Source organism: Hippopotamus amphibius, chromosome 13 (assembly GCF_030028045.1).
Source record: "Hippopotamus amphibius kiboko isolate mHipAmp2 chromosome 13, mHipAmp2.hap2, whole genome shotgun sequence".
Taxonomy (NCBI): domain Eukaryota; kingdom Metazoa; phylum Chordata; class Mammalia; order Artiodactyla; family Hippopotamidae; genus Hippopotamus; species Hippopotamus amphibius.
In genome coordinates, this window is record NC_080198.1 from 90,328,907 (window position 1) to 90,450,802 (window position 121,896).

At 35.9% G+C, this 121,896-nt stretch overlaps 1 protein-coding gene across 7 annotated transcripts; it reads left to right on the plus strand.

Moving 5' to 3' along the window:
• Nucleotides 1-47,241: 47,241 nt before the first annotated feature.
• CENPE (centromere protein E) lies at nucleotides 47,242-118,935 on the plus strand. 7 transcript variants are annotated; one of them, XM_057706630.1, is made up of 50 exons: nucleotides 47,242-47,374; nucleotides 49,479-49,570; nucleotides 51,680-51,769; nucleotides 51,885-52,003; nucleotides 53,140-53,259; nucleotides 53,696-53,777; nucleotides 53,936-54,003; nucleotides 54,079-54,144; nucleotides 57,810-57,861; nucleotides 59,390-59,477; nucleotides 59,828-59,957; nucleotides 60,923-61,042; nucleotides 61,941-62,099; nucleotides 65,936-66,080; nucleotides 66,749-66,837; nucleotides 68,130-68,297; nucleotides 72,692-72,766; nucleotides 72,989-73,108; nucleotides 74,733-74,855; nucleotides 74,937-75,102; nucleotides 75,491-75,645; nucleotides 76,287-76,601; nucleotides 76,714-76,986; nucleotides 77,141-77,299; nucleotides 80,153-80,356; nucleotides 82,764-82,922; nucleotides 84,733-85,023; nucleotides 85,149-85,307; nucleotides 86,193-86,483; nucleotides 87,736-88,026; nucleotides 88,177-88,335; nucleotides 88,557-88,844; nucleotides 89,261-89,545; nucleotides 90,515-90,673; nucleotides 90,845-91,126; nucleotides 91,792-91,950; nucleotides 92,628-92,918; nucleotides 93,538-93,696; nucleotides 93,878-94,156; nucleotides 96,053-96,157; nucleotides 98,110-98,328; nucleotides 100,238-100,435; nucleotides 101,109-101,312; nucleotides 103,379-103,597; nucleotides 105,661-105,846; nucleotides 111,326-111,438; nucleotides 112,866-112,963; nucleotides 113,769-113,952; nucleotides 115,557-115,843; nucleotides 118,449-118,935. In XM_057706630.1, exons 1-50 carry the CDS (start codon nucleotides 47,319-47,321, stop codon nucleotides 118,541-118,543), a joined length of 8,394 nt encoding a protein of 2,797 aa, XP_057562613.1. In that variant the 5' UTR covers nucleotides 47,242-47,318; the 3' UTR covers nucleotides 118,544-118,935. The 7 variants fall into 7 exon arrangements, with proteins under 7 accessions (XP_057562613.1, XP_057562606.1, XP_057562607.1 ...); XM_057706623.1 differs by lacking the exon at nucleotides 72,692-72,766 and having other exon boundaries at nucleotides 96,050-96,157; XM_057706624.1 differs by lacking the exon at nucleotides 72,692-72,766.
• Nucleotides 118,936-121,896: the final 2,961 nt, after the last annotated feature.

Here is a 121,896-nt window from a genome sequence, read left to right on the forward strand (position 1 = left end):
TTTATCAGAGATCTGAAAATATAAAATTAGAAACAATTTTCACAATTTCAAACTTCATATGAATTTTTATTACCTGTTTATGTCATATGTATATTTCTAATTCAAAAATCAGAAACACGAATAATTTGTTACAAGTAGAATACATAGACATATTACCCTTGTAATCCTTGTCTTTTTCTGGGAGCAGGAAAAGCAAAAAAGTTTACCTATAAACTACTAAACAACATAGAAATTCTAAACTTTAACTAATTCTGTTAGTTAATTTCTATATCCTCTTGGAAGTTTTTAAAATCTGTTTGCCATTATTTTTATTTGAAATAATATGCTACAGAAAAGTGTGAAAGCTTAATTTCAGTTCTCAACAAAATTCAAAACTAAATTACCAGGACTTCCCTGGTGGCGCAGTGGTTAAGAATCCACCTGCCAATGCAGGGGACTCGGGTTCGATCCTTGGGCCAGGAAGATTCCACATGCCGTGGAGCAACTAAGCCCATATCCCACAACTACTAAGCCTGCACTCTAGAGCCCACGAGCCACAACTATTGAGCCCATGTGCCGCAACTACTGAAGCCGCAACTAGAGAAAGCCCACACACAGCAACGAAGACCCAACACAGCCAATAAATAAATAAATAAATAAATAATTTTTTTTTAATTAAAAAAAATTTAAAACAACTAAATCGTTTCTCACATGACAATAGATGACTTGAAAAGTAAAAGGCAATTACAAAGAGATAACCAGTGTTTGTCAAGAACAAATAATGCCAAACTAACCTATTTTTTTCCATTGGTAAGTTTCCTCCTGAAGTGGCAAAGAGGATAATCTTACTGATTTTCTAAATTTTGGATTTTTATCAAGACACTTAACAAAATATTTAATATTATTTTTATGACTAAAGTAAGAAAATGTGACCTAAGTGAAACAATTACATAGCTGAATTTGCAGTAATTGAAAACTGTCAACCAAAGCTGGACTGCTGTACACAATGGTGCATTTGAATCTATGTGACTAGACATCCAGATTTGTGCACTGCACAATCTGTACAACTAAAGATAGAGGCACTGAATTCTTAGTTTATTCATCTATAAATCTAAAGGAATTTTATCATGACCAAAAGTTTGGCATCAGTCTATAGGGAGCCTCTAATGAAACGGTAGTTTTCAACCCTTGGCTCTTTCCTGCTTAACTTTTTAAAATCAATCAGTCAGAAAGAAAAAAACAAATATCATATATTAACGCATATATGTGGAATCTAAAACATTTATATTGATGATGTGATTTGCAAAGCAGAAATAGAGACACAAACATAGAAAACAAATGCATGGATACCAAGAGGGAAGTGGTGGGGGGTGGGCAGTGAGATGAATTGGAAGATGGGGACTAACACATACACTACTGATACTACGTATAAAATAGACAACAAATGAGAACCTGCTGTAAAGCACAGGGAACTCTACTCAATCCTCTGTGGTGACCTAAACAGGAAGGAAATCCAAAAAGAGGGGATATATGTATACATATAGCTGATTCACTTTGCTGTACAGCAGAAACTAACACAACACAGTAAAGCAACTATACTCCAATAAAAATTTTTTAAAAAAGAAAACATCAATAACAACAAGAAAAAATCAATTACTTGGATGGAAACAAAGAAAGCATTCTTAATGAATTTTCAGAAGGATGATAATAGCTAATAAATTTTAAAAAAGGAAACGAAGATCAAAAAAGATCTGAATAGGCTGAATCACTGGTGTGTAGCCATCAAGAGGAAATGTAACCGTAATTGTGATATTTTGTATCCTGGACTTCAAAAAATCAATTGTACTGGTGTCCTGAGGAGAAAACCCAGCTTGGCAGCAGTTCTTATGAAAAGCACCTAAGGATGTTAGTTGACTTCAAGTTCAATATGAGACAAAAGCATAATGGGCTTTGCAAAAGAGCTAATGTAATCTTCGATGGTATTAATAGAAGTATACTGTGCAGAACTGAGTTGCTAACAGCAGCATCATAGTCTTCACTCAAGAAGCACTGTGTCCACAGGTGTAAAGAACAAACCTATGGACACCAAGTGGGGAAAGCAGGGAGGGTTGGGGGGGAATGAACTGGGAGATTGGGATTGCCATATATACATTACTAATAAGAAAAAAAATACCAAATTGTACACTCTAAATATATGCAGTTTATTGTATGTCAACTGTACCTGAGATGGCCAAAAAATACATGAAAAGATGCTCAATATCACTAATCATCAGAGAAATGCAAGTCAAAACCACAATGAGGTATCACCTCACACCAGTCAGAATGGCCATCATCAAAAAATCTAGAAACAACAAATATTGGAGAGGGTGTGGAGAAAGGGGAACTCTCCTGCACTGTTGGTGCGAATGTAAGTTGGTACAGCCACTATGGAAAACAGTATGGAGGTTCCTTAAAAAACTAAAAAAAAATAAAATAAAAAAAACTAAACATAGAACTACCATATGATCCAGTAATCCCACTACTGGGCATATACCCAGAGAGAACCATAATCCAAAAAGAAACATGTACCGTAATGTTTATTGCAGCACTATTTACAATAGCCAGGACATGGAAGCAACCGAAATGCCCATCAACAAATGAATGGATAAAGAAGATGTGGCATATATATACAATGGAATATTACTCAGCTATAAAAAGGAATGAAATGGAGCTATATGTAATGAGGCGGATAGACCTAGAGTCTGTCATACAGAGTGAAGTAAGCCAGAAAGACAAAAACAAATATTGTATGCTAACTCATATATATATGGAATCTAAAAAAAAAAAAAAATGGTACTGATGAACCCAGTGACAAGACAAGAATAAGGATGCAGATGCAGAGAATGGACTGGAGGACACGAGATTGGGGGTGGCGGGGGGCGAAGGGGAAGCTGGGACGAAGTGAGAGAGTAGCATAGACATAGATATACTACCAACTGTAAAATAGGTAGCCAGTGGGAAGTTGCTGTGTAACAAAGGGAGATCAACTCGATGATGGGTGATGCCTTAGAGGGCTGGGACAGGGAGGGTGGGGGGGAATCGCGGGAGGGAGGGAATATAGGGGTATGTGTATAAATACAGCTGATTGACTTTGGTGTACCTCAAAAACTGGTACAAGAGTGTAAAGCAATTATATTCCAATAAAGAGCTTAAAAATAAAATAAAAAATAAAAGTTCTTAAAAAAATAAAAGAAGAAGAAGAAGCACTGTGTCCAGTTCTGGGTATCAGGTGACAAGATACATTAATTGTAAAGGAAAGCGCTAAATCAGGTTAAAGCTAAATTGCTGTCAATAGTACCTTCACAGTTTGTGCTTTAAACAATCTATGCAATTATTTTCTTAACGTTTATGCTTAAATCAACTAAATCACCATTTAACTTAGATGTATGTTAAACAGAAACTTTATATCACTGCCATAAGAGGAAATACAGCATCACTTCACCAAACCAAAAAGTAACCATTAAAAAAGGAATGAAAAGTAAAGTGTGCTGTTAAATTTTAGCTGCCAAAACCCAGAGTTTGAGACTTGCTCTCCTTTTATAAAAAGTTACATTATGCAGTATTAGTTATTATATATATGCTGCCATCAAACTGAGGTTCTTTCTTTACTAATTAGAGGAATTGTTGAAGTTCAAAAATCTGTGATTTTGATGTTTTTTAATGGCATGTCTCTCAGGTACACTATCTAAAATTATCTCTTTTACAAGTGGTTTGTGCCTTCACTTTGGGAAACTGAATTAATACTACCCAGTCTACTGGACTATTACAGTCTGGAGATTGTAATCTGGAGAAGACTAGAAATACTAGAGAGCTCTTTACTCAAAAGTATCTACCCTGAATAATTAGAAAATCATCTGGATGTAAGTATCTGTTTGGTAATGGTGCTATCCCTGATTTCTCTGCTCCTGGCAACATCTATCACTGAGATATGTCCCACTGAACAAAAGAACATATGTCCATGAAAGACAGTGGGCTGAGGGGTGGGGCGGAAAGGAACTAAGTAAGAGAAGGAGTAAAAAACCTGAAAAAAAATTTCTGCTCTTCGGTGATCCTCCTCCCTTTACTCCCTCTCAATCATTAATTTATTATTAACATAGTCTTCTGAAGAGTCTGATACATCTTTGGAATTCAGTGTCCTCAAAATGCCTGAAAACAATTCATTTTCCAATGCAAGTTAATATGTTGGCTCTATTATAACCCCAATAATTGGGATATAAAATTTCTACAGGATAAAATGTTCTAACAACTAATCCTTAACAGACTCATTAGTCTTTCAGCTTAAGTTCAGCGACTTTTGAACTTGTTCAAAGGCTGAATTTTAAATAATTCTAATTGTCTAGTAGTCAATAGGTAAAACTAAGAGCCTAAGATATGTGAAAACAACCCATCGTGATTCTAAGAAAGGGCTTCATTTTCACATCGAACATTTAGCACTAATGCAGTGTCATATATACATTTATTTTGCAGTATCATCCAAGGAACAAAAATAGCTTGACTATCAGAAGCAATGTAGACTAGAAAGGAAACAAATAACATTTAGTCAATGTCTTTTGTATAGGAAGGACTTTCCCAAAATTCTCTTAATATCCACTCCAGAGTTCCTAAGTGAAAAAAGCACACACACAGAGAACTGGCATGGCTTAAGTAATTTGCTCAAGGTCATGGAGTTAGTAAATAGCAGGGTAGAAATTAAACCCAATCTAGAGGTCACCAGGGGCTGTGAGAGTGGTGGAAACAGGGAGATGTTGATCAAACGGTACAAACTTCCAGTTATAAAATGAATACTTCCTAGAGATGATGTACAGCATGGTGACTGTAGTTAACAATACTATTATATACTTGAAAGTTGCTAAGAGAGTAGATGTTAAATGTCCTCACCTCACCGCAACCCCCAAAAAATAGGTAATTATGTGAGGTGATGAAGGCATTAACTAACCTTATTGTGGTAATCATTTCTCAATGCACACATCTATCAAATCATCATGTGGAACACTTACACTTAGTGTTATATGTCAATTATACCCCAATAAAGCTGGAAAAAAACCACATCTTTAAAAAAAAAACAAAGTTGAGAGACAGCAAAAGTCATCATCATCATCTTCCTTAGCATAACCTTCTCATCAGACATCCTCGAATTAGATTCTCAGCTATATCTCAGAACTTGGCAGGCCATAAGTTTTTAAGGATCTAGCACCCAATAAGGAGAGCATCACTGTGCAGCAGCTGTCATCTGTATGCATGATTACAGATACACGAGAACTGCTCACAATGTCTACACTGAAAACTACTTCAGTTGTAATGGATATGCAAAAAATGTTATATTAGTATTCCAATTACTCTCAACATCCCTTGTTTTCATAGCAATATTGGGGCAAGTAAAGAGAATATATAATTAAGTATGCTATACTTTCTTATACTCGCAAGCTTCTTAACTAATATACACCACAAACCACATACAATAATGAGCCTTTCAAACATTTCAAAGAAAGCAGTGGCTGTATTTGGCTAAACTATGCTGTACATGGAAAACTAAGTAGGAGTCAGGTTGGGTAAAATATAAATTTTATAAAACATTGTGTTTTCTCCATGTATATAACTGAGAACAGACACTCTCTGCCATTAATAGAGTTTTAAGAAGAAAATAACATTTTTACTGTAGACAAGATTAATCCTCTATAAACTATGAAGAAAGAAATGTAAGTTTTCTCTCTGGAATGACATTATGACATAGCCAAGCATAGAAAAAAATGCTAAGCTCTTCAAAATAATTGCCAGGCTTATTTTTTACGATTTTATTATTTCCGGTATTATGCTTATAAAATATTTTAATGTCACCCAAAATAAAGAATTTGCTTTGTTCATCCATTCTGCAAAAAAAAACTAGGTGAGAGATTATGTACTATCTCTAAATCTGTCAAATCAGCAGTATTGAAAGTCATTAATAAATATTCATTATAGGCTGCTGAACAGGTTCACAAAAGAAGAGTATGGAAAACCTGAAACCATCTTCCCCTGTGAATCAACAAATATCAGTTATAAATTGAGTATATTTCAATTAATGAATGCTGTTGAGAATACAAAAACTGCTTGGGACACAAAATCTTTCCACTCAACAATTCTAAATTTTAGAGAAATTTTTAAAACATAAAAAATGAGTGGGCAATATGAGCGTGCAATGATATTAAATGTAAATATAGGGTTAATGACTCCAAGTGGAAGTCAATGAACAAAACAGGTTACTAGCTTCCACTCTTCTTGAAAAGTAGAGGATTACCCTAAAACTACATTTTGGTTTACGAAGCACGAAAGGAAAAAATTCTGAAAGAAAGAGAAGTAGAAATCTGTGAGGAATTACTTCAACAGAAGATAGAAATAAAGTCAGAAGACTGATTTGATTACTACCCACAGGTGGTAGCCAGGAAGAGGTACAAAAGCACTTACCCAGAGTGACTGACAGTCCAGAGTACTGCAGACATCCAAGAGGGGCTTACCACTCCAAGTATTTCAAATGTATTACTAAATGCACACCAGTTATAGTCTGTGGATGAAACTGTGGTTGGAATAAGTAAATAATAATAAAAATTAGGGAGGAAAGTGACAAATATTATATGTTTGTGTTTATCCTGTTAAAAACACTGTAAAAAATATTTCCCTTATTTAATTTTACTATTTACCATAGTGTTTTATATTTTTAGAGAAAAAGAAAAATTAATCTGTATTTTATGTAAAGCACTGAATGAATTAGACTAAAATACCAACCACCAGTTTTAGACAACATGCTTCATTTTAGAAAAACCTTGAAAACTTTAAATGTTAGTATTGCAAAGCAAAAAGCTAACATGTAACTACATGTACTACAGAAAGATAAATATCTGAGAATAGGCGTCACATTAAAACAGCGGATGACATATTCTGTATTTTATTTTAACTGACATTTATCACCACAATTTAATCCAACAGAGATTTATTGAGTACCACCATGAGCCAGGCATTGTGACAGATACTGGGCGAGAGAGATGAATTAACGAATTAAATGGTGCTTCTGAGTCCTCTAGCTTCAGTTTTCTTCCAGCAATTTTCCACACTCTCATTTTCCCATCTCGTTCCACCTGAATTTTAACCCAATAAAAATTAACCTAATAAAAAGTATTTGATGAAAATAGTAGTAGATAGTACTACTAGTAGTAGATGCAAACTATTACATATAGACTGGATGGACAACAAGATCCTACTGTAGACCACAGGGAACTATATTCAATGTCCAGGGATAAACCATAGTGGAAAAAAATATTAAAAAGAACGTATATATGTAAAAAAAGTATTATTTTAGATTTGATCCGAATATTTTTCAATTTCAGTGAAACTTGAAAAGTAACTCAATTATAAAATTAAATTAGATTATCACATAATATTACTTCCATTCTGCATTTTACAGAAATAATCATTCTTTTCAAGTTTCCTTCTCCCTTCTTCCCTCTCTCTCTCTCACACACACACACACACACACAACCTTAATCTACACTTAATCTTTCAGACATCAATCATTTTGAGCTAATTAGGTCAATATTTGAATGATTATAATTTCAATATTTTTATTAGTCATGAAAACTGTTTAAAACCTAAAATCATAGCACATAAAACAGAGTGTTAGAAATCAACTAGGACAATCCAGGATTTTACAGGTAAAAGATACCAAGTGATTAGTGCACATTCACACAGCCAGCTGTTAGCAGAGTCAGTGCTTGCACCCAACTCTTGTCGCCCTTATTCCAATACTTTTTCCATTAGCTACAGTGCTTCTCTGTATACCTCTTGGTGTACTCGCATCATGAGTTCTTTATTCTTAGAATCATTTCTGAGAACAGTACCACATTTGCTATTAGTCACCTGAAACATTACTTGATCAATTACTTCATAGTGATTCTTCCTATATTATACCAAAAGATTTAAAATATCTATGGAGAAACTAACAATACCATTAGACTTTAATCATATCATCCGGAATGACTTATGTTTACCAATATAAGTCCTATTATTATCTCTTTTTTGCAAGTAGCCTTTGATATCAAAGTTTCTTTCTTTCAAATATCCCAAAAGTAGTATGGCTGCAAATTTGGAAAACTTTTCACTGAAGCTACCATCTTCCAGTCTAGAAATATTAACCCCCCCCAAAATTATATCTGAAATATTTACATGAAAATAAGGACAGATTAACCACCCAACAGAAAAGGCAAACCTGATGAAATACTAGAAAAATCAAGTGTATTTTCTAAGGATGCAATATATCCAAATATTCTCCAATATACCAAAGATCAAAATTCCATTCAATAAGTATTTATTGAATATATAACTTTTTATGTGTTATGTCATGATATTTAGTCAAGCTTGTGCATCTATAGTCATCTAGCATGTGCACTTTAAGTATCAATTCAGAATTGATGAGATAGGAAGCAAACACAAAAACACTATATAAATAAAAAGCTGATACTTGGACAAAAAAATTTTAAGCATTTTTTTAAAATACTAAATAGATTAATATAAAAGGAAAAGCATAAGTACACAAAATAAGAAATGATGATATATAAATAAACATGTAAATGTTTTAAAATCTTAAAAGACTACTTTGCACGATAAATAAATTTTAAAACTTGCATAAAATGCAAAACTTCTAGCAAATTACAGTTTAACACAACTGGCAAAAGAAAGAAGAAATGTAAAACTCTATAAACAGGTCAATTTTCATCAAAGAAATAAGAAAAAAATATAAAATAGCTACCACAATAAAGAGTGCCAGACCCAAATTTTCTGAGAATTCTACTTCTGTAAATAAAGATCATACAATTCCAACGCTATTTAAACTGTTTCAAAGCATATGAAAGAAAGAGAAACTAAAATTCAATTTAAAAATTAGGGATAATATTGATACCTAAATTTACAAAGTTTACACAGGAAAAAAAACTACAAACTAATCCCATTTATGATTATCAATGTAAAAAATTTTAAATAAGGTATTAGTGAATGGAATCTATTAGTACACTAAAAGGAAAACACAGCATGACCAAGTAAGTTTTATTCCAGAAATGCAAAAATCATTCAGTATTAGGAAAGCCACTAATAGCTCAAAGGAGAGAAAAATCATACATATATCTCGATAGGTGCTGAAAAGGCATTTAGCAAAATTTAACAGCAATTTGGGATTTTAAAAAAGAAGAAAATAATTAATAAAACAGGACTCGAGAGTTCCCTGGCAGTCCAGTGGTTAATTAAGACTCTGTGCTTCCACTGCAAGGGGCACGGGCTACAGCCCTGCTCAGGGAACTAAGATCCCGCATGCCCTGTGGCACAGCCAAAACAAACAAACAAACAAACAAAACCAGGACTCTTTGAATGCTTTTTTAATCTGCTCTGATTCTTAATGGGAGAACATTAGATGAATTTCTGCACAAGTCAGGAATAAGGCCATTTGCTCATCAGCATACTATTTCACATTTCAAGGGAATTAGATGATCAGATATGCATTCTAAAAAGCACCTACCAGCACCAATGAGGTGAATGAACTGGTGGCAGGACAGAGGATTCTCTAGGCTAAAAGAAGAGTTAAAAGGCTGTTGCAATAATTCAAGAATAAAAGGGCAAGTGCCAGAATCAAGGTAGTGATAAGAGGAATAAAGAATCAGAAACTTTAAAAAAAATTTAAGGAAATCAACCTAATAAGATTCAATCATTGATGAAATATAGACATGAGTCTTAGATTTTTGGCTTGGGCTGGTTGGTGCATCACAGGTTATTCATCAAGACAGAGAACACAGCAGGACATCTGTGTAAGAAAACAACTTCAATTTTAAAGAACTTGAGTTAGAGGAAATACTGAAAATCAGAGAGGGACTGCAGTCATCCCTTGGTATCCCAGCAGTGTAGTATTTGCATAAAACCTACACATATCCTTCCATATACTTTGTCATCTCTACTTATAATACCTAATACAATATAAATGCTATGCAAATTGCCAATGTGCGGCAAAGTCAAGTTTTGCTTTTTGGAACTTTCTGGAATTTTTTTCAAATATTTTCCATCCACAGTTGGTTAAATCTGCGGACATGGAACCCATGGACACAGAGAGCCAATACATGGGTTCAGGAGAGATTCCAACACAAGAAATCTAGATTGCTTTATCAGCTTTCTATTAACCCTCATGACAACCTCATGAGAACCTGCCAAATGAGAAAATAATCAGTAACTTATAGAACAAAATGAAAACCCAGTGTAGGAGACTGTCTCAGCACCCTGCCTCTCAGATAAAAGTCCGACCAATAAAGAAAGATCCTGATGGAGGTGGTGCTTAATCATGAGCAGGAAAGAAACAATAAAAGAACAACAGCAAAAAATTAACCATGGCCTCAAGGACTGCTTTGTCAATAGTAATAACATTAACTTAGAGCTGCATATGTACATAAAATGTCTGCAAAGTGCTTCTGCATGTATTTTTTATTTGATATAACAAAAATTCCAAATATCATTCCTACTTTACAGCGTTAGAGAAGCTTAATGGTGTACTAGCAAGTCACACTGCTGGTAAATCCTGGAGCCAAAATGCCAGCATTTATTTTTGACGAGCATTTTGGTGTTCTTTCCTTTTTTTTTTTTTCTTTTTGATGTTCTTTTTATTAACATGTGCTGCCTCTTCATAATAGTATATGGAGTAAGGCCTATTAAAATTTTTAAATCAATTCAAAATTCTGACACAAGGAATTAAATGGCCCCCATCAGTTAGATCACTAAAATGTTACAGAATAAAATTCATGATAGAGATACAATAATTATTTTTTAAAATCTAATAGAGAAGAAATAGCTCTGAAGTAAGTCAGGCAAACTATAAAACCCATGTTGGATGTGGACTCATTTCTGCTGATTCACTGTGTAAAACAACATAGTCAGGAGGTAGTGGAATTCAGTTTGAGCAACCTTGAAACTCTACTTAGGAAATGGAGGGTTTGGGGGCACAGGTGGTACTGCTCCTTCTGCTTCTATTGAAGATCATGATTTTGGAAATGAAAACTGAACAGCAGCTACCCAGATGTCGTACAAGAATAGGGTTTGTTAATTCATAAGCCCTACTACGCCAGTCAAGCTGAGGGTATTAAGATTAGGGAGAAAAAGAAATAATGATGTCATTACAGATTCTCATGTGGAGGAAAGGCGTAACACTTCCCTAACACAGGTTACAAATCCAGCATAAAGGCAAAAGACAGTAGTAGAGGGGTGTTTCAATAACGTGGATATCTGCTGAAGTCAAATCCTTCTTTAAAACAAATACTCTGCATCAGAAATCAGAAATTCTCTCCCCGCACCCCACTCCCATTTCTTGCCTTTCTGATAATATCCTCATGCACAAAATTGAAAAAAATATGCTAAACTGCTATTAACATTCTACTTGAGACTAGTTTGTGATACAGATATGATAGAAATTTAGACAGGAAATGACCTCTTCATTTTGGAACGAATAATAGCAGAGGGAGGAAATCCTGGACATACTGAATGCAGTCAAATACAGTCAAACTGCAGGTTTTAAAATCTATTCAGAAAGGAAAGGAGAGGATACATGATCTCAAAGTTTTCCACACAAACATTACAGGAGTGACATAAAACCTTTAAATAGCTCTAGAAAGGTTTAAGCCCAAAACGTCCTGAAATTTTGGGAAACATGAAAACAAGTGGGATGTTTTTACCTAATTATAAGGGAGCAATAAATAAGGAATGTCTATTTCCCTGCTGGAGGTAGATAATAGAATGTTAATGAATAATAAAGGAAAGGCAGAAAGATCCATTAAGTGATTTCATTTTTATCTTCTCCAAGGAGTACAATCTTTATGAATATGTTACCCCAACTTGCCGAGCTGTTCAGATACCAACTACAGATTCTAAACGAATTCTGGGGGGCCAATGAGGCAGGACTAAGTAGTCCTTTCCAATGCAGAGCAAGTATCAGACATTTCACTTTACCCATAAATATTTTAGTATGTGTCTACAAGAAAAGGATTACTTTTAGTAAAAAATACCATTATAACTCTCTTTAAAATTAACAACAATAATCCATGTAACCCCTCCAGAACTTAACAATAATATTTTTAATATTATCAAATATCTAGTCAATGTTCAAATGTCTCCACCTGATTCATTAGTGTTTTATTTAGAGTTGATTTGTCTCTGTCAAGAATGATGCTAAGTTCAATTGTTGCATTTGGTTAACATTTCTTAAATCTCTTTAATTTATACATTCCTTCTCCCTCATTTATTCCTTGCAATTCTTTTTTTTTTTTTTTTTGGAAGAAAAAAGACTGCTATTCCTGTAGAGTTTTCCACATTCTAGATTTTGCTGATTGTATCCCCATGGTGTCAGCATGTTATTCTTTCTCCTATATTTCCTGTAAATGGGTAGTCGGATATAGAAGTCTGTTCACAATTAGGTCAATATGTTGTCAAGAAAACATCATTGTTGATGTTGTGTATGTCTACTAGGAAGTATATAATATTTACTTACATCTCTTTTTGTGAGTTTTGGTGTTGCTGGCCTGATTCTTTCATTAAAATATTTTTAGCAGCTATTGTTGGTCTTTGCCTAGATCTATTTCTCATCAGAGATTAGAAAATGAGAATATTCTAATTATTTCATTTTTTTCTTTGTCTATTATTTGGAATGCTTCAGTAAAGGAAAACATTCCCATATTACCCATATGGCTAATACTGTGAGGTTCTTCATACTGCAAAAACAGTTATATGTTTGAAACTTTTCCCTTTATTCACCAAGTTTCAGAATAATGAGTTGACTCTGTAACAGTCTCCAAAAGTAACAAATGAAGCTATTTTTAATAAATTTATTTATTTATTTATTTTTTATTGTTGCAGAGCACAGGCTCTAGGCACATGGGCTTCAGTAGTTGTAGCACATGAGCTCAATAGTTGTGGCTCACAGACTCTAGAGCGCAGGCTCAATAGTTGTGGTGCACAGGCTTAGTTGCTCCATGGCATGTGGTATCTTCCTGGGGCAGGGATTGAACCCGTGTCCCCTGCACTGGCAGGTGGATTCTTAACCACTGCACCACCTAGGAAGTCCCAAATGACAGAAGCCTCTTTAACTTGGCTTCTGTCATTTTTGTCATAATCATAGTAGGATTTGGTAGCTTTCTTGGTTTCTGGTATGACCAAATCTTTCAGACTCTCTTTGTACATTTTTCTGCCCTGGACCTGGAAACATTCATTTCTGCAGGAAACTCTGGTTCTTTTTATGGGGAAAGAATTATTTAAAGACCATAGCTTGGGTACTATAAGGTAATGTCTCAGGACTTTTTCGGTAGACAGGGCTAGGAAACACTTGTTTTAGGAGAAATATATCATGAGTTCATTTTAATATCTCCAACCTAAATTTAGGATAAGATGTTTTTACTTAATTTTTTGTTTGTACTTTTATATGTATTTTCTCTTTTGCTAAAAATATTGGTTCCTAACAGCATTAACATAATGCTGTTACTTATTAATTACTTTTGAACAATATCAATATTATTGTTAACACTGATTACTAAAAAAAACATTGCAGTTCTTTTTCTCTTTACAGTACATTCACTAGAGTTGTACAGTAAAATTATTATGTTTAAAGTCACTTGAAATATCTACTTGAAATATCTACTCTCTGTATGGTTAACCTAGCAACTCAATTTGTTTCATTTTGCTCCCAATTTTTAGGAGCTGCTTTTTATTTTGGATTAATTTACTACACAGTTATATAAAACACTTACATTTATATAACCAAAGTCAAATCCTAAAAAAAAGAAAGATATATTCCGAGAAGTCCAGCTTCCACATCTACCCTTCCATTTTGTCTTTTCCACAATCAGTGAAGTTCTCAAATGAGAAAATAGTGCCCCCTTAGGGAACATTTGGCAATGTCTGGTTATCACAACTAGGTAGGCATTCCTGGCATCAGTAGGTAGCTGCCATCCTACATCTAACCATCCTACAATGCACGACAGTCTTATAACAAAGAATTATTCAGTCCAAAGTTTCAACAGCATTGCTGTTGACTCCACTCTATGTAACACTTTTTCCTTTTAGTTGTGGGTTGCTCTTTCATTTCTCTAATACAAGCCAGAAAAAAAAATTTACTTCTTTAAATAAACAGAAAGCATAATATACCAGTTTTCTCCTTGATTTTTTGACTTAATTATCTACCCTGGAGCTCATTTCAAAGCAGAATATAACTATTCTTTAGTCTTCTTTATGGGGCAGAGTACTTTATTATGTGGATGAATAATAGTTTATTCAACTATTTCTCATTCATGGATACTTGACTTGTTTGAATCTTTTTCTATTGAAAATAGTTCTACACTGAATAGCTCTGTGTATGTGTTCTTTTTACTTTTGCAGTGTCCATATATTTGAGATGAATTCCTAGAAGTGGAGTTGCTAGGTCAAAGAAAAAAATGCAAATACAACTTTGCTACACATTGCCAGTTCCCCTCTATAGAGTTAGTATCTTTCTGCCTTTCCACCAGCCAATAGAGGTTATTGTCAAAATTTTTATTATTGTTTTTCTGATGTTGAGAAATTGTACGTCAGTGTAGTTTTAATTTGCATTTCTCATTATGGGTGAGATTAAATATCTTTCATTTTATTTAGGATCATTAGCATTTATTATTACTTTTATTAGTTAACTTCTGCCAATTTTTCTTAGGGTTACTGGTCTTCTACTGTATGTTTAGAAGCTCTTTTTATATTAGATACAGCAATCCTTTATCTGTAATATAATTTATAAATACTTTTACCAGTTTTTTTTAATTTTCTTTTTTTAAATATTTATTTATTTAATTTATTTATTTTTATTTTTGGCTGTGTTGGGTCGTAGTTACGGAACGCAGGATCTTCGTTGCAGCGTGCAGGCTTCTCTCTAGTTGTGACGTGAAGGTTTTCTTTCTCTAGTTGTGGCCCGCAGGCTCCAGGGCACATGGGCTCGGTAGTTGCGGTGCAAGGGCTTGGTTGCCCAGCAGCATGCGGGAGCTTAGTTCCCTGACTGGGGATTGAACCCACGTACCCTGCGTTGGAAGGCAGGTTCTTTACCAGTGGACAACCAAGGAAGTCCCTATTTCAATTTTCTTATTGCTTTTTTCATGCAAAAATTCTTTTTTACTTTGGTGCAAACTTATCTGTTATTACCCTATTTCTTCTAGATTTTTTAAATCTTAACCAAGAAAGTCTTCCCATTTACGAATTATAAATTCCCCCATATTTTTTTCTAGTAGTAGCATGGTTTCTCTAATACATTTTGAATTCATCCTGGTGTATGGTTTAAGGAAGGATCAAATTTTATCATTTTCCATATAGCTATTCGGCTATGCCAATATCATTTATTAAAATATCCATCTTTTCAGCACTGCTTTGCATATATTTTCTTTATCCTATATCAATTTCTGTATGCATTTGGGACTATGTCTGCATTTTTTTATTCTATTCTATTTGTCTAATTACATTAGTTTGTCTATTACTAATTACATGTTTGTCTATTACATTTGCCTAATTCACACAGCAATAATATCTGCTGCAACTAGCATTCCAGTCATTTCTCTTCTTTCTTAGGGTTTTCCTGGCTATTTTTGCTTGGTGATCTTCCAAATAAAATTGTAATCAACTAGATAACATTAAATTTATGAATTTCATTTAGATAACATTAAATTTATAAATTAACTTAGGAAAAAATTGTCATATATATGATATTCAGTCTTTCTAGACAAGAATATGGTGTGCGTTTCCATTTGTTCAAATCTAATTTTGTGCATTTTGGAGATGTCTCAGTTTTCCTCATACAGGTTTGAATATTTCTTGTTAGGTTCATGCCTAGATATTCTATTTAAATTCATTCCATTTTTCATCATAAATAGTATCTTCCTATCCTATTATGTCCTCTAATAGGTTATGTGTAAATATAAATGATACTGACTTTGCCTATTGATTATATAACCTACTATTTTACTAAATATCAGATGAATTTGAGTTGGTGTAGCTTTCCCTTATAATGGCTGGAACACTTCTTTATTATGTTTGAGAATTACTATTTTTAGCTTAGATTGATGTGGACTAGGGAAACAGATTACCATGAATCAGAAGAGTAAAACAAGCACCATCAAGAAAGAATTGAAGCCCTGTCAAAAAAGGAGATAGTAAAAGCATACCTAGGGGAGCCAAATTTCTGGAGTGATGTAAATGCCCTGTCTTGGTAGATCTGTGTTTATGCAAGTGACATGCATTTGTCAAGACTCATGGAATTCCGCACTGAATATTTTTGCATGTCACTGCATATAAATTTTACCTCATAATCTGTTTAAAAAAGAGCATCTAGGTTCTTTTCTAATTTCTTATTTTTTATGCTAAATAAATAAACAGCCACTGAAAACCAGCAACTATAGAGAGTTAAAATTTTTCACCTCCTCCCAAAGCCTACTTGTCAGCAGAAATCACTACTCACACTTCGCTTATTGAGAATAATCACTAGTTTGCTTATTAATAAGTGTCAACCAGGAGAGTGTCCTCTAGTGATTTGTTATATAACTCTATTATTGGCCCTACCCTGTTCAACATTTTTACTGATAATCTGAATAAAGATATAAAAGTATGCTCCTCAAAACCGTATTTGACATAAGCATAAGAGCGATTGTTAAGGTAATGGGTGACATAATGAGGACCCAAAGTATTCCTCATAAGTTTAAGGAAGCTAAAAATCAACGTGAAAAACATGAAAGGAAAATATAAAGTCTGCAACATAAGAAGAAAACCCTAATAACTTAGGTACAAGACGAAAAAGAGTAATAGAAATTCCTATAAAAACAACCAAAGGAGTTTGTTTTCCTTTTTTTATACATCTTTATTGGAGTATAATTGCTTTACAATGTTGTGTTAGTTTCTGCTGTACAACAAAGTGAATCAGCTGTATTTATACATATATCCCCATATCCCCTCCCTCTTGAGCTTCCCTCCCACCCTCCCCACTCCATCCCTCTAGGTCATCACAAAGCACCAAGCTTTCCTCCCCGTACTATGCAGCAGCTTCCCACTATCCATTTTACATTTGGTAGTGTATGTATGTCAGTGCTACACTCTCACTACATCCCAGCCTCCCCTTCCCCTCCTGTGTCCTCAAGCCCATTCTCTACAAGTGTGTCTTTATTCCTGCCCTGTCACTAGGTTCATCAGTACCATTTTTCTGGATTCCATATATATGCGTTAGCATATGGTATTTGTTTTTCTCTTTCTGACTTACTTCACTCTGTATGACAGTCTCTAGGTCCATATACCTCACTACAAATAACTAAATTTCATTCCTTTTTATGGCTGAGTAATATTCCATTATATATGTGTGCCACAGATTCTTTATCCATTCATCTGTCGATAGACATTTAGATTGCTTCCATGTCCTGGCTATTGTAAATAGTGCTGCAATGAACATAGTGGTACTTGTATCTTTTTTAATTATAGTTTTCTCAGGGTATATGCCCAGTAGTGGGATTGCTGGGTCATATGGTAATTCTAGTTTTACTTTTTTAAGGAATCTCCATACTGTTCTCCATAGTGGCTGTATCAATTTACATTCCCACCAACAGTGCAAGAGGGTTCCCTTTTCTTCACACCCTCTCCAGCATTTATTGTTCCTAGATTTTTTGATGATGGCCATTCTGACTGGTGTGAGGTGATACCTCACTGTGGTTTTGATTTGCATTTCTCTAATGATTAGTGATGTTGAGCATCTTTTCATGTGTTTGTTGGAAATCTGTACGTCTTCTTTGGAGAACTGTCTGTTTAGGTCTTCCTTCCATTTCTGGATTGGGTTGTTTTTTTCCAAAGAAGTTTTAAATGACCAAAACTACGTTAAGAAATAATAACTCAGATGGCCAACAAACACATGAAAAGATGCTCAACATCACTAATCATCAGAGAAATGCAAGTCAAAACCACAATAGGTATCACCTCACACCAGTCAGAATGGCCATCATCAAAAAATCTAGGAACAACAAATGTTGGAGAGGGTATGGAGAAAAGGGAACTCTCCTGCATTGTTGGTGGGAATGTAAGTTGGTACAGCCACTTTGGAAAACAGTATGGAGGTTCCTTAAAAAACTAAAAATAGAACTACCATATGATCCAGTAATCCCACTACTGGGCATATACCCAGACAAAACCACAATCCAAAAAGAAACACGTACCGTAATGTTTATTGCAGCACTATTTACAATAGCCAGGACATGGAAGCAACCTAAATGCCCATCAACAGATGAATGGATAAAGAATATACAATGGAATATTACTCAGCTATAAAAAGGAATGAAATGGAGCTATATGTAATGAGGTGGATAGACCTAGAGTCTGTCATACAGAGTGAAGTAAGCCAGAAAGACAAAAACAAATATTGTATGCTAACTCATATATATGGAATAAAAAAAAAATGGTACTGATGAACCCAGTGACAAGACAAGAATAAGGATGCAGATGCAGAGAATGGACTGGAGGACACGAGATTGGGGGTGGTGGGGGGCGAAGGGGAAGCTGGGACAAAGTGAGAGAGTAGCATGGACATATACATACTACCAACTGTAAAACAGCCAGTGGGAAGTTGCTGTATAACAAAGGGAGATCAACTCGATGATGGGTGATGCTTTAGTGGGCTGGGACGGGGATGGTGGGGGGGAGTCAAGGGAGGGAGGGAATATGGGGATATGTGTATAAATACAGCTGATTGACTTTGGTGTACCTCAAAAACTGGTACAAGAGTGTAAAGCAATTATATTCCAATAAAGAGCCAAAAAAATAATAATAATAACTCATGATATCTAAAACATAATTCTTTATTTGCATTGACAGGAAGTTAACATCCAGATCAAAGAGGGTCACAGTACTCAATACTCACTGTAACCTGACGATGACCAGGCACATTGATTGGTTTAATCCTGGGCACGAGACCTTAGGAAGGATATTGATAAATGACAGTATGTCAAGAGGAAAACAAGGACAATGAGGTATATGGAAACTACTTTACAGAAGGTATCAGTTCATGTGAACTAAATAACTAAAAGTGAGATACCTGTGGAAGCCGTAATTAAATATTTCACGTCTGAAGGGTTGACATGAAAGAGGACAAATACAATATGCATTATCCACAAAGGAAGAGCAGAATCAATGTATTGAAATTAGTGAAAAGCTATGCTTACTAGAAATAGCCATACACAACCTTCTACTGTAGCAGCCTTGTATAAAAAGACAGAATAAAGAAAAATGTACTTTAATTTTAGGGATAGCACATCTTTTATTCAATGTGTCTTTTTTGCTTTGCTCATCTGAAGTGTGAAAGAAATATTTCATATCTTGATGTATTATTGCAAAGATGTCTATTGTTGCAAACTCTGGTGTATGAGGGTGAGTCAACAATTATCTGCACTCTGGCTGTAGAACTTACTTTAATTAACTTTTAGAAAAGAGAAATACATCATTTTCTAACATAATCTCCTTGCTTTCCTTTTTTTTAAAAAATAAATTTATTTATTTATTTACTTATTTATTGGCTTTTGGGGCTTTGTTGCTGCACATGGGCTTTCTCTAGTTGCAGCGAGTGGAGGCTACTCTTTGTTGTGGTGCACAGGCTCCTCATTGCAGTGTCTTCTCTCATTGTGGAGCACAGGCTCTAGGAGCATGGGCTTCAGTAGTTGTGGCACATGGGCTCAACAGTTGTGGCTCACGGGCTCTAGAGCACAGGCTCAATAGCTGTGGCGCATGGGCTTAGTTTCTCCGCTATATGTGGGATCTTCCTGGAGCAGGGATCGAACTGGTGTCCCCTGCACTGGCAGGCAGATTCTTAACCACTGCGCCACCTAGGAAGTTCCTCCTTGCTTTTCAATACACTTTGTCCATCTGCCAACAAGCTTTTGTATTCCCTCATTAAAAAATGTTTTAGGCTGAGCTGCAAGCCACGAATGCACCACTGTCTTCACTTCTTCATCAGAAGTGAATCTTCATCCTCGTAGGGCTGCTTTCAGGGGACCAAACAGGTGAACGTCTGAAGAAGCAAGATTAGGACTATAGGGAGGATGCTTTAACACCTCAAAACGAAGTTTTTGCAGAGTGTCGACAGTGTGGGCAGAAGCATGCAGAAATGCATTGTCATGCAAGATCACAACGCCCTTGGATGTCAGTCCTCTGCGTTTAATCCAAAGTTTAGGCTTCAGCACAAACTTTTCGAAACCTAAGTCTGTCTTGGATTATTTCATTGGCAGAGCCATGGCTGATTTGCAAGTAATTTGCCACATAATCCACTATCACTCATCTATTGGACAGAATCATTTCACATGTACGCTCAATGTTGTCATCAGCTATGGAAGTGGATGGGCGTCCAGCTCCTTCTTGATGGCTAACACTTGTGTGACCTTCCTTGAACTTCTCTATCCATTCACACACACACTGCGACAAAATACTTCCTTCATACTGCGCACAAAGTCTTTGATAAATAATGGTACCAGGTACACCCTCAGACCCACAAAAAACGAATCTGCACGCTGCTCTTCTTTCATGCAAATCACAGTGGAGCATCCAGTTTTGCTCACACCACAGTTACAAATGAACTGATGTAACACATTCACACCTGCACAGCAGTGACTGGGGAGACAGTAGCCTTGAACGAAAAGTGCTGATAAGACAGTGTGGCCAACAGAAGTTTTAATATAACCGGAGTATGGATAATTTTCGACTCACCCTCATATAAGCCATCTATCCAACAGTCTGGAAAAGGTCCACTGTGAGTAAAGTTGGTGACATAGAACTGTATTCTTTGAACTGCTCAGCTTCACAAGTCTGCCCTCAGGATGGCCCTCTGTATCAGTCATACCCCATGGTATTGCAGTATCAACCAAGAATTGATTTCGGTTAGACCAAGGGGCCTAGATTCCACTGAACGAATCCTGCACTATGTGTTTACTCATCGACAGATTGCACAGTGAACCGTGTGTGGCCTAGAGGGACACAACTAGATTTTCAGCATGCGATTAAGGCCATTGTCTGTCTCTAAACTGTCAGCTGCATTTATGTTGTTTCTATTAAGAGCAAACCAAGTGCCATTCTGCTACTGAACCATCTGCACAAGGTATCTGTGCTGTCTCACAGTGTACAAGTCATGGTTGAAATCAGTTAGGTGTGCATCCATGATTCAGCCTTCTGAATATTTTGCTTGCCTGTTCCAAGATTGTTCAATGTTTGATTACACTAGTAATAGGGCTCAATCTTTGTGGTGTTGGAGTTTTCACATACTTACTATTTGATTAATTCTTGTCTAAATAGAGTACTGTATAAGGAACTAATAATTATTATATCTTGAAATTATTTTGTATGGGAAATATATTTAGAAAAGTGGTCTTTGAAAAAGAAAAAAAAAAAAAAGAACTGTATTCTTCAAACCAGTGGTTCAGGGCCAGGAGTGGTGATACCACACCACATTTGGAAGAATCTGAAGGTGTTTTGGTTGTCCCAATAATTAGGGGATCCTGCTGTCATTTAGTGGGTGGGGCCAGGGATGATCAACATCCTGCAAAGCATGTGAGGTTATTTTTACAGTAAAAAATTATTCTCTCCAAAGTCCCAATAGTGGCCATGTTGAGAAACACATGTTTAAACCATAACTGTGTTCACAGCACACTTTGGATACTACAATATGTGGCTGTATACTCAAAGGAGTACAACTATATCCCCTGATTACTACAGAATGCCCTTAAATGACTTTCAGCAATATCTTGCATTTCAGCTGAAGTGTTTACTGCTTTGATTTCCATCCCATAACCTCACCCAGTGAAATCTTCACTTGTTCCAATAAACATGAGCGTTTCCTTGGTGCCAACTTGGTAATATATACCACTGTACCCCCACTCCTCATCACATCTTATGATACAGCTGTGGGTTCAGTCTGCCAGACATTTGATAAAATAGTTTCTATTCTCAGTTGTAACCAAAATTCAATGAGCAAAACCCAGGACCATGTTTGTGAGAGCTTTACAGCATGTATTCCCCAGGAAACTGAGAATCAATGGCATACAGACCATCAAGTTTTTTTTACAATTTTATAAGTAATTTTCTCAGCTCTTTCTTTTCATATGCCATGACTTCCTTTCACATTTTTACCAAAATGAATAAAAAATTTCATAAGAATGATCATTTATCAGGAGTCTCCAAATTATTATTTCTTTTGGTATCTAAATCTTTTTCCAAATGAAATGTTGGCAATAGTGATACTCATCATTGGTTAGCTATACCTTTTATGTCCTCTTTCTCCTAGTACACCCAGAGCTAAAATGGCTTGATTGCCCCAGGGTGTTTGTCAAACTCCTTTTCAGTAACAGATGGCTCAACAGCTGTTGACATTTGATAAATCCTTTTGTTCTTGTCCCAAAACATTTTGTTTATTCACATTAATGCAAAAGGAAGAAATGAAAGAAGACACAAGAGAGAGACCGTGGAAAAAACTGTTCTTCAGAAAACTTTCTAGCTTAACCTATGAGCTGTGAAATTAGTGACTATGCTAAATAAGCTGGAAATTTTACAATTTAAAGAGCCTCACAATGTAGCATGCCTATGTATATAAGGAAATACATAAATTACAGATATAAATTGCAATTCATATCAACACTGCGAATAGACCTCCTAAAACAGGGACTGTCAAACTGAGGCCCACAGGCCAAATCCAGCCTGCCACCCATTTCTGTATGGCCCAGGAACTAAGAATGGTTTTTACATTTTTGAATGATTAAAAACAAAAACCAAGAGAGGAATAATATTTTATGATATGTAAAAATTGAATGAATTTGTTTCATTGTCTATAAATAAAGTTTTATTAGAATACCACCACACCTATTCATTTACAAATTGTCTATAGCTGCCTTCACACTGATGGCAGAGTTGAGTAATTGCAACAGAGACCATATGGCCCACAAAGCCTAAATTCCATGGCATGGTCTTTTAGAGAAAAAGTAAAGGGTGAAGAGTGCCCAAAAAAAGGTTTAAAGCAGTACTAGTGGTACAGAAGCACTGGACCTACATTCCACTTCTGATTCAATGGCAAATAACTCAATCTTTTAAGTTTAGCTTGCTCAGCAGTGAAGCAAATGAGAATATTTAACTCACTTTTTAAAAAATAAACTATGTAACTCAAGCATAATATACATAATGTACAAACTACAAGGGTCAGCTCCATGTACATTCACAGACTGAATCTATATTGAGATTGTGCAATCTCCACAAACATCAAGATACTGAACACTACCAGCACCTTGGAAGTCCCCATCCAAGCCCCCTTCCAACTATAACAATCCTCTTCCCCCAAAGAAACAACTGTCCTGATTTCTAACACTACTGATTTGTTTTACCTATTTCTGAATTTTATTTAAAATACATCAGTGTGTATTCTTTTGTGTCCAGCTTTTTGTGTTCAACGTCGAATCTGTTTTACCCACTTCACTATAGGTGGCAGTACCTCATTCACTTTCATTCTGTTTTCATTATACGAAAGTGCCATCATTTATGTATTCACTCTACTGGTGATAAGCATTTGGTTGTTTTCACTTTTCTGACCATCACAAATACTTCTGCTATGAACATTTGTATATGTCTCCTTTGATGCACACATGTACACATTTCTGTGTGGTATATACGTAACTATGTCTTATTTATTTATACTCCAAACTGTTCCAAAAAATATTCAGGGCCGTTTTTAAAACGGCAATAGTCAGGTTGGAAGTATTATCAGAGGCAGCGCTCAAGCTCCACTTACAGAGGAATCAGCTTTGTTAGGAATGGAAGGTGAGACTGTTGGAGAGAGACCATGAAACCAAAAAATGGCCCTGCATTTTTTTAATGTAGAAATTTATGGGCAAGAAAGAATATAAAAGAGAGAAGAGTACAAAGTATGGAGAGAAAGGGATAAGATAACCTGGCAGAAGGCTAAAGACCACAGAAATAACTGAACTATGAGAGAAGGCACCAAAGAACGTTTAAAAAGAGAAATGTTAAATATTCAATATTAAGTTGCATATATCATGTAAACCATCTTCATGTATTCTCACCTAAAGAATTAGTTGCCCACACAAATGCCTTTGATAGTAAATTGGTCAAATTGTTTTTTTTTTTTTTTCATGAACATCAAGAAAAAAGGGAGCTGTTACACATCTGTAGTAATACAGTGCAGAAAAGGGCAGCAAAATTAAGAAATCAGCAAACATGTTGAGTGTCTGAAATGATTAACGTGTTTTGTTTGCTACTGCCTATGGAAGCAAACAAAGATGAATAAGACACAGTCCCATCTTGAAGTCCTACATAATTGGCAATCTTTAAAACTTTTTCCTGAAGTGGCTTTACTTAAAGATTAGAATAATCATTGTGAAACTGCTAAAACACTGAGTAAATCGCTTTTTTAAATTTTAATTTTGAAATAATTGTAGATTCACCTAAAATTACAAAAAAAAAAAGAAATGTAAAGGGAGCTACCTTGTACCGCACCCTTTATCCAGTTTCTCCCAATGATAACATCTTTCATAACTTACAGTACAACACCAAAACCAAGAAAATTACATTGGCACAATCTACAGAGCTCATTCAGATTTCACTAGTTTATAGGTACTCATGTGTGCATGGAGTTCCATGCAATTTTATCACGTGTGTAGATTCGCATGGTCACCATCATCAAGATGCAGAACGTTCCATCACCACAAGGCTCCCCCTCACCTCTGTATAGTACACCCACTCTACTCTCACCTCCCATTTCTAACACGTGGCAACCATCAATCTGTTTTTTTGTCTCTATAATTGTATTCCAATATAAATGGAATTATACATAAATGGAATCATAAGGTTTGTAACCTTTTGAGATTGGCTTTTTTTCACTGAGCATAATTACTTTGAGATCCACCCAAGTGGTTGCATGTACCGCTGGTTCCTTTTTATTGCTGAGTAGTACCAAATGGTATGAATGTATCACAATTTGTTTATTCATTCACCTGTTGAAGGACCTTTGAGTTATTCCCAGCTTTTCACTTTTACAAATAAAGCTGCTAAGAACATTCATATACAGGATTTGGTGTGAACTTATTTTCATCTCCCTGTGATAAACGCTCAAAAGTACAATTGCTGCAGACTTCCCAGGTGGCGCAGTGGTAAAGAATCTGCCTGCCAATGCAGGGAACACGGATTCGAGCCCTGCTCTGGGAAGATTCCGCATTCCACGGGGCAACTAAGCCCGTGCGCCACAACTATTGAGCCTGTGCTCTAGAGCCTGTGAGCCACAACTATTGAGCCCATGTGCCGCAACTACTGACGCCCACGCGCCTAGGGCCCGTGCTCCACAACAAGAGAAGCCACTACAATGAGGAGCCTGCGCACCATAATGAAGAGTAGCCCCCACTCACAGCAACTAGAGAAAGCCCGTGTGCAGCAACGAAGACCCAATGCAGCCAATTAGTAAATAAATAAATTTATTTTTAAAAAAAGTACAATTGTTGGGTCATATGGTAAGTGCACATTTAATTTTTTTAAGAAACTGCCAAACTATTTTCCAGAGTACTGAACCATTTTACATTCCCACCACCCATGTATGAGTGATTCAATTTCTTTGATCCTCACCAACATTTGGTGATATCATTATTTTTAATTTTTGCCATTCTGATAGGTGTATAGTTATATCTTTTTGAGGCAGATAGTTTTTTTTTAAAAATACTACTCATTACCCCTCATAGCTAAAACAATAACAATGATAGAATAGTCTTTCTAACCTAAATAACAGAAAATGTTTTGCCCTTTGAATTAGAAAGCATGCATATACAAAATATTGGTTTTTTTAAGTGAGAAAATGTATAGTAAACACACACTTCTTTACATACAGTAAGTGGTAATAGCTAACATTATTTCAGCACTTACTGTATAAAAAACATATGCCTGATATATATTTTCTCATTTAGAAGAAGAGGACAATATTTTACTATTTGCCCCTTGCAGCACTTGTCATTTCTTCCCTTCCACTTCTTCTGTCTAAAACACATGCTCTAATCGTTTTCTCAATGAATATCTGTGGGTGTGTAAATTCTCTTATTATCTCCATGTCTGCAAATATCTATATTTTTACCCTTATTCTTGTCATAGATTAATGAGGTATAAAATTCTACATGGTAACTATTTTACCCCAGCATTTTGAGGATAATTAGTCTATCATCTTCTGTCATATACTATTACTGGTGAGAAGTCTGTTCTCAGTCTAACTGTTAATCCTCTTAGGTAATCTCTTTTTCCTTTCTGGAAGAGCCTAAGATTTTTCTCTTTATTCTTGGTATTGCCCCATTTCACAACTTGTGGCTAGGTACAGAGTTACTTTCAATTACTTTACTTGCCCTTATGAGGTATATTTTCTTTCTTTTTTCTTTTTTTAAAATTTTTATTGGAGTATAGTTGATTTACAATGTTGTGTTAGTTTCAGGTGTAGAGCAAAGTGAATCAGTTATACATATACATATATCCACTCTTTTTTAGATTCTTTTCCCATACAGGTCATTACAAAGTATTGAGTAGAGTTCCCTGTGCTCTGCAGTAGGTCCTTATTAGTTATCTACTGTATATACAGTAGTGTGTATATGTCAATCCCAATCTTTCAATTTATCCTCCCACCCCCTTATGGGGCATATTTTCAATCTAATGAATTCCACCTTTCTCAAATTTTGAAAACTCCTCAGCCATTACCTCTGAATATTTCTTCTTATTTCCTCTACTCACTTCTTCTGGAATTCCTGCTAGACTTGAGCATGAATGTTGGTAAGACTAAATTCATTCATATTTATTAGTCTCTTATTTTTCAATCAGGGAAGATTTTTAGAAACAATAGTCTTTAAATTGAACCGCTGCTCACACTAAAGAATATGATGTCAGAGCCTCTAAATTCACTCGGCTGCTTCATAGAAAACATGATTGCAGAGTTCCCAGTTTAATACATTTCCTGTAAATGAACAACATCTTTTTCAGGATTTTGTATATAACAATGCCAATAAACACTGTAGCTGAGGCTACAAATAAACAAACAAAAAAACATGTATCTAGAAACCTCCACAGACTCAGGCTTTGTATAAGTTACAACCCCAGGCAAGCATTCTAGTAAATATTCAGTCTCCTCTGCTGCTGTTGTAGTCCCTGGATTCAAACCGAACCTGGCTTGGTGTTTTGCCCTCACTTCTTTACCTCATAAGAGCTGAACTCCCAGCAGGTCTTTGGCTTCATCCTTTTCATTCATGTACACTGCTATATCACTTCTGGTTTATAAAAATTCTTATTTTATTTTAATTTTCCCATATAGTGTATTCACCATCAATAATATGCTTGGATGCAGTGGAGTGGAGTAAGGAAATGCCCAAAACCCTGCTCCCTCTATTTATATTTATAGATAATACTTCTTACAAAATAAGGGAATTATCTTCGTTACTATATAAGACAAAATCCAACTTTATTAATCACTACTAAAAGAAATAAATTGGAACGTACCTAATGCTTCAAAAGCAAAAACATGTTGCTTATAAAATCAAAACCTTATAAATGATCATTTACCTTTGCTATCTAGTGGCTAAGAACATCTCCTAGAATATAGCATCTTAACTAAAATAAAAATGATAAACAAAAGTAACAAAGATTCAAAAAGAATTTGATGGCCTTTACCAGAAAAAAAGTAAGAGTGATGGGAAAGAGTCAAATTAAAAACATATTTGTATTTCAACATTTACCACGAAAGAGTTTAAATTTTAAATGGGGGGGGGGGGGAATAGGTCTACAGGGAATGGTAATGTAGTTGGAATTTCAAATCTCTTGAATTTCAAATCTCTTTTTTATGTATTCTGATCAAACATGCATCCTAAGTTCTTAGTTCCTGGCATAAAGACATACTCAATTACTAACCGAGGATCAGTCAGGAATACACGATTGATATAATGGATCTTGACCTCATCAGTACAGTTGACAAGCAGTCTCCCAAGGCAATAGAAATAAAAACAAAAGTAAACAAAGGGCCAGATAGCTTCCTCCACAAGAGAGCAGACAGCAGTATCAAGCAGTATCAGCAGTATTTCATCCTGTGGGACTGAAAACCACAGCCACAGAATGATAGAGAAAATGAAAAAGCAGAGGACTTTTTACCAGAAGAAGGGACAAGATAAAACCCCAGAAAAACAACTAAATGAAGAGGAAATAGGCACCCTTACAGAAAAAGAATTCAGAATAATGATGGTGAAGATGATCCAGGACTTTGAAAAAAGACTGGATGCAAAGATCAAAAAGTTTACCAAAGACCTAGAAGAAATAAAGAGCAAACAAACAGAGATATGCAACACAATAACTGAAATGTAAAATACACTAGAAGGAACCAATAGCAAATTAATGGAGAAAGAAGGGTGAATAAGTGACCTGGAAGACAGAATGGTGATAATCACTGATGTGGAAAAGAATAAAGAAAAAAGAATGAAAAGAACTGAAGACAGCCTAAGAGACCTCTGGGACTATGTTAAACGCACCAACATTCACATTATAGGGGTCCCAGAAGGAGAAGAAAGAGAGAAAGGACCTGAGAAAATACTGGAAGAGATTATAGTTGAAAACTTCCCTAACATGGGAAAGGAAATAGCTACCCAAGTCCAGGAAACGCAGAGAGTCCCAGGCAGGATAAATCCAAGGAGAAACACGCCAAGACATATAGTAGTCAAACTGACAAAAATTAAAGACAGAGAGAAGTTATTAAAAGCAACAAGGAAAAAACGACAAATAACATACAAGGGAACTCCCATCAGGTTAACAGCTGATCTCTCAGCAGAAACTCTGCAAGCCAGAAGGGAGTGGCATGATATATTTAAAGTGATGAAGGGGAAGAACCTACAACCAAGAATACTCTACCCAGCAAGGATCTCATTCAGATTTGACGGAGAAATCAAAAGCTTTACAGACAAGCAACAGCTAAGAGAATTCAGCACCACCAAACCAGCCCTACAACAAATGCTAAAGGAACTTCTCTAAGCAGGAAACATAAGAGAAGAAAAGGACCTACAAAAACAACAACAAAACAATTAAGAAAATGGTAATCGGAATATACATATCAATAATTACCTTGAATGTAAATGGATTAAATGCACCAACCAAAAGACACAGAGTGGCTGAATGGATACAAAAACAAGACCCATATATATGCTGTCTCCAAGAGACCCACTTCAGACCTAGGGACACATATGGACTGAAAGTGAGGGTGCCGAGACCAGCTCGGCGACTCGAGGTGAGTGACGGGTGCCGCAAGCTTGAAGAAGACACAGACACAGACTGAAGAGAAAGATGGGACCAGGGGACTCAAGACCTCTAGGATCAAGAGCCTCGCTGATTGATCCCACGTTGCTTTTATTGAGTTCTCGGCATAGCCTAAGGGTCTAACACTCCCAGGTTAATCCCATAAACAATCAAAGGCCTCACATGACTGGGGGCAATGATCTTTGTTTGCCTCCTGGGTCCTGATTTGAGCAGGGTGTGGATTTGAGCTGGGTGTGGGATGGGTTTGAGCTGGGCGTGGAGAGCAAAGCAGCCCTGGGGGCAGGAGACCTCTCTCAGAAGGATTAAGGGTCTGTGCCCCACCCGTGTTGGCCCCTCTGCGACTGTGCCTGTCAGGTTGTTCCTCCCTTGAGGAATCTTACCCGTCTCTGGCTAACCAGTCATCCTCCAGGGCCAAACACAGTGATATAAGGAAGGCTCTATGCACCACCCCTGTTGGCCCCTCTGCGGCTGTGCCTGTCTTAGGTTGTTCCTCCTCTGAGGAATCTTACCCGTCTTTGGCTAACCAGCCATCCCTCAGGACCAAACAGGGTGATATTAGTCTCCACGCCCCGCACCCTCAGCTCCTCCACTGCTCAAGCAGGACATTCTGAATCCCATCGATCGGCCCACATACTTCAACATTTTCAATGTTTCAAAAAGGTTCCAGAATGTCTTCCCACATGAGGGGATGGAAAAAGATATTCCGTGCAAATGAAAATCAAAAGAACGCTGGAGTAGCAATACTGATATCAGATAAAATAGACTTTAAAATAAAAAAATGTTACAAGAGACAAGAAAGGACATTACATAAAGATCAAGGGATCAATCCAAGAAGAGGAGATAACAATTATAAATATATATGCACCCAATATAGGAGCACCTCAGTACACAGGCAAATGCTAACAACTATGAAAGAGGAAATACAAGGCAGAAATAGACAGATGTAGAGAACAAACATATGAACACCAAGTGGGGAAACCGGGGAGGGTTTGGGGGGGGGGGGAATGAATGGGGTGACTGGGATACCAAACTGTACACTCTAAATATACGCTGTTTATTGTCTGTTAACTATATCTCAATAAAAGTTTTAAAAAAAAATAAATAAATAAACAAAGGGGACCTACTCAAGCTTATCAGCTTTTGCACAGCAAAGGAAACCATAAACAAAAATGAAAAGACAACCTAAAGAAAATATTTGCAAATGATGCAACCAACAAGGGCTTAATTTCCAAAATATACAAACAGCTCATACAACACAACAAAAAAAAAGCAATCCAAAAATGGACAGAAGCCCTAAAGAGACATTTCTCCAAAGAAGACATACAGATGTCCAAGAGGCACATGAAAAGATGCTCAACATTGTTAATTATTAGAGAAATGCAAATCAAAGCTACAATGAGGTAACACCTCACACCAGTCAGAACGGCCATCATTAAAAAGTCTGCAAATAACAAATGCTGGAGAGACTATAGAGAAAAGGGAACCCTCATACACTGTTGGCAGGAATGTAAATTGGTACACCCACTGTGGAAAACAGTATGGAGGTTCCTCAGAAAAATAAAAATAGAATTACCATATGATCTAGCAATCCCAGTCCTGCACATATATCTGGACAAAACTATAATTCAAAAAGATACATGCACTTCTATGTTCATAGCAGCACTATTTACAATAGCCAAGACATGGAAAAAAATCTAAATGTCCATCAACAGATGAATGGATAAAGAAGATGTGGTATACATATACAATGGAATACTACTCAGCCATAAAAAAGAATGAAATAACACCATCTGCAGCAACATGGATGCAACTAGAGATTATCATAGTAAGTGAAGTAAGTCAGAAAGAGAAAGACAAGTACCATATGATATCACTTACATGCGGAATCGAAAATATGTGACAAAAGAACCTATCTATGAAACAGAAACAGAATCACAGACATAGAGAACAGACTGCTGGTTACCAAGGGGGAGGGGGCTGGAGGAGGGGTAGAGTGGAAGGTTGGGGTTAGCAGATGTAAGCTTTTATATACAGAAAGGGTAAACAACAAGGTCCTACTGTATAGCACAAAGAACTATATTCAATATCCTATGAAAACCATAATGGAAAAGAATATTTTAAAAAGAATATATATATGTATATCACTTTGCTGTACAGCAGTAATTAACACAACATTGCAAATCAACTTACTTCAATTTAAAAAATAAAAATTAAAAAAATTTTTTAAAGAATTTTGGAAGAGAATGAAATAGTCTCATGGAAATCAAAGGCGGAGCATATTAGAGCAGGAAGAGTCATTTTGGAAAAAGATCCTCAATTTCATTTCCCTCAATTTTGTATACAAAAAGAGGAAGTATGGATATTCAACTGTGTCAGGAAAGCTGAATCAGGAATCACCCGGTATATACTCTGAGCCATTTAAAATGGCAAAAGGGATGGAAGAGTTTTCCAACAACGGTTTCTGACCAGTTTGAATTTGTAGCACACTTGGTAAGCTTGGCTCTAGTACTTGCTTTGTGAGCTCTTCACTGAAGGAAGCCCAGATAGAATTCAATGATATTTCTTTCAAGATAATGTTCACTATGCATGTACCTATACATGAAGAGGAAAATTAGTCAATGTCCATTTTGACATGGTGTATTGAGGTAGAGAGAGCTGGTGATCTTGTGCCAATGTGGGCAATGTATATAATGCACACTTGTGAGCACTGCATACAATGTACAATATACACTTATATGAGGGTGAATCAAAACTTACCTGCACTCTGGCTGTAGAATTTATTTTAATTAACTTTTAGAGAAGACAATACATCATTTTTCGACATAATCTCCTTGCTTTTTAATACACTTTGTCCATCAGTCAACAAGCTTTCGTATTCCCTCATTAAAAAATGTTTTAGGCTGAGCTGCAAGCCATGGATGCACCGCTGTCTTCACTTCTTCATCAGAAGTGAATCTTCATCTTCATAGGGCTACTTTCAGGGTGAAAGGTGAAAGTCCAATGGAGCAAGATCAGGACTACAGGGAGAATGCTTTAATACCTCAAAACGAAGTTTTTGCAGTGTCGACAGTGTGGACAGAAGTGTGCGGACATGCACACCCTCACTCAGACCACGAAAAACAAATCACTGCACGCTGCTCTTCTTTTGTGTAAATCACAAGTGGGACACCCATTTTTGCTCTCACCGCAGTTACAAATGAACTGATGTAACACATTCACACCTGCACAGTAGTGACAGGGGCGACAGTAGTCTTGAATGGAAAGCGCTGATAAGACAGTGCAACCAACAGAAGCGTTAATACAACCAGAGTGCGGGTAATTTTTTACACACCCTCGTATATTTGGTAAAAAGACCTTCTGATTAAATTTGATTAGGCTCTTGACATATATTTTTAAAGCTCGATACTCTTTGACAGTAAAACGGAATAATGTCACTTAAAAAAATACAGTTGACAAGGCTCATGTTACTTTGGCAACAATTAAAGAAATAAAATTAGATACGAGTACAATTAGGTAAACTAATCAGTAGCTCCTGATCTTTCTCAATATTCGCTGATTAGTAGATTGAAGTCATTCTGAATGAAAATGAAAGTAAAACATTTCAGACAATCTAATTTCAGAGAATACCATCCACAGGCATCATCTGGAAAAGAAGACCATCTAGAGGCACCTGCTCTATCAGAGAGTCATTAGATCTATGAGCTGCCTTCTGTCTTAACAGCCTGCTCCCTACATAATTTGAATAAGCCAGAAAAAGTTCTTTCTCTTCCCTTTTACCCTACCTGGAGACTTTCTCTGAGTTGTTTGCCACAATAATGGATCTCACTGACGAGAACCAATAGCTCAACGCCTCCAAAGGCAATGGGCTCATAGCACACCATGCCTAAAAGGTAGGCAAAAGAGGGGGAATTTTATCCTTGTCTCCATTTTTCCCAGCTCTCATCATAAATCATGAATTCATTCTGGCAACTTTGTCCCCAACATCAATCATGCTAAGTTAAATGACAAAATCTGGTCAAGGGACAAAGATTAGTAAGAATGGTAATTTGACCCAGCTAGAGTTATTTTCATTTTATTTTACTATTTCTTCAATTATCAAGCAAAGGAGATCAAGGAAACGGATGATGCAAGTAGATTCTGCTCTAAAATTTCTCAGGGTAGAGACCAGGGTTTTATGAAGGATCCACATGTCCAAGGATCCCAGAAATAGGGGCTTTCCGGTTTCATTCCCCTTTTAGACAGAAACATGAGTCCATTACACTGGCTTTTGGAAGCAGAGTAGAAAGGACTACATTGGGAAGTAATTTTTTCTCTTTGAGGGTGTTTGAGGAACCTCTCACCTGTGGTTCCCTTACGAGTAATGACTCCCCCAGTTGTTAGCGCACGACTGACTCCTGCCTCAGCCACCGATCTCCAGGAGGGGCTTTGAGGGAAGCCCCACTCAAGGAGAACCACTCTGGCTTTCTTTCAATGGGTATACATCTAGCGTATAAGAAAACACAGGAACTAATGCCCGGGTCTGGGGTTGATAATTTCTTTTTATATTAAGTTTTATTTTATTGAAATACTGTGGGCACAGAGTTTACAAAGCGAGTCATGTGAAAACGCTTAAAACAGAAACAGCAGTTTTCTACTCCTTACCTACTATCGCCTCCTGTTCCTCCGAGGCACCTACTTTCAAATAGCTTAGCTAGGTCATGTGGGCGTTGAACTCTATTTCCAAATAATAGATGCATAGATTCCTACAGGATTGGGTTATTATCAGTGGGTTTATTTGGGGGTTTTTTCAGTCTGAAGAAGGCAGGTAAAGGGGTGAGCTATTTTTTAGGTGTTCCTTGGGATTTCCTTCCATTTTCAGTTAACTCTCCAATAGTTTCTCACAAGATGACAGGTTATCTCACAAACAGAAAATTCTAGTTAGAAACTTCTTTAGAAGAAACTGAAAAACAAACAATAAAGGGTACACTCCAGCAAAGAGCTCAATGTTTTGCTGTAATGAACCCTACTGTTAGGTTTTCAAATCAACATTATTATTCCGTGCTCCAAGAAAATTCAGGCTGTTCTCACACATACATTTGCAAAAGCACTTCAAAAATAAATTTTCAGAAACCAAACTAAACAGTTTTGCCCAAAATACTTACAGAAACATATGAACAGTAAAGCTCAACCAGGGCCTTTTACTGGTGAGCAGATCATGCACTTCAACAAATTAAATAAGCATTTTATTACAAAAATTCAGTGTATCCTCTTGTACTAGGATGTATACATTAATGATTGTAAAAGTCAAAGAAGCAAAAAACCAAATACATGGAAATCATAATCAAAACGATCACTCTCACCCGCTGTGCAAGTGTAATGTATGGGCCCCACTTGTTAATTTGTTCTGCTAATTACATATGCACTGTCCTTTATGGATTCTGGAATAAAATGATGTGGTTTTCAATATTACTGATATGTACTCTTTTCAGAGACTGCATTTTCGAGATGGCTCTAAGTGTTAAAAAATTATGTATTATGGGACTTCCCTGGCAGTCTGGTGGTTAAGAGTTCACCTTCCAAAGCAGGGGGTGCAGGTTTAAAACCCTAAGGTCCCACATGCCTTGCAGCCAAAACACCAAACCAAAACAGAAGCAATATTGTAACAAATTCAACAAACGACTTAAAAAATGGTTCATATCAAAAAAACCTTAAATTATTATGTATAGCAGTTCATTCTAGTTGTAGTATATCAATTAACATTTTCAGGAAGAAAGTTACTTCATGGGTATTTTCATGCTTCTCTCAGTACAGAAATAACTTCTTTGGGACAATCATTTTTTATAGGTATTAAAGTATCTGTATTCCATTTCTTATAATATCATGAAGACGGTGAGGGTGTGATAACTGTCATCAACTGATGCTTCAAAAAGATATACATCAAGCGATTAAATAATTTAAAAATTAGGATATAAGGAAAATGAGACTGAGCCCTACTCTCAAAATCTTACTGCCTGTTGGGAAGTCACATGATGCTCCAAGTTATAAGTACTACCTATGGTACCACAGGAACACAGAGGATAAAAAACCAGAGGCTTCTTAGAAAATGGTATTTGAACTGATTCTGGAAAAAAAAAAAAATAGGAGTTAGTCACAAAAGGAAGGGGATTCTGAAATATATCAGTGGTATTAGTGATGCACAAGAAGGCAAGGGTTCAAAAAATATTTAGGAAAAAAACCCATAGGACTTGTTGATTTGTTCGTTGTGGGCTTTAAGCAAGATCAGGAGTTAAAAGTAACTTCCAATTTTTTCTCTTAGATAACTGGGTTGCAGTTAAACCAACTGAAAATTACAACAAAGAAGACAGAGATAATTTAATGAAAACTATGAGGCTAGTGTGGGAAATTCTGAGATGCCTAAGAGATGTTTACGTGATGTCCAATAATGAGTCAGGCATAGAGATAGGATCAAGATGGCGGAATAGGAGGACGTGAGCTCACTCCCTCTTGCAAGAGCACCGGAACTACAACTAACTGCTGAACAATCATCGACAGAAAGACACTGGAACTCACCAAAAAAGACACCCCACATCCAGAGACAAAGGAGAAGCCGCAATAAGATGGTAGGAGGGGCACAACTGCGTTAAAATCAAATCCCATAAATGCTGGGTGGGTGACTCACAAACTGGAGAACAGTTATACTACAGAAGTCCACCCATTAAAGTGAGGCTTCTGAGCCCCATGTCAGGCTTCCCAACCTGGGAGTCCAGCAACGGGAGGAGGAATCCCCAGAGAATCAGACTTTGAAAGCCAGCGGGATTTGATTGCAAGACCCCCATAGGACTGGGGGAAACAGAGACTTCACTCTTGGAGGGCACACAAAAATGTGTGCTCACCAGAACCCAGGGGGAAGGAGCAGTTACCCCATAGGAGACTGAACCAGACCTACCTGCTGGTGTTGGAGGGTTGCCTGCAGAGGTGGGGGACAGCTGTGGCTCACCAAGGAGATGGGGGCACTGGCAGCAGGGGTTCTGGGAAGTGCTCATTGGCACGAGCCCTCCAAGAGTCCACCATTAGCCCCACCAAAGAGCCTGTAAGCTCCAGTGCTAGGTAGCCTCAGGCCAAACGACCAACAAGGAGGGAGCACAGCCCCACCCATTAGCAGACAAGCAGATTAAAGTTTTACTGAGCTCCACCGACCAAATTGGATTGAAGTCTTACTGAGCTCTGCCCACAGCCCTACCCACCATCAGTCCCTCCCATCAGGAAGCACACAGGAGCCTCCTAGATAGCTTCCTCCACAAGAGGGCAGACAGCAGTATCAACAGTATCAGCAGTATTTCATCTTGTGGAACTGAAAACCACAGCCACAGAAAGATAGAGAAAATGAAAAAGCAGAGGACTTTGTACCAGATGAAGGGACAGGATAAAACACCAGAAAAACAACTAAATGAAGAGGAGACAGGCACCCTTCCAGAAAAAGAATTCAGAATAATGATGGTGAAGATGATCCAGGACTTTGAAAAAAGACTGGATGCAAAGATCAAAAAGTTTACCAAAGACCTAGAAGAACTAAAGGGCAAACAAACAGAGATATGCAACACAATAACTGAAATGAAAAATACACTAGAAGGAACCAATAGCAGATTAACTGAGGCAGAAGGGCGAATAAGGGACCTGGAAGACAGAATGGTGATAATCACTGATGCTGAAAGGAATAAAGAAAAAAGAATGAAAAGAGCTGAAGACAGCCTAAGAGACCTCTGGGACTATGTTAAATGCACCAATATTCGCATTATAGGGGTTCCAGAAGGAGAAGAGAGAGAGAAACGACCTGAGAAAATATTGGAAGAGATTCTAGTTGAAAACTTCCCTAACATGGGAAAGGAAATAGCTACCCAAGTCCAGGAAGTGCAGAGAGTCCCAGGCAGGATAAATCCAAGGAGAATCACACCAAGACATATAGTAGTAAAACTGACAATAATTAGAGACAGAGAAAAGTTATTAAAAGCAACAAGGGAAAAATGACAAATAACATACAAGGGAACTCCCATAAGGTTAACAGCTGATCTCTCAGCAGAAACTCTGCAAGCCAGAAGGGAGTGGCATGATATATTTAAAGTGATGAAGGGGAAGAACCTACAACCAAGAATACTCTACCCAGCAAGGATCTCATTCAGATTCGACGGAAAAATCAAAGGCTTTACAGACAAGCAACAGCTTAGAGAATTCAGCACCACCAAACCAGTCCTACAACAATTACTAAGGGAACTTCTCTAAGCGGGAAACATAAGAGAAGAAAACGACCTACAAAAACAACAACAAAACAATTAAGAAAATGGTAATCGGAACATACATATCAATAATTACCTTGAATATAAATGAACTAAATGCCCCAACGAAAAGACACAGACTGGCTGAATGGATACAGAAACAAGACCCATATATATGCTGTCTACAGGAGACCCACTTCAGACCTAGGGACACATACAGACTGAAAGTGAGGGGATGGAAAAAGATATTCCATGCAAATGGAAATCAAAAGAAAGCTGGAACAGCAATACTCATATCAGATAAAATAGACTTTAAAATAAAAAATGTTACAAGAGACAAGAAAGGACATTACATAAAGATCAAGGGATCCATCCAAGAAGAGGAGATAACAATTATAAATATATATGCACCCAATATAGGAGCCCCTCAATACATAAGACAAATGCTAACTATGAAAGAGGAAATGCAAGGCAGAAATAGAGACACAGATGTAGAAAACAAACATATGGACACCAAGTGGGGAAAGCAGGGAGGGTTGGGGGGCAATGAATTGGGAGGTTGGGATACCAAATTGTACACTCTAAACATATGCTGTTTATTGTCTGTTAACTGTATCTCAATAAAAGTTCTTTAAAAAAAAAGTCAGGCATATATTTCTAAAGGTTAGAAAAGATTATGGTTTAGAAATACAGATTTGGGAGTTATCAGCCTACAAATGATAACTAAAACAATGATGGGAACAGAGAATAAAAAGAGCAGAGGACTTTGAATGAAGCCATAGGGAACCATAACATCTAAGAATAAGGCAAAGATAAGAAGTTTACCAAGGAGACCAAAGAGCAATGGCCAGAAAGAAGGGAACCAGGAAGGTATGTATATTAGAATCAAAAGGACCAGAGCTATACTGTCCAATAGAGTATCCACCAGTCCCTTGTGGCTATTGAGAATTGGAAATCCTCAATCCTCAATGCCTAGTGCACCTGAGGGATTAAATTTTTACTTTAACTTAAAAACTGATAATTGATTCAGTTTCTGGAAAACTTTTAAGTATGTTTAAGATAATTTGAGTACGTGAATCTATTTTTACAATGATACATTTTATAAACTCTCAACAAGATTAAGTATTTCTGATCAAAATTTAGCATCAGAATTGTGACACACAGTGAACATTAAAATACACTCATTTTGAAGATTTTTGTATGAAGAACAGAATGTAAAAATACTTCATTAAAGCTTTTATAAATTGATTACACATTGAAACAATAATATTTTGGATACACTTGGTTAACTAAAATGTTATTAAAGTTAATTTCACTTGTTTCTCTTTTTATTTTCTGGAAGTAGCTAAGAGGTATCATGGCTTTCATTTTATTTCTATTAGACATAGAATATTTCAGGAAAGAAGTAATCATGAATGTAGGAAGACAATTCTCCATAGATCTCATGTTTCTATAGATCTTGTAAGTAAAGCACTGCATGCCCTTTATTTTAATATATCTTTTCAAAGATATCCGTATAAGGAAAAGCTTTGGAAAATGAAGATAATGTCTTACTGCAGAACAAAGAGAAGGCGTACTTACTTACTGCCCATTATAAAAGATATAGATTTCTTAAGCTCAGGGTTCCTCTTCTGTAATTAAATCCACTTTGTGTACAAGTGTCACTTGACCCTCTTTGCACTGTCTTGTGGGAATTGGGGTTCAAAAAACCAGCACAGAAATGCTGATATTCTGGCTACTGTCATTGCAGTAATAAGTAATAAATTTTTGTTTTTTATAAGTAATAAACCTTTCTTCATCCCTGACACAGAAGTCTTATTCTTCTACCAGCATCCATGAAATTGTGGCAAGCTAACTTGTTAGCTTACAAGAAGGGTGAAATCTCAGACGTTTCACAGTTCTCGACAGTGACTCTGTCAGCTATATACTGCTGTATAACAAAGCTGGCCTAAAATTTAGTAGCTTAAAACAATCACAATTAAAGATAGACATATGTATCAATGGGATGAATTAAAGAGTCCAGGAATAGACACAAACAAAAAGATCAAATGACTTTTTTAGAAAGGTACAAAGGCAATCCAATGTGGTAAAGAGAATCTTTTCAATGAATGGTGCTGGAACAAATGATTATGCATATGCCAAAAGTGAACATAAACCCATACCACACGTTACATAAAAATTAACTTGAAATAGACCACAGACATAATTTAAAATCTAAACCTATAAAACTTTAAAAGTAAACACAGAAGAAAACCTTTGCGTCCCTGAGTCAAGCCAACAGTTCCTAGATATGACACCAAAAGTACAATCCATAAAAGAAAAAAATGATAAATTGGGCTTCATAAAAATTACAAACACTTGTCATATGAAAGACATCGTTAAGACAAATCATAAACTGGGAGCATATATATATGTAAATAATGCCTGGTAAAGGACTTGTATCTAGGATATATAAATAACTCAAGACTCAAAAGTAAGAAAACAAACAGCCAAATTTTTTAAAGTAAGCAAAATATTTGAACACACATACAATGCATATAAAAAAATGAGCACAGAAGCAAAGGACTATTTAATCCAAATGAACAATTCAAGAAGAAAAAGATGTAAATATTACTAAAAAGCAATGAAAGGACATTCAATCTTGTCTGCAGTCAGGGAACTGCAAATTAAAACAATAAAATATCCTTTTTCCCCATAAAATTGAAAAAATAAAAATACTGATAATATCAAGTGATGGTGAAGGAATGGAGAAATGAACACTCACATACTCTTGCCTGCAATACAAATTATTTAGGAAGCAATTTGGTAGTACTTATTGTAATTCACAACAAGCATATCACTTGGGTCAATATTTCAACTTCTAACAATCTATTCTATGGAATAAAATCATGAAAGTGTAAAGATGTATCAATATATAGATGGATTTGTATTATAAGCTATAATGAAAAAATTGGCAACAATCTAAATATCCATAAAAGAATGGCTAGATAAATTACAATGTAACCATACAATTGAATGTTAGGCAATTAAAAAATAAGGAAGATCTACATATTGATTTGTTAGTGTTAAAAGCAAATTGCACACCAATAAGTACAGAATGATTCCATCCTTGAAAATATACATGTGGCTGCTTCTCTACATAGATTTCTTGCAGCTATTCAAAAAAAGATTGGAAAGAAACTTAATTAACATAAGTCACTTTAGGGAAGATGAAATTTGATGGGTGGGTGGTAAGGAATAGTCACTTGACAACACTAGATAATTTTTTTTAGAGTAGTAGAATTACAGATGATTCTTCTTTTTGTTGTTTTCTAGCATTTTTCTGAAATAAAGAATAATTGCTGAAGCAAAGTCCTGGGGGAGCCTGAGAGGAAAGAATCGAGGGCATAAGGGGAAGGATCCATCTCAGAAATGGCAGACACCTCATTCTCAGGAAGTGCATGAAAAGTGGTAAGAATTGGTGGGGATGTAGATCAGTTGGAGTGCAGGCTGTAGGGGTGGGAGGGCTGGGAGATGAGACATGGTTTGCCTAACAGCTGAGATTTCTCAGTAAGAATGAGGATGGGACCCAGGGTTGAGGAGAGTGGTCAAGGTTTGGAACAGTCAATGAGGGAAAAGAGGAAGGACATTTACCAAGGACAAGGGAGAAAAACGTACACCTGTGAAGTTTTTATTATCTAGTCCTAGAAGTAGCAGATGAGGTGTAAGACAGGTTGGGAGGTGAGTCTTACTTTCTGGCCAGAAAGAGAAAGATGGATTCTGGGGAACTGGCACCAGTCTCTGCGGCACTATGACTCCCTTAGATTTTGTCTGTAACCTAGATCACTCTTCCCACCCCCTCACATATCCATATTCTACTTGACACTCATCCAGACTCAATTTTAACAAGTTTCTTTTTTTATGAAGACATTATAGACTCATTGAAGCTGAAAGGAACCTCAGACTTATTGAAGCTGAAAGGAACCCATTTTGTGGGTGAGAAAATGGTGAAGCACAGAGATAAATGATTTTCTAGTGAGGCAAGAGTTTATAAATGGTGGAATTAGACTGACACAGGCCAGTGCAGTTTCCGTGATTCCACGCAAACCCTGTGTAACCATGATTAAGAAGGATACTAAGTCTGCGATCATCACTAATAGTTGTCACAAAATCAAGGCAAGACTTGTGCTTTGGAAACTAAACATTGTATCTATTAAACAAAAATTACTCCTGTTGATGGTGATGGCATGATACAAATATACTGCAATTAATTTTATATGAAAGGCATAAAAGAACTGAGCACAAGTGAGTAATTTGAAATGATGCTTATTTTTAATACCAGGATCTTCTCCAAATCCTAAAATATGCACCACTGCAAAGCACTATCCAAGGCTCTACCATGCTTTTGGAAGGAGTACAGTGCCCTCTGCAGCTTCCGCAGAAATAAACACAAATTTGATTTTAAACAAACAAGTAAACAAAAACAGTATTTTAAACACCAACATGGAAGCATATGCAATTAACATCTCAGAAATTCACTTTACTTTTAAACCGAATTAAAATATGTGTGTAAAGATCCCATTTTAAGCAAAGTGCACTACAGCATGTATAGCGAGTACGTATCTGTGTAAAAAGATATGCAATAGAGAAAAAGATACACGTGTGTATCTACAGATTAATTTGAGGATAACGCTCTAGAATATGGCACGGTCACCTCTGGAGACACAAACTAGCACCCTGGGGATCATATGTGGGAAGATTTATTTTCACTGTGACTCTTTTCGTACTACTTAAGTTTTTCATCACATGCGTGTATTAATCTTTCAGGTAAGAAAAAAAGTTAATAAAATTTTGATTACCTTTTAGAGAAATGGTATACATCCAAATTTTAAGCCTCTCTCTCCAGAAGTTCCTTAACTTCTGGCAAGTTCTTTAATCTGTTAAAAACAAAACCACATGCCCAAAATGGAGTCGCTTATACTAAGCCCCATATTCACAAACTGAGATTTAACTTAATTACAGCTTTAGCTCACCCAGAAATGGAATCGTAAGCCAGTTCATCAGGAATACCCTAATCAGCACCAGTTAGGTCATCTGACTGATAGACCCTGGACATCCCCTAAAGAAAAGTAACTTTTCAATTACCAGCCCACTTTTTGGCCCAGTATAACTTCCTTGTCCCCTCGCGCCTGTAAAAGTCTTTCATTTCATACTGGCCCTTGGAGCTCCTTTCTTTCTCTTAGACTGCATACTGCCTGATTCAAATCAGTTTTTGCTCAAATAAACTCTTAAAATTTTTAATATGCCTCTGCTTATCTTTAGCAAATCCTTTTGCCCTCCCTAACTACTTAATTTAATTAAAATATAGCTTCCTTAACTGTGTATTATCTTATTATATACACCCAGCATCTTCACAATTTAGTCTATACTAGCTCATATTTGGTTAACCAAAACAAAATTGAATAGACTATAAAAGAGTAAACTACTCTATTTACAGTTTTTATCTACTAATTCCTTAAATTTGGGAGAAACTAATCAATATTCACTAACCAAGATATTAATAGTTATGAAATAGTATACAGTGAAAGGTAGGTTCATTTTCTAACTCAGTCCTCCCCTCTAAAGGAAACTGTGCATTCCATGTATCTTTTCAGAAATTATGTCAATATTATTGAATAATTGAATATTTTAATTTATTTGCAATATTACTGAGTAATAAATGTTAACCTATTGAGTAATCAAATAAGCAAATTTTACATTGAATGTTTACAAAACTCCAAGTATCTTTCTAGGTCAGGGTATAAGGAGTAAATAAAAACTAAGTTGCTAACCTCACAGTGTTGACACTCTGGTAGGAGGAGACAGATAATATAGACACAAATTTATACATATATATTATACGTGAAAGTCATAAGTAATATTTTAAGAGAAGCGTAAAGAAACAGAAGTAGCAGACAAGAGAGTTGTTATTTTATACACAGGAGTTCTGAGAAGGTGACATCTGAGCAGATGCCAGAATTAAATGGAAGAAGAAAACATGGAAATCTGGGGTAAGAGCCCAGCAAGCAGAGTAGCCACCGCAGAGGCCTTAAGAGGGAGCCTGTCTAGTATTCAGGAAACTACGAAGAGGCTTCTGTGGCTAGAGGGGAGAGAGCAAAAGGGAGAGCGGTAGCAGGTAAGGCCAGAGGGACAACAAGGGGCAAGATCACGCAAGGCTTGGGAGACAGCTGACACTACAGGTTTTATTCTGAAAGAAATCAGGGTGGGGGTGGCACTGGGGGTCTTGAGAGAGGACTAACACAATCTAGCTTACATTTTTAAAGGATCACTCAAATTGCTAGGTTGAGAAGAGGCTGGTATGGGGGAGGGGGGGACAGGGGCAAAACAAATGTAGGACATGAAGACCAGTAAGAGATGGTATTTTGGACCAGGTAGATAGCGGAAGTTGTGATACATGCTCATATTCTGGAATATCCTCTAGGTAGCCCCAACAGAAATTCAGACACACTGAATGCAGACTTTGAGAGAAAAGGAGTCAAGCATCATGATTCCACAGTTTATGACCTGGGTAACTGAAAGGGTGGACTTGCCATCAACTAACCTACAGAAAACTGTGGATCAAGCAGGTTTTGAGGGGAAAATCTGATATTAGAAAGTTTTGATATTAGCAGGTTTTGATACCGGAAAGTTTGTAGTATTTATTAAACATCCAAGACGGGAGAAATAAAGGCATGTTTGCTGATGAGACCGGTTTATTAAAGGAGGGGAAATGACTACGGGAGACAGACAAGAGTAAGAGGGAAGGGGTAGGATCCAGTACACACGTGGAGAGATTTTCAGGGTGGAGGACAGACAAGCTGTTCATCTAGTTAAAATCTGGAAGATGAGGCAAATGGGCAGAGACATTAATGGGTAGACAGGTTGGCAGGAATCAATGCAAAGTTTCTTCTGGCTGCTTCTATTTTCATAATGAAACAGAAAAGAAAATCTTGTTTGAAGGAATTAGTGAATCCCTTTTCACTCCCTTGCTCAAAACCTTCTATAGGTTTCCCCTCACCATTAGAATAACACTTTATCATGGCAAGATCCTACAGGACCTCTCTCCACTGCCCAAAATGTTCAAGCCATGGGGGCCTTCCTTCTGCACCTCAGACACCTGGCAAACTCATACAAGCCTTGGGTCCTTTGACTTACTTGTCACTCCATCTAGTAAGCCTTCTCTCCTACCCTCCCAAATCTGGCTAATTCTTATCATACAAGGCCTCAACCATCCCCCCAGGGCTTTCTTGAGTATCCTGTCTACTGTGGCCTGTGCTCTCCTCAAAAGTTACTTACACGTTTACTATACACTGTCTGCTTCTTCCCACAAGAATGTGTTTCATAAGAAACTGGCACCCCCACCCCCACCTTATTACTCTCTCTCTCCCCTGATTTGGCTTTACTTTTCTTTTCAGCTTCCATCACCACTTGATAGACATAGAAATGATTAGATATAGATATAGATATAGATATAGATATAGATATAGATATAGATATAGATAGATATAGATATAGATATGGATATAGACATGGATACAGGGATATAAATCTATAGACATAGATTTGTGAATTATCCATCTCCCCTGAGGGAACAATAGATCTATGACAGCAGGTACTTTTCTAGTCTATTCATTCTGTGCCTCATAACCACGTCTGGTACATAGTAGGTGCTCAACAAAAATTTCTTGATGACATATCTGAAAAAGGAAAAGGAAAAAATGCATGCAGAGCATATAACAGAGCACCTGGCAAAAGTAAATTGTCAATAAATGTCAGCTGTTATGATGATTAGACAACCCTGGCATCAATCCTGAGCACAAATATGAGAGGCTAATCCTCCTCTGTGCTCTTGAATCAACTCCCCTTTTGTTGTTAGAGACTTTCTTTCATAAATTACATGTCCCTTCCTCCTCTTCACAGGCTTCTTGCCTTCAGCTAAAAATGGGTAATATTTGCCCACCAGTTTTCAAAAGTCAGTTAAAACACACTTTGCTTAACTCTGCATTATCTTATTACATACAGCCAAATATTTTCACAGTTTAGCCACAAAACAAAGAGTTGTCTATTGGTTAGACCACTCTTGGTTAGTCAAAACAAATCTTGAATGAACAAACGCATTTTTATTTACCGTTTTTTTTTTTTTTGCTAGCTATAGTTGAATTAAGCTACTTAATATTTGCATGCTTAAAATATTAATAATTACAAAATAGTATACAATGAAAGAGAGGTATTTTATCTAACTTACTCCTCCCTCTCCAAGGGAACTAGGTATATTTTGTGTATCTTTCCAGAAATTATGCTTGCATATCCAGACATATAAACATCCTTTGAAAATATCAAATAGGATCATACTGTACACACAATTCTGCATCTTAGGTTTCTTTCAGCTAAGGAAACATCTTGGAAACATCTTGGATGACTTTCTAAAGTACACATAAAGAGCTATATCATTCTTTTTACTGGCCAAATAATGCTCCACTGTAGTTGATAAATGTCATCCATTTCCTATTTATTGACATTTAATGTGTTTCCTGTCATTTGTTACTATATGTGATGCTGTGACACAGTAAGAGCTACATGGCTATGTAGCAAGATCCTTCAGATATCTATACATAAATTCTTAAAAGCAGAATTGCTGGCATAAAGGACAGCAACTCCGTTTTTTATTGATATTGCCAGATTACCTTCCAAAATAGTTTTATTAAATCAGTAGTTTTCCACTCCTCTAAATAACGAACAATTATTAGTAACTGCAGGTCATACTTTTGGTGAGGGGAAAAGGGGGTAATTCTTGATCCTTCTTAAATCAACTAGGAAAGACTGAAATTACTCCTAAAGAAATGTTAATACTTTACTATGACACATACTTAACAAAGGAAACCAAGCACTATTTCTGGGAAAGAATTATTTAGAATCACTTTCCCATTTCTGCTAAAAAAAGTTTCACCTCACTACTAAATGAGTTTTTCCAGTCTTCAATAATTATTTTCCTAAGTCAAACTCTTAGGAACTCACAGCCAATGGGAAAAAGGAGTTTAAAGCAAAAGAGAGGGAAAAGGAAAAACCTCAAACTCAGGGTTTCCAAGGAGCGCAAGATTCTTCTGTTTCTGGGCTGGGCAGTAACTTTCAACTCTCGGCATTTGAGGTGTTTGTTTTGTTTTGTTTTCAATTAAACAAACAAACAAAAAACCTAGTGCAGTTATTTCAAGGTCCTAATTCTCTTTTGCTAAGGAAGAAAAAATTCTCGGCTTTGTTTTTTCCACAGATTGCAAACTCTTTAAGGGTGGGGTAAAGGATTGCGTTTGCAAACGGCTGCCAGCACTTCAACGGCGTTTAGCAAATAATAGTTACCTCTGCTATTACCTGCAGAGCCGCTTGCCAGGCGCTTTCCGGACCCCCTCTCTGCGACCCCCAACCTTCTTTGCCCTCCAGACCCTTTAAACCGCTCCCCCCACCCCTTATCCGTGGACGCGCCGCCGGCCTGGCGTCCCCCGCGCCGCGACGCAGATGGAACGGCCCGTGACGTCACGAGGCCGCGACTCAATCAGACGCAGCGATTGGGAAATTTTAAATTTAAAGGCGGGGTGGCCCGTAGGCTCCGAAGCGTCCGGCGCGGCGGTTCTTGTCCAGTTCCCTGGGATCCAGCCCGGCAGGATGGCCGAGGAAGGCGCGGTCGCCGTCTGCGTGCGGGTTCGGCCGCTCAACAGCAGGTAGGTGGGCCAGACCTTGCCCAGGTCCCCACGGCAGCCCCCGGCGCGGGCCTGAGCCGGAGGAGTGAGTCCTCGCTGCTCCTTCCTGCTCCGCTGCCTCGAAACTCGGCCATTTACCCGCTTTGTGCCTTGGTATCTTACATGTAAGGTGACGGGCCAGGATCGGAGGATCTAGAGGATACTGCCCAGCTGTGGGATTCTCTTAAATCTGTAACTCAGTCTCGCCGACGTTAAAGACCCTACTCCCTGCACTGCACCGCCGTCCTCCCATCCGCACTCGCCATCCCTCCCCTGAGAAAGTCGAATCGGAAAAATCCTTAAGGGCACTCTTCACAGTTAGTCAGTTTACGCTTAACTAACTCTCTCTCGCCCTTTACTGTGTACTCCTTGAGAGCAAGAACTAGTCAGTCTTCGCTCCTCGGCCCCCCAACCCCGTGTCCTCCAGTCCATTCTCTGCATCTGCATCCTTATTCTTGTCCTGTCGCTGGGTTCATCAGTACCTTCTTTTTTTTTTTTTTTTTTTTTAGAATCCGTATACATGAGTTAGCGTACAGTATTTGTTTTTCTCTTTCTGGCTTACTTCACTCTGTATGACAGTCTCTAGGTCCATCCACCTCATTACATATAGCTCCATTTCATTCCTTTCTATGGCTGAGTAATATTCCATTGTATATACATGCCACATCTTCTTTATCCATTCATCTGTTGATGGGCATTTAGGTTGCTTCCATGTAAATAGTGCTGCAGTAAACATGGTACATGTTTCTTTTTGGATTATGGTTTTCTCTGGGTATATTGGGACGAAGTGAGAGAGTAACATAGACATATATACACTACCAACTGTAAAATAGATAGCTTTGGGGAAGTTGCTGTATAACAAAGGGAGATCAACTGGATGATGGGTGATGCCTTAGAGGGCCAGGACAGGGAGAGCGGGAGAGAGTCGCAGGAGGGAGGGGATATGGGGATATATGTATAAATACAGCTGATTCACTTTGGTGTACCTCAAAAGCTGGTACAAAAATGTAAAGCAATTATATTCCAATAAAGAGCTTAAAAAAAAAAACGCTAGTCACTCTTGTTGCATTGTATTCTGTAGGCACTCAACACTTCATTCAGTCAGTGACTGAATTCCACATTCAGAATGTTGAATGAGCGCAATTCATCAGTGTTGATTTTTTCTAGTACAGTGTACTGACTAAACAGACACTACCATCGTTGCCCAGTGGATCTCATGTTCTAAAGGTGTAGACAGAAAATAAAGTGGTGATACTGGAGTAGAAGAAATGAAAATGAAGTCTGTTTGCTTTGCCCGTCTTGGGCCCTTGCCCTACAATGCTAACACATTTTGTTTGAGAAACATTTGTTAACTATTACTGGGTGTTTAATAAATGAGAATATCAAGATGAGGAATTTCCTATTTTTAAAAAGCTCATTAACGCATTAGAAGAAAGTTACATAGAGAAACCATTATAATACGTCATGACAGGTGTTATGATAGGTGGAGAATGTTTGCTAGAGGAGTCATTGGTCCTTAAGTGAGATGACAGTTTAGGGGAGGGACCGGCTGTGTAGGAAACTCCTGATACTTTTCGTGAAAGAAAGAACGAACAGTTAATTAATGCAACCGTAAGTCAGGGTATTCCAGGCAGAGAGGGGTTGAATCTTATTTTGGAGTGACCTTTGGGTAGTTATTTGCATGGATTTAGGGTGTGTATTGGAATTTAGAGGAAGTTATGGTTGAATAGAGAAATGACAGTGATCCCGTCAAACTAAGGATGATGGTTTTTAAAGGTTTTAAGCAAGAGGGACATAATCAGAGTTGCATTTTCAGTGATTCTTTTTCAGCCACCAGTACTGAATAGGAAGGTGGAAGTGAAGAGCTTCACAAAGAAATTCCCATGAACGTGTAGGAGGTCACTGAAGCCCCATTTAAAAGTGTTGACCCCTCAGAGGTGGATTTTCCACATTTATCTTATTTATGTTATAAGTCATTACCATCTTTTAAAACATTCACCAGAAGATGAGATCTTTTCAATTATCTTTCATGTAACACAACTTCTATGACCAGTTATTCTAAGATGCAGTGTTTTTATTCTTTTAGAGAAGAGGAGCTTGGAAAAGATACTCAAGTTTACTGGAAAACTGACAATAATACTATTTATCAAGTGGATGGGAGTAAATCCTTCAATTTTGGTAAGTTTATAACAGCATCAAAAGTTAACCTGGTATCTTTTTTCTACTATGAGTGCAAAAGCCTTATGAATAACACTGGATTTGTCACTGAAGATCAAACTAAGCCTTTACTAAACTGCTTCAGTGGAAACTTTGAAAAATTGTTCATCCATTCATGTATGCTAAGTAAGATAATAAACTGATACTTAAAACATAGCAATAGTAAAAATAAATAAATAAATAAAAAACTCAGTTATAGCCATAATGGCTTATGACTGAAACTAACATTTTTTCTCTTGTTCATTAGCGTACTTGTGGCCTAAAACTCTGTAAGCCCAAAATGTGTTGCTTAATGTCAAGTTATCTCTAAAATCTTCCAGTTTGGTCTCTTGGTTGTTTTTGTTGTTGTTGTTGTTGTTGTTTCTTTTTTTTTCTTCAGTTAATTTCAAAACTCTTTAAAGAATAAATAGTGAAGATATTCCTTCCTTGTCTGCTAGAAAATAGCAGGGACCTACCCCTGCTTTTGTGGATCTTATATGGTGGAAAGAAAGGCTTTAAACAAGTAATTACACTTATGATGACATAAGTTTAGTGGGAGTTTATACTGGGCATCTAACCTAGGTGTCTGAAATGGTACCACTTACGCTGGGACCCGCAGGATGAGTGAGAGGTAGCTAGGACAATGGGACTTGGAGGCCCTAACAGTTGACTAGGGTGATGTGTGTATCGATTTAGCATGTATATAGTGCTGACAATGTGCCAGACACTGTTCTAAGCGCTTCATATATATTAACTCATTTAATCCTCCTAACAAGTGTATGTATTTGGTACCTCCCCATTTTAATGAGGAACTGAAGCAGAGAGGGCTGGAGTCATACAGCCAGCAAATGAAAGAAAACAGAGTCTCCAAATGTGTTTCAGGCACATTACCACGTTGCCAGTACTATAGAGCAACAGTGACGTCCTCTCAACAACCTCAGGAGTAAGAGTGGTTAGGTTTTCGAATTAGTGTTTAACTAGAAAGCCACAAAGATGGGTAGAAGAAAAAATGATTCCTGGTAAAGGAATGTTTGACGGTATTAACATAATTTTTAAAGGGTAGTATGTGCCGGAGATTATAAAACCTAAGTACCACAGACACTTAGTAGCCATATATGCCCATAAAGGATTTGGATTCATCCACCTGTCTGAAGCAGCTAACGTTAAAGTCTGAATCATCCTGCCATTTCTCCTTGCTCTGAAATCATGACCCTTAAGCAACCTTCAGATGGCACTTTGGTTTTCCATATTCTGCCGACGGGGCAGGTGTGTGGTCATGGTACAAACCATGTGATCACTGAATTTCTCATTGCAGGTCAGTACATTTCTATCCTGATTTACAAATCCATTTCTTGTGAGCTTTTTAATGTGAGGCCACCACTAAAAGCATGGTCTATTTTTAATACGCTAACAAAAGCAGAGAACCACATCCTAGACTTGCGAGTTGATCAGTACAAATGCTACCCTAAACCCAGCCTTTAGCAGTCAGCTAGTTGGTCATTCCCTGTAACACTTCAGCTTTGGTCAGTACCTTTCTTCCAAATATCTGCTTTTTTTGGTTTAATCTGAGCTTGACCTATTTTCTAGGTATGTTAAAAACATTGAAATTTCTCAAAGAATGGTGATAGTCTACATTACTATAGTTAGTCCCAAGTACTAACATATGTTCACAATAATTCTATGAAGAAGATAATATCAATTTTACAGAGTAGGGAACTGCGGCACAGAGACATCAACCACTTTGGCCCAAATCACACAGCCTGTAAATGGCAGAACCAGGATTTGCAGGCAGTCTGATTCTGGACTGCCCTCTTTAGCCACCATGCCCTACTACTGCCTCTTGAAAGCACATAGGGTAACAGAGTTGTTTGTATTTTTCCTGTGTGAGGACCAACACATTTTACCTAAAGAGAAGAGTCCTAAACTTTAGCTAAAGTTTCAGAGGACCAACAAGTTAAAGAAAATATTGTGTCTTAAATATTTAATCATACCGTATCCTGACAATTTTATTTCTTTGAGCAGCTGCTAATTCAGAATGGAAACACAGTTAATTTGTTTGGTTTAATTTCTATGTTTTGTTTTGTTTTTTAGATCGTGTCTTTCACAGTAATGAAACTACTAAAAATGTGTATGAAGAAATAGCAGTACCAATCATAGATTCTGCCATACAAGGCTACAATGGTGTGTATTCACTGCAGAAACATTTCAGTCTTGGGTGTCTGTTCAGCAAGTATTGATAGTTTTATACACTATAGATTCATTTTTAATCTTTGCATGGTGTGTTTTGTTTTTGCAGGTACTATATTTGCCTATGGGCAGACTGCATCAGGAAAAACATATACCATGATGGGTTCACAGGATTATTTGGGAGTAATACCCAGGGCAATTCATGACATTTTCCAAAAAATTAAGAAGGTAAGTAACTTAGCTAAATTTCTACTACATGCAGGTAAAAGTGGGGATAATAGGATAGCAACCTTAGTGTTCTCTTGCAATAATGAAATAGGTTTACAGTTATCTCTTGATTATCCATGGAGAAAGAAGGAAGGCATAGCACAGATCCATTTTTTCCCCCACAAACTTACTAAGTTACAGAGCTTAAAGTTCTTTCATTCTTTCCCTTGAATCATGAAACAGGACTCCCACAAAAAAAGTGGGCATTAAGAAACAGGAATATCTTATCACAATGAAGATTGTATCCTCACTGCCTTTGTTTAGCTACCAGTGATTACTAAGGAGCAGTTAAAAAGTAGGCTAGATGAAAGACAAGGGAAGCAGAAGGCTAGAATAGGCAAGCTAACTAGTTGAGTTGGTTTCAAATTAGTATTTTCATCCTTATTTTAATGATTTTTGATTTCTTGAATATATGTAGGTAGAGTTTTATTTTGAGGTTAGAGAGTTGGACTGGGTACTTTCCTGTTATAATTCTATGATACTATACTTTTTGATATTTATGAAACAATGCTTTTATTTTTGTTGTTTTTTATTGTTAATATATAAACATGGGAAGTTTTGATTTTTGTTTGTTTTACAAAGATAATTTCTTGAAAGACAAATTCCACGACTTCACTTATATGTGGAGTCTAAAAAACAAAACAAATGAACAAACAAAATAGAAACAGAGTCATAGATACAGAGAACAAACAGGTGGTTGTCAGAGGGGAGGGAAATTGGAGGAATGAGGGAAATAGGTTGGGGAGATTAAGGAGTACAAACGTCCAGTTAGAAAATATATGAGTCCCAGGGATGAAATGTTCAGCTTGGGAAATATAGTCAATAATATTGCAGCATCTTTGTATGGCCACAGATGGTAACTAGACTTTTCATGTGATCATTTTGAAATGTGCGGAAATATCAAATCACTATGTAGTACACCAGGAACTAACATAGTGGAGTAGGTCAACTGTGCATCAACTAAAAAATAAATAAAAACTTTTAAAAGATAGTTTCTCAAAGAATATTTTAATATTTAATATTAGCACATAAGCATTCATTATTAGGTTTTCATAGTTGGATGATCTCTGATGTTTTCACATATCTTTCTCTTCTAGTTTCCTGATAGGGAATTTCTCTTGCGTGTGTCTTACATGGAGATATACAATGAAACTATTACAGACTTGCTCTGTGACACTCAAAAAATGAAGCCTTTAATAATTCGGGAAGACTTCAATGTGAGTAACAGAGTGGCTCAAAAAATAGATTTACTTACTGGGATTATTTTCTTGAACATTTGCCTTTAATTTCTGTATATTTTAAAGTGTCTCCTGTTACTATGGTTTGTTTTTTATTTTCTTTCTTAAACATTCATAGAGATTATCTCTTAAGTAGTATGTATAGTTTTTAAATGTTGACAGCTATAATATTGTGGTGTAAGTGCCCAAAAAGAGCAAGGTGGAAGTATCAGGTTAGAATTCGGTGTACTTTGGTATAGGAAATAAATTGTAAATATCATAGATTTACTTGTTATTTTCATACAGAATAAAAGTCCTCTTTTTCTACTCTTAACTTTCACAAATGAAGTCTATAATAGTTTGCACTTTCTTTTTGAAATGCAAAATTTAAATGACTTCTATTTCTCTACCTTTCCCATAATTAAACTTGTTTCAGAGGAATGTATATGTGGCTGATCTAACAGAGGAAGTTGTTAATGCATCAGAAATGGCTTTGAAGTGGATCACAAAGGGAGAAAGTAAGACTTGATACTGTATTTCTTCAAAACACTTGTAAAAACTATTTAATTGAATGTATTTAGGCTTTAAATCACACTTTTCACTTCTAAACTACAATACAAGTTAGTGTTTTTCTTTGGATTTGAATGTACACAAATGACATATGACTCTTTTACAGAGAACAGGCATTATGGAATTACAAAAATGAATCAAAGAAGTAGCCGCTCTCATACCATTTTTAGGATGGTAGGTAATTCTCTATATTTGATCTTTCCAATTAAGAATACACTAAATTTTCTACAAGTTGCCTTTTCTTTCTAGATTTTGGAAAGTAGAGAGAAAGGCGAACCTTCTAATTTTGAAGGATCTGTCAAGGTGTCCCATTTGGTGAGTGTTGATGAACCACAATATGAGCCAAAGCAAAATTTAATTTAGCTGCTGGATGTTTGATTTCATGAGGACTGTTAACTAATTGGCAAAAGCATGTATAAATTGGTAGTTTAGTCTCATCAGTAACATTAGATTACTAGCGGAAATGTGTGAAGAGCTCAGAGGACCTTACTTCCTGTGATCTTATGGCTGCCATTTCCTAAACTTTAGATGTAAGAACTGCAGGAGTTGAGGCTTTCCCTCACTAGTCATGGAGGAAGGGTTGATGCCATGCACATTTGAGTTAAAGTAATCTTGGAATTTGGTGATTGTGTGTGTGTGTGTGTGTGTGGTTTTGGGGTCTTGAGGGGTTTTTTGATCTCTGCCAATGGTATTGAGAATTGTGAGATGAGCACAAACCTGGGTGAGAGTTAAAAAATAAATCACATTATTCAGCTTCATAGTTAAGTAGAATAAGAAACTGTTTTGTATTATAAACAGTGTTTTAGACTATAAATCCCTTGAAGGGAAGAGTGATAGCTCCCTCATTGTAACTCCAGTACCATGCACATCGTTTATGTTCAATACCTGTTGATAAGTGAATATAAGCATGTTGCAAACATTCCTTCTTCCTGCACTCTATCACTTCTCTCTTTTTGTGCTTCCTTTCTATTCCTTACCATTATTTATTCTCTGGCTTCAAGGCCTAAATTCTTTAGTTTGATGTGCAATATGATTTAAGATTTCTCGATTTGATTTGAAAACTTCAGGGGGAAAAGTAATAAATCTATAATATATTTGTTTTTCTTTCAGATTTTGAAAAATCAGCATCCTAATTAAATATCTAATTGTAGTTCACCTCAGTTATTGTACTGTACAAGTATAACATTTATTTTAGTAGACTAGTCTTTAATAACAACAAAAAACATAAAACCTAACTTCTGTTTCGTTTACCAAACCTGGCCTGAGATATATCACTACAATTTTAACTTTTCTCTTTATAATTTAGCTTTGATACTCTTGACATATTCAGTGATCTATTTGGTGTCTTTTCTCATATTATTTGATGCTCTGTCGTCTAGGGACCATAGATAGCATCTGGTCCAACACTCCAGGGTTCCCACTTACTCTAAGTATCTTTTTGGAAAGAAGTCTTCCGCAAAGAGTCTTTTTCTGGCTCTTTGGAGGTGGTCTTCTTATGAGTGTCTCCTGGCCTTTCAGGAATAATAACATCCATGAGCTCTTAGCTCTGCTCCTTTATTCCCTTTTGTGGCTTCTTTCCTCCTACCCCCCTAATGAAAGCACAGGAATATTCGGTGGCCTTTCTTCCCTTGTTTGCCTCAGACATTGTTACCATTTCTGTGTTGATGATGGTCAGATATTTATTATTTCTAAAGTGTCTGAGTTCTGGGCTTCCTAGGTGGCGAAGTGGTTAAGAATCCGCCTGCCAATGCAGAGAACATGCGTTCGATCCCTGCTCTAGGAAGATCCCACATGCTGCAGAGCAACTAGGCTCATGTGCCCCAAAAAATAAAAAAAAAATAAAGTGTCTGAGTTCTAATTCATGTTTCTCTAAAGATTGTCCCACTGTTATCTCAAACTTCAGTGGGTCTGAAACCAAATTAATTTCTTCCTATCATAGTAACTATTCCTTTTTCCAGTAGTACCAGCATTATCCTGGTCACCTAGGCAGGAAACCCAAGTCAATTTTAGCTCATTTTTTCCTGCCTTCCCTTTTCTCCAGTCATCACCATTTCTTCCCGATTCCACCTTTCATCATTCCATTGGGTGTCATACTCGTTTAGGTTCTCATCTCTTTTGAGTTACTTTGTCATTCTCCTGATCCTGGCCTCTAGGACTCTGGTCTTCCTTTCTTTAGTCTATGATGCAGATTTCAATATTAATAAGTACTACTTTTGTTGTGGCATTTCCTTGACAAGATCTGGCCACTCAACCAATCTTACTTTACTTCCTTCTATTCCACATAAGCTCCTCTTTTATAGATAGATTGAGCTTCTTAGTGCCTTTGAACACTAATGCTTGTTCTCATCTTTTTACCTTAATTCATGCTTCTTTCATCACCTCTTTTCCCCTTTATTATGTATCTAGGTCATTTGTAGTAGATACTATATAACAACGATTAGACTTTGAGTATTTTAGAGAAAGCAGTATCTGAGACAGGACTGTAAAGCCAGAGTACATAACTACCTGCCTACTCCTCAAAGAGAGAAGTAACTTAAATCTCTGACTTTCTTTTAATGCATTAAGAATATTTACTGGGTTCTCAGATTAAAAAATACAGAAGACATCCCTCCATTACTTACTGTCTCCACTATGACCTCCCTAGCCCAGGCCATCATCTCTCACTTAGATTCCTGTACTAACCTCCTAACTGGGCTCCCTGCTGCCACTTTTACCCCTCTCCAGTTCATTCTCCATCTAAGGGGCCACAGTTGATCCTTCAGAAAGTTATATCAAGGTATGTCACCCTTTTGCTTAAAGCCCTCTCTTGGCCTCCCATTGCACCTGGAAAATCCAGAGTTCTTACCCTTGCTTACAAAGCCCTGCATAATCTGACTCCTACCTCCTTCCCTTATGTATGTTGTCCCATCACCACTTCACCAACTCTGCCATGCTGTGCTTTCTATTTTTTGAACATACCAATCTCACTTCTGTTTTGTGACTGGGCATACTGGCTGCTCTTTTAATCTGGACTGTGTTTCCCTTGGACTTTCATGGCTGCCTCCCTCTGTCATTCCAGATCTTAGCTGAATGGGAAGCCTTCCCTTACCACACAGTCCAGAGAACCTACTCTGTCCCTTCTTGCCTCTTCCAGGACTCTCTTTAAATTATCTACATTACACTTAACATGTTATGTTTCTTATCTGTTTCTTTTTCTGTCTTCTCATCAACTTCCTCCTCTCCTCTTACCATTCCATGTAGAATATAAGCTCTATGAGGGCAGGGACCTTATTTGTCTAATTCACTGCCGTATCCCGAGCATCTAACATACTGCCTGAAGCGTGACAGTTTTTTTCAACATTTGTGAAATGAAAGAGAGGACCATGCTTTTAAAGATGCTACAGTATAGTCAGAGACAAATGACTAGCTCCACACAATAAGTGCTGTAAGAATAAATCATATCTATAATGACCTCTGGGTACACAGTTAAAAGAGCAACTCATTCAAGGTACAGGAGGAGGAAGGATAAAATCAGCAAAGCTTCATTGAGTGGGTAACATTTCCCTTTGGTCCTGAATAAAGACTAGGGGTGGACTAGAACTTTAGAAGTAACAGAGAATGGCAAAAGGTAGCACTTGGAAGTGTAGAAGCATATGAGGTATTTAGGGTGAGTAGTTCAGCTAGAGTTAGTAGCAAGTAATGAATAGATGTAAGGCTGGAGCAACATGAGTGTCAGATTGCAAAGAATCACATTCACCATGATAAGATTTTGAACTTTGTGTAGAAATAGAAAACCTGTTCTGGCAGCATTATGGAGGATATATTACAAAGAAGGAACAAGGGTTACAGATCAGTTTGACAAGGGAAGGACTAAGCAGTGGGGTGAGAGATGAGGCTACAGATGGGGTGTTCGAGTAAATTATGTGTTTTAAATGTTCTTTTAGAAGTTTGGATTTTATCTCATTATGCTTCTTAAAGGTTTATTTTCATCTGTCTTACAGAATTTGGTTGATCTTGCAGGCAGTGAAAGAGCTGCTCAAACAGGTGCTGAAGGTAATGAAAACTTATGAAATATGTTTGTGTGAGTGTTTTCCTGTTCTTTCACAGAATAAAAGTGCTACCATGCATTGTATAAACTAATAAAGTAATGATAATAATTTTGTGATAAAAGTCCTTAATGTAAAGAACAGCTTCTATATCTGGCTAATTATCTAATTTGGGCTAGTATAGCAGCAATTAAAAAACTAAAACTGTACAGTTGATAGGATTGTATAGCTGAAAAGCTCGTGAGAGTACCATGAAAACCATCTAAATTTCCATAATCAGTAAGAAAATTCAGAAAGAATGTGGGGCACAAAATTAATATACAGACATTGATAATTCTTATAATACAGATAACCAGTTAGAATATGTAGTGTACAAAAAGATTCAATTTACAATAATGGCTTAAAAGATGTACTACCTAGGAAGAAACTCAACAAAAATTGCACAGAGCCAAAAGAAAATTTCAAAACAGACCTGAAGGACAAAACTGAGTACTTAAACAAATAGAAAAGCATACTTAGGTGGGAAGGTGCAAAATCATAGAGATGTCAAGCCTCTCTCTGTGTTAATTTCCTGCAGCCTGACGTAAAGACAGCCAGCTGAGCATGGCCTATATCCACCAAACCAGATCCGTGAACAGGAAATAAATGCTTGTTGTTTTAGGCTGGCTTGTTAAACAGCAGTATCACAGCAACAGCTGAATAATGCACCTGTGAAATAACAGCCGTTCAGAGTTATTTGTTGCAGTATTTTTTGTATACATGGTAGATTGTGAAAACCCACATATCCCTCAACAGGGTTGAGTAAATAATTTCTGACACATCCATACAATGGAATTCTGTGCTATAAAGAATGCAGAAGTCCAGTGTTTACGGATTTTATGCATGATATACTGCCAAGTGAAAAAAGCAAAGTGCAAAATAGTGTGTATAGTATGCTACTATTTGTCTGAAAAAGAAAAAGGAGAAATGAATATATGTGATCTTGTATTTCTGAAAATCTCTAGAAGAATAAGTAGTAAACACGGTTTCCTGGTAGAAGGAACAAGAACTGGTTGGGGCATAAAACTGGAAGAGAGCTTTTTCAGGGTACTTTTTTTTAATGTTAGAGTCATATGAGCATATTCACAATTTTAAAATGAGAACTTTTTTTGGTCGTAAGCCTATGGGAACTAATTTGGTTGTAAGTCTATAGTTGCCTATATTTGAAGATTTGGAAAAAATAGATTTGAATGGAGAAATTAGAGGATCTCTTGTAGGCACTGGGCTTTTCCTCCCTTTTATTCTTTTCTCAGTCATCTTTTTCATTTTGCTCTTTCTCTTAGGTGATAACCTTTCTGATTTACCTAATAGGTGGGAGGATTAGAGAGCGAACTCTTCCATCAGTGGTATTAAAGATGGGCTCAGATCTAGTCCAAGGCCAAGACTTCAACATCTGTCCCTTTAATTTCTACTTTCTCTCATAATTTACTTATAAATAAGTTCATCATCCAGTACAGAGTTCAATTTTAATTTTTATATTTGTTTAATAAATGCAGGTTTGCGACTCAAGGAAGGCTGTAATATAAATCGAAGCTTGTTTATTTTGGGACAAGTGATCAAGAAACTTAGTGATGGACAAGTTGGGTATGTTTATCCCATGGTGCATTTACCTGTTAATGCTTATGTTTTCATTAAATTGAAAGTTGTAATATTTTAGTGACACTCAAATAGACGTTCTTATTTCTTTTATATATTCAAAAGCTGTCATGACGCTGTGAGCATAAGTGGCTTCTTACACATATGATTGTGTCCTACTAACTTTACTTTCTATATTTTAAATATTTTTTAGTGAGTAGTTTCAGTCTGCCTCATGTAACTTGTAAAGAATTAATTTTTATAACTGTAGCTATTTTAAGCTTCTACATTATAAACCAACCACTTTTGTTATATAAAAATTCTTACTCTTTTTCTTCCCAAACTCATTTCTCACTAAGTGGTTTCATAAATTATCGAGATAGCAAATTAACACGAATTCTCCAGAATTCCTTGGGAGGAAATGCAAAAACACGAATTATCTGCACAATCACTCCAGTGTCTTTTGATGAAACTCTTACTACTCTCCAGGTGAGTTTGATTTTTATCTCAACTTATATATGAGGGGATATCATCTTTAAGAAGGAAAAATTACCTACTGAAAATAGATTGTTTTTCTAAATTGACATAACATACCTGTTAAAATAAAATTGACATCTTGTCTACTGAATAGATTCCTTAATTTTCCCAAAATTCAATCATTCATATCCCACCTCCACAATTTTTGCCACATCCAACACTATTTTACTGAAGTTGACTTGATATTTTTCTTTTACAAACTCACTTTTTTTTTTACTTAATTGATTATGAAAGGAAACTTTATGTCATTTCCATAAATGAAAAACTGATATCACTTGCAACACATAGAAGGTGATGCAAAAAATGTGGATGTGCTTATAATAGAATAATTCCTAAATTCCTGCTAGCTAATTGTTGCCTGCCTTTGCTCTGAGCCTAAGGCCTGCATTTTATGTTTAAAAAAAAAAGGAGGGGGGCGAGGAAGGGGGAATCAAATTGTCAGTAGAATAGCTGTCTCAATGAAGGATTCAGTGTTATATATAACAGACACCTTCATGTACGCACTTAAAGTTACTTCTGATACTCATACTCTAAGAAACATTGCTTTAAATAGCTACTGAGCACTGGGTCAAGGTACTGTCAGAGATAAAAGATAGAAAATAGAGTCCCTGGTGTCACAGAATGTATGGTCTTATAGGGAAGATAAGACCTGTCTTCCAACATTATTGCCTTCAATTCATACTTATGTAGCTAGTAAGTAGGGTAGAGTCCAAAGGAGGGAAAGAGGCTTTTGACTGGAGCATTACAGGCATTGTTACAGGAACATAGAATGCTCTCTGTCTCAGAAGTATTAAACTACCTGGGAAGAGCACACTAATTTTTCTTTACAAAACTTAATTACAGGAAAACCAAATATTATTAATTTAATTAATTTTGTGTGTGTGTTGAGCCCGTAACACTTCTGTATTTTTTCCCAGTTTGCCAGCACTGCTAAATATATGAAGAATACTCCTTATGTTAACGAGGTATCAAGTGATGAAGCTCTCCTGAAAAGATACAGAAAAGAAATAATGGATCTGAAAAAGCAATTAGAGGAGGTATGTGTGAACCATGTATTTCAGTAAAGAGTAGGGACAGATTAAGAATTGAGATCTACCTAAATGCCCAGAGATGCTTAAGTCATCAATATCTGAGTTTTGCAACCTAAATTTAAAACAATTTCAGCTAAGAAGAGATCAACTCATAAAAATTTTAGTTTAATTTACTATAAACTGTATGATTTGGTTCCTTGAAATTATTTTAGATTTTATTTTTCATTTTCAAAGGGCAAAATTTGATATTTTCAAATGGGCCAAGTGGAGATAGTTGTTTCTTTTTTTTTAATTATCACAAATTATACATAGGGAATTAGGTTAAAAAAGAGAGACCATGTATAGTTACCCAAAACTACTTTGTCTAGTTTCACGTTATCTTGAATTTTTCTTCCAGCCCTAAGATAGCAGCCTAATAAGATAGCATAATCACTTGTCAGTATAATTTGTTTGTTTTAACTATTATGGTCTTCTATTTTATATAAATCTTGCATTGTAGTGATCTTTTTAGAAATGAGCTAAAATATAAAATGGTAGTCTTATGAAAATATCTCTTCCTTTGCTGTAGATGTTCAAGTCTGCTTTTATGACTTCTCTGCCTACTGTTTATATACTTTTAGGCAATTAATAGAATTGCTTTAACAGCATTGTAATAATCTTACATGTGGCATATAGAATAGTAACGAGAAGAAATATATATTTTACTTTATTTTTAGTTTAAGAAATTACTGATTATGGTAACTGTGTGTATTGGTGTTCTGCAGGTAGGTTATATTTTATTTCAATAAAATTAAAATTCTCTTAGTTCACATACAAATTTCTACTCTGTTCTTTTAGACTACTTTCAAGGGTTTAAAATCTAGCTACATTTATTATTAACATAACCCAATATTACATTCTATAGGTTTCTTTAGAAACTCGGGCCCAGGCAATGGAAAAAGACCAGTTGGCCCAACTTTTGGAAGAAAAAGATCTACTTCAAAAAGTGCAGATTGAGAAAATTCAAAACTTAACACGGATGCTGGTGACCTCTTCTTCCCTCACATCACAACAGGAATTAAAGGTAAAATTTAAAAGATGACGACTTGAACTTGGTATACAGAGAATAGAACGGGTAGTCCTATATGTTTATTACATAGTTATGCATTTCTCATCTTTTGGTACTGTGTTTTCAAGAAACCCAGAACTTTTTGTGTATTTGCCTATGTAGCAACAAAACACCTAAGAGAAGACTTTCATTAAAAATACCTATCCCTAATGTAGAGGTCCTAATTCAAGGATTCAAGCTTAACCCCTATGTTTTCTTATAGAAGTTTTATGGTTTCAGATGTTAACATTCAAGTCTTTAATCAGTCTGAGTTGATTTTTGTGTACAGTGTAAGATAGTGGTCCAGTTTCGTTCTTGTGCATATTGCTGTCCAGTGTTCCCAACATCATTTACTGGACAGACTGTCCTTTCTCTGTTGTATCTTCCTGGTTCTTTTCTTGTAAATTAATTGATCATATATGTGTAGGGTTTATTTCTGGGTTGTCTGTTGTGTTCCATCTGTCTATGTGTCTGTTTTTATGGTGCTATCATACATACTGTTTTGATTACTATAGCTTTGTAATATAGTTTGCAATCAGGACGCATGATGCCTCTAGCTTCACTCTTCTTTGTCAAGACTGTTTTGGCTATTTGAAGTCTTTTGTGGTTTAAAGTCTAGAGTATAGTCAAGGAATCTATTTATGCTTCTTAAGAAATTCTAGTAAAATTAAGTAGGTGATTGGAAATCACAGATGTCTGGAGTATGTGGGACTATTTTCTATTTAAAGAAACAGAAATATTAATATCAGGAAATTGATCTAGAATACAGATCAACATACTGATCAAAATTCCAGCTTTCAGTTTGTATGGGTTTTGTTTTTACTAGAGTAGGGATTTATTTATCCAACAGATTTTTTTTTAAGAGGATAGCCTCTGAATTTGAACTGCCCAGCTTTGAATCTCTGTTCTATCAATTCCTAACACTTAACAATTTCTCAGATACACTTTGGTGCAGTTTCCTTATCTGTGATACGTTATGTAGCTTGATCCCTACCTCATAGGATTGTTGTGAGAATTAAGTGAAGTAACATACAGTACATGCTTAACACTACACTTCCTGCTCAGCAAATCCTCAATAAGTATATACTATTAAGATTATTATTAATAGACATTATGTTCAGATCACTATGCTAAGTATACCGAAGATGCTCAAGATTTATTTGTTGACCGAGTGATGAGTAAGAAATAGCCCAGCGGAAGGTATAAGGAATAGTGTTTCAGGAGGACACTTACATGTACAAAAGCTTGAAATTGTGGAAAAACAGTATATTTCTTGGACTTTCTGGTGGCAGGGGCATTTTCAACCACATTGCAGGATTTGAACATTGCATTATGCTAAGGACAAGGAAAAGCCTTGTATGAAACAATCGGAATTGCATTTGGAAAAGTGTGGCTGCTATATGCATCAGATTGATTGGGCCTTTACAAGGACTGTGACTCTGGTGATGGAAGAAATTGAATAAATTGGAGAGCTATTCGGGAGGCAGACTCAACAGGATTTTATGATTGTTTAGATGCAGGGGCAGGGAAAGGGAGAAGGAGGTATCCAAAATGACTTGCAAGCATTACTAGGCTTTCTGGGGTGCTGGTAGCTATTTACTGAGTTGAGGAACACTGAATAAAGTGCAGTGGAGCTGCTCAGTGTTTGATTCAGGACATCTCCATTTTAAGATGTCAGGCAGTTGAAAATGTGAAAGGTCTGAGATGGAGGTATCAATTTCAGCATTAATTTTAAAGTAGGCATCCAATTTAAAGTCCTAAAAATGGACAAGTTTGCTCTGGGAGCATGTCGAGAATGGGAAGAACAGAGGGTCAAATACAAAACAACGTTTTAGGTAAATGCAGTAAAGAAGAATCCCTAAAGGAGCCTATGTTTAGCCTAGAATTTAGAAGGAAACCAGGTGAATGTGGTAACTAAGGGAAGAGAGTATTTCAGAGAGGTGGTGGTCAGCAGTGTCACATTCTGCTGAGAAGTTAAATGATTCACGTAGACAAAAGTTCTGGATTTAGAAACAAGAAGCTCATTTGCAGAAGCAATTTGAGTTATGTGTTGGTAGTGAAAGCCACCTTGCATTGGGTTGAAATGGCCCAAAGGGATGGGATCTTGAAAACAGTAGAAGGGCCTGGCCTTAGATAGAAGGAGAAACGCCTATTCATTATAATAAGGACAGAGGAAAGGACAGGCATCAGTGCAAGTAATGCTTTTGTAAGTTTAGGCTTATGTTGTCTTTGTGAAGTAGGAGGTTTAATTTTTCTGCTGTGATAGCAGGAGATGGTGGAGATATAAGTTCATAGACAATGATAAGAGTTTGAAATAGTATAGCCTTCATAGGGAATAGAAAAGAAATCCAACGAACAAAAAGGAAAGGAGTCTTACCAGGCAGCATTAAGGACCCAGGTGATGGTGGCAGCCAGTCTTCTGACTGTATGGCCCTGGCAGTGTTCAGGAGACTGATAAAATCTTAAAAGACAGTAAAATTCATCCCACTGTGTTGGGGTAGGTGTGGGGAACAGAGACTGGGTCAAATAATTTGAGGCTGTTGACCCAAAAACATGGTTGAAGTGATGACCTATGGAATCTAAGATGACAGGAAGAGAAAAGTAGGAAGAAAGTAAGGTACCTTTTAAGCTAAATAACTGTAATGGGATTAACTGGATCAAGAAAGTGGAGGATAGCCACTGTAGTAAGAGCAGGTCTGGGTTTATGAATTTAAGATTATGACAAGGTCCAGGAGTGGCTTTGCGAGTACATGGAGTGGAGCCTAAGGTCTTCGGAGTCAAGCATTTATATACAACTGGATTTTTGCAGAGCAGGCTGTGAGAAGGACTGGCTATTTCAAACAGTATGTGGTATGTGGTAGAGGCATGAAAGCATGCAGAATGTTCTGGGGACAGCAGATAATCTTGAGAGGCAATGTGGTAGAATGGTTGGGGGATAGGCTGTGAAGTTACAGGCATTGGCTCAGCTCCCAGTTGGCTGTATGACTGTACTCAGCTTCTGCAATCTTTCTGGACACCAGCTCATCTATAAAATGGATGTAGTAATAGAGGATTGTTGAGAGGATCAAATAAGATGAGATAACACTTGTACTAGTAGAGGCACAAGAGAAGAATGCTAGCTGTGAAATATGGAAAGACATAAATACTTAGGAAGTGGGCAGGGGAAGAGAAACCACAAAAGCAGAGTGAGAGGTAAAGACAGCTAGCTGGATGGGATAAGAATCAGGAGACAGAAATGCCCGTGAAGGGATGAGGAAGAAGTAGATAGATGATGAGGAAGAAGACAATTTAGAAACTAAAAGAAAATGGTTTGGAAAGGGTTTGTTTTTTTAAAAAACCAAAAGCAGATAAATAGGCTTGAGCATTTGTAAAGCTGACAGGAAGGAGCTAGGGAAGAAGACAGATAAACAGGTAACTGAGGGAGCAGAACTGGGTACCCAGAAGTGCTTTGTTTTTGGTAGCTAGGGGTGGCAGCAACAGCTGTCCCTTCCATATAACATCAGATTACTTGAAGAGTTGTGAGTCAACCAGTTCTTTCAGTTATGTTCCAGAAAAGCTTACAAGTAAACCTTCAAATAAAAAATGTAATTTAAGTAGTAGTTTCATCAAATTTATTATGAGGTTAAGTACTGATTTGGAAAGCTTGAATATGTTTTCTTATCTCAGGATATCCTTAAACTGGTAAGATATTAAACTAGACTCAGTAAAAATTGTACCAAGTCAATGGTTTTTTGAAATGGAAACTAGTTGCCTTGTTTTATGATATTTGAACCCAGATCTGTGTAAGGTAATTTTGATTTCTTTCTCTTTAGGCTAAAAAAAAACGAAGAGTCACTTGGTGCCTTGGCAAAATTAACAAAATGAAGGACTCAAACTATGTAAATGAATTTAATATGCCAGTGAATGTAACAACAAAAACACATAAGGCTGCTGTAACTTTAGGAGAAATTGATGAATGTGAGTACTTTTTCAATTACTTTTAATTGTAAAAGCATCCCTGTAAAGGAGACTTTATTTATAATTCAGTTAATGTGATAAACACATTTAAATAAAATGTGTGTATTTTAGGTACAATTACTCATACAGTGAAGATAATGATAAAAATAAGTAATTTTAAGAACGTGAACATTCATGAAATTCTCTATTATTTCCAGATCTCTTAAGAATAATACATTATAGGTGAAACCCATGTTTTTATTCTAATCATTATCCATTTAAATTAGTATCCATATAACAAACATCAGCCTTAAACTCTGCTAATCTTGAAAGGATGGCATTTACAGAGGAATCTGTTTCAAAATTATGTCTCCAACATAGTTATAAGTACTTTTTAGGGGCATTTTTAAATCTACTTAAAATAATCAAATCTCAAATTTAGAATTTGTCCTTTTTACCTATATTGTGTTAAGGACCCCTATATTTTATCATTCATTCTAACCAGTGATCTTAATTCACACAGTATGTGATCACATCTGTTGTTAATGTATTCTTGGCTGTGATCATACTGTGAACACATATTACCTAATTTGAGTTTATTACCTCTGATCAGAATTTTTTTTTATCTTTGAGTCTTAAGAATCTTAATAACATGTTTATGGATAAATTTCTTTTCCTTCTAATTATAGCTTTCTGTTCAGAGTCTGATATTTTCAGTAACACTCTTGATACATTAAGTGAGATAGAGTGGAATCCAGCAACAAAGCTGCTGAGTCAGGTAACTTAAATGTATTTTACAGAACATTATCCTTTTTCTCTTTTTAAAATTCACTTGTTATTGGTGTTTATTGTTGTTGTAACGCATTTCTAGCTCCGACTTCATTTCAGTTACAGTTTTGGTTCTAGTTAAGTTCCCCCACTTGTTACACTCCTAGTTGATAACTGGCATCCAGAGGGCAGCCAAAAATTTCATAACACAGGTGTATGGTGATAGGTAAACCTTTGCTTCTAGTTCTTTGCCAGCAGATTTTGGTTATCTATGATTTTTTTCTTTTTTAATTTCTGTTTTGCTTTGGGCAATCCCCTAGGGGTAAAAAGAGCTGATTTTTAAAAAGCGTCAAAATTCTCAGGCATATATTAGAAGAATGATACATGTTAGGAAGGGGTAATATTGCCAGATAATACTGAAAAATAGAAGTAAATGTATACTGTCTTATCAAGACTTTAAGGAATAAGGAATATTATAGTCAATACTTTAGAAAGTTAAATTCCATATTTACATTCTAAGCTGTTAATATTCAAAGAAATGTAGTATAGTTTTGCAAATGTATTTGTTAAAGAAAATTTTATTTTCATTTTGGAATAACATTGCAGTGATTCTTAGGAATTATTATTACCATTAGCTAACCATTGCTAATGGTTATAATTAGTTAAGTATTTAGGCAAAGTACTTTTGTGTCCCTAAAACATACTCTAGAAGTTTGTTGTTTTTTGAAAATCCCTGGTTTAGTTTTTGTTTGTTTTCACTATGGCTTAACTCTTTCTCATAATAGTGTAGAAAGCAGAAACAGGCCTCTTTTCAGTACAGTAAAATCTAGTAGCCACTAGAGTTTTAAAGGTCAGTAAATAGTCCCTCAGTTTCACTTCCTAAATTCAGAGCTACCTGAGAAATAAGATGGTAATCAGACAGGTGGAGAGTTAAATGATCAGCTTTATTGCTAAGGAGCTTAAGGGTCTGTATCCCATTATGAGCCCTACCGCCTGCTTCTGACTCAACTTTTCCAGTCAGGCACAGGCAGAGCACTTGTTTATATGATTTTTGTTTTAAATTCTAACCTTTGCAAAATAGTTGTCTTCTAAGTTAGTAGTTTATCAAAATGCAGACCAGCCTTTATCTTACTCTGGATCAAGCTAGACCATTAAAAAGATATTGAAGAAGAAAATGGCCTAAACCACCAAATGATTCAAGGTTAAATTAATTATTTGATTACTCCAAATTTTAGTTAAGGAAACAAAGAATATGTGATTTGAATTCTCTCTGACTTGAAAATTTGGTTTTGTTTACAATAGGAAAACTTGGAAAGTGAATTGAGTTTGCTTCGTGCTAACTATGATAATCTGGTATTAGACTATGAACAACTAAGAAGAGAAAATGAAGAAATGGAATTGAAATTAAAAGAAAAGAGTGATTTGGATGAATTTGAGGCTCTAGAAAGAAAAACGGAGAAAGATCAAGAGGTAAAGGATGTGGAAATGTGAAACTAAACTAAAACCACACATTTAAAAGAAGTTTCATTCTCTTAAAGATGTTTCTAAGGTTGAGATGTTGGAAATCCAGCCATTTTCCATATGCATACACAATTTAGAGAATTTAAGAAATAATCCATTTATATTGTTTTTAAAATAGTTAAATCATATTTGTTTCACTTGTGCTTATGTACAAGAAGAAGAAATTAAGAACATCTTTAGGAGATTTGGCGAATCTGCCTTTTAATGGATTTGTCTTGAAGAAATTATTTACTTATAATTTGTATATTAAAATATTTAATTTGTGGAGCCTATTAGAAGTCCTGCCTAGAGTGTCGCCGTTTCCTGCTGAGACTGACATGAATTTTAATATCTAGCTGAATGTTTTATATATGGATACTACCTATTAATGGATTTTGTTTTCTTTAGAAAGTATATTCCTAAATAGCTAGAACATTTCAATAGCTGGGAAGCTAATTTTGCACATTTCTTTTTCCATGTAAGAAAGTTACTATGAAAATTAGTGTAATTAATACTAAATAGTCTTAATGGAATTTTTAGAAATGAAATAGATCACTTAAATTTTTCAAGTGTGTAGTATTAGGCTACATGTGAAGAGAACCTAATCCATCAATCATCAGACTTTGGGGACTTGGAAACTGTCCAGAAGATTCAAGAGATTTGTTAGTGTGCAGAGCCTTTAACCTAGAGTCCATAGACACTATGAAATTATTCTGCAGGATTTTGGAGTGCATATTCAGTTTTATGGAATAAGAATCCAGAGCTGTTATCAGACTTGTGACCTGATCCCTGAATCCCCTCAAAAATAAAAGCCAGTATTTTGGTGTAGGTAAAATAGGAGTTAATTTGCAACTACTTCTCAGATTTCTGTATGGAGAGCCCAAAGGGACACAGTTCTTTTTCCTTGGTATCATAGTTTCTCACCTATTTTTCTTTTTTAAAAAGAAAAAAGAATTCTTTGCCAAAACTATTGCATCTCTTCTACCTACAAACTACATTTACTCCTACATTTCATAGGCATTATATCCTGAGAGGCGTAAGTCTATAAGTTCTCTACAGAGTTTCATTTAATTTGTTTTAAAATTTGTGAATTCACAAAATGTAAAACATCATGAAAGGAACAGTGTGCTTCAATCCGTAAACTGGGTTTTATTGAGGGGGGTGCTCTAGTGTCATGGTTAAGAGCGTGGCCTCTGGAGCAGACTTCTTGGAATGAAGCCCTAGTTCTGCTGTTTATTAGCTCAGCAGAACTAGGCTCACAGGTTTGAGCCTGGCATGAATTATTGGCAAGGCTTTGAGCAAGTCATCAAATCTCTCAGGGCTTACTTTTCTGCGTATCTTCCCCCTTGAAGTTAGATCAGGGGCTAAAGCTCACTTAATTTTTTGTATGTATCTTATAAATAATACAGCATAAAATTACCTTTGGGCATATGCGTGTAGCAATAACTTATCTAATTTTTCTTACATCACTTATACATTCAATTAATTAAAAGTAAAGCTCACTGAATTGAATCACACACGAAAAGATTACAAAATAGCATAGAATATATGCCTTGAATCTCACATCTCAATTTTTTTTTCCTTTTTTACAGTTAAGGGGGAAAATAATCCTATTCTCTTCATTTTTACTTGGACACACATTGAAATTCTAGGTTCTGTGAGATAACCTAAAAGTTTAAGTGATACAAACTTACTCTTTTCAAAGACAGTTTGACATTATCCATTCCATGTTAAACTAAAAATACAAGTGTAGGTGTATGCAACAAAATATGTTCTAAAACCTGCATTTTGGGGAAAAGTTTAACCAAAAAGGAGTAAAAGTCAAATTTTGGCTTTAGGACACGTGGCCACTACCCTGGTTTCCTAAGGGTTTTGTCAAAAATCACTAAAGCTGTGGGTGCTTTTCAAGTGGGGATACAGTAATATAAGATGTTTAAATAGTAATTTTAAAGGAAGGAATAAACAAGGTCAGGTATTATGACGATCAAGGAACAAGAGAAATTTTCTCTCTCTATTTTAACTTGATTTAATTTCATAATTTTCACAGCTTGGAGATGTTTAAGAAGTTAATTAAATATTTCATTTCATCTGCTGAAAATTACAATTGAAATATGCAATATGTTTTTTGTAGCAGTGGATTAACTTTTGATCATCTGCATCTTAATCAATACATCATTGGAAGAGTACACTCAGCTCTTCAAAAGTTACTTAATTAATCTTTTTCTGTTTATGTGAACCAGTACTTAAAATGAAGAGTGATTTCAAATAAGAAATGGGAGTTCATCAGTATGAACCCAGTGACAAGGCAAGAATAAAAATGCAGATGTAGAGAATGGACTCGAGGACATGGGGGGTGAAGGGGAAGCTGGGACGAAGTGAGAGAGTAGCGTTGACATATATACACTACCAAATGTAAAATAGATAGATAGTGGGAAGCTGCTGCATAAAACAGGGAGATCAGCTCGAGGATGGGTGAGGACTTAGAAGGGTGGGAGAGGGAGGGTGGGAGAAGGAAGGTGGGAAGGAGTCGCTGGAGGGAGGGGATATGGGGATATATGTGTAAACACAGCTGATTCTCTTTGTTGTACAGCAAAAACTGGCACAACAGTTGAAGCAATTATATTCCAATAAAGAGCTTAAAAAAAAAAAGAATCATGGAGATGGAAATGGCCAAAAATTCCACGGGAAGGAACCCAAGGGCCAGATAATGTAGCACTGTGCTCAGTTCACAGAATAGTAGTAAGACTAGGGAAAAACTCAGGTACATAGAGGGTCGATCACAGTCCCCTCACACCTTCCACACAGGAAATGTTCAATATGTATGTCTAGCAAGTATTTTACAGAAAAGATTTCCTTTCTAAGGTGTTGTCCCCACTGGCCATTGAATAGTGCTCAATAAATATTTGTTGACTGAAAAAAAAAAAAGAAAAAAAAAAGTGGAAGAACTTTTCTTTCTAAATGTTTTCAAAAATTAAGGTTGATTATTTAGTTGTTCATTTCTGGCAAATGTGGTTTTCTTGCACAAAAGTTAGCAACAGGGAAGAAAAGGTACAAGATAGAGCCAATTTAAATTATAAACAATACAGATATCTAAAACTTTGCTGAACAGTGGGGTATCCACTAATCACGTGTGGCAATTGAGCACTTGAAATGGGGCCAGTCTCAATTGGCTTAATTATGAAAAAGAAGAATATGTAGCATTACATTAATTGTTTTAATACTGATTACATGAAATAGTATTTTGCATCTATTAGGTTAGATACATTTTATTAAAATTAATTCTGCCTGCTTTTTACTTTTTTTAAAGGTGGCTACTAGAGAAATTTTAACTATGAATTTGGCTTATTTTTCTGTTGAATGATGCTGATCTAAAATAGGAACATCAAATTAGCACTAGCCTGAAATCTAAAACTAGTTAGGACTGAATTACACATCCAGAAAATATTATTTAAACAAGGTGCTATGTTTGTAAGTCCCTTACATTTGACCAGAATTTGCTTTTACTCTTGAAGCGCTCATCTGATTATGCAGATTAAATAATTCTAAGCAAAAATATGTTTATCTTTGTTAAATTGTAGCTTACTTGGTTTGAACACAAAAGTTTCTGGTACTTCAATATTTAATGGTACAGATATTTCGATAAAAAGGAAACTAATAGGAATACTTGTATCTTTAAGTATTCTTTACACTTTTAGACAGTTGAACAATATAAAGCAATAATATCATCTTTCCAATATTTCCTGTAGAATAAACCAGCAAGGTAATAGTTGGTAATGCCATACTTATCTCTGTAGCTTTGGTGAACAGTGATAATATTGTAAAGGCACCACGTGAAACTGTCATAATCCAAATCTAAATTCCAAGTCACTCATTAAAAAGTATGCCAGTATAAAGCTAGGTGAATAATTTATGGGAAGAGAAAAACATGTTATAGAATAAATACATTTCTGCACTTAACTTACCCAAAGAAAAATCTATTAAAAATATGTTTTTTTTAAAGTTTGATTACCATGGTATCTTCTACAAGTGGTGGGTACTAATTTGCTTTTGACGTTATTGTAGCTTTATTAACAGATGACATAACTGTTTGGGGGTCATGCTTAGGCTTTTTTTCTTATTTGCTTGTTTTGTGGGGTTTGGGGATTTTTTTTGTTTGTTTGGATGGTTGCATTTGGGTTTTATTTATTTATTTACTTTTAAATAATGAGGTGCTTCATTGCAGTAGTTTGAACAGTAGGTCTCCCAGTCCTTCTTACTGTGTTGGGTGATTCTAAAGTGGTGAATGAATGCTATCTTTTTTTTTTTTCTTTTTTTGCTTTATTAACTATTGGTTTGCTCTGTTGCCTGTTCACATGCTCTTACAGATGCAACTAATTCATGAAATTTCCAACTTAAAGAATTTAGTTAAGCATGCAGAAGTGTATAATCAGGATCTTGAGGTGAGCATTTATGCTGGTATTTCTATTGATAAGGAACAAGCTATAAAACATACATCGTATGTAACTGAACATGATTTCAGAAAATAGAAGGAATTATATTTTTTAAATATCAAGTTTTTGAATTTTACTGTCTACCAGTTTAAACTATTACATGTAAGTTCTTTTTAATTCCTTAGAATTCAAACCCAATTAAATTGTTTCATTCTCCTTTAATTGTTTTAGAATGAACTAAGTTCAAAAGTAGAGCTGCTTAGAGAAAAGGAAGACCAGATTAAGAAGCTACAGAAATGCATAGACTCTCAGAAGTCAGAAAGTTTGAGAATGGACTTGTCATACACATCGGTAAAAATCAGGTTTATTTTGTTGTCTCATCATTTTGGCATCTGTAGTATACTGTTGTTGTCTTCGTCACCACTGCAGATGCTTACAATGAGCCTACTGTGTGCCGGGCATTGTTCTAGTTGTTTTAAATATAGTATTTTGTTTAATTCTGTCAATAACCCTATAAGAGAGGCACTGTTAGAATCATAGAGAGTTGAGGATATTATCCCTCGATTGAATGCAAAGAAGTTAGAGATGAGCTTCCATTAAGAATCAGTAATTCAAAAAAATTTTAATTTTTTTCAATTTTCTTATACAGATTTATGCAGAAGTATATAGTCAATATCATTAGGTGAGCACTTAACATTGGTTAGATCCTAAAACTATAAAATATGTAATTGAGCGTGATTTCATTAATTTCATTAATAGATATTGATGTATTCTCATAAGTAAGTAGCTGTTTTAACAGTTTGATATTTTTCAGAAAGTGTAGTTCTAGGTGATTTTAGTTGGTATAAGATCATGGCATTAAATAGTATTGAATCTCATGGTGAAATTAACTTTTTTTTTCTATTTGCTTTCAATCCACCTGATTAAGAAAGTATCAGTTGGATTCTAGTTTTTAACACTTTTTTAAAAAGGCAACAGTTTCTAGCTGGAAATTTTAAAATATTAGTTTCTATTGTTCTTCCTTTGTTTTTGTTTGAGTTTTTTAGAGTACTTTTTGTTACCTCCTATTAGTACTCTCTCATTACCTTCTATTAATGACAAATGATTCCTTTTAAAAGTGTTCTCATTGTTCTGAGGCCCTGGGAAGAAAGGCACTTTCATGTAATCCTGGAGTATCTGTTGATAGAATGGCAAGTAGAATTGCCCCTTTTTTTGAATTGTTGTTTATTTCTTTCTCGTTACTCATCCAGTTTATTTATTCATTCATGCATGCATGCATTAATATTTTGCCAGGGACACGTGGTTGAATTCATGTAAGCACAAGTCATGTTAAAATGCCACTTTTTTCTAAAAATGAGACTGTGGATTTTTTTAATGTATTTACTAGTCATTTGCATTTTTGCTTCCGTGAGTTGCCTGTTAATATCTTTTCTCTATTTTTCTATTGGATTATTTATCTTTTTATTTTTAATTTGTGATTTAACATCTTTAATTTTGACTATTAACTACTCACCTATCATGTTTTGCAGAGAGTAACTTAAAATAAAAATACATAGGAAACTTTAACAGGCTAGCTGAGCAACAGTCATGTTAACCTTTTTAAACAATAACAGAATTATTTTAGTGCTTCTATACAATGCTTTTATAATTTTGAAAAATATAGCCAGAATTTTTAAAAAAAACTTTTTTTTTTTTTTGGCTGCACCGTGCAACTTGAAAGATCTTAATTCCCCAACCAGTGATTGAACCCTGGCCCCAGCAATGAAAGCCCCGAGCCCTAGCCACTAGACTGCCAGGGAATGCCCTAAAATATGTTTATTATTGAAAATGTTATTTTTTTATCTATTCTAAAAATACATTTGGCAATTTGCATATTTAACCATTTTTGATTTGTTAGGAATAACATGTACATGTTAAGTCTTTCCCAACTCTAACAAAATTAGAATTCACTAAATCCTTTTTGTCATGTGTATAGGAAAACACTGAAGACCTAAAACAAATGAAACAGACTCTGCTTGATGCTGAAACTGTAGCTCTTGATGCCAAGAGAGAATCAGCCTTTCTTAGAAGTGAAAATCTAAACCTGAAAGATAAAATGGTAAGTTATTTTTGTAGTATTTGTAATAGCAGTTGTAATGATCAGTACGTTTCTGTGAATCTGCAATGTTTCTCTCAATAGAAAGAACTTGCAAGTACATGCAAGCAAATGGAAAATGATATTCAGTTATATCAAAGCCAGTTGGAGGCGAAAAAGAAAATGCAAGTGGATCTGGAGAAAGAATTACAGTCTTCTTTTAATGAAATAACAAAACTCACCTCCCTTATAGATGGCAAAGTTCCAAGAGGTATTTTATCATTTCAGACTTATCTCTTTGCAAATCTGAGTTTATATAAAAATGTACCTAAGGGATTTTGCAACTGTATTACACTAATTAAAAATCTATTATTCTCTGGTGTTTTTAATAGCTTAATATTAAGGTTTAATGTCATTTGGTATCAGTATTTATAAATGTTTCCTTGGACCTCAAACCATAAGGATTTAAAAATTATTTTTTAAAGAAATTGAACCCAATCTTGGACAAGGTGATTAACAATTGAATTAGCTATTTACTCACACTGGCTCTTTCTTTAATAAATTTTATATAATTTCGTTAAATAATCTAACTATATATGTAATGTAGATTGGCCCAATAACTGCAAGCTGTTTTATTTAACTTACTAAAACTTTCCTAGATTTGCTCTCTAATATGGAATTGGAAAGGAAAATTACCCATCTCCAGAAAGATTTGAATAAAGAAGTTGAAGAAAATGAAGCTTTGCGTAAAGAAGTTAATTTGCTCTCAGAATTGAAATCTTTACCTTCAGAAGTAGAAATGCTAAGGAAAGAGGTAAAACTTTTTTTTTTTTTTTTTTTTTAAGGCGCACGGGCTTAGTTGCTTTGTGGCATGTGGAATCTTCCCAGGGCAGGGCTCAAACCCGTGTCCCTTGCATTGGCAGGCAGATTCTTTACCACTGCACCACCTAGGAAGTCCAGAGGTAAAACTTTTTTAAGCAAACAGTTCTTACCTTGAAATAAAAGCCTTTGCCATAGTGCCTTAAATATTTTGCCATATTTTATTTTAAAGTACCAGCCAAGAGACTGTAAATGCTTGATTCAGTTTGCTAGTAGTAGAAATATAAGTAAAATTCTAAGAAAAAACATGAAATGCCTGCTACGCCAGAAACTTAAAAAACACATTAAAATGATAGATAAGGAATTAAAGACACATCCTGATTGTGTTTCTACTGTGTGTCCTTCTCCATGCAGTCCTTACTAGAACCAGAGATTAGAAAACAAGACTTCGAAGGTAAACAGGATAATATATTGTTAAAGAGATGTGACAATAAAGACATTGCCCTTCCTCAATCAGACCTTTGCTTAATTTCAGTGTCTTAAAATTGAGGTGAGGCAGAGAAAGCTTTTTTCCTGAAAATTGCTTAAATAGATCATATATTGCTAACATAGCTAAGTTTTCTTTCTTTTGCATAGATACATGATAAATCTGAAGAGCTCTATATAATAACATCAGAAAAAGACAAATTGTTTTCTGAAGTAGCTCATAAGGAAAGTAGAATTCAAGATTTACTTGAAGAAATTGGGAAAACTAAAAGTGACCTAGCAACTTCCCAGTGGAATTATGAAAGCACTGATCAAGAATTCCAAGATACTAAAAATCATCGTATTGAATTTGAGCAAAAGTATAAGATGATCCTTGAAGAGAATGCAAAATTGAATCAGGAAATAGGAAATCTCTCTAAAGAAGCTCAAGAACTTGGTTTAAATTTGGATGCTTTGAAGACGGAGGTTGGTACAAGGCACCCTCTAGGGGAATGATCTTTAGTCTTCTGGGGTTTGGCGTCCATGTGTACATCACAGAATGCTCTGCTTTTCACATTTACTTTTTCTTATCTTAAAGCTCTCTCACAAAACCCAAGAACTTCAGCAGAAAACAACTGAGAATCAAAAAAGCTTAAAGGAAGTGGAAGAGCTGAAGGAACAATTAGAAAGTAGAGAATCTAGGCTTCACACTGTAGAAAAGGAGAAAACACTGCTTACTGAGAATCTTCAACAAACCTTAGTGGAAGTAAAAACCTTAACCCAAGAAAAGGATGATCAAAAACAACTCCAAGAGAGCCTGCAAGCTGAGAGGGACCAACTCAAAAGTGACATTCAGGATACTATAAACATGGTAAAGCTTTGACTGATTAAACTTTGAAATCTCAGAGCCTCTTTAAAACTGTTACAGGAGCCATCATTTATTATTTATGATCAAGCAATAACCATAAAATTATCTTCATTGTTTCATATCCTAATGGAAATTATTTTCTGTTTCTCCAACAAAGAATATAGATACCCAGGAACAACTGCGAAATGCTCTTGAGTCTTTGAAACAGCACCAAGAAACAATTAACACACTAAAAATGAAAATTTCTGAGGAAACTTCCAAAAATTTGCATATAGAGGAAAACTTAGGAGAAACTAAGGATGAATTGCAGGAAAAGGTAAAGGGTGTTTCTGTTCAAAGTTTTTATATACTTGTATGTGAGCTTTCTCCTTAACCTCAAACACTTAAGTACAGAACCGTAATCTCAATCTTATTTATTATTCACAGTGGTAATAACTCAGAATAATTTACAAGCTTAAGTCTAACGTCTTTGAAATTTCTTCAAGTATAATTGCTTGCAATCAATTTGAAAAGGAAAAGACAAAAAATACTAGGTCAGACCTTGAGCTGATATTTTTCTGAGGCCTGTTATAATTTACAAACATTTAAAAGCCCCTCTGAATTCTAAGATTGTAAGATATAGTGTTTATTATTATGGCTAAAATATTTGTTTTATGTTGGATTTTGTATACTATATTTGTTTAAAGTCTGCTCTGGAATCAATGTGTGTTTCATATTTGTGTCTATTTTTAGGGTTTGGGCCATAGTTTTACTATTAGGTGCTTAAATCTTACCTTAATAATTCATTCTAGGTAGTATGGTTCATTTTGTCCTGAGACCTTAGGAGAATAAGTGCTTAACTAGTTATTGAAGTATATATAAGAAAAGCCAGGATGCTAATGGTGATTTTTTTTAAAGGGAGGTATATTAGTCTGCTAGGGCTGCCATAACAAAGTATCACAGACTGCTTGTAAGCTGTTTATCTTTTTTGCAGAAATATCTGTTCAAGTTTTTGCCCATTTTTAAATTGGTTTTTTGTCATTGTTGAGTTGTAAGAGTTCTTTGTAATTTTATGGATATTTATCCTTTATCAGTTATATGATTTGCCAGTATTTTCTCCCATTTCATAGGTTGCCTTTTCACTCTGTTGATTTTGTCCTTTAATGCACAGAAGTTTTAAATTTTGATATAATCTAATTAGCTTCTTTTTCCCCTGGCACATAATATTCCTGCCTTGGAAAAGGAGCTTTCTCTTCTCTCTCCCTATGCTTGAGTCCTTCTCACCTAGAAAAGCATTTTCACTTCCTCTATTATCTTGTGTTCTCAGCTTCTCTATAATTTGAATCAACCATGGGCCAAATGTTCTTGACCTTGATTTGAAATTTATAACTTCCACTTTCATAAGGGGAAGTTTTTTTGAATAGTTTTTTTAGAATAAGATACAGCAATGTATAGCTGCTTTTTAACAAATGCAAAATGCAATCATAGGGCCCCATGAGAAGGAGGCAATAGAGAAGTGAGGAAAAAGAAGAGTTACACTCACTGGGACCAGCTGGCTCCTGTGGTATTATGTTCATGCTAGAAGCATCCATGGTGATAAAAGAATGGGTCTGGGAATTTCCAGGGGCCCCTCTGTTCATCTGGGCACCAAGAGCTCCATTGGTAGATCTGTCAGGAATCCCCTTGGAGTACCCATTTTCAGTCCTACTTAATGTGTCTCTTTTTGGCAGTGCAATTTCTCTAGTGTGTCTCAACAGAAATTAGATTTTACTCATAACCATGGTATCTGAAATACTTCCTAGGCTGAGTTCAGTTTTGAAATAGACCTTGGGTATCATTATAGAATACTTTGTCTCAGTCCGCTTTGTCTTTGTGTACATTCCTTTGTTTAGGAGTAAAGATGCAGGCTTCTGAATTATGGTATCTGACAAACTGGTCCTAAAGACTATATGTCCCCCTCCTTAATTTCTCATATATGAGTTGGCCAAAAAGTTCGTTCAATTCTAAGGAAAAATAAAAGACACGTTTTTCATTTCCACCAAGAAATGTATTGAACAACGTATTCATTAACCGAACAAAATTTTTGGCCAGCTCAGTAGTTAGCTCTGCACACACCATTGTGCTCACGAATATTGCCAGCACTAAGAGGGTAACTAAACAGAGTATGGCTTGTCCATCTCTGCTTTAGTGAATAGAGCAACTACTAAAAATACTAATCTGAAGATTACATAACAGTATGGGAAAATGCCTGTGATCTAAGTGAAAATGAAAAGCTAAAGTGAATCCTATCCATGTAAATTAATCATGATTGCTATGTTTTAAAAAAAAGTTAATGGAAAAAAACTGGAATGAAATATTTCAGAACTCTAATAGTGGTCATGTTGGTGACACTGGATGATATTTTTTCTCTTTATTTTTCAAATTTTTTTCTCAAGTCAATTATAAATTATTATAAAAACTTTTTAAAACATATGTGACCAATATGGAACTGAATGTATTTATTGGGCTAGTATAAGGTAATGTCAGTCTTTATCTCCTTTTACCAAGGAGTTCACGTTTTAAGTTACCTTTGATTAAGACTTATTTATGGATAAATGAATTTATGTAACATGCTTTTCTTAAGCATTAAATGAAAATTGTACGTTAAGAAAAGATAAATTATGCTATTATAATGTGAGATATAAATTTCTACCAAAATTATTTTGCCCTCTACATGTAATAAAACTCCCACTTTGGTAAATAAGTCTACCTCTGAAAATAAAGATTTATTGGGAATAGGGGATAGGGAATGATTCCCTGCTTTTAAGGAAAGAAATAAAGTGGTAGAGTTCAAAGTGGTTTACTTTTTCATAAAGTCAGGTTAACCCATCATACATGAAGATAATTGTTAATTATCTTTAGCTATCCAGGTAGTTCTTATCAGAGAACAGACACAGGAGAACGCACTCACAAGCCAGACCGTTGGATTCAAAACCTGGTTATTCTTATCTGGGTGACCTTGGGCAAGTGACCTGTCCTCCCCAGTATTGTTTCCTCATCTGCCAAATGGACATAACAATAGGTTATAGTGATGATTAAATATGTCAATATATGAAAATTGTGCCTAGTACATAATAAGTAATATGTGTTGGCTATTTTTATTATTAAAATTATTATTAAGAAATTCTTCTTTAATGTATTTATATTTTAGATGGTTGGCATAAGTGAAAAACAAAATTTGGAAGCCAGAAAAACCCAAGCACTGATTGCAGATGTTGAAGATAATGAGCTAATGGAGCAACAGAGAAAGATACTTTCTTTAATACAGGAGAAAAATGAACTGCAACAAATGTTAGAGAGTATTACAGCAGAAAAGGAACAACTGAAGACTGACCTAAGGGAAAACATTGAAATGGTAGGATTTAGCACTGTATACTTTGCAATATGGTTTTGTCTTAGTATATTTTAGATTTTTACAGCTTTATTGAGGTATGTATAATTTACAGTCAATAAATGTATCTGATGCAAGTGTACAGTCTGATGACTTTTGACAAATGTCTCTGGTGGTGTACCCTCCACCTCAGTCAAGATGTAGAATATTTCCATCACCCCAAAAAGTTCCCTTGAGCCCTGATCTATTGATCCTAATCTTACCCTCTGCCCCAAAAAGTCACTATCCTTAATCACTTTGTCTTTTCTAGAATTTCCCACAGATAGAATCAGACAGCATACACTCTTTTATATCTTCTTTCTACTCTCCTGCTTATTGCTGAGTAGTGTTCCATAGTATGAATAGGCCACAGTTTGTTTAGACTTTCTCCTATTGGTAGAAATTTAAGTTATCTCCACTATTTGGCTATTTTGAATAAAGATGCTGTAAACATTCATATACAGTTCTTTTTATGAACATATTTTTTTTTCTTTTTCTCTAGACTAAACATCTAAGTGGAATAGCTGGCTCATAGGGAGAAGTATATTTAACTTGATGAAAATTTGCTAGACTGATTTCTAAAGTAGCTGTACCATTTTACATTCCCATCAGCAAGTTAAGAGAATACTGATGGCTCCACATCCTCACCAACACTTCATAGTGTTGGTGTTTTTAATTTTAGCCATTCTGTTGGTTGTATACCTCATTATTTTCATTTGCCTTTCCCTAATGACTAAAGATATTGAGCATCTTTTCATGCTTATTAGCGTGAAATGGCTTATTGGCCATTGTGTATCTTTCTGTAAATTATCTGATTGTCTCAGTGATGTGTTATATATTTCAGTGTACAGGTCTTTTCCGTATTTTGTTAAATTTGTTCCTAAATGTTTCTCTTTTATTTATGCTGTTGTAATTTTTCTATTTCATTTTTAATTATTTGTTGTTAATGTTTGTGAATATTTTCAAACCTACTTAATTTTTTGTTTCTAAGTTTAGGGACAATATAACGTGTCTAGATTGAAATTAACACTTGGAGAAGTTTGCTATGGATCCCAGTAGAACCTGACCTTTTGTGTAGTTTTCCATGTTTCTAGGGATTATCTGTTTGGTTAAAATTGCTGAATGTAAATAAGAATATAAACAAAAGTCATATTTGTTTCTCAGTCTCTGGCTTGTGATGTTTTTGTGGATCTTGATACTTGAGAAAGTCAGTGTTTAAGCTTAATAACTAGGATTAGCTCACCTCATGCTAGCAAAGGATGATGCCAGTTTGAGCTTGCTGTTAAGCAATGTGTGAAACCAAAGTCATTCCAGAATATGAAAAATCCCATAACGAGATATATATATATAGCCCATAACCACATATATGTTTGTGTATATATCCACATACATAGGTATATGGTATGTATATCTGCAGATGTATATGGACATATATCTATACATGCGAGGGTGAGTCAAAAATTATCTGCACTCTGGCTGTAGAATTTATTTTAATTAACTTTTAGAAAAGACAAATACATCATTTTTCAACATAATCGCCTTGCTTTTCAATACACTTTGCCCATCAGTCATTAAGCTTTTGTATTCCCTCATTAAAAAATGTTTTAGGCTGAGCTGTGAGCCACGAATGCAGCACTGTCTTCACTTCTTCATCAGAAGTGAATCCAGCTCCTTCTTGATGGCTATCACTTGTGAGACCTTCCTTGAACTTCTCTATCCATTCATACACACTTCTTCTCGACAAAACACTTTCTCCATACTGCACACAAAGTCTTCTATAAATAATGGCACCAGATACACCCTCAGACCACAAAAAACAAATCACTGCACGCTGCTCTTCTTTTGTGCAGATAACAAGCGGGGCATCCATTTTTGCTTGCACCACAGTTACAAATGAACTGATGTAACACGTTCATACCTGCACAGCAGTGGCTGGGGAGACAGTAGCCATGAACGGAAAGCACTGATGAGACGGTGTGGCCAACAGAAGTTTTAATATAACCAGAAGGTGGATCATTTTTGACTCACCCTTGTATATCCATTATGTATATGTATATATATCTAATATATCATCTACTATCAACAAAAACTTAGGTAGTCTCTTTTGGCTTAGGGATAGAAAACGAGCAAACCTCTCATGATAGAATACTAAATCCAGTTCTGATTCTCATGATAAGAATGTAAGGTGAGCGATAAAGAAACGATATTAAAAAAGCTGATTCTTGGCCTTTATGCGATTAAATTAAAGACTTTCTTTTTTTAATTAGTCTTTTCCAATATAGTTTGCCGTGATTTCTTTGTTTTCAGGCTGAAGTAAATGCTGATTCTTACCTGATTTCATAAATGTAAGCTAGTATTATTTTAATCTCAACTTTTTTTTCTTTAATTCTAGACCATTGAAAACCAGGAAGAATTAAGAATTCTTGGAAAGGAACTTAAAAAGCAACAGGAGATAGTTGCACAAGAGAAGAACCATACTAGAAAGAAAGAAGAAGAGCTTTCTAGGACCTGTGAAAAACTGGCAGAAGCTGAAGAAAAGCTGAAGGAAAAGGTGATTTTTTAAGTTATCTTCCTGGTCTTTCCTGACTAAACTTTTTTTTTTACTTTTTTTTTTTTTGTAATAAATTTGATTCCAACAGACCTAAGTTCCAGGAATAACATACACCTCTCCAATGAACAGATCTTAATGCTAATATTTTGGACGATTTCAGCTCCTACTGAAATGTTAACTAACATCCTTTGTGTGGATTCTATTTTTTAGAGTCTTTAAATGGGGGGTCTTCATTCATCTAAACGGATCACTTGATATATTCATTCATCAAGTATTTATTGAGCACTGCCATGGGCCAGGCACTGTTCTGGGCTCTTGAGATACATTAGTCAACAAAACAAAGATTCTTACATTCTCCAAAATGTAAGATTTATCACCACTGTCTGCCCGCCACATCTACACGTTCTGCATCCATAGATTCAACCACCCGCTGATCATAAATATTCAGGGGGAGAAAATTCCAGGAAGTTCCAAAAAGTGAAACTTGAATTTGCCACACAAGGAAACTATTTGCATAGCATTTGCATAGTATTTACAACTATTTATGTAGCATTTATATTGTATTCAGTATTATAAGTAATCTAGAGATGAGTTAAAGTATACAGAAGGGTGTGTTTACGTTATATGCAAATACTGTGTCATTTAATATAAAGGACTTGAACATCTACAGATTTTGGTATCCACAGGGGTCCTGCAACCGCTCTTCCATGGGACCAAAGGATGACTGTGTTACCGTCTCTTAGATTTTTACAATAAGGTGCTATTGTAAAATTATAGAAGAGTTATCGATTTTACTCCCCAAGCAATTCTAAAATGCACCCACTGAGATCTTTCTGTATATTCTAGGAGTAGTGCCACGTGCATGATAGATAATATATAGTGATTTCCATTGTGCTTCTGTATTTTTTTTCCTAATAGGGGTTCTCTTAATTCTCATCCCTTTTACTATAACCTAACTGAATATATTAAAACCTTATGTCTATTTCATATTCCTCCTAAAGAAGTGAAATCAATAGGTTTATGTAAAAGTTAATGCCTCATTGTTTGTTTGGCCCACCCCATATGGACCTTATTGGAAATGAAAGTAAGTTATAAAGTTTTTAAGAGAAGTGAAATTATAGTTATTTGGCAATTATGTCTGCATATTTAATTAGTCCTTAATTTTTTTCATTTTCACTTTACTTCCTTGATTAACCTAGTGGCACTGTATTAGTTTCCTGGAGCTTTTATATCAAATTACCATAAACTTGATGGCTTAAAACAACAGAAATTTATTTTTCATAGTTCTGGATCTTAGAAATTCAAAATCAAGATGTTGGCAGAACCAACCTCCCTCTGAAGGCTCTAGGGAAGAATCCTTCCTGTCCTTGACTCCCAGCTGTTGCTGGTATTCCTTGGCTTATAGCTGCAGCTCTCCAGTCCCTGCCTCCATCTACATATGACCCTCTCTGTGTCTCTGTTTGTCCTTTCCTGTCCTTTATAAGGACATTCTCAGTGGATTTAGGGCCCGCCTTAATCCAGGAGTATTCCCTCTCAGTCCTTAACTAATTACATCTACAAAAACCCTATTTTCAAAGAAGATCACATTCTCAGGGTCTGGGTAGACTTGAATTTGGGGTGGGACACTATTTGACTCACTGTAGACACTATATCTAAAGGTTACTTTACTTTTAGTGCTACTTGTCCGTTTATGTGGGAGTAGTAGGCAGGGCTACGATAATGATTATTTCAGTTCGGCAAAGTACATTTTGTATAAGAATTCTAAGAGGGTAGAAACAAAACAGTAATTATAAAAATTGTATTTTTTAAGAGCCAACAACTCCAAGAAAATCAGCAACAACTTCTTAGTGTACAAGAAGAAATGAGTGAGATGCAGAAAAAGATGGATGAAATGGAAAATTTAAAGAATGAACTGAAGAACCAAGAATTAGCATTGGAACATATAAAAAGTGAGAGGCTAGAGTTGGCTCAGAAACTTCATGAAAATTATGAGGAAATGAACTTCATAGCCAAAGAAAGGAATGATCTAAAGGAATTACAGGAGTCATTTGAAATAGAGAAAAATAAGCTTAAAGAACACATAAGAGAAATTGAAGCTACTGTAAGTCATACCCTTTTCTTTCATCTATTAAATGTTTCTTTAAAAACTGAGTCAGTTGAAAAGGAGGAGACAATGTTGGGATGATGTTGTTACAATTATTCTTTAAATTTCACTTGCTAATAAAGGGTCTGGAAACAAAAGAAGAACTAAAAGTGGCCCACATGCATCTAAAAGAGCACCAAGAAACTATTGAAGAACTAAGAAGGAACATTTCTGAGAAGACTGTTCAAATAATAAATATTCAGAAGAACTTAGAAAAATCTAATACTGAATCACAGGAAAAGGTTTGTCTTTTCTTCCTTCCCTCCTTGTCCCTTCTTCCCTTTTTTCTCAGAAAGAAAGATAAACAGTAGGTAGTGACTGAGTTATGGTTCATTCCTTTATTGAGCAGTATTTGTTGAGTGTCTAATGTAGCAGGTACAGTCCTAGATTACAGAAATAAAATGGGAACAAGGTGGGCAAAATCTCTATGATCATAGAACTTATTTTGTAGTGGAAAGAGGTTATCAATAAATAAGCAAGCAAATGAACAGGATAATTTGAGATAATAGCAAATGCTATGGAGAAAATGAAACATTGGGATAACTGGACCAACCTATGTTAAAAGCCTACCATGTGCCAAGCATTGAGACTGTGGGCATGAATAAGACATTGTTCTTTTTCCCCAATATAGGCATATAAAAAAATCTCTCAATTCCAGTATGATAAATGCAGAAATATGATATGCAAAGTTACATGGTACCACTAGCGATCATGGAAAGGGGGAATCAATATGTACACATAAAAAATTTGTGAAGTAGCATTAGAATTCATCTAAGAATGGGGGCTATTCATTTATTATATAATCTGCTCAATTCCGATTTTTCTCCTGTTGCATTTGGGAACTAGTATAGAAATGAAACATGCAACTGGATTAATGATTTGTTGGTAAAGTGTACTTTGGATGTAAGCTGGAGAAAAAATTATAACAGAATATTACCAGCAGAAAATATTACTAGCTTGAGTAGGAATCAAGGGAAAATGAATGAATAGGCATTTGTGGTCCATGGTAGGCCATGAAGGTTCAAAATCACTTTCATTGCTGTGGAAAGTAGCCTCATCTTTTCCCTTTAAAAAATTATGATAGCACTCTCTAGATAGTAACCTTGGTATTTTATTAATATCACAAGATCCCTGTGCTTCATGAGGAACAGGAACTACTTCCTAATGTAAAAGAAGTCAGTGATATTCAGGAAACAATGAACGAACCAGAGCTGTCGAAAGAACAATCCAAAACCAAGGATTCAATAACACTGGCAAGTATCGAAATGGAAGGTCTCAGGTTGACTGAAAAACTTCAAGAAAGTCACGAACAAATAAAATCTCTCACTAAGGAAAGAGATGATCTTAAGATGACAAAAGAAGCACTTCAGGTTGAATGTGACCAGCTGAAAGAAGAAATTAGAGAAACTTTGGCTAAAGTAAGTTTCATCCTTTCCTCCCATTTAATAAGTGTTTTATAAATAAGTCTTTGGGAAATGGGGCACTTATATTTATAATGTTCCTACCAGTTTTCTTTAAGTGTCTCTTAGTTATGAGTGATTGGAAACAGAACAACTAAAAATTGCTCATAAATACTAAGAAACTGTGGGAAATGAGAGAAAATGTATCAGGGAAGACAGTTATTTTCTTAAATATTCAAAATGATTTAGAAAAAGCAATGTTAAATTACAGGAAAGGATAAAGTCAAAAACACTGTTTTCTTCCCTTGTTTAAACCTATTTCCCCATCATCCCATAAGGCATTACCATCTTCTTCATTGATCCAGTCAGAAATCTGGGACTCATCCCTACTGCTGTCCCTGCCTCCCCGCTCACTCTGTAATCCAAGAACCGGATCTTATTGATGTTAAGGTGTCTGCCTGTGTGTGAAATCCTCCCACTCTTCTCTCCACATTGCCGACACAATCCAAACCATGATTGTTTCTCTCTGACTTCCTGCGATAGCCTCCTACCTGGTCTCCCCATTCATTTCATACTTCTCTAATTCATTCCCCATCCTGAGCCCAAGTGATCTTTTCTTCTTAAAACCTTTAGTAGCTCATTGTTCCTCTTGAAATACAGACCAGTGTCCTTCGTCACATGACCTACGAGACCCTGGATCCCAGAGCTTGCTAGTTCCTAGTCTTATTTCATCGCACTCTTCCTCCTGCTCATCGTCCTCCAGCAACTCTAGTCTGTTTCTCTTCCACATCTCTGGCTTTCAGATGTTCTGGTCTCCCTTCCTGTAGTATTTCCATAGTCTTTCTTGCATAACAAGTGCTCTCATCCTTTAGATCTCAGCTGAAACTTTCCATCCCCCAGGAAGCCTTTCTTAATCACTCACAATAGGTGAGGTTTGCCGCTGGTACCCTGAAAGAACCCAGCATCTCTGTTTGGTAAGATTTGGTATAATATGTATCTTTCCTTCTAAAGTGTGTAAGTCTCAAAAAGGCAGACCATGTAAAGTGTCATTTACCATTTCATCTCCAGCCTCTAATAGGATTCTCACAACACAATGAGTACTTAATAAATGTGTTAAATATCTGAATAATGGTGAGTGGAAATATTGTTCTGTAAATGAGCTGTTGAATCCCTGACTTAATTGTTTTAGAAAGTATCCTTGTTTCTTTTCCCCTAAAATAAAATGAAGTGTCTCTGGATATCAACAGTATTGTTTTATGATTCTTTTAAGATTCAAGCATCTCAAGACAAACAAGAACAGTCCTTCAATCTGAAAGAAATGGACAGTGAGACTAAGAAAACCATGAGTGAGATGGAGCAGTTGAAGGAGCAATTCAAAGTCAAAGATGCAGCACTACTAAGACTAGAAATGGAAAAGCGTGAGTTGTCTGAGAGACTACAGGAAAGTCATGATGAAATGAAATCTGTAGCTAAAGAGAGAGATGACCTACAGAGGCTACAAGAAGTTCTTCAACGTGAACGGAACCAACTCCAAGAAAACATAAAAGAAATGGTAGCCAAAGTAGGTTTCATCCTTTTTCGTGTGTGTGTGTTGAATATTCTGTAAGCAAATATCTTGGTAAAAACTAAACCTTTGGGGAAAAGGAGTTAGTTGTAGTATAATAGTTACAATGTTTTCATAAATTTCTTTCGATTTCCTTTAATAATAAAGCACCTAGAAACCGAAGAGGAACTTAAAGTTGCTCATTGCCACCTGAAAGAACAGGAGCAAGCTATTGGTAGACTGAGAGTGGATCTTTCAGAGAGGGAAACTGAAGTACCAAGCGTTCAGCAGGAATTAGAAACAACAAATGATAAATTACAGGAAAAGGTAAATTGGGAGTAAAGGAGAGTGGGAGGAAACTTAAGGGAGGTAGCTATCTGGATTACAAAGACTACTGTTTACCTACTAAATAGTTCCAGAAAGCATCCTGGATTTTTTTCCTTAAAAAAACGTACATACACATACATACACATATACATACATAAACACGTGTGTGTGTGTGTGCACGTAAGTGTATTTTTGGCTAATAACTTATTACTATTTTTAAGACCCAAGAGCTTCATGGGAAACAGAAACAATTTATTACCATCAAAGAAATCAGTGAGACTCAGGAAAAAATGAGTGAACTGGAACAGTTAAAGGAACATCTCAAAGCCAAAGATTCATCACTACAAAGAATAGAAAGTGAGAGGCTCCAGTTGACTGAGAAACTTCAGGCAAGTCAAGAAGAAATAAAAACCATAATTAAGGAAAGAGATGATCTGGAAAGGGTGCAGGAAGCCCTTCAAAAGGAAAGAGACCAACTCAAAGAAAACATTAAAGAAATGGTAGCTGAAGTAAGTTTTCCTCTTGTAATGTGTTTGGATATAAAAATAGTGTTAAAGTGATAGTGATGATGTTCACTATTAAGTCTGGTTAATTTTCCTCCAATCACAAAGGGACAAAAAATCAAAGAGGAACTAAAAGCTACTTACATTCTTCTTCAAGAAACCATTAATGGAAGGAATAGTCAGAGAAGACGAATCAAGGAGCAAATATTCAGAGAGACTTAGGAAATTCAAATGCTGAATTACAGGTCTTACTTTGCCAAGTCGGAAAATAACATCTGATTATTGTGTTCCTCATCTCCCTTATGGAAGAAAATGATATATACGTTAGACTAAAATATAAAGATGATTACCTTAATTTTAGAAACAGTCCTTTTTCCTAAAAATTTCTGCCTGTCTCCTAACTTTCTTTATGATTTTCTCAGATTCAAGAACTTCAGGAAGGACATCAACTTCTTAAGATAAAAAATGTCAGTGAGACTCAGGAAAAAATATGTGAAATGGAAAACTTGAAGAAGCAACTTGAGGCCCAAAAGTCAACGCTGGAAAATACAGAATTGGAGAACATGAGGCTAACTCAGAGACTCCATGAACATCTTGAAGAAATAAGATCTGTTACAAAAGAAAGAGATGACCTTAGGAGTGTGGAGGAGACTCTCAAAGTAGAGATAGACCAGCTCAAGGAAAACATAAGAGAAACCACAATTAGAGTGAGTTACCATCTCTCCCCCAACTAGTAAATATGACATCATATCCTAAAAGAACCATGCTTGATAGAGTTGGTGGAGATGTAAAATTGGTCCAAACTTGGGGAAGGCCGGAGGGATGGATATATGATAATACCTTCCAAAGTTTTCAGTAAGTGTATGCATTGACCCAAAAAAGTCCAGTTATTGCTATTTACCCTGCACACAGCACAATTGCGCAAAGATAGTTGTAGACAAATATTCATTGTAGCAAGTTACAATCACAAAATAACGCAAACCCTGAAAATAGGGACTGGTTGAATAAATGCAGCGCATTCAGACCATGGAATACCAACCGACAGGTAAAGAACAAGGTAGAGCTGATTTGAACGTATCCTGATAGGGAAAAGGGTTATGTTACAGAATAGTGTATGTAGAATATGTTGACATCTAAAAGTCACTTGGAGGGCTTCCCTGGTGGCGCAGTGGTTAAGAATCCATCTGCCAGTGCAGGGGACATGGGTTCGAGCCGTGGTCTGGGAAGATCCCACATGCCACAGAGGAACTAAACCCATGAGCCACAACTACTGAGCCTGCATGCTGCAACTACTGAAGCCTATGTGCCTAGAGCCCGTGCTCCACAGCAAGAGAAGCCACTGCACTCAGAAGCCCATGCACAGCAACAAAGAGTAGCCCCTGCTCACCACAACTAGAGAAAGCCCACACACCACAATGAAGACCCAACACAGCAAATAGATAGATAGATAGATAGATAGATAGATAGATAGATAGATAGATAGACAGACAGACAGACAGATAGCTGAAATTAAAAAAATTTAAAAAAAAATAAAAATAAAAAAAAGTCACTTAGAGAATGAGAACTGGGAGGCCTAAGGAGAGAGGGGAGTTTTTACTTCTTACCCTGTACCTTTCTACACACTGTTGAATTGTATTATTCTGAATGTATTATTTTTCTTTCTCCAATAATAAAAGGACCTGGAAAAACAAGAGGACCTAAGAATTACTCAAGTGAATCTGAAAGAGCACCAAGAAACTATCAATAAACTCAGAGGAATTATTTCAGAGAAGACAGATGAAATATCAAATATTCAGATGGATTTAGGAAACACAAATACTTCCTTAAAAACACAGGTATTTCTACTAATATCTAAATAACTGAGAGTTTGAATCCAGTCTTTTGTGTTATGAAACAGGATATGAGTTAGCCTAATATATGTAGAGATTTTGCTTATTCAGTTCAGAAACTATTAGCTTTTTCTCTATATGTATGTATATCCTAACATATTGTATAATTATCTCAAGATCCAAGAGCTTCAGGAGAAAGAACATCAACTCTTTAAGGTAAAAAGTGATCTCAGGGAAAATATATATCAAACAGAGCAACTGAAGAAGCAATTAGAGGCCCAGAATTCAACCCTGGAAAGTATAGAAACAGAGAAGTTGAGGTTGACTCAGAAACTCCATGAAAACCTTGAGGAAATAAAATCTGTTATCAAGGAAAGAGATGAGCTGAGAAGAATGGAGGGAACCCTCAAAACAGAGCGGGACCAGCTCAGTGAAAGCCTCAGTGAAACGAGAGCTAAAGTAAGTTATACTCATTCCTCTTGCCAGTGAGTTAATATGATGTTTTCCTTACATCAGTGAACGCTTCTTTGAAATGAGTGGTACTTTTGGTGAGAGTTAACAGCATACAACCTTTTGGTAATTTGCAGATAATTTGGTATTAATTTTTTAAAATTTTAAATTTTGTAACCAGCATTTTCTTTATGGACTTTTCCATATATGTACACTTACTCAATTGTTAAGATAAAGAAAAAAAATATATAAACCACAAATACCATAAGGTTGATCATTATAGCAATTTGTGATAAAAAGTAGGAAATAACCTAAATGTCTATCACAAGGAAACTGGGTAAATATAAGCAGTATGTCAGGATACATGCAACCCTTAAAAAAAACTGAAATAGATTTGAATGTTCTAATTTGGAAGCTCAAAATAACTCTTAGGGAGGAAAGAATGTTGTAGAATAGTAAGTGGGTAGCATGTTTGCCTCTGAAAAATATGAGTATGTTGTGGGGAGGTGAGGACAGGGAAGGGAAAGCTGAAAACTTTCTAACAACATCAAAGATGTGGAGTAAGAAATAAGAAATGTATTATTTTTACTAAGAAAATGTATCACTTTATTAAAAAGAAAATACTAGTTAACATTAAGCTATGTCATTGTTTTTTAATTTTTCTAATAATAAAGGACCTGGAGAAACAAGAGGAACTAAGAATTGCTTACATGCATCTGAAAGAGCACCAGGAAATTATTGATAAACTCAGAGGGATTGTTTCTGAGAAGACAGAAAAAATATCAAATATGCAAATGGATTTAGAAAATTCAAATGCTAAATTACAAGAAAAGGTATTGAGGGGTCACGGCGCTTATAAATATGAATACCTGAGTTATTCCTAGAACAAAAGTAGTGCCTAAAATCCCTGAGGGATGTAAAATGCGTTAGCCACATTAGAAAACAGCTTGGTAGTTTTTACTAACGCTGAACCGTATACCTGCCTGTGACCCAGCATTTCCACTCCTTGAGAAAAGAGTGCCCACTCCACGTAAAGACGTATAAGAATGTTCACAGCAGCTTCAGTCATAATTGCAAAAAACTGAAAACAACCCAATTGCCTATCAACAGGTAATGGATAAATACATTGTGATTTATAAATTTATAATCACTTATAAGTTTAAAAGCAGGCAAACTGATCTGGGATGAGAAAGGTCAGAATAGTGGTTTGTTCTAGGAAGAGGCACACGGGAACCTTATGGTAAGGCAAGTAAATGTTCTATATTATATTTTAATCTGAGTTATAGTTACATAGCTGTATACATACATCAAGAATAGTTGAGCTCTGTACACATAAGATTAGTGTATAGTTATGTATGTTATATCACAAAAGAAAGTAAACCCTGTATGGAATTATGCAGAATATTAATGAGTGACATGAGAAAACTACCGTCTTAATCAATTGAGAAACTATTCTTTATCCTTCCCTAAGAAACCATCTATCTAATCCTAACGTTACGATTATCTTAAGGTCCAAGAACTTAAAGCAAACGAACATCAACTTTTTAAGTTAAAAGAAGAGGTCAGCGAGACACAGAAAAAAATGTGTGACGTAGAGCGACTGAAGAAAGAATTCAAGACCCGAAGTTTAACTATGGATAAAATAGAAATGGAGAACTTAAATTTGGCTCAGAAACTTCATGAAAACCGTGAAGAAATGAAATCTGTAATGAAAGAAAGAGATAACCTAAGGAGAATAGAAGAGACTCTGAAACTGGAGAGAGACCTACTCCAGGCTGACCTGCAAGGAGCTGTAGCTAGAGTGAGTTGTGCTCTTTCTTCCTTTGGAGTAAACAGGTTTTTACTACAAGAAGTTTGAAAACAAGTGATACTGTTGGTGAAAATTTAAATGTTATGAACTTTTAGGGAAACAGTTTCACAGTAGCATTTTAAAAAGTTATCAGCGTATACATTTGCTATAACAGTTCCATTTGTAGAAATTTATCCTACCAGTATACTCACATGTTTGGACAGAAATACAACAGCATTCACTGCAGCATTGTTCGTGATGAACAAAATCAGAAACAATCCAAGTGTCCACCAATAAGGCGCCGGCTAAGTCGTGTTCATCTGTGTAGCGGACAACTAAGCATAAGAATGGGACACTCTTTATTTGATACTGATTTAGAAAGATGTCCAAGTGTTATGAAATGTGAAAAATATAAGTGGCAGTGTTCAGCAAGTGACAGGACTGGGATGGGCGAGTCTAGGGACAGGGACTTTGACTTTATGTCCTTCTGTACTTTTATAATTTAGGGGTGGCAGGGTGGTTGCTTTTAACTGTGAACATGTATTTTTCAAGATTTTGTTTAACTAGTTCATTGTTAAGAAACGGTAGTGTGCCTTTATATCCTATTTCTCAATTTCTTCTAATAACAAAGGATCTGGAAACACAAGAGGAACTAAAAATTGCTCGTATGCATTTGAAAGAACACCAAGAAACTATTGATAAATTCAAAGAGAGACTTTCAGAAAAGACATCTCAGATTTCAAATATTCAAAAGGATTTAAATAAATCAAAAGATGAATTACAGAAAAAGGTATGTGTTGTTTTGTTCTTTGGGGAAATAACTATGCCCAAAATTATTTATGAAATGAGAAAGGGCATAGATACAGATATGTCAGTATAGATGTATATGTACATACACTATAAATAGACACTATTTTCCTTTCTTTAAGGAATTCTGTTTGCATTCTAATTTGTTTTATAATTTTGTCAAGATACAAGAACTTCAGAGAAAAGAGCTTCAACTTCTTAAAATGAAAGAAAATGTCAATAAAACTCATAAAAAAGTGAATGAAATGAAACAATTGAAGAAGCAATTTGAGGCCCAAAATTTATCTGTGCAAAACGTGGCAATGGATAACTTATACTTGACTAAGAAACTTTATGAAAGCCTTGAAGAAATCAGAATTGTAGCTAAGGAAAAAGATGAGCTAAAGAGGATAAAAGAGTCTTACAAAATGGAAAGAGACCAATTAAGAGAAATGATAGCTAGAGTGAGTTCAGAATCTTCCCCTACTTAGTAACTATTTATAAGAATAAAGCTTTTTTGGAAAGGGTAACAGTGTGGGATTTTTTGTATATTCTGGAAATGTCTACAAACAGCAAAGGATAATGAGGGAAACTATTAATGATAATTTTTCACACAAATGGAACATGCATTTTTAAAAGAAACCAAACTGTTATTCAGAAAATACCATTTTCTTTTCTTTTTCTGTAAGAACCTTTTTTTAAATTGAACTATAGTTGATGTGCAATATTATATGTTTCAGATATACAATATAGTGATCCACAATTTTTAAAGGTTATACTCCATTTATAGTTACTATAAACTATTATCTATTCCCCATATACAGTATATCAGGGTAATTTACTTTATACATAATAGTTTGTACCTCTTAATCCCCTACCCCCTTATTCCCTACCCCCTTCCCCTTCCCTCTCCCCGCTGGTAACCACTAGTTCTCTAGGTCTGTGAGTCTGCTTCTTTTTTGCTACATTTATTAGATTGTTATATTTTTTAGGTTCCACATGTAAGTGATATCATACAGTATTTGTCTTTCTCTGTCTGGCTTATTTTTTTCATTCTTTTTTATGGCTGAGTAGTATTCCATTGTGTGTGTGTGTGTGTGTGTGTGTGTGTGTGTGTGTGTGTGTGTGTGTGTTCTGTTGATGGACATTTGGATTGCTTCCATATCTTGGCAATTGTAAATAATGCCACTGTAAGCATTAGAGTGCATGTATCTTTTCAAATTAGTGTTTTTGTTTTTCAGAAAATTTACCTTTTTTTTATGTTGGAGTTTAGCTGATTAACAGTGTTGTGATAGTTTCAGGTGCACAGCAGAGGGACTCAGCCATACATGTGCATGTCTCCATTCTCCCCCAAACTTCCCTCCCAATTCTTTAGTTTTAAGAAAAAATTTGTTAAATAAAGCAGACTTTTCTTCAGTGTAATTTTTAAGAGGGTTTTTAAACCAAGAAATAACATTATTCTCAGTGGAGAAATATATTTGATGGATTAAATTTGTTAAGGATTAAATATCTCATTTCTCTACCTCTACGTGATAGAGTTTTAATGAAGTTAGAAGGAAAAAAGGCAAGATGAGTATAAAAAAGGAAATTCTTCTAATATGTCAATTTATAGCTATTCAGAATCATATATCTTAAAAAGAACCTAACTGAATCCCTCAAAAAATTCAGACAAATAAGAAATTGTATGAAATCTGTAAAAGTCTTTTTTTATTTTCATATTTCATTCTCATATTCATCATTATCTCATAGTAAAGAAATAATAAAATGGAAAATAATATCATTTGTAATCTCAGTAGAAATATCAGACACTTGGAAATCATCTTTATGTGGGCCCTAACTAAACTTATAAAGAGACTTAATTCATTCAACAAATGTTTATTGAACAATGTTTCATTTTGCACTTTTAATCAAAAATACAAAATATAAGCAGGATATGAATTTTCTGTTCCAAGGTGCTGGAAAGAATATTTGAGCAGGGCTTAGAACACCATAGGTAGTATACTTGGTTTTGCTAGCATGAGTGAGATGGCAGCAGTGATTTCTAAGGCAGAGATCTGGAAGAGTAGAAACCAGAGATATATCTAAAATCCACTTTACCACTATAGATAGTAAAGGAACAAATCCTATCTTCAAAAAATATGTGGTTTTCCCACTTTTCCAGTGAGTCGAAGTCACTCACCATAAGATAGATTAATACCATTATTCATTTTCTGAGCATTTTTAACATTGCTTTTGAGTTATATGTGTGGTATTTAATTCAATTATTGAAAAGATAAAAATGTAATCAAAGTATATGATTAGACATTATATGTTAATATAGTTACAGCTGAAGCCTTGCTTATTTCTTTGTATCAAAGCAGAATCAACAGAACCACGAAGAGCTGATAACATATGAAAAAAAGTCACTATGTGATGGAAACCAGCACCTTATAGAAAGCCTGAGAGAAAAGTGCTTCAGGATAAAAGTAAGTGCTCTCCTGTTAAAACTACAAATGAACGTTTGTAATACGTTTCCAAAGGCCTAATGTGGAATGAATAGATAATGCTCAATGTTTTTCTAAACTTTATAATCTAGTACAAGTATGTATATGTGTACATATATGCATACACCACACACACAAAACAGAGGAGTTTGTGATTTTAAGGCCTCACGGGAAAGGTGATATTTGCAAATACCTGGAAGAGGTAAAGGATCAAGCCACACAGGTATCCAGGGAAAGAGCAGTAAGTACAAAGCTTCTGAGACTGAAGCCTGCCTGGTGGGTTCCAGGAACATCAAGAAGGAGGACAGCCAGTTAGAAATGAGGTCAGGAATTAATGGGGAAGAGGCAGGCTGTGGGGCCTTAAACGGACTTTGGGTTTTACTCTGAGTAAGATGGAGAATCCCTTGGAGAATTTTGACCACAGAGAGACATGATCTGACTTACATTTTAAAGGAGTGGCTCTGATTGTTGTGTTGAAAATGAGTGGAAGCGGGAGGACCATTTGAAAGACTAATTTCAGTAATCCAGGCAAAGGTGATGGTGGCTCAGCCCAAAGAGGTAGCAGTGGAATTGGTGAGAAGTGTTTGGATTCTGAATACATATTGAGGGTAAAGCCAACAGGATTTACTGTAACCCCTATTAGAATGCACAGTCCCTAAAAACTTTTTGTGTTGCTTATGGCTATATCACTTAGCAAAATTCCTGACGGAAGTCAGCATTCAGTGTGTATTTATTGAAAGTACAAATGAATGGCTGCCCAGTGCTGCTCCGTACCACAGTGTGATTCATTCTAAGACTAAAGGCAGAGACCCCCTCCAGCATCCCAGATTAATGAACATCTATCTAGTTTTTCCTTAAATGATAAAAAGAGAGCTCATTGTTGTCAGAAGCCTCTTCTTCTATAATTTAACACCCTGAGCTAAGCATGTTATTTATTACATGGTTGTTGCAACTTGAACTCGTATTCCTCCACCTGTACTCTGACTAAGGGGTCACTCGCCTGGCCTCTTGTTATTTGTGTTTATGGGCCCAGGCTCATTGAGTGTGTTCCACATGCAGGCACTGTACTGGGTGCTTTACCTCATGAGATGGGTTTTATTGTTCCATTTGTAAACAAACTAAGGCTCAGAGAGGAAGTTTAGTGGTTGCCCAAGGTCACATAGGTAGTAAATTAGTAGAATCAGGATTTGAAACCAAGCCTGACAAAGTAAAACTTGGGCAGAGAAGCACTTTTATAAATATAATTTTATTTCCTTTAAACTATAATACCTGTATATTTTATAGATTGCATAGATATAGATATTATTTGATATTTGATCCCCTAGAAAACTTGTAGCAATTATTGTAGTCTTCATTTTGTAGTGGTGAAAATGAAATGTTTCCCCAGTCAGCGAGTAGCAGAGCTAGAATCTGAACTCAAACTCTCATAAAAGGTTAGAAAACTTGGATTCTAGGCAGATTATAGAAATGTGTGAAGAGGCTCCACCAAGTTCACAAATAATTAGTTTGATTCTTAGTCACACATCTGCTCACTCACACTGCCTTCTGTAAATATAAGCCAGCATTCAGCCTTGAGCTACAACACATACTAGATTGAATTCACTCAAATTTCCCTTCAGACTTTGTAAATAAATGCTCCTTCAAATCATGGATGTTCAAAAGACCAAAAGAAAATGCATCAAAATGATAATAATGGTTGCTTCTGGTTTTCTTTGTTATATTTGCTTAAATTTTTTTAAATTTCAACAATAATTTCTGTAATCCGAAATCAAGAGTTAAGAGTTTGCTTTTGTTTTTTTAAATACAAAGGTCATAATTTATTTTTCTCCTACAAAAAGTATTAAAGAATAAGTTTTGTTGCAATTCTAGAGCTGGACTATTTCTTGTTAAATTAGAATGAATTGGTAAATCGAATAATTTCTAATTTTCTTTAGGAGCTCCTTAAGAGATACTCAGAGATGGATAATCATTATGAGTGCCTGAATAGATTGTCTCTTGAGTTGAAGAAGGAAACTGAAACCCAAAAAGAGCTTTCTATTAGAGTAAAAGCAAACCTCTCACTTCCATATCCACAAGCCAAGCAAATTCAAAAACTTCTCACTGCAAACCAAAGATGTTCCATGGAATTTCATAGAGTCATGAATAAACTTCAGGTACCATCTTTTTTAGTAATATCTTTGTAAATATCACTGTAAATTTCCATTACAAACTTCAGTGTGTTTAAGTCCTATTTTGAGAGTTGACATATCTGTTATTTAGTGTATTTACTACTGAATTAAAGATTATGTGGGTCTAAGAACAGTGTGTGCAGGATCCTCAGTGCACCTAGGACCTGTTTATTCAACAAAACCTGAGCTTTGCCTGTGGGCCTAGACTCTGTCCAAGTGTTCAGGAGACATCTCAAGGATCTCATAGTGAGTGAGGCAGACATATAAACAGGTGATAAGTGTAGCAATAGAAGTATGTTTAGATTATATGACATACCAGATAAAAAGTTAAAGAAGATAAGACTATAGTAGCAGACAGACTCAAGCAGTAAAGGTTGGAGTTCATTTTGTAGATGAGGCAGAGCCATTGGGCAGTTATTTTAAGGGTGTGGCAGTAGCATGACCAGATTATCATTTTAGATACTTCTCTACAGACAAAGAAGAAATGAGTTTGTGGGAGCAAACTAGTGACAGAGAGAAAAGATAAGAAACAGTTACAGTAGTCCAGATGAGCTATTGTGAGTGACTCTGCTATTCATAAGGATGGAGAGGGCAAACGAGATTAAAGGAACATTTGGCAGCTTAAGACAGTAGTTCATGTGATTGGTGGTGGGGGTACAGGAGAGAAGTTTAGACTGAGTCCCAGGATTTGGGCTTAGCCAGGTTTGTGGAGAGTGGTACCATTAACTGAGATAAAGAGGGAAAAGAGATTAGGTGTTTAGTTTGAGATGTTTTGAGGTAAAAATACCTGTAATAGAACATCTAAGAAGGGAGACCAGGTAGGCATTTAGTCTAGAGTCTGAGGCTCGTCGTGAGAAAAGTCAGGACTAAAGATAAAGATTTGGGATTCATGTAGGTGATAGATTGTACAACACGTGTAAGTAAGGTCATCCAGAAAGCATAATAGAGGAATAAGAGTTTGGAGCTAAGATAAGAACTTCAGAAAAGATAATTCTTCAAGAGACAGTAGCAGAAAAGAGCTACTTGTGGGGTCAAGGTTAGAAAAGTCTAAGTGACAGAAGAGAACTAAGCAAAAGTGCTGTCACTTAAGTTAGTGGACAGGAATATGTCAAAGATGAAGTGGTTAAGAGTGGGAGGTGCTCTGTCAGCTGGAATGTGGGCTGAAGAGATCTCCTCAAGATCTCCTTGTTGATAGTATAGCTCACTGGTGACATCTGTCAGAGCAGTTGTAGTTGAATGGTTAAGGAAGAACCCAAATTATAAGAGCTTAAGGAATAGTGGAAATTAAGGAAGTAGGGGGCTGGTATCTGCCCTTCCTGAGTAAATCGCCCCTTAGGCCCTGGCATTCTTCCACGAGCCCTGGCAGTCAGATATCCAGAACTTAACTGAGGATATCCGTGAAACACACAGCATTCAAATTATTGTTGCCTTAAAGCCAAGCATCTAAATGTGCTTGACAAGTACATCTTGGGACATGTCATACCCATTTTGGTTACCCAATCAAGGTAGGCAGAAGATGGTGAAAATAAATCTCAGGTATCTAGCCGGGAGCTGGGTGATTAACGATATAATTAATCATCAAAGGTGGGTTTCTAGGGAAAGGAATCGTGTACATTTTAAATCTTTTGAATTTGAGATAATTATAGGACACTCGTGAGGTGTATCTGGGGGGGAGTCAGACATATGGAACTAGAGGGAAGCCTGGAAGCTATTCTCCCAAGTTACTGAGAAGAGAAAATTGGGGATAGAGAGAGGCTCTTCCCTTCTTCCTCACTTAGCAGAGGATGTAGATAAACAAGAGATGCCATCTTGCCTCATAGTCTCAGGGGTTTAAAACTTCATCTAAATGTGGTACAAGTTTCATTTCCCAATTTGTTTAATGTTTTTCTGCAAGTATGTGTTAAGCCACGTTACAAAGACAAAGGAGGAACAACATGAATCCATCAATAGACTTGAAATGGCTTTTATTGGTGAAGTGGAAAAGCAGAATGAACTGCTAATGAAAATACAGCACCTTCAGCAAGATTATGATGTACCACCCATAGAATTGAGGGACCTCAAATTGAGCCAGAACATGGATCTACATATTGAGGTATAATTTGTTTAAAATGGGTTTAATTAGATTTCAAACCTTTGTTTCAGGTAGAAAAGTACCTTTTCATATGTTTAGAGTCATTTTTATTTACCCAGAATTAAAAATCAGTTGCAGAATGACAGCTGGCCAGATGTAAAGAGTGCCAAGTAACAGTCTAGCCTCCTTTTAGAACCCCAGAGATACAGAAAGCAGGTGTAATATCATCAAGTGGGAATTCATGGTACCCCAGAATAAGTTTCCTAATGCCTTCTAAAACTTCCCAGATCCGTGACTGGGAGTCAGAAACATTTTTATTACAATAACTCTGCATGAAGTGTCCTGCTCCCACTCAGCAGTATGAGGCTGGCGTCCAGTTCCCAATACCATGTACAGCCTGTTATATGCACAGAAAACTACATCCAGAAACTATGCATATATTGTGATTATTGGTCACGGTTTTATAGTTTTGAGGGATTTTAATTCTAACAGGCAGAATTTATAGACGTGCCTCTGCTACATAGGCTATACTGCCAAAACTTTATTATCAAATAACTAAAGTTTCAAATTAGAATTAATTTACAGTACTTCAAAATATTAAGAATAAGAGTTCAGTAAGGTGGTTTTCCCTTTTTATGATATTTAGATTAAAACTTTTCTAATGTTCAGGTGATTCAATGCTTGTTTTTCACAGGAAATTCTCAAGGATTTTTCAGAAAGTGATTTCCATAGCATAGAGATTGAATTTCAACAAGTGCTAAGTAATAGAAAAGAAATGACCCAGTTTTTGGAAGAGTGGTTGAATGGTTATTTTGATATAGAAAAGCTTAAAAATGGCATCCAGAAAGAAACCGATAGCATTTGTCAAGTGAATAACTTCTATAATAACAAAATAATTGTAAGTAATTTTCTTGTGCTACCCCATTCTTTTTGTTGTTGTCTGCTTTACTTTTTCTACCTCATTTGTAAAAAGACTTAGAGCAACTTAATTTCAAGTATTTTCTTAAAATTTATTTGTATATGCTTTGTGAAATAAAGTGACTCTGTAAAACATCTTCCACCTCTAATGTATTATGCTTCCTTAGGATAATTAAATTATGTATTTATGCTTGTAAAGAAGATAACAAAATCTTGGTGTGTAACCATCAATTTGTTGCACACAAATTTGGAACCTGGAATTCTCTTGCCATTCTCGTCTTTCTTTTCTCACTCCTCACTGCTTCTGTAGGAATGGAGCCTTTTCCCCAAGTAGTCTCAACAAGGTGAGACATGAGCCTGTTTCAGGGCTACAGGCAGCAAGTATAGGAAAGCCCTGGACGAGCCTAGCCAGCTGCTTTATTAGTGAGGCCTCATATGCTTTTCATCTCAGCGGTGTCACTGTCACGTGGTCTGATCCTTCAACTTTGATGTTCAAAAATGCAGTTTGTAATCTTTGTTCCCAAGGTGATCAGCGCTAGTGGACAGATTCATAGGAACAGACATTGCTTACGATCAGTTTATTAATTTGTTTTACTTTCCACTGATATGAATATTCATTCTACTTTGTGAAGTAATCCCTATCTCATATACCTAATAAAATATGCAGTAATCAGAAAGTTGCTTGTTATTATATGTGATTGGAGCAAAGGGACCTGGATTAATAGTACAGCTTTTAATATTGGTTTTATATTCCTATGTTTGGGTAGTAATTGCCAGACAAAGACTTTAACTTCTTTTGGAAACTAAAATCACACTGAAATATAATGTTTTAAAAAATTGTTCTCCTGTGGCTGGACTGTTCATCCATTTGTTGAATACCTCAAGCAAGATAGTAAATGAGCTATTTCCAAAAAAAAATAGTCCACAGTCAATGGAGAAAAGCGTAACCAATGTTTAAATAAGAATCTCCATGTAATTCAGTGTTGTTCTTGTAATGTTGAGGGCCCAGTGTGATTAAAGAGTAGGGATTCCTCCAACAAGATCCTACGGTTTAGCACAGGGAAGTATACTCAACATTTTGCAATACCCTATAAGGGAAGAGAATCTGAAAAAAAAAAAGATATATATGTATGTATAACTGAATCACTTTGCTGTACACCTGAAACTAACACAACACTGTAAATCACTTACACTTCAATAAAAAGGGAGAGAAAGTAGGGATTCCTGCTGTGTGGATCAGCATGGATGTGTGGCTTCTCCCAGCACCCTGAAAGAAGGAACTGGTAATTCTGTATGATGGGAGGTCCATAGTCTAGAGCCATGGAGGGTCCAGGATGCCAGCAAATACACAACTAATTTAGGATCCAAGTCTGACAGAATTGCCACAAAGCTGCAAAGAAATTTATAGGTAAGACCAATAAGGCATCCATGATGAGAACAAAAAATACATCCCTTAGGAATTAGGAAGTAAAAAGATGATATGAGTAAGTTCAGAGTTAGTTAGGCTTTGCTGTAAAAGAAGATATTGGTTGATTGTTATTCCCTGCACAGAAATACAGGTTTTCATATTAATTACCAAAAGTCAGTGAATGATTTTCCCTATAAACACTGAGGTTTGGGATGAAAATAGCTTGTTGTTAAGTTTACTGGTTATGCTCTGCTATTAGATGTCAGTTGATGTTTATATATGACGTGATATATGTCATAACATACATAATAACTTTAACCTGCACAATTCTTCAGAATCTTCTTCATATGTTAGTAGTGGTCTAATAAAGTGTGAGATTATCATCTTGCAAATCAATACAAATGCCCTCCAGCCCTTATTCTTTTATTCTCATCACCGACATCCAACATCATTTGAAATTTCAGGAACTGATTCAAATCACAAAGAATGTTCACATTCTTTTAAAGTACTGTTCTGGAATGTTCTGAATAATTAATTTCAGCATATGCCTTGTCCTAGAATTCTAGTATTTTCATAGTGGGTTTTTTTTTTAATGTAATTCATTTTAGAGCTATAATGGTGTTTGTACTATCCAATAGACTATAATGAATGAATCAACAGAGTTTGAAGAAAGAAAGGCTACCATAGCCAAAGAATGGGAACATGATCTGAAATCAATGAAAGAAAACAATGAAAAACTGTTTAAAAACTACCAAACTTTGAAGATCTCCCTGACCTCTGGTGCCCTTGTTAATCCTACTACACAAGACAATAAAAATCGTCATGTTACATCAAGAGCTACACAACAAGCCACAGAGGTATGTACTTTCTTATAGGATGTTTTTCAATTTGCAGCTTCATCAAAGACTGAAAAATGCATTTAACATTTTATATAACATTTATATATAGCATGTCTTATATAACATTTCAGACCAGAATTATGGTATTGAATGTGTTAAGGAACATGGACCATCTTTGTGGATGTGTGATGGGCTTGTTTTTAAAATATAGTTCTATTGTGGCTATCACTCAACTAATTATAGAGCTAGGCATTGTATAAGATCTTCCCTTTGGATTATGAAACAGAAGTAACTCCTAGCTTAATTTTATTACTAGATACAGACACCACTTAAAATATTATTACCAAAAAAATATATATATATATTATTACTATACACTGTAAGTGTCCTAAATCATGTGACTTTCTATTAAAATATGTGTGTCTTTACACAGAACTCATTTGGGGGAAAGAGCAATTTAGCTTTTTTCTACTTATCAGTGTCTTTCATGTTGGTTAATGTTATAATCAAAATAAAAATGGAAGAAGCTAAAAATATAACAGATTTCTTAAGCAGATTAACCTGTATCCAAGAATCAGTATGTTATTTGAATCCGTTTCTTTATTAACTACCCTTACTTGGGACTCTGTAAAGCGAACATGCTATTTTATTTTGTTAGCACACAAAATGACTTGGTGGGGAACCCAAGAGTAAATTATAACTTATCATTTTTACCAAAATAAATACTCGTACTAAAACATCAACCGCTAGTTTAATAATTACCAGTGGAAACTAGAAGATCACTACTACACAGTTGATTGATCTGCCTCACTACACTACCTCAGAGAGCTGGCAGAGATAAAATAGCAGAAATTTGAAACCCATCTACCAAAGCACAAAGATAAAGAAGCAGAGGGAGATTCTGTCTTCAGTGACTCAGGAAGTGCCCTATCAGATAAAAAATAATATGCTGTTAGTTTGGTAATTACACCAAATTAGAGTATTTTGGTAATGATTCAGGAATGTGTAAGTAGAGTAGTTTGGTAATGATGCAGGAATAGGTAAATAGAGCACTGGAGCAGAACAGAGTTCAGCAGTACACTCAGGTAAGTATGCGAATTTAGTATATGATAATGGTAACAGTCAACTCAGTGGGGAAAAGACGATTTACTTAATGTTTGATTCAGAACAACCAGCTAGCTATCTGGAAAAAAAAGTCTGGATTTCTACCCCACTCATTAAACAAGAATAAATTCTGAGTAGGCCAAAAAGAAACACATTTTCCAGGAAAACCTGCATATTTGTATGTGAATAATCTTATAAATATGAACAAATTCAGGTATTTAAATTCAGTATTTTTGTAATTGGAGAAAAGTGGAAATAACCTAAATGTTCATTAGTGGATGACCTCCATGAAACAGGATATATGAAAACAAATATGAGAGATCTATGTATATTGATAATGGAAAGGTCTGGAAAATATTAAATTTTTTTTTAAATGCGGAACTATATATTTAGCATGTTCCTACTGTGTGTATGAACTGAATGATGGTTTTAATGAACTGAATAATCACTTATGCTTAGATATACATAAAAAACTTCTGGAAGGATACACCTGAAAGAGTTTAGTCATTGCTTCATTCAGAATCAGCTAGGGTTCTGAGGTAGAGAAACTTATTCTTCATCAGATGCCTTTGAAATTTTCCACTTGCTTGTATTTTTCAAAAAACTAGGTAATAAAAATAAAGGAAAAGACACATTACTTCAAAGAGCTAATTATCAAACGTACTTTCTTTAAGTCGTGTTAATTTAAAATGTGAGTGCCTATTTAATATGCTTGGCACCATTGCTAACTAGTAAATAAACACTAAACCTTATGATGTAAAATTTGGGCATTTTTTAATCCAAAAAGCGTCAGCTTCTAAATAAAGAAATAATAATACACGTGCAAATTGAGTGACATTTGGCTTCTCTTCGTTTCTGTCCTTTGTTAACGCAATCGGTGAAAATTAATACCTATGTGTGATTATCTTTGTCTTAAACTTATAAACTGTGACACTGTCTATATGGCAGACCTTAAACATGTGTACTTTTTCTAATAGAAAATTCAAGAGCTGGAAACATCACTCCGTGAAGCTAAAGAATGTGCTATGCGTAAAGAAGGCAAGATTCTAAAGATGCAGAAAGAACTTGAGATGACCAATGACATGATAGCAAAACTTGAAGGACAAGTTAATGAATCAAATGAATGCCTAGAAAAAACAAAAGAAGTGATCCAAGTACTTCAGGTAATTTAACAAACTCACTTTTTAAATAAAAGGGTTTGGGGGGTTGTTTGGTTTTTGTCTTATGTATTTTCCTTTTACTATTGAATTTGGCAGATAATCTGGGACTCAACTTTTACTTCAGCTTCCTATTTGTGAATATCTGAAGTTCAGTACTCAGACTTTTAAAAAGCAAGTGACAACTTAGAGGTGAAATGCAGGAGTACGTTTTCATTCAAAATAATGATTTTTATCTCCCTAGAAAAATTATTTTTAAGAGACATATAAATATTATTCTTTATAGTTTAAAATGTATCTTTTTTTCCCCCCATAAAAGGCTTCCTATCTAAATGTTTAACATTCTTTATTAGATAAGTATGTTTTAAAATTCTCTCTTCTACTTAATCCCTTGTTATTGAGACCCAGCCTATGGGCTGACTCTGACCTATTTTCTTTATAAAGAACAGTAGTATAAATGTTTTTGACCATGAATGCCATGACACAGTTTGCACCCTCATTCATCATATCCTTACCACTCCCTTTTGTTTTAGCCCAGCCACTCCTCATACTTCAGCTACTTGAGTCCAACCCTAATAGGTATTTGTGCTATTCCTGCTCTAGTGTCTCTTCATCACAGCTAAAATTAGGAGCAAGTCAAGGATGTCTGCTCTTTCCATTTAACATTGTTCTAAAAATTCTGGCTTATTCAGTGAGACCTGAAACAGAGGCAAGAGAAAATAATCCCAGTTTTGTTTTTCTACAATTGTTGGTATATCTAAAAACCAAGCAAATCAACTGTTAAGCTTTAGAATTTTTGAGAGTAAGGTAATTTTTTAATATTTCAAATAATTAAACCACATTTTTCCTCATTCAGCAAATATTTGTTGGGTACCTGCTGTGTGTTGGTCATAGTTCTAGATGCCACGTGTACAGCAATGGGGAAAAAATATTCCCCTTCCTACAAAGAGTTTACGTTATTATTCAGAAAGACAGAAAATAGTGAAGTATATATGTGTGTCAAATGGTGAAAAGTACAATGGAAAAAAAATTAAGCCAGGCAAGGATACATGGATACTGAGTGAAAGTGGGGGTGCAAGGAAAAGAGGTGTGGTTTTATAAAGGGTCATTGAAGAAAGCCACACCTTTAAGGTGACATGAAGTGATGAGGTGAGCAATGTGGTAGGGCCTTCTAGGCAAAGGAAATAGCAAACACAAAGGCCTCGACACAGAAACCACAAGAAAGCAGAGCGAGCAGGAGGATGGAGGTGGGGAATAAGGTGAGAAGTAGCAGAGAACAAAATCGTAAACGGTCTTGCAGGCTACTTTGGCTTTCATTCTGGATGAGATGAGACATCATCAGAGGATTTTGGCTAAAGTTTATTGTGGTCTTACTTTATTTTTTAAAAACTGCCCTTTCAAGCTAGAATCCAGGAAGGTGTGTTACTGTGACATGCCAGCTGCTACAACAAAGGGAAGCAAAAATGCAATGGCTCAAGTGAGATGGAAGGTTATTTCTCTATCTCATATGAAAGCCTGAGTTCTGGTGGAAAGATGGCGTCATTCCACACGACCATTCGTAGGCCTGCATTTCTTCCATCTTGTTTCTCGTCCACGCCCTTGGGTGCTGTTCTCATCTCAGTGGTTAAAGGCAAGTTGTAAGCTGTCCACGCTTGGGCTCACAGGAAAGGGACAAGATGGAGAAGCTAAAAATATCTTAAAATCTCTACTCTCAAAGGCTCTGGCCCAGACGTGGCACACATCTCTTCCTCGTGTATTTCTTGGGGTCAGAGATGAGTTCCCTAGTTTTTGGCCTGAGCAACTGGAAGAAGGACTTGCTATTTACAGAGATAGAAAATTCTGCCAGAAGAGCACGTTTGAAACCATGGGAGCAGACTCCGAGTTCAGTTTTAAACACGTTGAATTTGAAATGCCTGTTGGGGACACCCAAGCTGAGGTATGACTTAGGCAGTTGGATATGTGAGTCTGAGAGAAAGAGATCTAAACTTGGGGAATTGTCAGCACGTAAAAGTCATGAGACTAGATGCGGGCATGAACATAATGGAGAAGAGATGTGGAGTAACTAAAAGATACTGAGATGGAGCAGACATGAGTAAAAGAGAAAGAGGGGCAGGTGGGGGGCAAGAGAGAGTGGTACCAGTTTCCTCATATAAGTGAAGAAAGTGCTTAAAGAAAGAGGAAGTGAGCAGCAAACTTCACATTCAGTATAGATTGTTACCTGTATTATACAGAGAGAGGTATCTTTCCTGCATGCCAGAAGTAACCATGTAAATAATATAGTGGGGTCTGGCGTTGTACAGTACCCTTGGCAAAAGAAAGCAAAGTACAGGGTATCCATAAAAATCTTTATATAGTTTGAATTTTTGAAAAATTTTTTTCTGTATATTATATAAATATTCTATAAAATGCAATCTTTTGCATTTAACTCAAGACTTGGCATAATAAAAAAATAAAAACCTATTTACCACTATTTGAAAACATCTGTCCAATATAATGTAGGGTTTATTAATTAAATATGGAAGAAAGTAATTTGAACAAGTGAATCAATAACAGTTTTGTTTAAATCTTTATATTTTTCCTCTGTTATATCTTTACAAATTGTTTATGTCAAGTAGCACTGAATTTGTTAAAATTTAAACTGCACTAGAATTTTATGAACATCCTATACAATAGGAAAAAAATCTGATAATGGCCACAGAGTCTGAAATGAAATGTTTGAAAGACTAAACAAAAGGTGAGGGCAACATACATGAAGGGAACAGCAAAACTCTAAAAAGAAATATAGGAGAACATGTGGGTTTAAAATAGGAAACTTGCCATTTCCTGTTTTGGAACCTAAATACTGTATTGTACATCCATCAGTTTTTCCCAAATTAATTTCTAAATTTGATGTAATTTAATTCAAACTCTCAAAGAAATTCTTTTTCTGGTGGAACAAGGAAAGCTTAACAGAATCCATCTAAAAATATAGATGATAAATAGGTCATGTTAACTATAAATTTATATTTTCAGTTTATTAGAAAAACTAAGGCAATCAGTATTTCTCGAGTGTAGCTTTCGTCACATGCCAAATGTTTGAAATATGGAATTCTTACTGCCTTTCATTTCTAAGGCAGTATTTCCAATTTTGATTTTTTTTTACATAAGAATTATTTTAAACAATGTTATATATGACATTTATTTGATTATATTGTGGTAAAATTTACTGTAACTTCACTTTCAGAATATATTAAAATTTTTTGATATCATAAATGGATTTTTTTTTTTGGTATATAGACAAATAGTATATAGACAAATAGATCAATGTAATAGATTAGAGGGTTCAGAGATAGACCCATACAATTATAGTCAGCTAATCTTTGACAAAAGAGCAAAGGCAATTAATTCAATGGTTTAGTGAAAAAAGATAATCTTACCAACTAATGGTGCTGGACCAATCGCACATCCACAAGCAAAAAAAACAAGTCTTGACACAGACCTTACATCTTTCACAAAGATTAACTCAATTGATCATAAACATAAATATAAAATACAGCTAGAAAACTCCTAGAAGATGAGATAGGAGAAAAACTAGCTGACCTTGGGTTCGGTGATGACTTTTTTAGACACAACACTAAGAGCACAATCCATGAAAGAAAAAATTGATAAGTTGGACTTCATTTAAATTGAAAATATTTGCCCTGTGAAAGGCAAGCCTTAGACTGCAAGAAAAATCTTTGCAAAACATATCTGATAAAGGACTATTATCCGAAATATACAAAGAACTCTTAAAACTCAATATAATAAGAGAACAAACAACCTGATTAAAACATAGGCAACAAATCTGTTTTAATCTTTGCCACACCAGAGAAGACAGACACATGGCAAATAAGCATAAGTAAAGATGCTCAACATCAAAAAAAAAAAGATGCTCAACATCATGTCATTAGAAAATTAAAAACCAAAATGACAAGAATAACACTCTATACCTATGGTATCGCAAAATACCACAACAGCCAAAGTTCAAAACACTGACAACACTAAATGCTGGTGAGGATGTGGAGCCACAGGAACCCTCCCTCATTCATCATGGTGGGAATGCAAATAGCACAGCTGCTTTGGAGGAAAATTTGGCAGTTTCTTACAAAACTGACACCACTTCAGCCAGTCACATGCCCACTGATATCAGTGTCTGGTCCAGAAGGCCTGGGTATTGAACTGGTGCTATGACCGAGCAAACAATGGGTTCATCTGACCCAGTCATCAGCCTCCTTAAGCTGAGCATCTGTCATTTTTAGAAGCTTTGCATCTTTTTAGTCTTTGCTACTTATTGTGTGTGTGCAGATGTTTGTGTGGGGGTTGGGGTGGGAAAGTCTAGATGAATAGAGAGAGCTCTCTGGGTTCCTATTTAGATGGGTTTATTTTTGTATTCAATACCTAATAGTATTGCATTTTGTGGCTGTGGTACAGCAATAAAAAGGGCAGTTTATTTAGCAATAATAAGAAATGAGCTCTCAAGCCGAAAAAAGACGTGGAGGAATCTTAAATGCATTTTGTTAATTAAAGGAAGCCAATCTGAAAAGGCTACATATTGTATGAGTCCAACCATATGACATTTTGGAAAAGGCAAAACTAGGGAAACAGTAAAAAGATCAATAATTGCCAATAGTTTAAGGGGAGGGAGGGAAGGATAGATGGGCGGAGTGCAGGGGATTTTTAGGGCAGTGAAACTATTCTGTATGATACAGGAATGATGAACACATGTCATTATACAAGTTTAACAACCCACAGAATATACAATACAGACAGTAAACCCTAATGTAAAACCGTGAACTTAAGTTAATAATAATGTATCAATATTGGCTCATCATTTGTAACATGTTATAACAGGAGAGTTGGGGTGGGGTGAGGGCACAATATGTGGGAACTGTGTGTACTCTCAGCTCAATTTTTCTATAAGCCTGAAATTACTTTTAAAATGAAATCTATTCATTTAAAAAACAAGATTTATATATGTTTTTCTACATGGATTTTTTTCCCTCTGAGTAGAAAGTACATATATCACTGGATTGAACCATCTTTGACTACAAAATATCCTCAAAAATGCTACATAATACTCTGCCTTAAATTCAGTTCTGGTTTGATATTTATATTGCTGTTCTGACATCCTTTTCTTTCATTTCCCTGATTAACCTTCATCTGTCCATTTCATTGTTTTCAACCTTTGTTTCATCTGTTTAGGTAGATTGTTTTTAAATTGAAAAAAAAATTGTTTTAAGGAACAAAAATCATATGCTCTCTAAGTACATATTAGCTTCCAATAGCTTCAAATTATACTTCACATCAAATATCTGTTATTCATTTCAGGGTTAAAATGTGTGCCTTCCCTGCTTTTCATATATTTGAAGATTGCTGTTTTAAAATGTTTCTACCAGATCAAGGCAGTTAACAACTCTTCGAAACTGCTCTAAAGTTATTTTATTTTTCTTTTCTCTAAAAAATTTAGGACAAACTTGCTTTAGGAGCTAAGCCCTATAAAGAAGAAATTGAAGAGCTCAAAACGAAGCTGGTGAAAATAGACCTAGAGAAGATGAAAAATGCCAAAGAGTTTGAAAAGGAGTATGTTTTTGCCTTAATTGAACATGACTTTAAAAACTTAAATTTCCTTTCAAAACTATATAAATTTCTTTGCATTAGTTAACTTTTTGATATATATGAAAATATTGTTATCGCTCTTTAAAAAAATAAATACAAACACAGATTTTAAATCTATTAAATTCTCATTACATATGCAAAGGTTTTTAAATAAGCACAGTTCTGATTACTAACACACTATGTCTTTGGATGCTTCTTCCTCAATCATATATAAATATATTTTGAATATCCTTTTTATGCTTGAAAGTGAATGTTAAGAACCTGTAGTGTATTTAGCAGTTTAACTAAGGTTTCTGTTGGTTTTCTTAATTTTATTTGTTCTTCTTGTTGTGTTTTTATGAAAAAGTTGTATTTCCTTTCAAACTAAAATATCTAATACCCAAGAGCATATCCTCTTTTTATTGATTTGTTTATATATAGTACTATATACATAATGGCATGCCTAAAGTTCTATGTGGTATAGCATAATGAAAAGAACATCAACCAGTGTCAGGGAAACTAAATTATAAATATGTTCCCTCTAATGAATACATCACCTTACACAAGCTGTTTAATCTTGCTGGGCCTTACATTCATAATCAATAAAAGGATAGGTTTATATTAAAGGATTTCTTAAGATCCCTTTGGCTCCTAACATTTTTTATTCTTCCTATAAATTTTAATAAATATTTAATGGTGATAACTAATTTTGCCCAATATGTAACACCCTGAATCTTCATTTGTTCTAACCAGCCTTCTGGTGTTAAGAAGTGAAGCATATCTATTAAGATCTTCATTATAAAAAGCAATTTTGCTTATAGAATAGAATCAGTAGATACTGTCAGCCTCTAAGAAAGGCAGAGTATCTCATAATTTATCATTGATGATTGATGCTTAAGCAAACAATTCTCAGAATGTCTCTACCAGGGAACAGTGAGCGGAAGTTGACCTTTGAGTGTATCACCTTAGACCAGAGCTGCCGCCAGGGTCTGCTTTTCTGCCAATGTAGAAAGGAAGCTGCTTTTTGCTTTCATGCTCGTGTAATTGTTGTGCCTTCAAGGTATTTCTAGGACCTCATGGTAACAGCCCAATTATTTGTTTTATGGTGCCCCCAGATATAATTTTACTCAATATCTGGTTAATAGCTATTGGGCTTCCAGAAATTTAGAAAAAAATTTATTTCTAATGTTAAAAAAAATTGCTCCTGCAACCAAACAGAATACTTCCCATTTGATGGTGTTATAGCTGTTGTGAGGTGCATGATGCCAGGAGGGTATCATGAGGGCTTATCTGCTGCTACCAGGACATTGTGTTGATGTGATATATCTTATTAGAAAATTCTTGACCGCAGTTGTGTTTATTCATTAAAAATTAGTTTCTGGGCTTTTACATATTTCTATTGTTCTTAATAGAATTGCCTCGATAAATGCCACTGTAGAATATCAAAAAGAAGTTATAAGGCTATTGAGAGAAAATCTTAGACGAAATCAACAAGCCCAAGATACCTCAAGTAAGTAGAAAATACTAATATTTCTCAATCTTTCCATTTCACTTCAATATGCTTAACCATTTTGAAGACTACTATTACAGATAGGATAGTCAAGAGTAAAGCTAAGTTAAACACTGATTTAGAAAGAAGTATTTCTAAAATGAATTCACTGGGCTCATATTTACCCTTTGACATCTCCTTAGTTTACTATCATCTTAACTGTTTGTCCATTATAGAGTCTTAGAAAATACGAAATTTACTTTTGCATTATCAGATGTTTACATATTAGTGAAGATATCTTAAGTACTATAAAAGAATGACTGAACTATCATTGTGCAGAAGTGCAGAAGTACACTTCCCAATAAAAAGTCACGCACATCTTAAGAGTGTAACCATATGCACAGTAAAAATATTACCAGTTCACAGTAAAAATAAATATCCTACTTGTTCTTAATAATGAAAATATAGAATTGATGCATACTTGCAAACTTTTGGAAATTTATCTTAGGAACAGTCTTCAAGTTTAATGGTCAAACTTCTGTAGAGGATTGTTACTACTGCAGTTATGGTGAACGATCTTAGCAGGATTATGATAGTGGAACTGGTGGGTAGAGAGAAACAGGAGGATTCTAGAGGTATTTAGAATTGATGACCAAATAGGCATATGAGGTAAGGGGGAGGGAGGTGGTCAAGGATAACTTCCAGGGAGATGGTGGTCAAGGTATTTTGGTTTTTATAGTGACTTTTTACCCTTCATAATGTTTTCTTTATTTTGAACTTTGAAACTATTAAAATTATCACCTATCTGTGGTTTTGCCTCTCATAGTGGTATCACAACATATTGATTCTCAGCCTTCAAATAAACCCTTAACCTGTGGGGGTGGCAGTGGCATTGTACAAAGCACAAAAGCTCTTATCCTGAAAAGTGAATACATACGGCTAGAAAAGGAAGTTTCTAAGTTAAAGCAGCAAAATGAACAGTTAATAAAGCAAAAGAATGAACTGTTAAGGTAAGATGTGCTTACATGATACAGAAATTATACTTATGTCTGTTACATGTCAGTGAAGATGATATAGACACATACATAAATATTTTTTGCAGTTGACAATCCTTCACACATATGGAGAAAGTAATTTTTAAAGTTCATATATGTCATTTTTAAAAGGAACAAGAATATGGTAGCACCATTCCAGATGTTTGCTATCAATTGACCTATTTTTAACTAAGCCAAGAACCAGGAAGTAAAAAAAGATCTTTGTGGGGGCAGCTTAAATATACCACAAGTCCATATACCCAAGTCAATGAGACTCTCACTCAAGGAAGAACCCCTTAGGTCCATTATTGTAGCCTACCTAGTTTTACTTTGTAAACAGTTCTAACAAATGTAATTATTTGGCTTCTACCAAAGATCGGGATCTTGTGCTAACCTCTACCAATAATATAGGCATTAAACAAATAATTCCACAAATAACTAATTCTTTGTAATGAGTGCTATCAAGCAAACAGCAACAACAAAAAATAGGACATTATGAAAGGGTATATAACAGAGGGATCAAACCTTATCTAGGTGCGGGGAAGGGTGGTGATCAAGAGACTAATCTTTAAGACTAGATGTGAAAAATGAGTAGAAATTAGGCCAGATGAAAGGAGAGGCGGGCAAGCCTTCTAGGCTGAGGGAACAACATGTGCACAGGCTTTGAGTCAGGAGGAGTGACCAGTTGGTGGAACTGAAACACATCCGGTGTGGCCAGGGCATAGAGACTGGGACAGCAAGGTGCAAGATGAGATGCCAGAGGTTGGCCCCAAAGGTTGTTGGGCGGACATTCAGGTGGTATCCTAAGTGTAATGGAAGGATTAGCTCCACTGGAGGATTTTAAGCCAAGGCCTGCTGAGATCAGATAGCATCTCAGTATAGGAGGCCCCAATTTAGGGATCTGTTTATTGTTGTCCAAGCAAAAGATAATTTTGACATGGACTAGAATGGCGCCAATGCAGATAAAAATAAGGAAAATGAATTTGAGAAATAAGTATGAGGTTGTAGCAACAGATTTGGTTCACATAAAGGAGAGAAGGGCCCCTAGGATTGTTGCCCAGGTTTCTCTCTGGAGAAACTAGTTAAATGCTGGTTGCTTTTCCTGTAAGAAGCAAGACTGTAACTAATTCAGAAAAGCACCATGAATTATTTCTTTTAAAGTAACAAAGGTACATTAGAATCTTCTACCCAGAAGACTAATTTATCAAATTATGGCCACAAATTATCAGTAGATAAACCACTGGATGATATCATTGATTTGTTTAAAAACCTGATGTCATGCTCTGAGCTTTCTTTTCAAAACTCCACAATTATGGAGATTTACTACAATAACTTAATTTATACTGACCTCATTTCATTCTCTGAACTGTGAAAACAGTCCAAACAGGAAGCATTAGGTTGAAACTTAAATATAAATATTATAAACTGGTAGATTATATGTTTTGTATGTATATTTTACCACAATTTAAAAACAATTTTTTTTTAACTTAAATGTGAATACATTGCAGGAATTGCAGTCTTACGGTCTCTTTTCTTCACCCCACCCCCTACCCCACCCGCCACGACCCTCCACATTTAAGCAATAATCATCATCTTTCCAATGAGGTCAAAACCTGGAAGGAGAGAACCCTTAAAAAAGAGGCTCACAAAGAACTAACTTGTGAGAATTCTCCCAAGTCTCCTAAAGTGACTGTAATAGCCTCTAAAAAGAGACAACATACGTCTTCTCAATGCAAGGAACGAAATTTGCAAGATCTTGTGTCAAAGGAATCACCGAAGTCTTGGTTTTTCGATGGCCGGTCAAAGTCTTTGCCAGTTCCTCCTCCAGTTCGCTATTTTGATAACTCAGGTTTAGGCCTGTGCCCAGGTAGGTAAATATACTGGGTCTTGGAAATGGGGGCGGGCGTGGGGGGGACAGTTGGAACTCCTCTTTAATATGTGGCCCCACAGGGCAACTGTAGTCAAGAGAGGATGGAGTTGATGAAGCTCACAGGACACAGACTTCATTGCTACCTCTGTGGGAGAACGTTTCTCCAAACACAACTCTGAAGTGCAGTCACTTTTTACCCCAAGTGAAGCGTTTTATTTTTCCTTTGATATGTAAAAATTCTATTTGTGAGTCATTACTTAGCAAATCAAATCTGAAAATAAGACATTATTTCTTTAGAAATACAAGAAAACAACCCCAAGTGAAGTTTGCCTCTTAAACCCTCAGCTTTTCCCTGAAATGGACAAGCAACTCTCCCAGGGACATAAAAATACTACCCTATAAACAAAACTGCTTTTACTGAAAAAGACTTTCTTATCAATTCATTGGGCCAGTATTTCCAATAGGATTATATTAATTTTACACACACTGGATCATAGACTTGTTTCATTTACCTATTCATTCAATCAACAGAATTTTTTAATTTCAACTCTGTGTCACATATTAGACCCTGATGGTACATCAATAAGCAAAACCAGATATGGCCCCTGCCCTCTTAGAGCTTTCAGTCTAACAGGTATAGACAGTAACCAAGTAGTCAAAAAAAAAAAAAGGAAAATTCTAGAGTGCAAAAGCTATGAGACTGGTTGTTGTTTTTGGAATATTACAGAAGTCTCCCTTGAAAAGGGGAACTGAGATCTAGAAGGTTAATGTGAGTTAGCTTAACAAAGAGGGGAGGGGAAAAGCATTTCAGGCCGATGAAGCAGTGACAGCTGCAGTCAGGGTAGGAGGAACTACAGTCAGGGGAAGGGTTGAAAGAAATATGCTGTGGCCAGAGCACAAGGAACACGGGCTTCTGTGCATGTAGTCAGTGAAGCCAAAGAGAAAGGTAAGAGCAGATATGCGGGACTTTGTGGATTGTGTAAAAGAATTTAAACTTGATCCTGAAGGCATACAGAGGAAGCCTTTGGAAGGTTTTAAACAGTAGCAGGGGAACATGATGATTTGTAAATTTTGCAAACATTACCTCAGCTATAAGGTAACCAACAAATCGTAGGAGCAAGAGTTTGACAGTTGCCTGAGCAAGGGTGACAGCATGAACTTGGGCAGGTGCAGTAAATAGAGATAGACAGGGACAGATGGGAGAGATTTGGGGGTAAAATCAGCAGTGCTGGGTGCCTGATTGGATGAATTGGGGTGGTGTCAGGGATCACCCCCAGCTCTGCAGAGGTGCTGTACACAGAGGTGGGGGACGTGACATTAGAAGCTCTGTAATACGGCGTTTCTCTGTCTTTCTCACCACATAGCATTTATCATGTGCCCAGGTGTGTAAGGCCACAGCCCTTTGTGAGTGTATCTGCCTGTCAGAAATACCCTCTTATGCATTTGTAGAAACCTAAAGCAACAAAGTTGTACATCAAAAGAGGCAGCTGCCAGATCATTTAAAGCTCTGAGCAAAGGTTGCAAGGGTTTATGAGAGCTCTGTTTTATGACAAAGAAGGAATCAGTCCGTTCTCATCAACTACACGTCAAAATTGGATCATGTCAGCACTCTGACAGTGCTCTTAGGGATAAAGTAAGAAACAGAGCAATTCGGAAAAGATTTTGAACTATTCACTTCTTTAAACAGTGTTTAACAAACATTTAAGGACCTTCCATTAGCTAGCACTTCCATGGAGCTTTTGCTGTATACACACACACACACACACACACACACACACACACACGCCATTTTAGAAGGGTCTTTCAAAAAACTGATAAAGTTTTACAATCACCTTTTGATTTCATCTGACAGTTCCAAAGGCACATGCATGATACGAAATAATCCAATCTCAAATAAAAATGCTTAAATCTTTTTATCAATACATGGATCTCTCTGGTGCAATTTTTAAGTAAAATAATAGTCTGGAGGGATATATAAATCAGAAACTGACCATTTCAGAATTAAAGGACATAGTCTCAGCATGAATTACTAAAATATCAATCTAAAAAAAATTTAATGTCAGTTTTTAACTTTAATTATAAAAAGTAATTTACATTATCTCAACACTTAGGATAATTTCCAAGACCAGTTAATCTAGATTTACTTTTATGAATATAATTTGAAAATATTGTTTATAAACAAATAGATGCAATTGAAGTACTTTTTAAAGGCTCAAAGAAAGCTTTCCAAAGATGGCTAAATATTCTCTAAAACATAGTATTTGTACAGCTCACCATTATTTTTCCCTAAAAATAGGACAAAGGAAAATCTAACTCAATCTGTTTGATTCACTTTGAATCTCAAATAAATTCCAAATAAGACTTTATTTCCTCTTGGTTTTATGTACAATATGGTTTTCCTAACAATTTATCTTATGAGAAAATGGGGAATAAACTTCTTCAACTCTGAAGAAGTGAAATACACCTTTTTAATGAGGAAAATAATGCTGTGTTTCATTCTGCTTATATCTCTGTTCCCAACATCCTTTCCACTTTAGTTGTATTTGGGTTCCCTGTATGTTTTCACTAAGGTTACTTCTGTTGTTGATTTTTTTTTTCTCAGAAGAACACATTGCTGGAGCAGAGACTGGGGATTCCCAGCCAGGTCCCTGGCACGCCTCCTCCGGAAAAGATGCGCCTGAGTGCAAGACTCAGTAGACTCCTCTCTGTCACTTTTCTGGGGACCCAGCGTCCCATGTTTGGAAATGCCTGCCTTTATTACTTTGTATGCCTATCCCTGGCAATGATGTCATGTCCAACTTAATTTCAGTTCAGTTTTCACTGTGCCAGTAGAATTGGAAGATGAAGGAACGGGATTCATTCCTATAACTCAATGGTGATAGCAATGCCGCCTTCTTGAATGTGGTAATCCTTTAGAAGATGAATAGTTTTATTTATTTATATGCTTTGTAAAGAATAAAGTTATTGAGGGAAATTTCTAATCTTTCCATGTATACATTAAAATGTATACATTTTTATTAATGTAAAGATATCCTCATATGACTTTGAGAATTCCAAAGCCTGATTCATAAATTAATATAAAGCGTCATTTAATTAACAGAATTAGACTCTTTTTTTATTACCTTGAACATTCAATAAATGTTTACTTAGTTCCAAATGACAGCAATGTGTAATATTAACTGATGGCTTCTAGGTGGGATACTCAGGGTGTATTTGGCTCTCCTGTCTTGTTTGTTGACTTTCAGAATTTTGCTATAAAAATATACACATGCATTCCACATTTAGGTTGTTAAGGAAAAGGAAGTGATACGACCTCTTCACTTTCTCGTTTTAATCTTTTGCTGTAATAAGCTACAAACGTTTCTCACTCTGCAGTGTTCTACCATCCACCCCACTCCCTGTACAAGCCCTCTAAATTGGTTGGTTTGTTATTAGACTTTGTATTCAATTGCACATTCAGTCCCAGCTGGAAGAACCATGTAGAGGTATTCTACCCTTTCACTTTAGACATGAGGAAACAACAGCTAGAGTTTCTATTAAACTTTTCTAAACCTGGGGTCTCCACGAATACATAAGGCATCTAAGGTGGACTTCGTGTAGGCTGTAAAACCTCTGAAATTTAATGTTAACTTTTGTGTGTGCATTCATTTTTCTAGGATACTAAGGTCCATACTTGGTTTTATCATACTCCTAGAGAGGTCTCTGACCCTACAAGAGGTTATGAACTACAGTTTTAGAGAGTATTTGATATTTTATATCAAATCACTTGGAAAAACCACATAAAACAGCAAGATGCACAATGGTTAGAACTGAATAGGTGATTTCAAGGCATTCTTGGCTCTTTGGTAAGAATATTTACTCAGAGGAAGAGATTATGAATTGCATCATAGCCATCATTCTAAAGGATATTTTCCCTTAACATACTGTCATAGGAATTCACTAAGGCTAAGGGGAAAGTAACCCCTCCTATCATCCTCTCCCCTGGGCCTGTTTCTCCTTTGCAACTTTACCCAAGCAAGGCAGTATAACAGCTCTGCAGTTTTGGTCCTTTACGATATCTAGTAGGTAAGTTCACCTGAATAATAAAACTACTTTTAAAGGCCATGAAAGCTATAATGAGTCATCAGTTTTCCAGTCTAGTGGAATGTTGCTTAACTCTGTGAATTTGGGTGTCCACTTCCTTCTTCAGATTTGGGAACTTTTGGGCCATTGTCAATTTCTTCAGATCAACTCTTTGTCCCCGTCTGTCTTCTTCTGGTCTGCTTGCTAATGTCCCATAAGTACCTTAGGCTCTCTGTACTTTTTTCTTCTTGCTTCTCTGACTGGATAATTTCAAATGACCTGTCTTCCACTTTGTTGATTCTAATGCTTGATCAAGTCTGCTGTGGAACCCCTCTCGTGGATTCTTCAATTTGGTTATTCTATTCTTCAGTGCCAGAATTTGTTTGGTTCTTTTTTATAGTTTCTATTTATTTGTTAATATTTTCATTTTGTTCGTGCATCATTTTCCTGGTTTCATTTAATTGTCTGCATCCTCTTGTAGATCACTGGGCTTGTTTAAAACTATTTTACTTCTTTGATAGGTAATTCTTAGATCGCCATTTCTGTGGAGTTGGTTTCTAGAGATTTATTTTGTTCCTTTGAATGGGCCATGTGTGTGTGCCTTCTGACTTTTTGCTGGGTTTTATGCATTTGAAAAAACAGCCACTTCTAGCTTCTTACAGGGGAACACCTTCATCTGCTCGTTTATAGGTTCTGGGGGGCCTCTGAAACCTTTTGGTGGGAATGGAGCTTCTCTGGGCTTGTGTGTGTGATTTGCCAACTAGAGAGGGTTGCCAATTTCTTTTTCAGGAGTTCATAATCTTTCTCCTTCTGGTGTCTGTCTGCAGTACTCCGGGCTCTTTGTTGCTGTGGCAGGAAGCCACCCCGCTGTCCTTTTTTCTCATTGGCCCCGGGCATCCAAGGTACATCAGTACCCCATTAGCACCCCAAATCAGACGAAACACAAGCCAGTCACTTGTGCAGCCATCCGTAAAGCAGGAACACCAGACACACACTCTACTCTTCGTCCTCCCTCTCGAGAATGAAGCTGCGAATTGGACACCTTGTCCTGATTGTGCAGAGCTACACCAACCTCTGTCAGGCACTGTAGGCTCTCTGTTGCCAAACCATGCCTGTTCCATCAGCCCTCCAATTCAGAGGAGAGTAACTAGTCATCGGACAGCCCCCCAAAAGCTGGAACTTTGGATGAATCTTCCACTCTCCTCTTTCCCCCCACTCCCCATGATGGGGAGACTGAGCCAGGGGCTAAGCTGTGCTAGCCTGGGCGAGGGGTAGCAGCAGCTAAAGGGAAACGGCTCTTCTCACCGGCTTCAGTGTGGCTGTTCCCAGCCTTGCCCTCACCTAGGGTACTGCACCTTCTTAACTGGCTTCTGAAGTTCTCACAAAAGTATTTTGGTCCATATATTGTTAAGTCAGTGTCTGTCGGGGAAGGAGAGCTGGCGCTTCTATTCTTGCATCTCACTGACATCTCTCTCAGAATGTTGCTTAACTCTCATGATCCGAGTTTCAATATCATGATGAGTGATGGTGAAGGGATGGTAATGAAAATCCACAATGGAAACTTGCGAGAATGTTAAAAAGCAGTCATATGGTCAGACCATGCTGAAATGGTCTGAAAAGTAAAATTAAGACCAGAGAAGACAAAATATATTTATTGTTCATAGGAAACATGTTCTTGAGCCTGGCAGAATTATATTCAGGAAACTGAGAGCCTACCATTCATACTCAGCAAATATTAAATGACCGTCTACTATGTGTTCATCATTGGTGTAGGCACCAGAAGGCGCTGCCTTTGTGAAACTCGTATGTGGAAAACAAATAACTCATATACTTTTAATATGAACTGATCACAATGTAGGGGTGAAAAAGATACAGCCCCTAGCCTTGAAGAAATGTAGTTCACTGACAATACAGACGGTTAAGCAAATATTTGCAATACCATGTGACAGGCTGTCACTGAAGAAGCATTATTGTTGAAGATCAGCAGA

Coding starts and splice junctions, on each gene's coding strand:
- CENPE (XM_057706630.1), top strand. CDS start 47,319: ATGGCCGAGGAAGGCGCGGTCGCCGTCTGCGTGCGGGTTCGGCCGCTC. Junction 82,923..84,732: donor AAGAAAAGCTGAAGGAAAAG/GTGATTTTTTAA, acceptor GTATTTTTTAAG/AGCCAACAACTCCAAGAAAA. Junction 85,308..86,192: donor ATACTGAATCACAGGAAAAG/GTTTGTCTTTTC, acceptor TAATATCACAAG/ATCCCTGTGCTTCATGAGGA.